The sequence below is a fragment of the Astyanax mexicanus genome, chromosome 2 (assembly GCF_023375975.1).
Source record: "Astyanax mexicanus isolate ESR-SI-001 chromosome 2, AstMex3_surface, whole genome shotgun sequence".
Classification (NCBI taxonomy): domain Eukaryota; kingdom Metazoa; phylum Chordata; class Actinopteri; order Characiformes; family Acestrorhamphidae; genus Astyanax; species Astyanax mexicanus.
In genome coordinates, this window is record NC_064409.1 from 73,380,530 (window position 1) to 73,502,425 (window position 121,896).

Sequence of the window (121,896 nt, forward strand, 5' to 3'; positions counted from 1 at the left end):
GCTGAAGTTCCCCTATGTTCTCTGGTACCTTCCACAACCCAGTAGTAAGATTATTGGTATTTGGGGACCCAGATGGTGCACCTAGTGCCTTTTCTAGACGCCGTTTCTGCCTAGACTTTCTTGGACCCTCCTTACCACCCACAAACAAAGTATCTGAAATTAAGGGTAATGGTTCAAGGCCTGCTTTAGTGTGGGAGCGAGTGACTACAGGGCAAGCAAGCTTAGTTAGAGGATGAACATCCCCAATTAGATCATCTAAGACTGGCAGATCCCTTCCTAGCACCATGTCTTTTGGCAAATCATCAACAACTCCCACTTGCATAAGAAACACATCATTATGAACTGTAAGAGTGACATCAGCAGTTGGATACATTTTAACATCCCCATGTACACACTGAATGTTGGTCAATCTGGAAAAGTTTACAATACTAGGTGGCAAAAAATCTCTTTTAACCAAAGATATAGCACTCCCTGTGTCCACCATAGCCTGTAAAGGTTGTCCATTAACAAATACTGTTAGTTCAATACAGTCACTGGAGTCCTTGTCTATCCGACCAGAAATATGACTGGACACAGACTCTCCTACCATCAATGAGGACACATCGCCCTCTCTTGGGACATAACACAGACTAGAAAGTTTTGGTTTTTTCAGAGGGCACACAGAGGCTTTGTGTCCTTGCTGGCCACAATAAAAGCAAATGAGAGTACCTTTTCGTTGTGGTGTCTCCTTCTGACCTACCGCTGGCATCACCGACTGGTCCTGGTCTTGCTCAAAGTGAGAAGGGCTGGCATGGACCCTGGCAGGTCTTGACTCCCGCAGAGAGGCTTGTGAAGAACGGGCTATTCCACGACGAGCATTCAGGTACTGTTGGGCCAGTTGAGCTGCTTCTAGTCCATTTGTTGGCTCATGTTCCTGAACCCATGTGCGTATATCTCCAGGCAGAACTCGAAACAGCTGCTCCAGGATGACGATCTCTCCAATCTGCTCCTTGCTGCGTGTCTCTGGTTTCATCCATCGACGATAGAGACCTTTGAGACGGTGATAGGTTTCTTTAGGTGTTTCACCTGCTGGAACAGTTGTCCCTCTGAATCTTCGTCGGTAGGTTTCTTCAGAGATGTCAAACTTTTCTAAGAGTGCCTCTCTGAGATCCGGATAGGAGTTGGATAATTCCTCATCCATTCCTGTATAAGCTTCCAGTGCTTTACCTGTTAGCAAAGGTACCAATCTGTAGGCCCACTCTTCAACTGGCCACAACCAAGTTTTTGCCAGGCGTTCAAATCGAAGTAGATAGTTCTCAATGTCCTCACCATCTCGAAATACTGGCATTTGTGGCTCATGCCGAAACAGGTCTCTGATGTTTCTTTCCCTTGGAGTAGGTGCTGACTGGGTTGGCAGGAAGACCTGTACAGGCTGTGAAACCGGATCTTGAGAAACTTGAGAAGGTCTGGCTCTTGGTGTGGGAAGGGGTACTCTTGGGCTTTGATTATCTGAAGAAAGTGTAGATGTCAGGAACCTTGGTGTTCCAGCTACAGCAGAAGTGTCTTCTCCAGTGCTCTGTTCAACAGGCACAGGTCTTGTTACACTGGTCCTCAGATCCTGAAGTTCTTTAAACAGTCTCTCCTCTCTTTCTTGCTGTGAGGTGAGAAACTTACTCAGAAGTGTTGTTAGTGTGGACATCCCCGATGGATCCTCTGGTGAGCCAGAAAACCCAGCTTGCTCTTCAGGCTGCCCACCTTGATCTGAAAAATCCTCTTCTGATTCCATTGTATCCCAGCGTTCCTTGTCCTCATCAGTTCTGGACTCTGTTTTTGGAAATCTGGTTGTCTGCGACCGTAGCCCAGTCCGTTTAGGCAACAGCACCTTTTTGCGTCTTACCATAACCTTATGTGTAGGAGCCAGTATTCCACCAAATTTCTTCGGTGGAATCCCACCACTGCCACCATCTGTCACACTTTGCAGTGCGGGTAGTAGAGTCCGCCAGGGTTGTGGGCCTCTTTTAAATTGGACTGCTAAAAATGTCCACTTCTACACATAAAAATTGACCAAACAACATAGCACCTTCAGTGCAAATGTGTGTTTATTGGTGCTTTTGATGGAAAAAAAATAAGTCCATTTGATGAAAAAATGAAGAGAAAAAAAATATTTACAAAAAAAAAATAAAGTATATATATAATTTAGAGAGGTTCAACAACACCACAAATTGTTTTTTTTTTTTCAAAACACTCTCTTAATCTTTACAGAAGCAGTGATCCACAATATCACTGTCTTTCTACTTATTTCCACCCTCTCAGCCATGGAAGACTGACTCCTTATATAGGCTTCCCCTAGTGGTTAATTTAAGAAGGACATACCATTTTAGAGTGGAGGGGGGGGGGAGCCAAATATTTAAACAAATATTTCACAAATATATCTGCCACATTCAGATTTTAAAAAAGATGGGTACAGCATTAATACATCTTTCTAAACAGAGTTTTACAAAATCATATCATAACAAAAAAAATGTATAAAAACAAAAATAGCTGAAAACTCTTTCCCCCTCTAGATAGGTCAAGCCACTTGGCCCACACTGGGCATGCTCCAACTTGTCCTGGGCCTATAAAAGACCAGGTTAAACCATTTTGTAATTCCTTTGTCTGCCAGAAACCACAACTGCTACCCCATGTAAGTATGAAAGATTATGTCCAAAGTATCTGTCTCTGCTTAGCAAAATCCTACAGTAAGAGTAAGAATTATTTAAACATTTTGTAAATGGCCAAGCTAGCATATAACTAAAATAGTGAGTACTAAACAGGGGCAGAACGGTATTTTATGTTTTGGGGAGTTAGAAAACAGAAAAACTAAGCCTGGCAGACCCGTTCTGTCACACAGGGTAACTATGAAAACAACAGAATACACAAAGACTGAAAACTAATAAAAAAGGCCTACAATCTAACTGACATGACAACGTACAAGAACCAACAGTCTAACACTAAAAACATAAGGGGCTTAAATACACATGGAGGGAACAGGAAACAGGAAACACCTGTTACTGGGGACAGGTAATGAGGGGGCGGAGTTACGCTGACAGAGAAGACAAGAAGTAAACACTGGGAAGCACACGGCAAGCAAACCAAGTCAGGAGGGCAGGACAATAACAGGAGAGAGGAGAGACACAGAACAGGACGATAATGTGACACATGGCTGCCATTTCCCCAGAAATCCCCCCAAGGACAACAACCAGGTAAGTATGTTTAATATATTTACACACCTAAACTGTTTAATTAATGTCCCCAGCAGTATTGGTGATGTGGCCAGGCCTCTGCCATCACCACAGCCCAGAACAGAGTTGCCGTTGCTACAACCATAGATTTTTTTTTTGGCCTTTTAGATTTTGCTTTATCAGTAACAGAACCTTTTTTTCAGAAATTGGCAAGAAGTTTGGCAACCACACTTTGAGTAACCTTACCTGTTTGGGTGCCGTTGGAGGAAATCTTCTGCTGGTGGTTCACAGAAAATAAGAGTGTGATAGAAATCTCCACCTATACTGCTTGAGATATTTACATAGTTCATATCAACTGAAAAGATTAAAATCAGTTTGAACATGGGAGCGGATAAAGTTACATGGATTTGAAGTACATTAATGGTTTCATGGTGAAATTCTCCTCCAGATTGTTGTGTCACACACCTGCCTTCCCGTATTTGAATAACTGAAGTTGAAGTTGAATCCAAGATGGCGGCACTTCAGCAAAAACAGCCAGTGCTTCCAAGACTCCACTATAAACCCCTAGAGTTACCAGAGCCCTGAGAGAGCACAATTGGCCTTGCTCTCTCTGGGTGGATAGATGGTGCTCTTTTCTGTGAAGGCGTCTGTGAGCTGATGTATCAGAACAGAGTCGCTGCGCTTTCCTCAGAGTGCGCTGTAATGCTACTTGGCAAGCTAGTCTTCACCCTCCTGGTGTGTTGGGGCATCATTAGTGATAGGGTGAGTCCTAATGAGTGGGTTGGGTAATTGGTCGTGTAAATTGGGGAGAAAATGGGGAAGAAATTGAAGAAGAGTTACTGTACTCCATATACTAACCTAACTGTTGAGACACCCTGTATTGTATGTAGACACTGTATATACAGGGTTTGGACAATGAAACTGAAACACCTGGTTTTATACAACAAAAAATTAATTTTGGCGACGGACAGTTCTGGTGGAAACAGGAGAGTTGAGGTGCACATTGAATTCTGCCGTGATTTGAGCAGCCGTGGTTTTGTGTTTTTTGGATACAATCCGGGTTAGCATCCAAACATCCCTTTCAGACAGCTTCCTCTTACAGCGTCCACAGTTAATCCTGTTGGATGTGGTTGGTCCTTCTTGGTGGGATGCTCACATTACCCTGGATACTTGCTGTCTTGGTCACAAAAGCTCCAGCAAGATGTGCACCAACAATTTGTCCTCTTTTGAACTCTGGTATGTGAACCATAATGTTGTGTGCATTGCAATATTTTGAGCAGAACTGTTAAAGCTCTTACCCTGCTAACTGAACCTTCACACTCTGCTCTTACTGGTGCAATGTGTAATTAATGAAGATTGGCCACCAGGCTGCTCCAATTTAGCCATGGAACCTCCCACACTAAAATGATGACAGGTGATGACAGTTTCATTGTCCAACCCCTGTAGGCACTGTATATAGACAAAACAATAGAGACACCTGATCATTCATTGTTCCTTCCAAAGTCAAGGGTATTAACACTTTTATTTTGTTAGATAACTGTCTACTACTGTATATTGCTGTGAGGATTTGATTGCCCACAGTGACAAGAGTTTTAGGAAAGTCACCCCAACTGAACTCAACCCAAACACCCCACCTCATCCCAACTCAAGTAATGGATGGAGCACCATCATTTCAATTCTGTAGGGCTTTTTATACAGTTCTAGCCCTCAGACAGACAGACAGACAGGCAGACACAGACAGACTGATAAGATTCATATGCAAAAAAGAGAAACCCAAGCCAAACCTGCCATTAGGCATTGAGCCAATCGGTTCATGTTTATCTGCTCAGGGAGTTTTGTCGTTGAAACCTAAGGGGATGGGTGGAGCTATACATCATACTGTAACCAGCCAACAGAGGCTGGAGAGATGTTGCTCCGTCCATACCGTTCTCCAGTGATTGGGTAAAACCAGTCTACCCATGGTCTCTGGTGGTTTGCTGCATTGTAATGGTTGAGTTTGGTGGAGGGTCCGCCCTGGTTGATCTGAGAACATTATGATGAGTGAATCTCTCAGTATTAGGTTTTGACCTAACTCAGAAAACACTGCAACCTGCTTGTGTGGGTCTCTGCAGACTTGCTCCACTAACACACACACACACACACACACACACACATATACACACACACAGCGTCTGGAGAGCACAAAGGCTGCATTCACGCTGTGTGCTAGTGTGCTACTTTCTTTATTCAGTGTGAAGTCACATTCAGTCAGTTCTGGCCAAGTGCTTTTGTCCTTCAGAGGATCAGCTTTCCACCTGAGCGAGGCCAGACCATCTCACTGTCTCGTCTCTCTCTCTCTCTCTCTCTCTTTCACACACATACACACTCACACACTCCTTATTCACTTTCACTCACCCCTTTTGCAGGGTTTATAGTGTGTGAACTTCATTCCTGACCAATCTGCAACCTTCACTGGTCATATTAGGTGGCCTGTTTTCAGAAATTGTACCCTAATACAGTAAATGTTCTCCCATGGTTGTGTATCACCCAGGTCATATCACTTGCTTAAGCTTGAACTTCTCTTTAACTAGAAATGTCTTTGTTAAAATCTAAAAAAGTACACCAGGTTAGGATTGTATAAAACTGTGATTTCACGTCAGGGTTCACCTTTACAGTTGCCAGTCCTTCTGTTTGGGGATCTTTAAAACTTTAACTCCCTGGGGTGGATGAATGTACCATATTGTCAAATCTGATGCTTGTCTATGTTTTTTTTTTTAACATATTTGCAATAATACAACACTTGAGGACCTTGTTTTAATGTTTTCACATCCATATCATGTGTGTATGTCTGTAAGGGCAGTATTAGAGTAAAGGAGTAAAGGGAATATTGTGATGTATAGAGAGTATAAGGTAGTATGGGGTAGTTTAAGGAGTAGACAGTACTGGGAGGTATACATTATAGGACACACAATACAAAGGACAGACACTAATATATGTTGTTCAAGGCAGTACAGAGAGTGTAGGGGGTATAGGGTAGCTTAGGGAGCATAGAGAGTGTAGGGAATTATAGGGTGGTAATATAGATAGTATAGGGAGGATAGGTTAGTACATGTTAGTATAGGAAAGTATAAGGAGTACAGGGTAGTTTAGGGAGTATAGGTCAGTATAGGAGAGTATAAGGAGTATAGGCAAGTATAGAGAGTATAGGGTAATTTAGGGTGTATATGTCAGTATAGGAAAGTATAGGGAGTATAAGGTAGTTTAGGGAGTATAGGTCAGTATTGGGAGTATAGGGTAGTTTAGGGAGTTTAGGTCAGTATAGGAGAGTATAGGGAAGTTTAGGTCAATATAGGAGAGTATAGGGTAGTTTATGGAGTATAGGTCAGTATAGGAAAGTATAGGGTAGTTTATGGAGTATAGCTCAGTATAGGAGAGAATAGGGTAGTTTATGGAGTATAGGTCATTATAGGAGAGTATAGGGTAGTTTATGGAGTATAGCTCAGTATAGGAGAGAATAGGGTAGTTTAGGGAGTATAGGTCATTATAGGAAAGTATAGGGTAGTTTATGGAGTATAGCTTAGTATAGGAGAGAATAGGGTAGTTTATGGATTATAGGTCAGTATAGGAGGGTATAGGGTAGTTTATGGAGTATAGGAAAGTATAGGGTAGTTTAGGGAGTATAGGTCAGTATCAGGATTATAGGGTAGTTTATGGAGTATAGCTCAGTATAGGAGAGAATAGGGTATTTTAGGGAGTATAGGTCAATATAGAAGAGTATAGGGTAGCTTAAGGAGTTTATGTCAGTATAGGTCAGTATAGGAGAGTATAGGGTAGTTTAGGGAGTATAGCTCAGTATAGGAGCGAATAGGGTAGTTTATGGAGTATAGGTCAGTATAGGAGGGTATAGGGTAGTTTATGGAGTATAGGTCAGTATAGGAAAGTATAGGGTAGTTTAGGGAGTATAGGTCAGTATCAGGATTATAGGGTAGTTTATGGAGTATAGCTCAGTATAGGAGAGAATAGGTATTTTAGGGAGTATAGGTCAATATAGAAGAGTATAGGGTAGTTTAAGGAGTTTATGTCAGTATAGGAGAGTATAGGGGAGTTTAGGGAGTACATGTCAGTATAGGGGAGTTTAGGTCAGTAAAGGAGAGTATAGGGTAGTTTAGGGAGTATAGGTCAGTATAGGAAAGTATTGGGTGGTTTAGGGAGTTTAGGACAGTAAAGGAGAGTATAGGGTAGTATAGGTCATTATAGGAGAGTATAGGCTAGTTTATGGAGTATAGCTAAGTATAGGAGAGTATAGGGTAGTTTAGGGAGTATAGGTCAGTATAGAAGAGTATAGGGTAGTTTAGGGAGTTTAGGTCAGTAAAGGAGAGTATAGGGTAGTTTAGGTCAGTATAGGAGAGTATAGGGTAGTTTAGGTAGTATAGGAGAGTATAGGTCAGTATAGGGTAGTTTAGGTCAGTATAGGAGAGTATAGGGTATTTTAGGGAGTATAGGTCAGTATAGAAGAGTATAGCATAGTTGAGGGAGTTTAGGTCAGTAAAGCAGACTATAGGGTAGTTTAGGTCAGTATAGGAGAGTATAGGGTAGTTTATGGAGTATAGGAGAGTATAGATAATTATAGGAGAGTATAGGGTAGTTTAGGGAGTATAAGTCAGTATAGAAGAGTATAGCATAGTTGAGGGAGTTTAGGTCAGTAAAGCAGACTATAGGGTAGTTTAGGTCAGTATAGGAGAGTATAGGGTAGTTTATGGAGTATAGGAGAGTATAGGTCAGTATAGGGTAGTTTAGGTCAGTATAGGAGAGTATAGGGTATTTTAGGGAGTATAGGTCAGTATAGAAGAGTACAGGGTAGTTTAGGGAGTATAGGTCAGTATAGAAGAGTACAGGGTAGTTTAGGGAGTATAGGTCAGTAAAGGAGAGTACAGGGTAGTTTAGGGAGTATAGGTCAGTGTAGGAGAGAATAGGGTATTTTAGGGAGTATAGGTCAATATAGAAGAGTATAGGGTAGCTTAAGGAGTTTATGTCAGTATAGGTCAGTATAGGAGAGTATAGGGTAGTTTAGGGAGTATAGCTCAGTATAGGAGCGAATAGGGTAGTTTATGGAGTATAGGTCAGTATAGGAGGGTATAGGGTAGTTTATGGAGTATAGGTCAGTATAGGAAAGTATAGGGTAGTTTAGGGAGTATAGGTCAGTATCAGGATTATAGGGTAGTTTATGGAGTATAGCTCAGTATAGGAGAGAATAGGTATTTTAGGGAGTATAGGTCAATATAGAAGAGTATAGGGTAGTTTAAGGAGTTTATGTCAGTATAGGAGAGTATAGGGGAGTTTAGGGAGTACATGTCAGTATAGGGGAGTTTAGGTCAGTAAAGGAGAGTATAGGGTAGTTTAGGGAGTATAGGTCAGTATAGGAAAGTATTGGGTGGTTTAGGGAGTTTAGGACAGTAAAGGAGAGTATAGGGTAGTATAGGTCATTATAGGAGAGTATAGGCTAGTTTATGGAGTATAGCTAAGTATAGGAGAGTATAGGGTAGTTTAGGGAGTATAGGTCAGTATAGAAGAGTATAGGGTAGTTTAGGGAGTTTAGGTCAGTAAAGGAGAGTATAGGGTAGTTTAGGTCAGTATAGGAGAGTATAGGGTAGTTTAGGTAGTATAGGAGAGTATAGGTCAGTATAGGGTAGTTTAGGTCAGTATAGGAGAGTATAGGGTATTTTAGGGAGTATAGGTCAGTATAGAAGAGTATAGCATAGTTGAGGGAGTTTAGGTCAGTAAAGCAGACTATAGGGTAGTTTAGGTCAGTATAGGAGAGTATAGGGTAGTTTATGGAGTATAGGAGAGTATAGATAATTATAGGAGAGTATAGGGTAGTTTAGGGAGTATAAGTCAGTATAGAAGAGTATAGCATAGTTGAGGGAGTTTAGGTCAGTAAAGCAGACTATAGGGTAGTTTAGGTCAGTATAGGAGAGTATAGGGTAGTTTATGGAGTATAGGAGAGTATAGGTCAGTATAGGGTAGTTTAGGTCAGTATAGGAGAGTATAGGGTATTTTAGGGAGTATAGGTCAGTATAGAAGAGTACAGGGTAGTTTAGGGAGTATAGGTCAGTATAGAAGAGTACAGGGTAGTTTAGGGAGTATAGGTCAGTAAAGGAGAGTACAGGGTAGTTTAGGGAGTATAGGTCAGTGTAGGAGAGTATAGGGTAGTTTAGGGAGTATAGGTCAGTAAAGGGGAGTATAGGGTAGTTTAGGGAGTATAGGTCAGTATAGGAGAGTACAGGGTAGTTTATGGAGTATAGGTCAGTGTAGGAGAGTATAGGGTAGTTTAGGGAGTATAGGTCAGCATATGGGAGTTTAGGTCAGTATAGGAGAGTATAGGGTAGTTGAGGGAGTTTAGGTCAGTAAAACAGACTATAGGGTAGTTTAGGTCAGTATAGGAGAGTATAAAGTAGTTTATGGAGTATAGGAGAGTATAGGTCAATATAGGGTAATTTAAGTCAGTATAGGAGAGTATAGGGTATTTTAGGGAGTATAGGTCAGTATAGAAGAGTACAGGGTAGTTTAGGGAGTATAGGTCAGTAAAGGAGAGTACAGGGTAGTTTAGGGAGTATAGGTCAGTGTAGCAGAGTATATGGTAGTTTAGGGAGTATAGGTCAGTATAGGAGAGTACAGGGTAGTTTAGGGAGTATAGGTCAGTGTAGGAGAGTATAGGGTAGTTTAGGGAGTATAGGTCAGTATAGGAGAGTACAGGGTAGTTTAGGTCAGTATAGGAGAGTATAGGGTAGTTTAGGGAGTATAGGTCAGCATATGGGAGTATAGGTCAGTGTAGGAGAGTATAGGGTAGTTTAGGGAGTTTAGGCCAGTATAGGAGAGTACAGGGTAGTTTAGGGAGTATAGGTCAGTATAGGAGAGTACAGGATAGTTTAGGGAGTATAGGTCAGTGTAGGAGAGTATAGGGTAGTTTAGGGAGTATAGGTCAGCATATGGGAGTTTAGGTCAGTATAGGAGAGTATAGGGTAGTTGAGGGAGTTTAGGTCAGTATAGGAGAGTATAGGGTAGTTTAGGGAGTATAGGTCAGTATAGGAGAGTATAGGGTAGTTTAAGGATTATAGGTCAGTATAGGAGAGTACAGGGTAGTTTAGGGAGTATAGGTCAGTGTAGGAGAGTATAGGGTAGTTTAGGGAGTATAGGTCAGCATATGGGAGTTTAGGTCAGTATAGGAGAGTATAGGGTAGTTTAGGTCAGTATAGGGGAGTATAGGGTAGTTTAGGGAGTATAGGTCAGTATAGGAGAGTATAGGGTAGTTTAGGGAGTTAAGGTCAGTATAGAAAAGTAAAGGGTAGTTTAGGGAGTTTAGGTCAGTATAGGTCAGTATAGGGTAGTTTAGGGAGTATAGGAGAGTACAGGTCAGTATAAGAGAGTATAGGGACTATAGGATAACACACAATACAGAGTAAAGAGGCTAATATATGGAGTTCGGGGTAGTATAGAGAGTATTGTGGGTATAGGGTTGTAATACAGAGAGTATATGGTAGTGTAGAGGAGTTTAGGGTAGTACACATAGCGATATTTTAACTTTTCTACCCTGCATGTCTTTTTTACATTTTGGCCTTTGTTCGTTCAGGTTTCTAGCAAGTTCACAAAAACAGGGTGGACAGGAAACCCTTTATAATTCCGCAGTAGCTGGAGAGCTGTGCTACTCTACTGATGCCCTTTCTGAAATGGATTTTGCAGGGTGGGATGTCCGTTAAGGTGAATTTTTACTTTCTGCACCTTTTCTGATGATGACAGGCCTGCAAAACGGTCAGATAACTGCTGCTGAATCTACATTACCTGCACTATAGCCTTTAAGCCTGGCTCCAGTTTTCAGCAGTGCCCTTCTTTCCAGCCTGATTATCGGTTTTAGCTTTTCGTGCCATAAAAATCAGCTCATTCTGATCCGCCTATAATCGCTGCTTGGCTAACCTGTGAGTGGAAACGGGCTGGATGTGAGTGACACAGATTCCTACATTTTCACTGACCTTGAGTGTTTGTTTGTGCCTGTATAATTGGCTTATATGTGATTACTTTAGAGAAATAAAGCTGGAAAAAATAAATTTCTTTCAGTGAGACACAGCAAATTTAACCTTCATTTGGCCTTCATCAGTTTGTACATTGGTCAAACTTTAATTTGCTATGTGTTAGGTGTGAGGTGTTATCTTGTGAGTAAGGCTGAAAAACTGGCCAGTGTGCTCATGGCAAGCCAACATGGATTATAGGAGATAGGAGAGTGAGGTCTGATAGTAGGTGCAGATGGATAAGACATTCCATTTCAAAGTCTTATATTACTGTATTTTTTGCACTATGTGACACTAGTAAGGAAAAGGGATGAGATCACCATGTTTTCCTTCTAATTCAGCAGGTCTCACTGCTGGGTGGTGGTGGAGGGGATAACTAAAGTAAAGCTAAGCTAAGTAAACAACACTGTATTTTAAAAAACTATATACATTTTAAAGTCAAAAGAGCACTGGATGTTAATCGACACAGATTTCTCTCCTGAAAACTGTTTATTTGGGTGAGTAAAGCACTTCTGCTTATTTACAGTAAGCTCACTTAGATTTCCAGGTTTCCACAAAGGCTCAGTGCAGCAGCATTAGCGGCTAACCTCACTAGCCATGGTTAAAGCTAGTAAATGCCACCTGACAGAGCTACACTGAGGAACACTGAGTTAGCCAGTTAGCCAGGGCGATATTAGCTCCAGCAATGCTAGTCGGGGTTAGCAGCAGGCTATGGGCCTATATAATCATCTCTGAATGGCGAAAAAGCTAGCGCTTAGCACGGTTAGCGGCTAATGCTATTATTGCTCCCGTCTTGTTGCTGGAGAACAAAACTGAAACTCCTGTATAACACTGTACTTCAGCGGAGTGGCTTTACTGCTTCTTACAACCTGACTGTTAAATTTCATACATAAGGCACACCGGATTATAAGGCGCACTGACACCTTATTTTTGGGGATTTTTTGGGGCAAAAATTAAGGATTTTAAGTGCTCTTTATAGTGCAAAAAATATGTTATATTAACATCAATTAAAAGTTAAAAGATACAGTACATGCTTTTCATTGTATTTTTATGATATGTAAATATATAGTGAATTATTTGCCTAATGGTTAATGATATACAGTATGTCAGATTTCTGTTTGGGCACATCTCAGTCAGTTCTGAGTTATCTGAATTAAGGAACGTCCAAACTTAAAGAGGAGCAGATCCGTGTGTCCAGTAATTTTGGCATTTGTAAGTGTGTGTGTGTGTGTGTGTGTGTGTGTGTGTGCTAAGAGGCAGTGCGTGTGTAGGCCTGTGTTTGTGTCACGTCAGTAGCCTCTCCAATGACTGTAAGAAAAACAGGTCAGGCATGGCAGCGCTGCTATATGCTGTCCTCATATAACCTCCAGCCCTGCGTGTGTGTGTGCGTGTCTCTGTGTGTTTGTGTGCACATGTGTGGCTATAAAGCTCTCTGAATAAGTGTGTGTGTATGTTTGAGTGTGTTTGTTTTGATGTCACATAGCCTGACATCCAGCAGCTGGTCAAGAGAGCAGTGAGTGGACTGGACACAGACCGGGAGAACGGACAGTATTGACGTCACTCTCCTTCAAAAACCTTGTATCTCCAAAGATTATTATCTTTTTTTTAATTTTTATGGTTTTGGACTTTATTTGAACGTGACAGATGTGTGTTACAATGTGTCTATAGCTGAATAGACCAATAGAAATGATCCAAAATGACTTTCTTTGACCTTTTTATTGAAAGTTAAGAATGATGTAAATTCTCCTCTAAAATTGCCATTTTTGGGATACAAGGTTTTGGGTGGCAGTGATAATATTGTCTTTGACTAAGGAAAAACATGTATCTCCCTTTTTGTAATTTTTTTGTTTACTATATAATTTGTCAACATTTCTTAATGAATGGACCAATAGAATTTCTCCAAAATCTAAACCTAAAATAGTAGGTTATGATATTCAGTATAACACTACATGGACAAAAGTATTGGGAAACTTGCTTATGTATTTTTCTCCTAAATTCAATAGTATTAAACTTGTGTGAAATTATTTTATATCTGTTCATCAATCAAATAAAACAATAGATAGATAGATAGATAGATAGATAGATAGATAGATAGATAGATAGATAGATAGATAGATAGATAGATAGATAGATGGCACTCTTTCCCCTCATCATTCCAAAGGGTGATGTCGATATGCATAAGGCGTCTGTGAGCTGATGTATCACAACTGAGTCGCTGCGCTTTCCTCCGAGTGCACTGTAATGCTGCTCGGCAATGCTGCATCAGCAGCAGCTCGAAAAGAAGCAGAGTCTGACTTCACATGTATCAAAGGAGGGCATGTGCTAGTCTTCACCCTCTTGGTGAGTGGGTTGGGTAATTGGCCTTGTAAATTGGGGAGAAAATGGGATAAAAAAGCACGTACAACCGTTCAAACTTTTCTCCCTGGGAGACACACCATACATGTGGTAGAAGGTACTCTGCTCAGATGCTTTTGAACAATTCGAACAATTGTGTCCCACTTCTTGTTGATTCTTCACAAAAAATTACAATTTCATATCCTTATGTTTGAAGCCTGAAATGTGGCAAAAGTTCAAGGGGGGGGGGGGGGGGGGGATGGGTTCTTTTGCAAGGCACCGTAGCTGAATGTGATTATTATAAAGAGTGTCTGTCATGTTCTGGTCTCCGTGTTTTTACTGCTTTCTCTGTGTTTGTTTACCATTCCTCCTCTGTGCCTGTGTCATGCCCCACATGGTCCTGTGTGTTCCTCTCATGTTGCCACCTTAAGTGGTTCCACTTTTGTAGCTCCTCCCCCCGCTTACTTGTCCTCAGGTGTTCCCTGTTTCCTTTCCCACCTCTATTTATAGTCCTGTGTTTCCTGTTTCCTTTGTCTGTTTTTGTACATTTATTGTCTATTAAGTTTGCATATGTTTTTCATACAGGGGTTGGACAATGAAACTGAAACACCTGGTTTTAAACCACAATAATTTATTGTGGTGACGGACAGTTCTGGTGGAAACAGGAGAGTCGAGGTGCACATTGAATTCTGTCGTGATTTGATCAGCCGTGGTTTTATGTTTTTTGGATACAATCCGGGTTAGCACCCGAACATCCCTTTCAGACAGCTTCCTCTTACAGCGTCCACAGTTAATCCTGTTGGATGTGATTCATCCTTCTTCTTGGTGGTATGCTGACATTACCCTGGATACCGTGGCTCTTGATGCATCACAAAGACTTGCTGTCTTGGTCACAGATGCTCCAGCAAGACGTGCACCAACAATTTGTCCTCTTTTGAACTCTGGTATGTCACCCATAATGTTGTGTGCATTGCACTATTTTGAGTAAAACTGTGCTCTTACCCTGCTAATTGAACCTTCACACTCTGCTCTTACTGGTGCAATAATGTGCAATTAATGAAGATTGGACACCAGGCTGCTCCAATTTAGCCATGAAACCTCCCACACTAAAATGACAGGTGTTTCAGTCTCCTTATGACAATGTCCACAAACTTTTGGACATGTTTTATAGTGACTGGTGCTATTACTTTAACTGACTGAGTCAGTGTGCAGACGCTACCGAAATAGTCTGGACAGGACAGGCATTAATGCATACATGAGGTCCTTATGTGGCCCTTGCACGTGACTGTGTGAGGGCACATCTGACCTGCTTTTCAGACACCAACACACACATTCACTCCACCCAGCACACACACACACACACACAGACTCACAGCTTATAGGCTGCAGACTATATGCTAATGTTTTATGTCTGACCTGCTTTTATAACACTACACAAACACACACACTCTACACACTCTACACACACACACACCGCTGTATAGACTAGAGCTTGTGTAATGGCCGTATACATAACGCTACAGCAGAAACGTGTGACCTTCTTTTCAAGCACTCACTCTGCAGAACGTGCACACACACACACACACACACACACAGCTGTATAGACTAAATAGACGAAAGGCTTACTGAGGACAGAGAATGCAACGTCACAGCAGCCATGACTGACCTGCTTTCCAAACTCTCTCTCTTTCTCTCCGTCTCTCCCTCTAACACACACACACACACACACACACTGAGGAGTGTGTTTCCCTAAAGCTTCACAGACTAAAGACCCATAAAGACAAAGTTAAAGTCTTCTCTGCTCCTCCATATAAGGCTGCTGACATCACTGGGGGAGGAAGGAGAAGGGGGAAGCTCAGAGCTGTGAGGAGGGCATGTGAGGACAGGACAGACCCGATATCACCAGAGCACAGGCTGATATAGTTTATATACAGTACAGTGTGTCCAGTCAAAAGTTTGGACACACATTGACACACCTGGAAAACTTGCTGTAATAGATGGAATCATGAATTCTGCTTACTGCCAGAAAATCCTAAAGCCCTTAAAACCCCCCTTTTTAAAGTTAACTTTTTAGTTTTTATGTTGGTTTGTTTTAGCTATTTTTTTCTTTATTTTCTTTTATTATTTGTAGGTATTGCATATTTATATTTACTCTTTTATGTGTTTAGTTTTTATTTATTTATCTGTAGTTGAACTTTTATCACAGTCAAGTTTGTGCACCCCTATTAATCTTAATTATTTTTAGTTCTAAATATTTGGGTGTTTGCAACAGCCATTTCAGTTTGATATATCTAATAACTGATGGACAAAGTAATATTTCAGGATTGAAATGAGGTTTGTTGTACTAACAGAAAATGTGCAATATGCATTAAACCAAAATTTGATCGGTGCAAAAGTATGGGCACCCTTATCATTTTATTTATTTGAATAACCCTAACTATTTTTACTGACTTACTGAAGCACAAAATTGGTTTGGTAACCTCATTGAGCTTTGAACTTCATAGCTAGGTGTATCCAATCATGAGAAAAGGTATTTAAGGTGGCCAATTGCCAGTTGTTCTCCTATTTGAATCTCCTCTGAAGAGTGGCATCATGGGCTCATCAAAACAACTCTCAAATGATCTAAAAACAAAGATTGTTCAACAAAGTTGTTCAGGGGAAGGATACAAAAAGTTGTCTCAGAGATTTAACCTGTCAGTTTCCACTGTGAGGAACATAGTAAGGAAATGGAAGACCACAGGGACAGTTCTTGTTAAGCCCAGAAGTGGCAGGCCAAGAAAAATATCAGAAAGGCAGAGAAGAAGAATGGTGAGAACAGTCAAGGACAATCCACAGACCACCTCCAAAGAGCTGCAGCATCATCTTGCTGCAGATGGTGTCAGTGTGCATCGCTCAACAATACAGCGCACTTTACACAAGGAGAAGCTGTATGGGAGAGTAATGCGAAAGAAGCCATTTCTGCAAGCACGCCACAAACAGAGTCGCCTGAGGTGTGCTTTTGTGCTTTTGCATACCTCAGGCGACTCTGTCTGTGGCGTGCATCTTAGTACATTTCTAATATACATGGTGTATAATAAATAGTGATACAGGTGTAATACTTAATTAAATGTATTTTAGTATTACTGTAAGCATATTTAAAATATGAGGTTACATACATGAAGTAGTTTAAGTATGTTTAAATGTTACTTAAGTACATTTAAAATAGTTCTATTTTACAGTACAGTTAAATACACTGAGAACAATTTAATTAAGACTTCTAAGGATCTATTTTTATACAATTAAAGTATAATAAGTTTAAAAAAGTATATATATATATATATATATATATATATATATATATATATATATATATATATATATATTGATTATTAATAAAGTGGCTGCAAGAACACTTTAGTGCACTATAGTATAATAATGCGTAGTGTACTTTAATCTACTTTTTTTCACTAGGGCAGACTGGGTGAAATTTAATTCCACTGATATTCATTAAAAGTGTAAAAGTTAGTTTGGAGCTCTGAAACTTCTGTCTGTGGAGAGTCTCTCTCTCGGTGTGGACGCTGAGTGTCCCCTGGTGCCCCACGTTCTTCTGCCCCTCTCAGGAGCTATCGCAGCATGGTAATCAGAGTGGCATTTCTATTGTGTCAGCGACGTACCTTGCCAACTGCATGCTCTCTTCCACTCTCTCCCTCTCTCTCCCTCTCTCTCTCTCTCTCTCACACACATACACATACACACACATTCACATGCACACACACACGGTGTGGTTTATCTAGGTCACAGCTGACATGAAAGTGTGCGGAGTGTACAGACATTTTAATCAGGCGGCTCTAACCTCTCTACTGCTTCACTTTTAATAACCCACAGCATGCATGTGCGCACACACACACACACTCGTTCTGCGCTTTCTGTTCTTCTGGGCTTTGTATTTAATGTTGATATAGCCCCCACCCCCTTCCCCAGTCTCACTAGACTGCAGCTCCATTGTGTGTCTCTGTCTGTCCTCAAACAACCTGCCGTGTCCTTAAAGAACCTCTCAGCCCGGCACTTCGCCCGCTCCTCTCTGCAGCCTGCAGGGGAACACCACACTCCCCCAGCCCAGGCTTTTACATACTGCCCTCCAGCCTATAGCAGTGCTGCACTCTCACACACTCATATACTGCCTGTACCACTGCTAACATCTAACAAACTTCACCACTGCTAACATCTAACAAACTTCACCACTGCTAACATCTAACAAACTTCACCACTGATAACATCTAACAAACTTCACCACTGATAACATCTAACAAACTTCACCACTGATAACATCTAACAAACTTCACCACTGCCAACATCTAACAAACTTTACACACTTCACCACTGCTAACATCTAACAAACTTTACACACTCCAGCACTGCTAACATCTAACAAACTTTACACACTTCACCACTGCTAACATATAACAAACTTCACCACTGCTAACATCTAACAAACTTTACTACACACTTCACCACTGCTAACATCTAACAAACTTTACTACACACTTCACCACTGCGAACATCTAACAAACTTTACTACACACTTCACCACTGCTAACATATAACAAACTTCACCACTGCTAACATATAACAAACTTCACCACTGCTAACATCTAACAAACTTTACTACACACTTCACCACTGCTAACATCTAACAAACTTTACTACACACTTCACCACTGCTAACATATAACAAACTTTACTACACACTTCACCACTGCTAACATATAACAAACTTCACCACTGCTAACATCTAACAAACTTTACACACTTCACCACTGCTAACATCTAACAAACTTTAAACACTTCACCACTGCTAACATCTAACAAACTTTACACACTTCACCACTGCTAACATATAACAAACTTCACCACTGCTAACATCTAACAAACTTTACACACTTCACCACTGCTAACATATAACAAACTTCACCACTGCTAACATCTAACAAACTTTACTACACACTTCACCACTGCTAACATCTAACAAACTTTACTACACACTTCACCACTGCTAACATCTAACAAACTTTACTACACACTTCACCACTGCTAACATATAACAAACTTCACCACTGCTAACATCTAACAAACTTTACACACTTCACCACTGCTAACATCTAACAAACTTTACACACTCCAGCACTGCTAACATCTAACAAACTTTACACACTTCACCACTGCTAACATATAACAAACTTCACCACTGCTAACATCTAACAAACTTTACTACACACTTCACCACTGCTAACATCTAACAAACTTTACTACACACTTCACCACTGCTAACATCTAACAAACTTTACTACACACTTCACCACTGCTAACATATAACAAACTTCACCACTGCTAACATCTAACAAACTTTACACACTTCACCACTGCTAACATCTAACAAACTTTACGCACTTCACCACTGCTAACATCTAACAAACTTTACCACACACTTCACCACTGTTAACATCTAACAAACTTTACACACTCCAGCACTGCTAACATCTAACAAACTTCACCACTGCTAACATCTAACAAACTTCACCACTGCTAACATCTAACAAACTTTACAGTTTTATCAATGTTAATATCTAACAAACCTTTCAGCACTGTTTTTAGGATGTTACCATCTACCACACTTTACAGACTTTATCACTGTTAACATATAACAAACTTTACACACTCCAGCCCAGTTTTATAGGCTTATACCATTTACCTCACTTTACAGATTTTATCACTGTTACCATATACCTCACTATACAGACTTCAGCACTGTTCCCATATACCTCACTTTACAGACTTCAGCACTGTTACCATTTACCTCACTTTACAGTTTTATCACTGTAAATTCTAATAAACTTTACACACATAGGCACTGTTTTATAGACTGTTACCATCTACCACAGTTTACAGTTTTATCAGTGTACTATATACTTCAGCACTGTTACCCTCTAAACCTTAAACATTTAAGCACTGTTACCATCTACCACACTTTACAGACTTCAACACTGTATTATATATTGTTACCATCTACCACACTTTACAGTTTAATCACTGTTAACATCTAACAAACATTTCAGACTTCATCACTGTTTTATATTCTGTTACCATCTACCTAACTTTACAGTTTTATCACTGTTAACAAATAAATTGTAGACACTTTACCCTACTTTACAGTCTTTATCACTGTTAACATCTAACAAACTTTATACACTTTTGATGTTTTATATGCTGTTATCATCTACTACACTTTACAGTTCTATCACTGTTATAATCTAACACATTTTACAGACTTCAGCACTGTTACCCTCTACTAAACATTAAGACATGTAAGAATTGTTACAATTTACCACACTTTAAAGTCTGTTACCATATACCTCACTTTACAGACGTCAGCACTGTTACCATATACGTCACTTTACAGACTTTAGCACTGTTACCATTTACCTCACTTTACAGACGTCAGCACTGTTACCATATACCTCACTTTACAGACGTCAGCACTGTTACCATATACGTCACTTTACAGACTTTAGCACTGTTACCATTTACCTCACTTTACAGACGTCAGCACTGTTACCATATACCTCACTTTACAGACTTTAGCACTGTTACCATATACCTCACTTTACAGACTTTAGCACTGTTACCATTTACCTCACTTTACAGACTTTAGCACTGTTACCATATACGTCACTTTACAGACTTTAGCACTGTTACCATATACGTCACTTTACAGACGTCAGTACTGTTACCATATACCTCACTTTACAGACTTCAGCACTGTTCCCATATACCTCACTTTACAGACTTTAGCACTGTTACCATTTACCTCACTTTACAGACTTTAGCACTGTTACCATATACCTCACTTTACAGACTTTAGCACTGTTACCATTTACCTCACTTTACAGACTTTAGCACTGTTACCATATACGTCACTTTACAGACGTCAGCAGTGTTACCATACACCTCACTTTACAGACTTTAGCACTGTTACCATTTACCTCACTTTACAGACGTCAGCACTGTTACCATATACGTCACTTTACAGACGTCAGTACTGTTACCATTTACCTCACTTTACATACTTTAGCACTGTTACCATTTACCTCACTTTACAGACTTTAGCACTGTTACCATATACGTCACTTTACAGACGTCAGTACTGTTACCATATACCTCACTTTACAGACTTTAGCACTGTTAGCATATACGTCACTTTACAGACTTTAGCACTGTTACCATATACCTCACTTTACAGACTTTAGCACTGTTAGCATATACGTCACTTTACAGACTTTAGCACTGTTAGCATATACGTCACTTTACAGACTTTAGCACTGTTAGCATATACGTCACTTTACAGACATCAGCACTGTTACCATATACCTCACTTTACAGACTTTAGCACTGTTAGCATATACGTCACTTTACAGACTTTAGCACTGTTACCATATACGTCACTTTACAGACTTTAGCACTGTTACCATATACGTCACTTTACAGACGTCAGTACTGTTACCATATACCTCACTTTACAGACTTCAGCACTGTTCCCATATACCTCACTTTACAGACTTTAGCACTGTTACCATATACGTCACTTTACAGACATCAGCACTGTTACCATATACCTCACTTTACAGACTTTAGCACTGTTAGCATATACGTCACTTTACAGACTTTAGCACTGTTACCATATACCTCACTTTACAGACGTCAGCACTGTTACCATATACGTCACTTTACAGACGTCAGCACTGTTACCATATACGTCACTTTACAGACGTCAGTACTGTTACCATATACCTCAATTTACAGACTTTAGCACTGTTACCATATACCTCACTTTACAGACGTCAGCACTGTTACCATATACGTCACTTTACAGACGTCAGCACTGTTACCATATACGTCACTTTACAGACGTCAGTACTGTTACCATATACCTCAATTTACAGACTTTAGCACTGTTACCATATACCTCACTTTACAGACTTTAGCACTGTTACCATATACCTCACTTTACAGACTTTAGCACTGTTACCATATACGTCACTTTACAGACGTCAGTACTGTTACCATTTACCTCACTTTACAGATTTTATCACTGTTACCATATACCTCACTATACAGACTTCAGCACTGTTCCCATATACCTCACTTTACAGACTTCAGCACTGTTACCATTTACCTCACTTTACAGTTTTATCACTGTAAATTCTAATAAACTTTACACACATAGGCACTGTTTTATAGACTGTTACCATCTACCACAGTTTACAGTTTTATCAGTGTACTATATACTTCAGCACTGTTACCCTCTAAACCTTAAACATTTAAGCACTGTTACCATCTACCACACTTTACAGTTTTATCAGTGTACTATATACTTCAGCACTGTTACCCTCTAAACCTTAAACATTTAAGCACTGTTACCATATACCTCACTTTACACACTTCAACACTGTATTATATATTGTTACCATCTACCACACTTTACAGTTTAATCACTGTTAACATCTAACAAACATTTCAGACTTCATCACTGTTTTATATTCTGTTACCATCTACCTAACTTTACAGTTTTATCACTGTTAACAAATAAATTGTAGACACTTTACCCTACTTTACAGTCTTTATCACTGTTAACATCTAACAAACTTTATACACTTTTGATGTTTTATATGCTGTTATCATCTACTACACTTTACAGTTCTATCACTGTTATAATCTAACACATTTTACAGACTTCAGCACTGTTACCCTCTACTAAACATTAAGACATGTAAGAATTGTTACAATTTACCACACTTTAAAGTCTGTTACCATATACGTCACTTTACAGACGTCAGCACTGTTACCATATACGTCACTTTACAGACTTTAGCACTGTTACCATTTACCTCACTTTACAGACGTCAGCACTGTTACCATATACCTCACTTTACAGACGTCAGCACTGTTACCATATACGTCACTTTACAGACTTTAGCACTGTTACCATTTACCTCACTTTACAGACGTCAGCACTGTTACCATATACGTCACTTTACAGACTTTAGCACTGTTACCATATACGTCACTTTACAGACGTCAGCAGTGTTACCATACACCTCACTTTACAGACTTTAGCACTGTTACCATTTACCTCACTTTACAGACGTCAGCACTGTTACCATATACGTCACTTTACAGACGTCAGTACTGTTACCATATACCTCACTTTACAGACTTCAGCACTGTTCCCATATACCTCACTTTACAGACTTTAGCACTGTTACCATTTACCTCACTTTACAGACTTTAGCACTGTTACCATATACCTCACTTTACAGACTTTAGCACTGTTACCATTTACCTCACTTTACAGACTTTAGCACTGTTACCATATACGTCACTTTACAGACTTTAGCACTGTTACCATATACGTCACTTTACAGACGTCAGTACTGTTACCATATACCTCACTTTACAGACTTCAGCACTGTTCCCATATACCTCACTTTACAGACTTTAGCACTGTTACCATTTACCTCACTTTACAGACTTTAGCACTGTTACCATATACCTCACTTTACAGACTTTAGCACTGTTACCATTTACCTCACTTTACAGACTTTAGCACTGTTACCATATACGTCACTTTACAGACTTTAGCACTGTTACCATATACGTCACTTTACAGACGTCAGTACTGTTACCATATACCTCACTTTACAGACTTCAGCACTGTTCCCATATACCTCACTTTACAGACTTTAGCACTGTTACCATATACCTCACTTTACAGACTTTAGCACTGTTAGCATATACGTCACTTTACAGACTTTAGCACTGTTACCATATACCTCACTTTACAGACGTCAGCACTGTTACCATATACGTCACTTTACAGACGTCAGCACTGTTACCATATACGTCACTTTACAGACGTCAGTACTGTTACCATATACCTCACTTTACAGACTTTAGCACTGTTACCATATACCTCACTTTACAGACGTCAGCACTGTTACCATATACGTCACTTTACAGACTTTAGCACTGTTACCATTTACTTCACTTTACAGACTTCAGCACTGTTACCATATACCTCACTTTACAGACGTCAGCACTGTTACCATATACCTCACTTTACAGACTTCAGCACTGTTACCATATACCTCACTTTACAGACTTTAGCACTGTTACCATATACCTCACTTTACAGACTTTAGCACTGTTACCATATACGTCACTTTACAGACGTCAGTACTGTTACCATTTACCTCACTTTACAGATTTTATCACTGTTACCATATACCTCACTATACAGACTTCAGCACTGTTCCCATATACCTCACTTTACAGACGTCAGCACTGTTACCATATACCTCACTTTACAGACTTTAGCACTGTTACCATTTACTTCACTTTACAGACTTCAGCACTGTTACCATATACGTCACTTTACAGACTTTAGCACTGTTACCATTTACTTCACTTTACAGACTTCAGCACTGTTACCATATACCTCACTTTACAGACTTCAGCACTGTTACCATATACCTCACTTTACAGACTTCAGCACTGTTACCATTTACCTCACTTTACAGACGTCAGCACTGTTACCATATACCTCACTTTACAGACTTCAGCACTGTTACCATATACCTCACTTTACAGACTTTAGCACTGTTACCATTTACCTCACTTTACAGACTTTAGCACTGTTACCATTTACCTCACTTTACAGATTTTATCACTGTTACCATATACCTCACTATACAGACTTCAGCACTGTTCCCATATACCTCACTTTACAGACTTCAGCACTGTTACCATATACCTCACTTTACAGACTTTAGCACTGTTACCATTTACCTCACTTTACAGACTTTAGCACTGTTACCATTTACCTCACTTTACAGACTTTAGCACTGTTACCATTTACCTCACTTTACAGACTTTAGCACTGTTACCATTTACCTCACTTTACAGACTTTAGCACTGTTACCATTTACCTCACTTTACAGACTTCAGCACTGTTACCATATACCTCACTTTACAGACTTCAGCACTGTTACCATTTACCTCACTTTACAGACTTCAGCACTGTTACCATTTACCTCACTTTACAGACTTTAGCACTGTTACCATATACCTCACTTTACAGACTTTAGCACTCTACTTCTTTTTCCAGATTTGATCACTGTTATAATATACCTCAGTATACAGACTTCAGCACTATTTTCATCTACCATTTTTCACAGATTTCCGTACTGTTACCATTTACCACACTTCACATATTTTACTGTATGTATCATTATCACAGTTTACAGCGTATAGCACTGCCAAGGTGCTCTGGTGCAGCCATAACATTGGCTCGCAGTGCTATTGATTGTAGAGTGCACTGGAAATGTGCAGTCATTATGCAGAAAAAAAAACTCTAATTATTGCCTTCCCAAGTCCTTGATTAGCTGAATGAGATGGGCTGGAGCTGAAACCTGCAGGATGGAAGCTCTCTATTATGAAGAGTTGGTGACCTTCAGTAATTAACTACAATTACCAGACTTTTCACTCTGTTTAGCAGCGTCTACACTACACTACCCTTCCTACCTTACTCCACAGCCTATAGCACAATTTGACTGGAATAGTGTTTGGTATGTATGGTAGCTTTTTTCATAATTTTACCATATTTGCCATATTTACCATCAACATCCCTTGTAAAAAAAGTTGTGTATTTAAAAATAATAATAGTGTACTACTTATGCTTACATTTTTACCTACTTAATCTGTATTTCAGTCTACTTTAAAAAAGTATACTTTCTTAGGCTGTGCTGATTTTATACTGGTAATGTACTTAGTAAAAATATATACTTAGTATTATTTTATGAAACTGTGCTTTTTATGATAAAACTATTCTTTCACTAAATGAGTCTAAAGGAGTCGATATTTCTGCAATAAAACTCTACTTCAGTCAAATTTGCTACAAAAAAATTATTTTGTGTTGACAAATTAAAACTGTGATAATGAACTTTTATGTGTTAAATTTATACCTAACAAGTTTACTTTAGTTACTTTAGTGTTGGTAAAAAATGCTTTTATTTTCCCCAGTTTTTTTACACTCCTCAAAATGAATGTGATGTTAAATCTATATTTTAATCACATTTTTAATAGATTTTTAATGTTTAGTCGGACAGCTCACACAAATATACTTTAATTATATTAAATAGTGGCGAAAATAACATACGACTAGTATACTCAACACGAATTTAGTGCAAATTTATATCATTTTAATTACAAATAAGTAGTAATTAAGTACAAATTATTGGTTCCAAAATAACATAACTGAAGGACAGTATACTAAGAAGTATATTTCTTTTTCACAAGGGATATCATGTCTGATAGGAGATGTACAGTATGTAGTATGTAGTATGTTTCTGGAGGATTTTAGTCAATTGGCACTTCCAGTCAATTGATTTCCATGAACAAACACACCTGATAGAACTCAGCAGTTAATTATTAGGTTTGTAACAGCATGGAAATCACCACCCAGGACCAGAAATGAGTATCCCTACCTTATTTGCCCAATTAGGCAATTTTACAGCTAGTTTCACAGCAGTTTCACAGTATCTATCTAGCTATTAACCTTCTTTACTTTACCAAAATATAAAACATTGTTAATTCTAAAATATCTCATCACTCATAATTAGATTATTGGCATTTAGAAGAAACTTATGTCCAGAAAACATAAGACATGCTTTGTTTTCCATTTATTAAATATTCCTACTTATTGTGAATAAGCTGGACCCCAAAAATTATGCCAAGCCTATATTCATATATTAACACAATCAGATATTTACACAATGATCAGTGTAAATATCCACAACACCAAACAGTCATATACAACTGCACTATGTTACACTCTTTAAAATAAAGATACCATATGGCAGTGGTTGGCAATAGGTCGCCCGCGGGGTAGATGTGGCCCGCAAGCATGAAACATATGGCCCGTGAGGTTATTTGAACTATTATCACTTATAATAGTGTGAATAGTGTTCGTTTACTACAGTAATCCTGGCCTACCGGCTGTTTTCTTCTTGAGGAATGAATCTGAGAGCTGTTTTAGAGGTTAAAAAGACAGAAATGTGGACTGTCTGGGGGTCATGTGTTTTATTCCACTCTGCTGTATCCTGTCATTCTCCAATTCGACACTTTTACTATACTCTAATTGGCCATGCTCTTGCTGGCGGAGGAGGACAGCGGGAAGCTTTCTGTCTCTGTCTAATCACTCTGTGACACCACTTAGGCATCTGAATGGCTGTGCGGCAGAGTCAGACGCTTCTACCCTGAGAGAAATGATCTGCTTGATTTGGCTCCCTGGCTGGGAGGTCGACAGTGTGACCGGGCAGAATTCAGATACACTGAAGGAGACTCCATCTGCTATTCCGTCCCAGTCATTATCTATCAGCAAAATCAAATAACAGTGGAAATGCCAAGATAATTTACCACACCTAGTCAAGCAGCATTGTAGAACTTCTCCCTGTAGGCAAAATGGGACAGTGGAACCCTTTTGGAAATGGTTGGATAAAGAACTTTTTATAAATGGCTTTCCTTGTGTACGAATAATGAACAATTTTCACACTTATCACACACCAAGCACTTTATTTATTTTATTTTTATTTTTTATAATTTTCCCATTTTCTCCCCAATTTACACGGCCAATTACCCAACCCACCCATTAGGACTCCCCCTATCACTAGTGATTCCCCAACACACCAGGAGGGTGAAGACTAACACATGCTTCCTCCGATACATGTGAAGTCAGCCACCGCTTCTTTTCGAGCTGCTGCTGATGCAGCATCACCAAGCAGCCAGCGAGCTCAGAGGAAAGTGCAGCGGCTCGGTTCTGATACACCAGCTCACAGATGCCCTGTGCTGTGGATATCACCCTTTAGTGATGTGGGGAGAGAGCGCCATCTACTCACCCGGAGGGAGCAAGGCCAATTGTGCTCCCTCTGAGTGCGGGCAGCTTGATGGCAACCAAGCACTTTATGAAAAAGATCTCGTTTTTTGATGAAAAAGAAAACCAAAGCTCCATCTATCTTGAGGAGGATGAGCTACAAAGCAAAAGGCCATTTCAAGTTCCTCTTCTTTCAGCCACGAACAGAAAGCTGAGGCTGCAGTGGCTTACAGAACAATGGTATAGCCTGGTATAATGGTTTTGGATTTCTGCTGAGGTTCACAGGCCAGAATTTGGGACCAACAGCATAAATCCATAGACTTGACATGTCTTGTATCAACAGCCCAGACTGGTAAAGGTACAGGGGTTGCACAATGAAACTGAAACACCTGTCATTTTAGTGTGGGAGGTTTCATGGCTAAATTGGAGCAGCCTGGTGGCCAGTCTTCATTAACTGCACATTATTGCGGCCAGTAAGAGCAGAGTGTGAAGGTTCAATTAGCAGGGTAAGATCACAGTTCTGCTCAAAATATTGCAATGCACACAACATTATGGGTGACATACAAGAGTACAAAAGAGGACAAATTGTTGGTGCATGTCTTGCTGGAGCATCTGTGACCAAGACAGCAAGTCTTTGTGATGTATCAAGAGCCACGGTATCCAGGGTAATGTCAGCATATCACCAAGAAGGACCAACCACATCCAACAGGATTAACTGTGGACGCTGTAAGAGGAAGCTGTCTGAAAGGGATGTTCGGGTGCTAACCCGGATTGTATCCAAAAAACCATGGCTGCCCAAATCACTGCAGAATTCAATGTGCAAAAAAGGTATTCCCAAAATAATGCAAAGTTTATTAAAAGAATACATTATCACATTATACCTATTTTTAATTTAATACACAATAACATTCATGTCAAACCATATGACAATTTTGTTCACTATGACCATAAATTAGTGAATAAATGTACATTTTAAGGAAAAATCTACAAGTCCATTTATATTTGGAAAGATAAGAGTTGTTAGAAAATAACCCAGTGATTTCCATGACTTAATTTTGAGTGTTTATATATATCATATTTATCATTTTGTATTGATTGTTTAAATGCAAGATATAGGATGTTTTTTTTTCTTTTCTTTAAAATCTATTTTTTAACCTTTTTTTATGTGTGTGTATATATTTTGCCAGAAACTAAATAAGATATTCTATACTATACTATAGCAGACCTCACTCATAATAGATTATGCCACCTTGCCATGAGCACATTGGCCAGCGTTCATCCTCGCTCACAAGATAACACCTCACAATTTTAACAGATGTGGGTGTTCCAAGCAGGTAACCAAAAGTAACAATTCTTGATCAATTTACACATTGCAATTCCAGGGCTTTCGCTATATCTGTGCATATTAAATGTGTTTCATTTGTTTTTTATTCGAGTGCATCCAAGAACGCTGCTGCTCTGCTGTCATCCCAATACTTCTCATCTCTCAATCAGTTCTTTCAGAGGAGAAGAAAATGTATTTTGGAATTGAATGTAGGGCAATGCAACAAGATTTCATTCCAAGCCGTTTTCCACTCACCTATTCATTATCAAACATTCAGGAAAAGTGAGGGCGATTGGTGTTTTCATACGGTGTTAGAAATGAGGTTTTCATAGGCCGGTCATGTTGTCACAGTTCTTAATCTCAGTGCTTGGTGTGAGATTCATCATTCCCTTCAAATTGTCAACCAATTCAAATAGCTTGTTGTGGCAGGAATCAAAACGGCACTGAAATGCAGTGAAATTCATACTGTAGCCTGGAATCATAAACATAAAGAGAAAACATAAAGAGAAAAAACTAAATCACAGAGAAATAAAAACGGCACTGAAATGCAGTGAAATTCATACTGTAGCCTGGAATCATAAACATAAAGAGAAAACATAAAGAGAAAAAACTAAATCACAGAGAAATAAAAACAGCACTGAAATGCAGTGAAATTCATACTGTAGCCTGGAATCATAAACATAAAGAGAAAACATAAAGAGAAAAAACTAAATCACAGAGAAATAAAAACAGCACTGAAATGCAGTAAAATTCATACTGTAGCCTGGAATCATAAACATAAAGAGAAAACATAAAGAGAAAACTAAATTACAGAGAAAGAAAAATCCCCAAAACTTAAAAAAATAATAATAATAAAAAACAGCACTGAAATTCATACTGTAGCCTGGATTCATAAATATAAAGAGAAAACTAAATCACAGAGAAAAAAAATCCCCAAAACTTAAAAAATAAAACAAAAACAGCACTGAAATTCATACTGTAGCCTGGATTCATAAATATAAAGAGAAAACTAAATCACAAAGAAAAAAAATCCCCAAAACTTAAAAAATAAAACAAAAACAGCACTGAAATGCAGTGAAATTCATACTGTAGCCTGGATTCATAAATATAAAGAGAAAACTAAATCACAGAGAAAAAAAATCCCCAAAACTTAAAAAATAAAACAAAAACAGCACTGAAATGCAGTGAAATTCATACTGTAGCCTGGATTCAAAACATAAAGAGAAAACATAAAGAGAAAACTAAATCACAGAGAAAGAAAAATCCCCAAAACTTACAAAACAGCACTAAAATGTACTGAAACAGCACTGAAATGCAGTAAAATTCATACTGTAGCCTGGATTCATAAACATAAAGAGAGAACATATATCAAAGAGAAAGAAAAATCCCCAAAACTTTTTTTTTAAAAAATTAAAACTTAATTAAAAAAATTATTTTGGGTCAATTAGGATTGAAGCTGCAAGCTGTGTGAAGTTAGAATCAAAGAGCTGGAGCGCTTCCAAAGGAAATGCTTTGGTTTTTAGTGGTGTGGGCCACCGCTGACCCTCAAGCTTTCTCTCCCAGCTCGTTCCCACAATACACACAGCATTAGTCCTCAGAAAACCTGATTAGGCATATTTATATGAAGGGTTTCATAGAAAATGCTTAGAAGTTTCATTTTGTGCTCAGTGTAGTAGTATTAGTAATTAGCAGTATGTTAAGCACCTATTAATATGCCTACTGTATAAAAAGCCATTTTAGACTAAGGTGGAACCTGGTAAACACTGATATATCATAGATTTCTGTTTTTTATTTTTCTCATTTCAGGTATCAGGTATAGAATTTGTATTAGTAATAGGAGTAGGTTTATGCACAACTGCAAGGCACCAGCAGCTTCAAATACCTGTTTGCTGCTTTTGCTGCTCTCTTATTCTGATGAATTTGTCGGGCAAAAACCCACATGTGCTCTAAATCAGCAAAAATCTCTTCACAGTACAATTATTTTAGTGAAATTTCTAATGTTTTATACCTTGCCCAAGGCAAATTTCACTTTTTCAGCAGCAAAGATCCCTTTTCTTTCTCATATTGCTTGAAACCTGTGGCCTGCTTAACAATGTGAAACAATGCATTTAGAGTTTTTTATATTTTTTCAATAAAATTGGATATATACTTAATGGGTCATGACTTTGAAATTATACTGATTGTCAAAATATCTTTTGCATAATAATTTGGAAGACAATGTACACTCTAAAACTCCTCACTGCCCAACAACAGCAGTCCAAATTCCAGTGAATGGATGTTTGAAATCCAATCACACATTGTTTCTTTGGGAAGCAGATAAGGAGAGCAGGTTGATTGGATTTCCTGTCTATATGCAGTCTGTAAAGGCCAGTGCTTCAGCTCAGAGCTTCATTTGTAAATGATAAAGTCTCAGAACATTGAGTTCAGATGGATCTGTCAGATTGATAAGACTGAGGAAGATCAAAGTAAAAAAAAAAGCAAAACAAAGTACACATAGATCAGTTCCCTACAAACCGACCCTCCTCCACTTTTGCTGTATGCAGCAAGCTGATTGGACCTTTTTTGTTGAAGCATGGAACTGTATTGGTAAACAGATGCCATGCAATAGATGCCATGCATGTTTTTTGCATTGCAAAAACTCACTCATATATTTTTTTTATTTTAGGTATAATGTCTCAGTGGAGGCCACATTTATGAACGTACCAATATCACACAACCTTCAACTTAACAGCAAGGATTCGTATGCTTTGAATGGTCTAGCAGACTAAGGCACTGCCACTATGATCGAGAGATCGCTGGTTCGAATCCTGTTCATGCAGCTTGCCTTCAGCTGCCAGAGCCCCGAGAGAGCACAATTAACCATGCTCTCTTTGGGTGGGTAGATGGCGCTCTTTCCCCTTATCACTCCAAAGGGTGATGTCGATCAGCACAAGGCTGCGTCTGTGAGCTGACGAATCAGAACCGACTCGCTGGGCTTTCCACCGGTAATCCTGCATCAGCAGCAGTTTAAAAAGAGGTGGAGTCTGACTTCACATGTATCGGAGGAGGCATGTGCTAGCTAGTCTTCACCCTCCTGATGTTGGGGCATCACTAGTTATAGAGGGAGTCCTAATGAGTGAAGAGAAAATGAGATAAAAAAAATTAAATTAAATTAAAAAAAGATGGGATTGGTAAATAGTTATTTAGTTGGATCATCAGGACTAGTGTTGGAAACTCTAGAATCTAGTGTAGGAAATTCTAGACTCTAAGGTTTACCCAACAAACCCAACAAGCCAAATGAGCTTTTTACTCTAGACCCAATATTGGTGAGTTCCTTGGTCTTCATTGATGCTGTTTGTTCACTATAGTGTCCTCTAACAAACCACTGAGGCCAACAGGTGTTTATATTTATACTGAGACTAAATTACACACAGATACTGGACTTCAGAATGAAGTCAATTCTGAAGGCAGTTGAATGCACTGGATTTTTTTTAGGGGTTTTAGAGTAAAGGTAAAACATTTTTGATTAAGATTTTAGATGAAAACTTTGAAAACCATCTTTTTCATTCCACTTCACACTTATGCAATACTTTGTGTATGTCTATCACTTAAAATGTAATAAAATACATTTAAGCTTGTGGTTTAAAAGTGATAAAATGTGGAAAAGTTCAAGGGGTATGAATACTTTTGCAAGACACTGTATTGTGAGATCTGTGTACAGCTCTTTACCATGTAAAACTTTTGGCACTGCCTGGAGTCTACTGTGTTGTAGGCTTCCCTACTCTACAAAATCAAAGGTTTTTAAAAGCTGCTGTTTGAAACTTACCTCGACCCTTTAGAGAATTGGTATGTCCTTAGAGATGAAGGCGGGTATTTCATTAAAGCCAAGAGCGTGGAGGCTTCGTTTTGGAGTGTCTTTCTTTAGCAGAATCACTGCTCAAGGCCACCACACTCTTTAAAAAGGGTGCTACAATGGCGCCACAAGCACCACTCGTGATTCCCAAACGATCCATGTTTAAAAAGGACATCTATGAGTGGGGACAAACCTTTAAATATTTTAAAGAACCTTAAAACACCACACAGTACAATGGCTTCCACAGTATATTATATTTTTTTAAGTTGCTACAACCTCTACATTACACGAGAATTTTTTGAACATCACCTTTTCATGGTAGGAAACGGGTGAGTGCTTATGAAGCTGAATGAGTAAAATGTGGGATGAAAAAAGAAAAAAAAAACATGACAAAGACTTTAGTGCAGATCACTATATAATATTGGATTAGAGTTTATAGACCTGCCCTGATGGGGTACATGAAGTTTGGTGGGCTCTATTTTAGACATCTATAGCGCAAAGGTCGATTGCGCATCAGGCAACTTGATTTAGGTATCGTGAGAATTCAAAAATACGCATTGTGTGGCTCAAAGCATGCACAAATGATGTATTAATTACCTTTATTAATCATAGGTGTGTTTTTTGGGTGTAATGTGAAATAAACCAATCAATCAGTGTGTCACTTTCCATTCCCTTTAAGAGGCAGCTGCGCTCTGACTTTGGCGCGTTCGCATCTTAACAGTGCATCGCTTTTTACGTTGTGAAGATACGCCAGGGGCTCATTTAAGGAAACAGTATTTTTATTCTTTATTCTGTTTATTATTGATGTAAAAGCTGGATTTGAGTGCTCCAGCATGTTTGTATTAGGGGTGCAACAATTAATTAATTAGTAATTAGTTAACTTTTAAAAGTACCACATTACACAAAGTGCTGGGGACAGAAGAAACTTGGTCTCCAAAAGTGCCCCAACACAACAGATTACCTATTTATTCACTAAATATCGGTACTCTCCACGTTTAAACAACATGTGGACATTTAAATGCCTTTTAAATCTCATGTTTAGCTGTTTTTCTGTTGTTTTTAGAGATGGAGGACATGGCAGAAATAATCATTGACTAATCAAAAAAATTATCATCAGATTAGTTGACTACCAAAATAATCATTAGTTGCAGCCCTAGTTCGTATACAGCGCTCCTGCATGGCTAAGATAGGACTGGATGGCTAACTGTTGTCAGGGTTTTAATTAGTCAGTAGCGCACCTGTATTTCCAGCCGCCAAGAAACGCAAGAAATGTGTGAACCATAAATGGGAGTGAATAAGACTGTGGATAAAAAAAATGACAAACAGATGAGTGTTGATCATCACGGTTTTGGATTAGAGCTTTGGGTTAAAGATTGCTTCAGGTTTGGTAGATATTGGGACACAGAATCCAAAATCTGTGTATCAGTCAATCAGACTAAAGAATATGGAGTTTGATATCTTGAAAAGTAGCTGTATGAGTGTGGGGTAAATATAATATAAAGGAGACTAAAGTGGTTGCAAAGCTAAAGTGGCACTTTCAAGCAGTTGCTAGGTTGTTGTTAAGTGGTTGCTGAGGTATCTAGGGTTCATACACCTTTTAATTAATACATTTCCATGATTTTCTCATGACTTTCCCATGCCTTCAAGGCAAATTTTCATGACCATACGATTTTTAAAACATCAGTGCAGACATGGATTATAAAACCAAAAATCAACTAAAACTAAAAAATTGATTATAGTAGGTCTAAAATGAATCATATAAATTGTTGACACACAACTTCCAATAATAAAATGAGTGTCAGATCCGGAGAGCTCCATTGTGTAGGGCTAAATTACTGAATGAACTCTGAGCTGACGTATTTTGTTAGCACAAACAGATTTTCTCCATCGAACTGAATTTTTATACCAAATTTTCATGACTTTTCCAAAACTTTCTGGATATTTTTTTTCCCAAAACTTATCCAGGTCTGGAAATTGCTGTTTTCAAATTCCACGACTTTGCCAAGTTTTTCATGACCGTATGATCATGATCATATTTACCTAATTCTATGGAAATTATTAGAGTATAACATTAAAGTATTTTGTTGCTAAATAATTTTGGTTTCTTTTTATGTTTTTTTTGTATCAGTGTTTTTAATACAATGAAGACATACTGAAGGGTGCATCATAGGGTACTATGTAGTAATGCTAACTAGTTCTAAAATATATTGTATATAAAAGTGTCAGGTTGAGTACAAACATCATTATGATTGTGTTGTTAAGATGGGCACCATTATCCCACCAAACAATTCACAATTTTATCTCAGTAACGTATATTGTCATGCTGTTTTATCCCTTAATATTTCACCACATTAATATATTGTTTTAACCTGATAAACTCACACTGTTATTTGTATACACTGCATTAGTATATTAGTATAAACCCTGTAGCATCGGTAAGCAGTACACAATCCAGACAGAGCCTGATTTCCACACTGTGAACAATGAACTCTTATTCTATACTGTCTTTTTATATTCTATTCTAATCTTTTAATCTTTATAATCTATTCTATTCCTGTAAATTTTGCTTTCGTATATTCCAATCCATCTCTAATCTTCTAAATATTCTGTTCTATTCTCATCTATTCCATTCCTGTTTATACTTGTCTTATATATTCTATTCCATTTTATTCCATTATTTGATAGTCTATTCTTATATTTTATATATTCTATTCTGTTCTATTTCAGTCTTGTATACTCTATTCTGTTTACCTGTACTATTGTATTATATTTGTTTCTCTTCTATTCCCATATATTCTATTTGTGCCTATTCTAGTCTATTATTGTATACTATATGTAATTCTATTCTATTTGTCACATTCTCAGCCTGTTCTGTCTTTCTTGTTCTATTTATATGTTTCTATCTTTTCCCATGCCTGTCTGTTTTTCCTAGACATGTGCTTTTTACCACATGGCCCTCTCTATGTTCTCCTTGCCATTCTCCACCATTGTCTTCTGTGCTCCCACATGTGTCATTTGTAGCTCCGCCCTCTTTGTTACTTGTCCCCAGGTGTTTCTTCTCCGGTTTCTTCCTTGTGTGTATATATAGTCCCTTTTTTCAGTGTCCTTTGTTGGTTCTTGTGCGTTTTACCTCAGTCAGATTGCTGTTTCTTATTTTTTTTTTTCACTCTAAGTGTATTCAATGTTTCCTTGTTGTTTAAGTTTTTGGTTTATTGTTTGTTTGTTTGTTTTCATTGTTAATAAATACTCGCAATTGCGTCTGCCTCTGCGTCTCCCCTGCTTCGCAAACCTGACGGACGTACAACACACAAGAACCGTCAAGGGGCACTGAAACAAAGAGACTATATATACAAACACGGAAGTAACAGAAAACACCTGGGTACAAGTAATGAGGGGCGGAGCTACAAATGACACAGAAGACAGGGAGCACAGAAGACATGAAGAAAACACAGGAGAAACACAGAGACAGACCAGGAAAGACATGGAACAGGATGAGAGTGTGACACTATTCTTGTGTATTCTATTCTGTTCTATTATGTTTTTGTATTTTCTATTATTTAATTTCCTTGTACATAATATTCAGTTTTTCTTCTAACCTATTGGGTGTGAATTGAAAGTGACTAAACAGGAGATGCTTAAATCTCTTACAGACTCTATCAACATTCAACATTATCAAAAAGTTTTTTTTTTTTTTTTTTTTTTTTACATTTCCTACTGAAGGTTTGCCACGGATGCCTGGACTTCAGTACTAATCCACTGATAATTATAGCGATTTCAGTGTAAATCAAAAAACAGAACCGACTTCTGAGCTAAAGGAGGAGAAAAACAGATTTATCTCACATGAGATGAGAGTACCTGCCAATACACTCACCCATCCAGACCCTTGATGTTTATTGAGGTACCAGAAGTACCGTATTTATGAGGACGTTCCAGGTACCCTGCTGTTTGTGGAGTTTTGAGTGAAGTCACCATCAAATTCATCTGTCAAGTAGGTAGTTTTTTTTGAGGGGGCAGGAGTTTAGTCCTCTCTCTCTCTTTCTCTCTCTCACATACACTCACTCATACACTCATCATGTTGCCCAGAGCAGATGGAGGACACTGAGCTATTGTTTCATTCAGTTCTCTGATCGTTTCTACTGAAGGAGACTGTGTGGGGTGCTTTACCAAAAAAAAAAAAAAAAAAGCCCTCCCCGGCACGGACGCAGAGAAATCCCTCGGAAACAGAGACTGGCTATTCCGTAAAACATTATGTAATGGACATTGCATAAGATGTAACTCTGGCACCAGCTGCACTGTAACTCTGTGTACCACACTGTAAATCCCCTCTCCATGTTCCAGCCCAGGGTTAGCGTTCTGTATTTCACATCGCTCTGCCCTAATCACCTCTCTATAGCGCTTAAGATATTTAAGGGAAGTGTTCCAGACACAGATTAAGTCCAGCCAGGGACTAAAGTCGCCATTCATCACAATTTTTCCCCATTCAAAATCAATTTCAGTCCTGAGCCAGGCTTAATGTGTGTCAGGCCTCCCAGCTCTTAGCGTTTTGCCTTTTCCTTTTTTTTTTTTTTTCTCCTCCTCGGTTCACGGAGCTGCGAAACGCCCAGCAGGCATGAAGAGGAAAAAAAAAACTGTAAAATTCACAACTATAATAAGTTTTCTCATGACTCCAACATCTGCTGTCTTGCTGACGAAGGCTCGGAGCAGTCCTGGCCCTAAAAAAAAACACATCCAGAAACATTCTTTTTAGTAATATGGCAGGAGATTCAGCACCATCAAAGCCAGCCAATACAAACCAGACAAGCCAACAGCAGTTTTTTTTCTACCCCAGTGGCCCTCATTACCACGGCACACGGCCAGCTCCTCACACCAGACCAGTGGTGTCCACCAGTTCACACAGGGTGGCACAAAGGTGTGGCTGCAGATTTTCCCTCTAAAACAATCAGCAGTAGAACCAGCAGGTGATTCCACCTGTTTAATCAGTTGGTCCCCTAGTTAAAAAAAAGAACAGTAGATTAAAGTATACTAAGCATTATTATTATGCTTATTATAGTGCACTTAAGTGTTCTTGTAGCCACTTTATTATTAATCAGTATAAAAGTGCTAAAATTGAACAACTGTTTTTGCACTTATTATATTTTAATTGCATAAAATAGTACAAAAAAGTCTTACTTAAATTGTGCTAAGTGTTCTTAACTGTACTAAAATGAGACTATTTTAAATATACTTAAGTCACATTTCAACATACATAAACTACTTCATGTATGTAACCCCGCATTTTAAATATTATAATACATTACAAGTGTATCAATATTATTATACTATACTATAATTATGTACTTAAAATTGATGTTAAATATATGTGATCTATTTACATGAGAGTACAAATATGCTTCTTGTTCCTGTCTTTTGTAAGTAGCACACTTCTAGTATACTTGGTTGGGTATAAAAATATATTTTATATGTTCAAATATATGTATGTTACAAATTTAGTCTCATTTTTTTGTTTATTTGACATTTAAATGTGTTATTTTGTATGATAATAATTGTTTTGTTTGGGCTCCTCCCTGTTTCAGCTGCATATATGCTGATTGTAAATGAATGTATTTTAGTAGAATGTAAATATATTAAAAGAAGCTTAGTTGGGCTGGAGTTTATCTTGAGTTCTCTTGAGTCTCTGCACGGATCATCTTCATACTAGACTACATACATCTGCTATGTTCTTGCTGGATCACAGTATAAACCAATAGGGTGCTAATAATGCTAATTATAATATAATCATTAGGGATAGGTTAACACGTTGACATGCACAAACAAACAGTGGTAACTTACTTATTTCTTGCTTTTATTGCTAAATAAGTGCTTTTTGAACAAAATAATATGTACTGTCCAAAATAAATAATAATAATAAATGCTTTTAAATGCACAAATATTTCAGATTCCTATATTCTTTAGTTGATCTTGGCTTACCCTAGCTTTCTGTGTAACTTAGCAGTTTGTGAGAAACTCCACCGGTGTTTCATTCAGGGCAGATGATGTAGAGTGGGGACACTGGTGCCTTACAATGATCAAGGACAGGAAAATAAGTTTGTGGGGTATAACATGTGTTCATGCTCAGACACCATCAAACCTGACTGAACTAGAGATGTTTTATAAAGAAGAATGATCCAAAATACCTTCAACCAGAAGCCAGACTCTCATTGGAAGCTATAGGAATAGTTTAGAGCAGGGGTGTCCAAACTTTTTTTGTTGGGGGCCAGAAAAATAAATATATTTGAAGTCTCGGGCCAAAGACTCTGTAATAAAACAAATAATGAAATATACCACTTTAAATAATACATTTTCCTGATTATTTCATTTACACACCATTTTACTGGACTTACTATCTTTATCTTTGACAGTGTTGTGTAAACTAAGATTTTTCAAATTGATGTTTCATTTCATGATGTCTCTTAATATTAAACTCATTAATTACAGCAACTTTTAGACACTTTTGTTTTTCTGCGCTAGAAATGCGCACTCTCTCCGCTTGTAGACTCTTTGGCCGTTTTTTTTGCGCTAGAAATGCGCACTCTCTCCGCGTTTAGACTCTTTGGCCCATTTTTCTGCGCTAGAAATGCGAACTCTCTCCGCTTTTAGACTCTTTGGCCCGTTTTTCTGCGCTAGAAATGCGCACTCTCTCTGCTTTTAGACACTTTGGCTCGTTTCTGACACCTAGCGTTCAAACTTTGAATCTCACATTATAAAAACCTGCTTAACAGCGGGCCAGCTTTCATCTATTTCTAAAATACCTCACGCTCCAAAAAGGAAACGGGCCGCAAATGGCCCGCGGGCCGTAGTTTGGACACCCCTGGTTTAGAGGCTATTTCTGCAAAAGAAGAATCTACTAAACATTGATGTAATTTTTTTGTTTGGGTTCCTAAATTTGTGCACCTGCCTAATTCAGGCCCAAACCTTTTCATACTACTGAAAAATATTATGGTTTGTTTAATTTTACAGAATTTAAGGTTTGTCCAAACTTTTGACTGGTACTGTATGCCCAATCCTTAACGATACTGTGTGTGTGTGAATATATGGCCATATATTTTTGGGAGTTATTAACATGCTGTATTTAACCCTTGTGTGGTGTTCATATTTTTGTTACTCGTTTACTTTGTTACTTGTATTTAATTCAGCGAAATTAAGCAATTCTACATTAAAATGTTTTACTCATGCTTGCTTCACCTAAATTGCAAGCAATATAAACAGCTTACATGGTTAAAATTTGCCCTTTACCTTTCTTATGTTACATTTCTTTTAAAAAGTGCTACTCTTTTTTATTAGTTTTTTTTAATAAAATGTAAAAGAAAATGAATTAAACTCAAGATATGAGTAGAAAATTTGTTTAGTTTCAAATTTACAAATGAAGCAATGTTTATTAGCCAAACATACTGTATGTAATATAAATGTGTGTGTGTGTGTGTGGGGGGGGGGGGGGGGGGGTGTACAGTGTGTGTTTATCGAAAATGTGTTTTGATATATGTTTTTCACAAAAAATGAGCCAATGCCAATGAGTTTGAGTTAGAAAAAATATTTTTTTTGTATCATTTGATGAAAAATGAAAACGGGTCCCACAGACCCGAACACCACACAAGGGTTAAGTGAGTGTGTGAATGAGGCATTGTATTTTTCATAAGGCTTTAAATGGTATAAAAAGCACTTAGTTGGACCTGTAGAGTAAAACCTGTGGAAGAGGTTTGTAGAAACTCTGTGTAAAGTTAGCTGTCTCTGGCTGGCTCACAGTCTATCTCTTCATCACATTAATAAAAACAGCTGGTTTGGTGTGTCAGTGGGATATCAATAATGAAACCTGATTTTCTTTTGTTACGACAGACTCAGAAGTAAAAGACACACGTCCACATTTTTTTTTGAATAGGCTGTGTTTTATTTGATTACAGCAGACGTCTTTTGGAGAGTAGTAAGCAGGACCTTGTATAAGTACAGTATTTCTAATATATGTGAGGCTGACACTACAGAAGCAGTACATATGGAGCGTGTATCTGGTAACAGGTTAGTTCCTTCTTTTTCTTCTTCTTCTCTTTTTTTTTTTTTCTACGGACGGAGTTGAACTAGCACTACGTTTACAAAGCCAACGTTACGTATAAAGGCTGGCAGCTGCTGAGTGTTTTTCCTAAAGCAGGACAGATCTGCAACAGAAGAGTTATAGGTTAAACTTGGTGTCTTGTAGAGATATCGGACAGGATTGTGTGTGAGTGTGAGCGTGTGATTGTTTTGTTTGTCCATCAGTGTGTTTAACAGCAAAGTGATTTTCCTTTTTTTTTTTTTTTTTTGTAGCTTTTGTTTTGTTTTTAAAATGTCACGCTGTAAGAACGGTATTTATAGCAAAAGCGACGGCGAGTAATATCCAGAAAGTATAACAGCACCTTGAATCTGTCGTTTAAAGAAGTCCCTCCAAAGACAAACTATAATGAAAGTCCGGCTCTGTGAATCCATCTGATGTATTGCCCAACACGTGTAGTGGTGCATGGTGGTGTTATTACAAAATGTAATAGTAGTAGCATGTGTCCACTGAAAAGACCAGCCAGAGCAAAAACTGGGGGCCACCTGCTCCCATTATAAAATGTAACAAAAGTTCCCCCAACATTGTACAAATCTGTAGCAGTACAGAAAAAATATTTACAAGAACCCCTTTTTTTAATTTCTTTTTTTTTAAGTATAGTTATGCAGCAAATCCAGCTTTGGCACACAACGGTCTCCATCCCCTCAGTGCATTCATTCTTCACCCCGTCCCCTCCCCGGCGCCCAACCGATTCACACACGAAGCGGCGAAAGCGTTCCCGCAACGTTCCGGCAACGCTTCCTCTCCGGTAACGCTCCCGACGCGACACCCAGCGATGAGGCCCCTTCTGCTTCTGACTGGCGCCGTGTGCTGGCTGGCACAATGGAAGAGGGCAAGAGTGAAAATCATTGGTTCCAAAAATACAACATTTCAAAGTAAGCTTCTGTTCCTCTTCTTTTCTTCCACTTCTGTGCAAAATGACAGCGGCAGCAGCTCCTACCTGTCGGGAACGGGAACAAAGCCATCATTACCACTCTGACAGCCTGAGTCACTCGCTACCCCAGCCCCGCTGATGAACCCCAAAGGGAACCTCGCGCTCGCTTCAAATATTCCCCGCACCTGCACGGCTGAACTCAAGCTGCTGCGCGGACTTTAGTCACTCTGCCACGTTTACAAATAATTGGATCATCAAAAAGACGGGAAATTACAGAGCCAAGACAATCCCGCTGAGTTTGACATCTTACCTCCTCTCTTTTGTCTATATTTATCTCCCTAATTAGCTAAAAATGAGCTATTGACTGAGGCTTCAGTAGCTGTAATAGAACAAATCGACACTTAACAAAACAAATCCACCTCTTCTGTATTTTTCACGTTCAAGCTGTAAAATTAACGACTGAGGTGCAGCTTCTAATTAAATTGAGACACAAGCCGTATTACAAATGTATTACAAGCTGTTTACAAATGTACAAAATTCTAAAACGTTTTACCTTAACTCTCTTAAACAGAATTTAACTATCTTTAAACAGGAAATAAATCAAAAGCAAATCACACTTAAAACTAATATAGTAGTGTATATAGTAGTGTATATTAAAAAAATTGGGCTCAAAGATGTTTTTTTTTTAATCTGGGAAAATCATCTCAGAGTCAGTAGAGAGACCGCAATCAATATGCAACCTACAGGCCAAATGCAAAAATATTCATTAATATTCCATTAAAGGTGCAATATGCAAACCTTCTCTAAAGCACTCTTCACTGAAAGAAAGCCACAAAGTTCACGAAATGAAGGATAAAGCATAAAGCAATATTTTACAATTACATCAGTAGTTTTATCTTTTTTTGGTGATAAAAAAATCCAGTCTCTCTTACAGGAACACGAACAACGTCGTCAGACATCGAGTCTGCATTATTTGCATAGCAACATCCCAGTTTGTCGCAACTCCCTGCTGCACAGCTTTGTTTTTTCTTAACGGAACAACATCAAAGAGTCCAACCTGGGTTCCAGTCCTCTATTCCAAATTTCCATGGCAACAGCCAAATATGTCCTTTGATGAGGAGTGGTCTATTGTGTCCCCTCACAGTCTCTATAATCACCAGACTGGAAAAGCAAAAAAAAAAAAATACTTCAAACTTACCCTCTTCTCCTGCCCCTTCTCCCTCCTGTGGCCTAATCCGTGTCTGAGACCAGCTCTCGTGACGCCATCCTGGCCTTCACCCCTATTGCTTCCTCCATCCAGCCCCCACACTCCTCTCCGCCGCCTCCGTTCTGACCTCCATTCCTCCCCACTTCGGGCCCATGCTGGCCTAGGGTGTTGCTGAACCAGACTTTGATCTCTTCTCTGCTTAGTTTGGTGCACTCTGCTCTAGGCATCTTCCGTTCCTGGCCTGGCGGAGCGAGGCCGCAGGGCTGCTCTGAGATCAGCCGGCCATTCAGCTCGCTGCTGCTCAGCCTGTAGAACAGCTCCTTCCACTCCGCTGCGCCGCTGCGAAGAGCCAGGCGGCTGTCTTTGAACCACCGGACAATGTCGGTGCGAGCCAAGCCCGTCTGCGCCTCCAGACGACTGTATTCCTCAGGTGAAGGCCACCGTGTTTGTACAAAGACATCTTTGAGGAGGTTTAGGGACTTCCTGTCCAGAGGTCCAGAGGACGAGGCGGGGGCTATGATGGGAGGGAGAGGGCTCATGGGCAGGCCGATCTGTTTGTGAATCCCATTCAGGAAAGCGTGTGGATAATGTGATCGTGATCGTCTCTCCGCAAACATGTCAGTTCTCTTTGTGCCCATGGAATTCAACAGGGCTTTTTCTAGGTTGTCCCGGAGCGCTCGCCGCTCCAGGAACCAGCTGTCAACCTCCTCTCTGGAAAGTCTGGTGGTGACTGCGATATGGTCGACCTCGTTGTAGGATGGGAAACTGTTCCTCTGAAAACTCTCCTCTAAAACCTTCAGCTGATCAGCAGTTTTCCCTTTCACTCTTTCCAGGAGAGGGAACTGGGTCGGGACCGTTTTCAGACGCTCCTTTGGAGCAAAGTCACTGTTTAAGTGCTGTGAACCATTGTGGGCCAGTGCACTTTGGTCAGTAAACCAATTCTTGCCGTCCCCACAGGGGACTCTATTGCTGTTCTGACTCTCTGAGGGTCGACTCTCCGAGCCGGTCAGCCTTTGCTCCGCTGCTGGCTCAAGTGGTTTACACTCCAGAGAGAAAGTAGGGACCAAGGGAGGGGCAATAGGGGCAATAGGTTGCGCTCGTGCGGTGTGGATGATTGTTGGTCTCTTCAGTTGAGAAGCCACCAGGGAGGGCAACAGGGGTAAGCTTCCATTAGTAGGTAAAGGTGACAGTTTGTCTTTAGAAATTGAGATTACCGAAGAGGCAGGCACATGATTCCTCAGCTGTTGGGGAACCATAGACCTCTTTAAATCTGTGGACAGTAAGGGCACCATAGATAATCGATCTCTGGGCAACAGGGGAGGGGGTGCCATGGGCATCTTGTCTTTGGGTGGCACATGTGGGAATCCCATTGGTAACTTTGACATTACCTTGGGCATAGCGTAAGGGGTGACAATGGGTCTCTTCATGTCAGGCGTGATTAAAGGTGGGGGCATGCATCTCCTACTATCTGGGGGTACAGGAGGAGGAGCCATGGGTAGTCTTTCGAAGGGAGGGATTGGTGGGGGTGCCATACGCAGCTTCTCTTTGGGTTCCTCCGTGGGAATCATGGGCCGCTTAACTTCCTGGACCACCGACGGAGTTCCGAGTGAGCGCTTCAGATTATGCATACTACTGACTGTAGTCACAGTGACAGTTGCACATGTAGCAGGGGATCCATTCGCAGTGGACTGCCCAAAGACATTGCAGGAGACTGCTGGTGCGACAGAGTGGTTGGTGGCGATTGGCTCGCTCACGGGCGTAGGCAAAACGGTGAATGTCTGGTCAGCAGGCGGCATGCAGCCGTTGAACATTTTCTTTCGAGCTTCCTCCACCTCCTCTGGTGACCAGGTGATTCCCTGCTTCAGTCGCTGCGTGGTGAACCACACCTTGATTTGCTCCTCTGGGTGCTTGGATGCAGCAGTGAGCCACGAGAGCTCGGCGTGAGTTGGATAGGGGAATTTGTTGAAGGACGTGATGAGGGTGGGGTTGCTGTCCAACAAGGGATTGTACTTGCGCGCGTTCAGAGGAACGGCGATGGTTGGAATGGAGTTAAGGTTGGGTGGGCGCTGTAGCAGAGGCATGACATGGGAGAGCCCCTGCAGGATCATGGGCTCAGGGATGATGATTGTGCCATTAACGTTGACAGCAGTGATCTGATCCTTAAATATGAGATTGTCTAAATTGCTCTCGACCTCATTTTCGATGTTAAATATTTCAGGCTTTGCAACATTTTCTGTGATTGAAAGGCAGGAGGGTAAAAAGTCATCATCGTCGTCTTGCATCTTAGTGTCAGCAGAGCCTGAATCTTGCTCGTTTTCTATGGTTTGCTCTAGGACGGTCTGGTTGTCGAGTTTAATTCGCTTGAACTTGAAATTGCTTTCGCCTGGATGCTCCGATTCATTGTGTTCCGTGAGGGAATCAAACTTCTTGGTGCTGAAGTTGCAGACGGCACACAGGTACAGTGGGTTCAGAATGACGTTAGGGTGTGCAGAGTACACATGCTCTTTGAAGTCGTTGAGATTCTGAGTGGAGAAAGGGCAGTACTTACACTGGTAGTCCCTTGCTTGCTGTTTCTCTGGGGAAAGAGACTTCTCGCTTTCTATCTTTCCTTCTGTCGCTTCCACATGACTCAGCTCCTCGTGCTCAGCTGACACTTGATGCAGATCTAATGAAGGCTGCAGAGAAGAAGACCTGTCCTCTACTGCTTCGCTGGACAAGATATCCATTTCCACAGGGCTATCCGTTGGTGCATCGCTGATGCAGACCATGCAGGGAGTGAAGGACTTTCTTCGGCTGGACATGGTAATCGCAGTGACAGGGTTCAGGGGTAAGCCTGGTAGAGTCGTTGGGAGGGGTTGCAAAGGGAGGGAGGGAGAGAGGAATGGAGGTGATCAGAGTGGATTCCCGGCACGAGAGCGGGACTCTGCGGTTCCTCAGTCCGCTCCGGAGTCTCCCAGCCTTCGCTCCGGAGACTCCCGTTGACCGGGAACATCAGCTCCAGTGCAGGGCTTCATAAGACCTAATCACACAACTCCCCTGCACACAGAGAACAGATAAAAAAAAACATGCTTAGTTCATACTGTATATTAACCCTATCTGGCACACAGTTTCTTATAAAATCCCTTATTTTCCTTGCTTTGGTGACATAAAGGTTGGTTTGTGTGATAACACACAAACCTACTATAAAGTCCTATGTCTTTAAAGTAGCCCTGTCACCATAATTATATTATAGATTTATTGTACAATAAATGGACTTCAGTAATTATAACAATCATTATATCATCCATTGTGTTTATGTATTTGTTAACACACAAATTCACTTACAAAAATATTAATATACAACAGAGAACAGTATTTTAGCAAGTGCTTCAATAACTGTGGCTCCAAAGTTAGCCCTTTTCAATCAAAAGAAATCGAATTCTGAAACTGGTTCAGTTCAGGCTTATAAGATATGCATTTGCACCAGTTTTACCAGAACCTATTTCTGTTAGTGGACATGCATCAAACAGTTCAAATTCAGATTTAGGTGCTCAAACCAGAATGGTAAAAAAGGACTAAATGTGGACTGCTGCAGGTGAAAAAAGGGTACCACTTTAAAATAAGACTACCTTCATAAAGGGGTTATGAATGGTTTATAAAGGAGATTATTAATGGTTATTAATTAGGCTGCAAATGCTTAATGACTCACTAATAAGCAGTTAATAAATATATAAAAACATAGAAATGACAACAGTTGAGTTAAAAAAATGGCAAAAAAGTGATTTAACTTTAGATGTTTCTGGATATTGATCTTACTTTTGTGTTTTCTTGTCAGATTAATACATTTGTAAGTATATTTAACTCTTTACTATAAATTAAATGACTAAGCAAACAACGGATAACGGTTGCCTTTTTTTTAAAATAAATGTGTTGTAACTGCTTATCAATGGTTTTAAGGCATTTACAACCTAATCAACAATACTTAATCTAATTTATAAACCATTTATAAACTCTTTATAACGGTAGTCTTATTTTAAAGTGGTACCAAAAAAAGTATAGATCTTTCAAACTATTATTATTTAAAAGTCCAATGTCTTTAAAAGGGTGTAATTACTTTGTTATGATATTATAATTTTTATTATTGGCTGTTTATGGTCTTAAAATGACAATAATATTGTTTATCACAATAATTGATGGGACATTAATCGCAAAAAATAAATAAATAAATAAAATAAATCTAGGAGGTTTCTAACAGTGACCCCCATGCCTAAAGCGGTTAAAAACATTTAAATACATACATTCATTGTGTCCAAACTAGGGCTGCAACTAATGATTATTTTGGTAGTCGGCTAATCTGCTGATTATTTTTCGATAAGTCGATTCGTCAACGATTATTTCTGTTATATCCTCTGTTATATCTCTAAAAATGATAGAAACGGCTGAACATGAGATTTAAAAGACATTTAAATATCTAGAAGTTGTTTAAACATGGAAATTACTAATGTTTAGTGATTAAATATGTAATCTGTTGAGTTTGGGCACTTTTGAAGACACAGAATCTCCCATTGTGCTTCTGTCCCCAGCACTTTGTGTAATGCAGTAACAGTTACTGTTACAAATTAACGATTAGTCGACAGTGATTATAGCCGATTATATCGACTAATCGTTGCAGCCCTACCTGCTGTCCAAACCTGTCCAAACGTTCCAGTCCAAACCTGCTATTACTCTACTCTTGCAAATGCAAGAGCGCCCTTTTCTGTCGGATCAGTGGAACCTCAACATTTGTAAGTGAAAACAATTCTACTTTCAGCACGTTTTGACAAATTAAACATGAACGCAAAACACACTACAAGACCATTTCTTAGTCCACACTACAGTTACAGTTTGGCTCCAGCGAGCTCCATCCTAATGTTTATGAGAAGGCAAACGAAAAAAGTTGAAAACTCTGGCATTTTATGCTCTTGGACTCTAGGGAGACCCCCCCCCCCCCCCACCATCCCCCCACCCCCTTCACCTTCTTTTGCCCATCTCCAACAAAGCATTCAGTGAGATCAAATAGAGCCCATCTCTGCAGCAAACCAGAACAGAGGAGAGGTCTATGAGTTTGCTGGAGAGGTCCACGAGTTCAGGCATTCCACAGAGCAAGCCAACGCAACTCAGCACAGGATGCAAGATTTATCAACAGCCTCAGCGAGGGAGTGAGAGAGGGGATAGCGGAAGAAAGAACGGAATAAAAGAAAAAGAGAAACAAAGAGAAAGACAATTTCTTACTATTGGAAATCGACCCGCGGCCTTTTGTGCGAAGGTTCACGCACAAAAAGTTTGCAGAACTAAACTTTTTTTACACTGTAGTACACCGACATGCCCGACTACATGGGATAGCAGTATGTAAATTGATCGTGACGCGTTATCCCTCAGGCGGCATCTTGAATTATGGGAGTTGGAGTGAGGTCTAAGGTCTGATGGTGGGTGCAGATGGATGTGCGAGTATTTAACATTCTTAGATCCACAGTGTCAAGTGTGCACCAGGAATACATCAGAGAAGGCTGATGTTACCACCTACAGTGGACAGAGCAGTGAAGTGGGTGGGAATGATTGTAACCATCAGCGTCCTAAAGCACAGTTCCTTTTACTTTCAAAATTTAAAATAAAAAAACGTATATGATATTATACTTAATATTTTGTCCTGTGGAAAAGTGTGGGTACCCTACAGAATCGGTAAATCACTGAATAGCAGCTTGTCAAAGCTTTTTATAGATACAAAAATGTTTATTTTTGCAGTTGAAAGGCACTTCAAGGTTGTAATACCTATAAATGCACAGCTTTTTTACAATAATTCAGTCTATAAATTGTCTATGATGCTACATCAGGTGATTGTGATTGCCATATTCAAGCAGATCACACTGTATTTTTTATTGTATATTTTGGATTATCACCTCTATATAAACAAAACTGCCACTTTCACTGGTGGCAACACTGAAACATCTCTAAATACTAAACCATAAATCAGCAAATCTTTCTTGCAGGTGATTTGCAGTTAAATAATGTGGAGATACAGCTCTGGAAAAAAATTAAGAGATCACTTCAGTTTCTGAATCAGTTTCTCTGATTTTGCTATTTATAGGTTTATGTTTGAGTAAAATGAACATTGTAGTTTTATTCTATAAACTACGGACAACATTTCTCCCAAATTCCAAATAAAAATATTGTCATTTAGATCATTTATTAGCAGAAAATGAGAAATGTCTGAAATAACAAAAAAGATGCAGATCTTTCAGACCTCAAATAATGCAAAGAAAACAAGTTCATATTCATAAAGTTTTCAGAAAGAGTTCAGAAATCAATATTTGGTGGAATAACCCTGGTTTTTAATCACAGTTTTCATGCATGTTCTTGGCATCATGTTCTCCTCCACCAGTCTTACACACTGCTTTTGGATAACTTTATGCTGCTTTACTCCTGGTACAGAAATTCAAGCAGTTCAGTTTGGTTTGATGGTTTGTGATCATCCATCTTCCTCTTGATTATATTCCAGAGGTTTTCAATTTGGTAAAATCAAAGAAACTCATCAATTTAAGTGGTCTCTATTTTTTTTTCCAGAGCTGTAGATTTGCTTTTCTTACCACCATATGGACAATTTTCTTGGTCTTACAGATCACATTTTCACCTTTACTGTTTACCTACCATGCCAATGAAATGAAAAAACTTCTAATTAAGGTTAAAAAAACAACAAAAAAACTCTGAATCTTTCCAATGCATATATTGACCAAACATTTGTCCAACTGACAGTAATGATTTTGAGTGTTCTGTTTAATTAACTAAAAACTTGTGTTTACTTAATTTTAATTCAAATAAAAAGGACAAACGGTGCAATTTAGCCAAGTTTTCTCAAACTTCTGAACATGAACTTATACTGTAACTCATACTACATCCAGTCCAAGGGATTTTACACCAAGTGGTCCAAGACAATCCCCCTCTTTTTTCCATTACATCAGATTCTACAAGGTTGATGAACACCGGGAATTTTTGAAGGGCTGAACCCAGTCTATAATGCCAGATCACAGATCAGTCTTCAGTTCCTCTCAGCAGAGACTCAGCATTTTTCTGCTATTAGGAAATTCTGATAAAATCAGAGGAGATAAAACAGTAGTTATGAAATCTTAGTTTGTTCACCACGTTGTAAGATGTGACTTCATCTTCTCTGCATTAAGAATTTTCTTTATGGTCCACACAGAATACTCAAATAATGATTTTAGATTTTAAACACTGGAACCTGGACCAGACGGCTGAGTAATTGAGTACCGGTGCCCCCTTAAACGGTGGTGGGTAACTAAAGCTAAGCTAAAGCTCCACTAGGTAGGATTGAGATTTTGTGCTCGTGGGCTCCCCCTACAGTTGTAGAGTGTAATAAATGTTTTAGGCGGATTTTAGTTTCTCTTTCTCGTTTTCTGGCTTTCACAGACATATTCAGTCTCTTTCCAGCTTCTGCCAGAGTGTCTGTATGTTAGTTTGTAAAGAATGAACCAGTAGTCCTTGTAGAACTGTTAGAACTAAAGGTCGGAAAGCAGGTCGCAGTTCTTGTGAGCGTTGGCCACGGCCGCCACGGAAAACTTACAGTCTGGTTTGAGCTCAGAGGAGCTCCGGCACAGACACGAGAGCACGGCTATTCCTCCTATTACACCTTAATGCAGCGCTGCAGTGAGTTTCAAGCTGTAATTTTACTTCTTTAAAAAGATCAAAAATCAAGAAAATACACCCAGTGCTGCTTTAAGTAAACTGTAATCCGTAAAAAAAAAAACATTTTCTGTTAAAGTCAAATGAGTGCTGTTGATGTTGATCTACACAGATTTCTCTCCTAAAAACTGTTTATTTGGGTGAGGAAATTGCTTCTGTTTATCTACAGTAAGCTTAGATTTCCAGATTTCCACTAAGGCTGGGTTCAGCAGCATTAGCATTAACATTAGTGGAGCTACTAAATGCTGCCAGACAGCACTACACTGAGGAACCCTGAGTGTTCTGGTAAACCAGGGTGATATTAGCTATGAGTTTGTCCCATGTAGCTTGTTTACCATGGTAAATGCGCAGACTACAGGCTTATAATATTCACTTCTGATCAGCGAAAGAGCTAGCTATTAGCACAGTTAGCAGCTTATGCTAATGCTGCTCCAGCAGTGCTTGAGAACTAAGCTGAATCTCCTGTATAACTCTGTACTTCAGCTTCAGAGTGACTTTACTGCTCCTTAATACTGACTGGTAGAATTCATACATAAGGTGCACCAGATTATAAGGCGCACTGACGATTTTTGAGAAAATTAAAGGATTTTAATTGAGGCTTATAGTGCAAAAAATAATAGTGTGGTAATTAAGATAATATACTTATGTTCATCTTAAACCAACTGTCATTCAATTTCTCAAACATCTTCACAATGTCCTTTATTAATCGGCTCAAGCTTACATATTTCATATTCTAGAGTATTATAACCCCAAAATAGGGTTTATAATTCCTATCAGACAGTTTTGAGGAAAAAAAAAACGAACAAAACAACAACAAAAACAGGAAAGCTTCATGTCCAAAGCCCAAAAATCCATAAACTGTGATTTTCCTTCAGCCATACCTCACTGCACACCTCACACCACCAATCACACCATCAGGATCATTTCAGGTTTCCTCCCAGTGAACGGCTATTTTCCTCCAGTCCCACCTTTCAAAAAAACACTTAAAGTCTTTCTTTTCACAAACTGAACACGAAAACAACTCTCCCCCTTCTTTAAGCAATCTCACCACACACTCAGAAGACCCTCACAAGTCATGTGCAGTCCACGCCTCGACAACAAGAGAGTGATCTGACGACATACACAATGCAATTGCTTTATATCTTGGTTCCAAACCATCAATATGTCCAATATGTGTTTGTTGATCACTTCTACACCCCTTCACACAGCTTTTTATTGGTTCTTGTACAGTAGGGATGTGCCATATCGTATCATACACAATAGTGCTGTGTGATATGACGATAAATATCGTGGGGAGGATAGAAGTGTCAATGGTGCTACTTACCTTCTATCGTCTCGATTCGTTTCTACAGTAATTTCATTAGTTATTCTTGCAAATATATAAAGTAGGCTACGATGAAATGTATTAGAGTGGTCACTTTGCATAAACTCGGTTTATACAAGTGATAATAAAGTAATCTTCGCAAAAAAAAGCTTCATAATGTGTTTTTGCGACATGACGCTGCTTTATGTTATTTGACGGACACTTTAAAAAATGTAAATTGAGTTTATTTGGATAACTCAATTTAAATACCTGTAATTTTTTTTTTAATTAGCTACTGCATCTACCTCATCTGTATTCATTTGATATATATATATATATATATATATATATATATATATATATATATATATATATATATATAGTGACACTGTATATACACTGGCATGCCCCATATATATATATATATATATATATATATATATATATATATATATATATATATATATATATATATATATATATATATATATATATATTGCTGCACTAAAAGGTAGTAATTCTCATTTGTGAAAGTTTGGTTTAATGTCACTTTGAAATAAAGTTGAAAAAAAAAAGTGAGAAATGTTTTTTTTTTTTTTTTTTACATTTTTCGAAGAATAACTGAAAACATACTCAAATGTGGTATATCATAATATATATCAATCGCCCAGCATTAATACACAATAGTATCGCCAACATGTTTGAATATAGTGAACGATATTATACTCTGGAATATCGTGCAATATCACCCTCACCAATTATCACATCAGGTTACTACTTTTACACTGTTTTAACAAAAGACAAATTCACACTGTTCTCATTTCCCATTCTATATCTACTAGAGACTATAGATTATATCTGTCATTTATTTTACCTCAATCCCTTATACAGCTGTGAAAAAAAATTAAAAGAGACCACTTAAAATGATGAGTTTATTTGATTTTACCAAATTTAAAAGCTCTGGAATATAATCAAGAGGAAGATGGATGATCACAAGCCATCTAACCAAACTGAACTGCTTGAATTTTTGCACCAGAAGTAAAAGCATAAAGTTATCCAAAAGCAGTGTGTAAGACTGGTGGAGGAGAACATGATGCCAAGATGCATGAAAACTGTGATTAAAAACCAGGGTTATTCCATCAAATATTGATTTCAGAACTCTTAAACTTTATGAATATCAACTTGCTTTCTTTACATTATTTGAGGTCTGAAAGCTCTGCATCTTTTTTGTTATTTCAGACATTTCTCATTTTCTGCAAATAAATGCTCTAAATGACAATATTTTTATTTAGAATTTGGGAGAAATGTTGTCTGTAGTTTATAGAATAAAACAACAGTGTTCATTTTACCCAAACATAAACCTATAAATAGCAAAATCAGAGAAACTGATTCAGAAACTGAAGTTTTCTATCATTTTTTTCAGAGCTGTATATGTAGATATTCGGAGTGCATTATTATTAGTATCATGACATTCTGGATCATTGACTTTCATTACATATCTGATCAAATTCTTGTATTTTTTTAATATATAAGTAAGGGGTGTGCCCTATCATGTCATATGGTATGCAACAATACAAATATTTTTTTTATTTTGTTGCAGTAGTGTATTCTAGAAAAAATATGTATTTTTTCCAATGATTTTTATATGTTTTGTCATATTGCCAAGAGTATCATTATTGCAAAAATACCATGAAATATCATAATATATCGCCTACCCCTACTGAAGAGAAATACTGCCAAAAGAATAGGACTTTCTGGGGCAGATAATAAAAATAAATATATTGGCACCATGCTTTGGGCTAAAATGGTACAAAAATCTCCTACTGTTGAGATTTATAGCAGTGAAACTGTGATCTCTGCAATGATGGAGCTCCGTCCAATACTTTTGAGATGAGTTAGAGAGTATATCCAGTATCCTGATCTCACTAATGCTCTGATTTCTGAATGTAATCAAATCCTCAGTAGACAGGAGAGTCACAGTCACTCCAACAAAAGCAGGATAAACTCTTTTTAATACCCTTGATTTAGGAGAACAAAAATAATGAGCAGGTGTCCCATTACGTTTGTTCAGGGATGCACTGAAAATAAAAAGATTACGGATTTTTGGGAGGTTTAATTAATTTAGCCACATTTGTTTAACCTAAATGCAAATAGAAACCTGAAATATTCAATTAATTAATTGCACATTGAACATTTTTAACATCATATCTGGTCATGGTCTGACTGAAAAATAATTTTAGTATCTAGATATTTGGTGCATCCTTGCTTTTATCAAATTGCTTCAGATATCTTGAGCAGTTCATGTCTTGCTGGTCAGAACTGTATTGATTGTACAAGCAGGATCTATACCAGGGGTCGGCAAGTATTGGTAGATATTTTCCAAGCCATAACAAAAAAAAAAGCATTTGTAATGGAATGGAGTGCTACAGACTAGTAGCTCTTCAGCCCAAAGGGTTGTTGAACCCAATTGTAGAACAGTTGAATTCAAAGCAGGTAAACCCAAGAAGAAAGGAAAGAATATCAAACCCGTGTCGTCAGGGTCATGGTCCAATACACTACCGCTGCCCTGGCTAGTGAATTGGGACACAACCAGGGAAAAAAAAAACCTTATAAGGAGATAGGGAGCCCAAGAACAGGTGGAAAAACTTGAACGAACGGAAAATAAAGTCTGAGCGCTCCAGAGAGAGAGAGACAGGAGAGTAATGTAAACAAAAGCTCACCAGAGAAGCATTTTATTTTTTATTTTTTCATTATCGTTCATTATAATTCAAACAAGCTCACGGGTCAGATGTTTCATGCTTGCGGGCCACATCTGGCCAGATCTACACAATATAATACAGGTGGTTCTAATGTTTTGGCTGAGTAGTCCACACTCATTCAGACATTCTTGTGAAAGTGACAACAGAGACTACAGAGTAGCGCTAGACAACATGGCCAAAATTTATATCACAATAAATGTCTTTATTTCGATTTGATATGATAAAATTCTGATAATGATATGAAGAGTATAAAAGTCATTATTTATTTGATTTTTTACATTGTAGATTAATATTAAAGTCATGGAAACAATTAAGGGACACAGAGAATTACATACTAAACAGTAAAAAAAAAGTGTTAGTCCTTCACCTGACCCGAGCCCCTGATCTTAATCTGATGAACTGAGATTGGGGTGATTTGAGGTGATTTGATTGAGATGAGCTGGAGCTTCACAGCATGAAGGAAAAGCAGCAGCTATTGTTCAGCACCTCCAGGAACTCCTTCCTTCAAGACGTTGAGAAAACTATTTCGAGTGACTCTCCCTCATACAATACAAAGAGTGTGCAGATATTTAAAAATTATCTTCAGATCTTCAAAAATTAATTTTAATATGTAAAAAAATAAGAATAAAAATGAAAACACATTGAATGAGAAGAGGTGTGTCTAGATTTGTGGATACTGGTACTGCTGATCGAACTGTGTGATATGGTTAAAATATTTTATCAGGTTATTTAAAGACGTTTTTCCGATATATGCGATATTTCTCATGTTTCGACACGCAGACAGAATGCAACAGCCGTGGCTTTTTCATTTGCTATTTAAATACTCCTTCATTTATAGCTCAATGATTTCTATTACATTTGTGCTGCACGTCATCCAATTCCAATTTAACAGGATTTGTATTTTACACTCTGTAAAGAAATGCACAGTTGGGTCAGTGTTTTTTTAATCGCTTATGCTTTTTAAAACTGATTTTAAAACCATTAAAACACAATGGGATAAATAATTGATTTACAGTACCAGTCAAAAGTTCATTTTTCTTACATTGTAAATGAATAGTGAAGTCGTCTAGACTATGAAGGAGCACATAAGGAATCATGTAGTAACTTAAAAGTGTTAACCCTTTGAACTCCAGTCTATTTTGGTGTGTTTTTTCACAGTTTTTGTCAGTTCCCCTTTCACTTCTATGTAGGAGACAGCTACATGCTATTACTTTTTATTTATACCTGAAGACATTACTCTGCTTAAAAAGTGTCATCATTTGAGATGTAAATGCTTCCAGAATTTGATCATGTTTTGATCAAAATTATACCCAGCGCCTGTTTTTTTTTTTTTTTTTTAAACTTATAGTTGAATATTCAGAATCCATTCACTACGGGTGGGCGATATGACCCTAAAATAATATCACGATATGTCATGGTATTTTCACGATAACGATACTTTTGGCGATATGACGAAACACTAAATTACAATAAAATATATATTTCAAGAATACACTACTGCAACAAAATGAGATATAAAAAAAAATACAAATGTATCAGATTTGTAACAAAAATTAATGATTCAGAATGTCATGATACTAATAATGCACTCCAAATATCTCCATATATCCAGGATTAAAGTAAAACAAATGATACTGGACAGATATATATCTGTCTCTAGTAGATATATTATGGGAAATGAGAACAGTGTCAATTTTACTTTTGCTAAAAAAAAGTAGTATCCTGATGTGATAATTAGGGGTGGCACGATATTTTAGGGTATAATATATCACGATAGTCACGATATTCAAAAATGTTGCCGATATTATTGCATACGATACGATATAGCACATTCCTACCATTCACACAAGTGTTTTCAGTAATTTTCAGTAATAGTTACTGTAGATTAGAGTGTATATTAGTTGAAAGTATAAGGATTTTGATTATGGTTCATTATAGGCATCACTTATTACTGTGACAGAATACTCAAGCAGCACCAGGCAGATTTATTTTTCTTGATATTCCCACCTCTAGATTTCTCAAAAACACTTCAGTTCAGCGCGAGGTCAGTGCTATTTTTAGAAACAATAGAGCTCCCTGTTTTTCACAATGTATGAATCATGTTGGTACATTGATGCATTTCTGAGTAATTAAGCTGTATAAACAATGTACGATTTATGACGCAATTTGCGTCAATGGGGTTCTAAGGGTTAAACAAACCAAGATTGTGCAAAATACTCTGTGAAAAAGCATTTAGATGCTCTTATTTGGGGAACTGTTAACTTGTGGTTTCTGAGGCTGGTAACTCTGATGAACTTATTCTGTGCAACAGAGGAAACTCTTGCTCTTTTATTCTGGGGCGGTCCTGATGAGTGCCAGTTTCATCTTAACATTTGCCACAATATGGACTAGAACATTACTCAAATAGGGTTATTCACTGTATACCTGTAACTCTACCTCTTCACTACTTTACTTGAATTTCTTGCCTCTCATCAGTTGTAATTAACTCTTGACGAGTTCAGCACAGCTGTTAACTGAAAGCCTGAATTTCAGGTGACACTACCTCATAAATGTGACTGAGAAAATGCTAAAATAAAATACCAAAAGGTGCAAAATCATCAAAGTCATCTAAGCAAGAGGTACTACTTTGAAGAATCTTAAATATATAAAACATATTTTGATGTGATTTGCACTGTATACTAGACAGCCAATCAAAAGCCTTGGCTGACCACTCCGCCCAGACTGAGCACTGCTTGTAATGCTTTCATAATTTAAGCAGGAGGAAATGGAGCCAGTGTTGAAACCCTCACGAGGAATTTATTTTATTCACCAGAGTCAACCTGCGGAATATAGGAGAGGGGGGGGGGGGGGGGTTACTATTCATCTGAGGGGGAACACACACACACACACACACACACACACACACCTCCTTCTGTAGATTAAATAAGCTACTGCCGTCTTCCTGACTATTAAAAATGTTAAAATATGAAGCCTGGCTTCATAACCATGTTGTTGTTATGGCAACAGTGGAGCGGTGTGATGGTCCACTGTCACCTCTGCGCTGCATATTAATGACTCCGCCTCTCTCTCAGGTGCTAATTAGAAACACACTCACAGCCGTCCAGCGGAGCGGAGACGAGCCTGCACGGGCGAGAGAGAGAGAGAGAGAGAGAGAGAGAGAGAGAGAGAGTGTGTGATGGGGTTGTGAGGGGTGTGTGTGTGTGTGTAAGAGTGTGTGTGTGAGTAATGATCCGTTCCGGTTGGTGAGTGAAGCCGGCACGAGCTGGCATCACCGCAGTGACGGGGCCGCCGTGATAAAACATGCATGAGTCGTCTTCTGTCCTCAACTCACACCGTGTTCTCCTTAAAGAAAGACACACACACACACTTATACACACACACACACACACACACACTTACATACACACAATTATACACACGTGCAAAAGCACACAGAAAGGTCTTGGTGTCTTCATTAAAAAGGGAGAAAAGAAAAAAAAAGTTTCTCGCTTTAAAACACACACACACACACACACACTTTTATACACACACACACATATACTCACACAGTGTCTCAGAACTGAGAATTTTAACACCCCAACTCTACATTCCCACATTAAACCCACTTATACTTGGGTTTAATAGACTCAGTCTGCTCTAGGTTTCTTCCAATAACAGCAGCTGCCTTTTTCATTTATAATGATACGTTACATTAACATACATTAAACTATGGTCATTATAACTATTATTTAGACCAGTGGACATCAGCAGAAGTGGGAATCACAGGGCATCCCTTAAAACAAGATATTGTTTTACAACAAGATACTGTGATACTGTGGTTCTGCGATACTCAATAAATCACAAGACAATTCTCTACAATACTTCACAACATCTGTGTTACTAAATATGATAAAATACTCCTAAATAATCAAATACCATGAATTATGGATTTATTGGTGTGACAGAGTTTCACAGAAAATCACAACCAATATTCTTCACCTCAGGTTTACCCTATTCATTAGATTATAGAGCCACCATGTGGAGTAATAAACCCTTAACTACACTGCCTGGTCAAAAATAAAAATAAAAAAAAGGCTCCATCTGGATGTAAGTAAGTAAATGATGTGTGGTTGGTTGATGCTGCAGTGAATCTGCAGGTCTAGGTTCAGCAACAGTATGTGCTGAAAGAATGAGGTCAGCTGACTCTACCTGAATATACTGAATATAGACCAGGTTATTCCATCAATGAATTATTTTTTTCTTCCCTGATGAACACGGACATATTCCAAGATCACAGTGTCAGGATTCATGGAGCTGGAATTGTGAAAGAGTGATTCAGGGAGCATGAGATCATCATTTTCACACATGGATTGAGAGAGAGTTCACCACAGAGTCCAGATCTTAACCTCATTGAGAATCTTTGGGATGTGCTGGATGGAGAAGAGCTGCTTTGTGCAGCGGTTGGTCAGACTCTACCATCATCAATGCTGCTGCAAGATCTTGGTGAAAAATTAATGCAGCAACACTGGATTTAAATAAATCTTATGTAACATTGCAGAAGATTATTGAAACAATGCTACAGTAAATGCATCAAAACAATTAAAGCTAAAGACGGTCCAACCAAATATTAGAGTGTGTGAACTTTTTTTTTTTTTGGCCAGGCACCGTATATTAAGTCTAACTGGGGGTGAATCTTGGGAAATTAAGAGCGCCCATGTTTCAATAAAGATATCGACATAAGACATATTTAATGCCACCAATTAATAATATAATGCAAATGGAAACAATATGATGTTGTTTTGTCAGCTGCCATTATCATAATACATTATATTACTAGTGCTATCATCAGTGATTTACTAATTTGATTCGATTTTTAGAATTGATTCAATATTGATTCATGCAGGGGAATTGTTATAATTAGTTACATTTACATGTTTGTTTGGATATGAAAATATATATTTTAGAGAACTAATGGAGTAATTATACAAGGAAAACGTATTAATTAATACTTTAGTACCAGTCGCACATAATTTATTAAAATAAATTATTTTCCAAATTGAAAACCCCTGGAATGTAATTGAGAGGAAGATGGATGATCACAAGCCATCAAACGAATCTGAACTGCTTGAGTTTTTGCACCAGGAGTGGCATTAAGTTATTCAAAAGCAGTGTGTAAGACTGGTGGAAGAAAACATGCCAATATGCATGAAAACTGTGATTAAAAAAACACCAAATATTGATTTCTGAACTCTTAACACTTAATGAATATGAACTTGTTTTCTTTGCATTATCTGAGGTCTGAAAGCTATGCATAATTTTTGTTTCAGCCATTTCTCATTTTCTGCAAATAAATGCTCTAAATAACAATATTTTTATTTGGAATTTGGGAGAAATGTTGTCTGTAGTTTATAGAATAAAACAACAATGTTCATTTTACTCAAACATAAACCTATAAATAGCAAAATCAGAGAAACTGATTCAGAAACTGAAGTGGTCTCTTAATTTTCTAGAGCTGTATGTATTATGGATGCTGTATTATACTGTAGTCATTTTATTAGAGTATAAGACCAGTGAATCTTGAATCTTGAGGAATGGATACGTATCTCTGTGTTTGCAAGGTTCTGCTTACAGCATCAGCCATAATCATTCATAATGATCCATTACATTACCATATGTAATGCATATTGTGGTATCAGTGTTTAAGACCAGTGAATAGGCATTTCTCTTGTAAGTCTCATTTTTCTTCTAATAGCAGCTGACGTTCCCATTTGTAATTGTACATTACATTACATTACCATACAATAATTTGTGATCATTATCGTTATTTTTCTAATAGCAGCCATCATTACCATTTATAATCATACATTGCATTACCATATATTTATACTGTGGTCACTATCAGTGCGTAACACCATTGAATCCCAGCAGACAGATTTAAACCAGTACCAGAATGTTCCCTGTAAACAACAACAATCACCACCACTACCAGCACCACCAGCACCAGTGTGAGTAGAGCAGCTGCAGAAACTGCATAGTAACTGGCAGCTGATTGGATGACAGCACATTACACCCTTATCTTATTATAATAAGTTTATTTTGGGCAGAAGCTGATTGTTCCTCCTGGTTTCTGTGGTCTTTTTATTAAAAAAAACGTCTCAGTGTTGTAATGCTGGTGCAATTCTTCCTCTTACTCATTCAGCTGACTCTGTGAAATATCAGGGCATGCTGTGTATAAAGCTGCACAATACTGGAAAAATATATACAATCAGGCATTGCATAATATTTTCTGGGATATAAATGACAATATTATTGTTAGTATTAAATTATTACATATTAAACACAGGTATTTTCACCAGAATATAACAGAATTCACCAGATGCAGCATAATATTATTAATACTGCTCCCTGTGTATTAAAAAAAAATGTTTTTCTGAGATTTTGGCTACCTGCCTTATTACTTTTTAATGCATTAAGGCATGTTATATACTCATAAATGATACATGTGCCAAATCTTATCATATACAATAAAATTGCAACAATCTTTGTGAGGGGCTCGGGTAAAGTGGTGGGTTGTTACTGGGTAAAGTGGTGGGTTGGGTACAGTGGTGGTTTGGGTAAAGTGGGGGGTTGAGTATAGTGGTTGGTTGGGTGAAGTGATGGGTTGGGTACAGTGGTGGGTTGGACATAGTGGTTGGTAAGGTAGAGTGGTGGGTTGGGTATAGTGGTGGGTTGGGTAAAGTGGTGGGTTGGGTAAAGAGGTGGGTTGGGTAAAGTGGTGGGTTGGGTAAAGTGGTGGGTTGGGTAAAGAGGTGGGTTGGGTAAAGTGGTGGGTTGGGTAAAGTGGTGGGTTGGGTAAAGAGGTGGGTTGGGTAAAGTGGTGGGTTGGGTATAGTGGTGGGTTGGGTATAGTGGTGGGTTGGGTAAAGTGGTGGGTTGGGTATAGTGGTGGGTTGGGTAAAGTGGTGGGTTGGGTATAGTGGTGGGTTGGGTAAAGTGGTGGGTTGGGTAAAGTGGTGGGTTGGGTATAGTGGTGGGTTGGGTAAAGTGGTGGGTTGGGTAAAGTGGTGGGTTGGGTAAAGTGGTGGGTTGGGTATAGTGGTGGGTTGGGTAAAGTGGTGGGTTGGGTAAAGTGGTGGGTTGGGTAAAGTGGTGGGTTGGGTATAGTGGTGGGTTGGGTAAAGTGGTGGGTTGGGTAAAGTGGTGGGTTGGGTATAGTGGTGGGTTGGGTAAAGTGGTTGGTTGGGTAAAGTGGTGGGTTGGGTATAGTGGTGGGTTGGGTAAAGTGGTGGGTTGGGTATAGTGGTGGGTTGGGTATAGTGGTGGGTTGGGTAAAGTGGTGGGTTGGGTAAAGTGGTGGGTTGGGTATAGTGGTGGGTTGGGTAAAGTGGTGGGTTGGGTAAAGTGGTGGGTTGGGTAAAGAGGTGGGTTGGGTAAAGTGGTGGGTTGGGTAAAGAGGTGGGTTGGGTAAAGTGGTGGGTTGGGTAAAGAGGTGGGTTGGGTAAAGTGGTGGGTTGGGTAAAGAGGTGGGTTGGGTAAAGTGGTGGGTTGGGTATAGTGGTGGGTTGGGTAAAGTGGTGGGTTGGGTAAAGAGGTGGGTTGGGTAAAGTGGTGGGTTGGGTAAAGAGGTGGGTTGGGTAAAGTGGTGGGTTGGGTAAAGTGGTGGGTTGGGTATAGTGGTGGGTTGGGTATAGTGGTGGGTTGGGTAAAGTGGTGGGTTGGGTAAAGTGGTGGGTTGGGTATAGTGGTGGGTTGGGTATAGTGGTGGGTTGGGTATAGTGGTGGGTTGGGTATAGTGGTAACCGCAATCAAAGCTAAAGGTTGTTCAACCAAATATTTTTTCTGGCCAGGCAGTGTATTATTGTATGTAAAATCAGGGTCTTGGTAGTTACTGTTTGCACAATAGACAAATGTTAATTAATTTATTTTTTTGTCTTCAATGTTTAAAAGTGTTATATTTATACTAAATAAAATAAAATGTTGAAATTCATAACAACAAAAAAAATGTTTAGTCATATTGCCAACAATATTTGGGCTCTAGCACCCACCCCTAATTACAATGACGACTCACCCAACCCAAAAGTGTATCTGATTGTGAACTCAAAAGAAACTTCTGGTTAAATCACAACAGTTTAAATACCTGTTTGTCTCAGACACTCCATTAAAATATGCAACTGGTCTGCCAGCGACAACAATCATGGCATTACAGTAAATAGCAGAACAGGTTTAGGCAGGGCAACAGTCATTCACCGGATCAATGAATGCACTTTCACCCAATTCAGCAGCTCAACTTTAAAATGTCTTGTAAACATGTGACATGTAGTGAGCGTCTATATGACTACATACACAGATAAAGCAAAACATTGTGACCACCTCCTTGTTTCTAAACCCATTATCCAGTATTTAAGCTCCACTGATCACGTAGGAACACCCTGTAGTCCTACTGTATATATAAAAAAAAAACTTTAGTTCTGTATTTGTATACTTTATTATCCTCCTTTCTTTATTCCTTGTTCTTCAATACTCAGAACCTCACAGTAAAGAAAACCACCACAGAGCAGCTATTATTATTATTTGGGTGGTTGGTCATTATTCTCAGCACAGCAGTGATTAGCAGTGATTAGCATGGTGGTGGTGTATGAGGTGTTAGTGTGTGTTGAGCTGGTGGTACAGTGAGTGGATCAGATGCAGCAGTGATTAGCAGTGATTAGCATGGTGGTGGTTTATGAGGTGTTAGTGAGTGTTGAGCTGGTGGTACAGTGAGTGGATCAGATACAGCAGTGATTAGCAGTGATTAGCATGGTGGTGGTGTATGAGGTGTTAGTATGTGTTGAGCTGGTGGTACAGTAAGTGGATCAGATGCAGCAGTGATTAGCATGGTGGTGGTGTATGAGGTGTTAGTGTGTGTTGAGCTGGTGGTACAGTGAGTGGATCAGATGCAGCAGTGATTAGCATGGTGGTGGTGTATGAGGTGTTAGTGTGTGTTGAGCTGGTGGTACAGTGAGTGGATCAGATGCAGCAGTGATTAGCAGTGATTAGCATGGTGGTGGTGTATGAGGTGTTAGTGTGTGTTGAGCTGGTGGTACAGTGAGTGGATCAGATACAGCAGTGATTAGCAGTGATTAGCATGGTGGTGGTGTATGAGGTGTTAGTGTGTGTTGAGCTGGTGATACAGTGAGTGGATCAGATACAGCAGTGATTAGCAGTGATTAGCATGGTGGTGGTGTATGAGGTGTTAGTATGTGTTGAGCTGGTGGTACAGTGAGTGGATCAGATACAGCAGTGATTAGCAGTGATTAGCATGGTGGTGGTGTATGAGGTGTTAGTGTGTGTTGAGCTGGTGATACAGTGAGTGGATCAGATACAGCAGTGATTAGCAGTGATTAGCATGGTGGTGGTGTATGAGGTGTTAGTGTGTGTTGAGCTGGTGGTACAGTGAGTGGATCAGATACAGCAGTGATTAGCATGGTGGTGGTGTATGAGGTGTTAGTATGTGTTGAGCTGGTGGTACAGTGAGTGGATCAGATACAGCAGTGATTAGCAGTGATTAGCATGGTGGTGGTGTATGAGGTGTTAGTGTGTGTTGAGCTGGTGGTACAGTGAGTGGATCAGATACAGCAGTGCTGCTGGAGGTTTTAAACACTGTGTTTAATCTCTAACTGTCCTCCACTCTATTACACACTCCTACCAACAGCTGAAACACCTTGTAGATAAAGTAAAGTCAGAGACAGAAGCTCTGAATCTGTTGCTGAATCAGTTTGTGTTAGTCATTCTCTAGTATTTCATCAGTGCCCACAGGACGCTGTCTGCAAACCGGCGTTCTAAAGTATAATCCAGTGTCTGAGGAGAGCTCTGTGTTGTCTTTGAGTTTCCCCACGGCTGTGTAAAATACAAATTATTTGATTTTATAATATATTTTATAATATTCTATTATTTTGTTAATTTCTAATGTTTCAGGTTTTTGCTGTGGTGTTTGTGTCCGTATTATGTCTGGTATCGTATCAAAATTTGTGTATAGTGACAACTAGGGGAGGGCGATATGGCTATAAAATAATATCACGATATTTCAGGGTATTTTTGCGATAACGATATACTTGGCGATATAGGAAACAGAAAAATAATTAATTAATTTTAGGAATATAGTATAATAGTATAACAGAATAATCATAATGTGGCAAAATAAATAATATAGCATAAAATAATATAATGCAGCAAAAAATATTGCAGAATATTTAGTGCATGCATATAAACTGCAAACTAAAACAATTATATAATAAATACACCTAAAGCTTCACAGTAAATAATAGACTACTTTTAAGACAGAACAGCTCTATTATCACGATATGGATTTTTTATATCATGATATTTCTGTGTCACGATATATTGTATACAATATAATATTGCCCACCCCTAGTGACAACACTGCTTATGCCTGGACATAGGTTTAATAAAAAATAAAAGACACAGTACAAAACAGGTACATACATTGATATTTAGTGTACTAACCTAGTGTACACTAGTGTGCATTCAGGATGAAACCATGGTTTCAATGCACATTTCACAGCATTTCCACTGTTACTGTTCTTTGTGTATATGCACACCACTGTAAACTTTCTCAGTTTCCAAAAGCTATCAAAAAACAAGGCTTTGCCGTTTCCAAAAATATGGATCCAGTTTGGATCAAAACCATTCCAGCAACCCATATGGGACAGCTGAAGGGCGCCCTAATCAAAGCAATATACACAGCAGAAAACAAAGACAGCCAAACAATGCTGCATCTGAACAAAAGCTAAACTAAAAACGGGCAGCAGCATCTCTCCAGAATCTAAAGTTCAGTCCGGTGTGCTGTGAAGGGCGGCCGCGTGCTGCGTGTGTAGACGTTTTAATCTAAAGGTGAGGGGTTCACTGACTAATGGCACGTTACAGCAGCAGCACCGTGAGCGCAACTCTGACTGAGCTTAAAAGCCACATTTACTGATATAATACAGGATAAAACCCATCTGCAGGAGAGCGGAAGAGCGAGAGAGCGAGGAACCCTGCTCTCCTCCTCTCTGTAGGACGGCTGAATTTGAATGAGCCCAGAATTAATTTAAATCTTATCAGAACGGTCTTTAATACATTATCAGTTCTGCAGAGACAATAGGCATAATCACTTTAATGCTCTCTGAACTGAGAGCCATGCAGAGAGAGAGAGAGAGAGAGAGAGAGAGAGAGAGAGAGAGAGATAGAAGAGAGAGAGCACGACAAAGAACGAGTGAAAGAGAAAGAGTGAAAGAAACACATGAAAAAAGAAAAGCAGATACATTGTACCTGTAGTACAAACATTTAATAAAAGTGCCCAAGAAGTGCACACACACACATAATGCGCAGTGATAAAATCTGAAGACTACTCTAGTGTTGTAATGTCGTACATTTGTGCTGTGCTATTGTGTTTTAATGGTTTAATTATGTAATAAAATATTCAATAACAGTGCTCTAATAGTGTAACACTATATATAAGTGTGACCATAGTACTGTAACAGTGGTATAATACAGTAACACTATAGTTGGAGTGGAGCTGTGATGTTGTAACACTACGGGGAAAGTGTGAGGGGAGTAGTGTAACTCCTGTAATACTGTAACACTTAAGGTAAGTATGAGTGTAGTAGTGTAACTTCTGTAATACTGTAAAACTACAGGTAAATGTAAGTTGAGTAATGTAACAGTGCTGTAATATTGTAACACTACAGGTAAGTGTGAGTGTAGTAGAATAACTAATGTAATACTATAACACTACAGGTAAGTGCGATGGGAGTAATATAACAGTGCTATAATACTGAAATACTACTGTTAAGTGAGAGGGTAGCAGTGTAAGTCCTGTAATATTGTAACACTACAGGTAAGTGTGAGCAGAGTAATGTAACAATGCTGTAATACTGTAACACTACAGGCAAGTGTAAGTGTAGTAATGTTACTCATGTAATACTGTAACACTACAGGTGGGGGGAGTAATGTAACATTGCTGTAATACTGTAACACTACAGGTAAGTGTGAGTGTAGCAGTGTAACTCATGTAATACTATAACACTACAGGTAAGTGTGAGGGGAGTAATGTAACAGTGCTGTAATACTGTAACACTACAGGTAAGTGTGAGTGTAGCAGTGTAACTCATGTAATACTATAACACTACAGGTAAGTGTGAGGGGAGTAATGTAACAGTGCTGTAATACTGTAACACTACAGGTAAGTGTGAGTGTAGCAGTGTAACTCATGTAATACTATAACACTACAGGTAAGTGTGAGGGGAGTAATGTAACAGTGCTGTAATACTGTAACACTACAGGTAAGTGTGAGCAGAGTAATGTAACAGTGCTGTAATGCTGTAACACTACAGGTAAGTGTGAGTGTAGCAGTGTAACTCATGTAATACTATAACACTACAGGTAAGTGTGAGGGGAGTAATGTAACAGTGCTGTAATACTGTAACACTACAGGTAAGTGTGAGGGGAGTAATGTAACAGTGCTGTAATGCTGTAACACTACAGGTAAGTGTGAGCAGAGTAATGTAACAGTGCTGTAATGCTGTAACACTACAGGTAAGTGTGAGGGGAGTAATACTAAAAAACACAGGTAAGTGTGAAGTTAGTAATGTTACAGTGCTGTGATGCCGTAACACTACATGTAAATGTAAGTGTAGTAGTGTAACTCATGTAATACTGTAAAACTACAGGTGTGATATGAGTAACATAAAGGGGACTGGATAATGTTGTAACAGTGCTGTAATACTGCCTTACAACAAGTAAGCATATTGGGAGCGGCATACTAGTGTTGTAACACTATAGCTCAGTGAGAACACAGCGCTGTAATACCGTAACACTGTAGGTGAGTGTGAGGGAAGTGCAGTAACAGTGCTGTTACTCTGAAACAGTAACAGGGAGCAGCACAACATTGTTGTACTACTGTAACACTATAAGTAAGATGGTAATATACGTAACTGTGCTGTAATGCTGTAACACTATAGGTAATTTGGTAATAGTGTAACAGCGCTGTTACTCTGTAACACTGTAGGAACGAGGGTAACAGTGTAAATGTTACTCTGAAACAGTACAGAGGAGCAGCGTAACAGTGCTGGAATAGTGTAAAACTGTAGGAACGAGAGTAACAGTGTAACTTTTACTCTGAAACAGTAAAGGGGAGCAGTTTAACAGTGCGGTAATACTATAACACTATAGGTAATATGGTAATAGTGTAACTGCTGCAATGCTGTAACATTATAGGAACGAGTGTAACAGTGCTGTTACTCTAACAGTACAGGGGGCAGTGTAACAGTGCTGTAATACTGTAACACTAAAGGCACACGGGCAATAGTGTAACAGTGCTGTTACTCTGTAACAGTAGAAGGGGCAGTGTAACAGTGCAGTAGTACTGTGACACTATAGTTAGGAGGGTAATAGTGTAACTGTTACTCTGAAACAGTACAGGGGAGCAGCATAATATTGCTGTAATATTGTAACACTATGGGTAAAATGGTAATAATGTAACTGCTGTAATGCTGTAACATTATAGGAACGAGTGTAACAGTGCTGTAATACTGTAACACTATAGGTAATAGGTTAATAGTGTAACTGTTACTCTGTAACAGTACAGGGGAGCAGTGTAACAGTGCTGTAGTACTGTAACACTATAGTTAAGAGGGTAATAGTGTAACTGTTACTCTGAAACAGTACAGGGGAGCAGTATAACAGTGCAGTAATACTGTAACACTATAGGTAAAATGGTAATAGTGTAACTGTTACTCTGAAACAGTACAGGGGAGCAGTATAACAGTGCAGTAATACTGTAACACTATAGGTAAAATGGTAATAGTGTAACTGCTGTAAAACTGTAACACTATAGGAACGAGTGTAACAGTGCTGTAATACTGTAACACTATAGGTAAAATGGTAATAGTGTAACTGCTGTAATGCTGTAACATTATAGAAACGAGTGTAACAGTGCTGTAATACTGTAACACTATAGGTAAAATGGTAATAGTGTAACTTCTGTAAAACTGTAACACTATAGGTAAGAGGGTAATAGTGTAACTGTTACTCTGACCCAGTACAGGGGAGCAGCGTAACAGTGCTGTAATACTATGTAACTGTGATGGCAGTAACAGCACTGTAATACAGAAGGTGCCGTAACACCGTAACACTGTTTTAGCTGGCCGTGTGGGCAGTACTATGACGGTATCGTTCAGGCAGAGCCGGAGTCTGGTGCTGACGTTTGGATTTTCTGCTCAGTAACGGAGCCTCATTAGAATAATCAGAGTCTAATGGCAGATTTGGGGTGAAACCCCCGAGGAGAAGGGCTCCAGCTCAGAACAGGACACTCAAGTAGTTGCCTTGGTAACCACCAGCAAGCCTCAAGTGTGATTGGATGGCTGTCCTCTTCAGGCTCCGAAGCGAAAGCCACTCAAGACGAGCTTAGCGTTGATTATTGATCTGATTGATTAAACACTGCAGATGGGACCAGCGTTTAAGATTCATACAAAAACTTCAAGCATCCGGAAGAAATTTCCACACAATATATCTGTACAGATTCAGATTCATCAGCACCAGAGTACTGCTACACTAACCATGCCCTGAATTCAGAGAGAACACGCCTCAGTGCATAATTTCACAGCAATCTCAACCAGGACTGGCTCAACTTTTATGTGCGAAACGTAGACTTCAGACTAATTTTCAAATGTAAAATAATAAAAAATCTGCCTTTGCATTTGAATTTTAGTATATTAAAATAAACATGATACTGTATTTACTATCAGTAAAACAGATATTTAACAATGCACTAAAATGATTTCATTTTACATTAATTTGCTTTGTTCCATCAGAGATTTATCCAAATATTCAATATCAACAAACAGTAAGTGACGGTAAGTGATGACCTTCTCAACACAAAAAAGGTCATCTTAAGTACTAAAATGCTGTATCTGTATCTCCTGGAGTATTATTTTTGCTTTACTACTAAAGTACTTAAATACTAAAATACTGTATCTGTTTTTACTGGAGTATTATTTTTACTTCACTACTGTACTTAAGTACTAAAATGCGGTATCTGTATCTACTGGAGTATTATTTTTACTTCACTACTGTACTTAAGTACTAAAATGCGGTATCTGTGTCTACTGGAGTATTATTTTTATTTCACTACTAAAGTACTTAAGTACTACAATGTTTGATCTGTGTCTACTGGAGTATTATTTTTACTTCACTACTGTACTTAAGTACTAAAATGCTGCATCTGTATCTACTGGAGTATTATTTTACTTCACTACTGTACTTAAGTATTAAAATGCTGTATCCGTACTCGATTGGAGTATTATATTTACTTCACTACTGTACTTAAGTGCTAAAATGCTGTATCTGTATGTACTGGAGTATTATATTTACTTCACTACTGTACTTAAGTACTAAAATGCTGTATCTGTATCTACTGGAGTATTATTTTTACTTTACTACTGTACGTAAGTACTAAAAGGTTCTATCTGTATCTATTGGAGTATTATTTTTACTTCACTACTAAAGTACTTAAGTACTAAAATCCAGTATCTGTATCTACTGAAGTATTATTTTTACTTCACTACTGTACTTAAGTACTAAATGCTGTATCTGTATCTACTGGAGTATTATTTGTACTTCTCTACTGTACTTATATACTAAATGCTGTATCTGTATCTACTGGAGTATTATTTTTACTTCACTACTGTACTTTAGCACTAAAATGCTGTATCTGTATCTGCTGGAGTATTATTTTTAGTCAAGACTGGCTCTCATGTAGCCTTGGCCATCTTCATGTAGCGCAACAATTCCTCTTTTAAGATCCTCAAAGAGTTCTTTGCCATGAGGTGCCATGTTGGAACTTTTGGTCACCAGTATGAGAGAGTGTGAGAGCTGTACTACAAAACTGAACACACCTGCTCCCTATACACACACCTGAGACCTAGTAACACTAACGAGTCACATGGCATTTTGGAGGGAAAATGACAAGCAGTGCTCAATTTGGACATGTAGGGGTTTAGTCTCTTAGGGGTGTACTCTGTACACTTTTGTTGCTGGTGGTTTAGACATTAATGGCTGTATTTTGAGTTATTTTGAGGAAAGATAAAATTTACACTGTTATATTAATCAATCAATCAACCTTTATGTCCACTCTGTAAATACATTGAGAGTAACCCTCATTTTTAATGCAGCTGAGCATTTACAGAATCAAAGGGACTGGAAAAAAAGTATAAATTATAAAGCAAACAATATAAACTTTTTTTTTAAATTGAGAAGAAATAAAATAATTCAGAATAAAATGATATGCAGATAGGCTAAAATGTAACGCAATAAAACAAAAAGATAAATAATTAGAATAAACTACTACTACTACTACTACTACTAATAATAATAATAATAAGTTAATATATATATATATATATATATATATATATATATATATATATATATATATATATATATATATATATTTATGTGTGTAAATAAAAGGAAGAAAGAGATGAAATAAAAACTTTAAAGGCCAAAAGTAAAACCAGCAATAAAATAAATAAAAGGATGAAATTAATAAAATAAATAAAATAAAACGGCTAAAAGGTAAAACATAAAATTAGATAAGTAAAAAGACAATATAATTAAAATAAATAAAAAGGTAAAAGAAAAAAAATCAACTAAAACAGACTTTCTGAAGGTGGTTAGATATTAAAAGTTTAAAATGGTTTAGTGTAGGGCTGCAACGATTAGTCGATATAATCGACAATGACAATTATTTAAATTCATCGACTACAAATTTCATTGTTGACTAATCGTTAATTTGTAACAGTACTGTAATATATATGTACAAAGTGCTGGGGACAGAAGTGCAGTGGGAGATGGGTAAATGACTTACTCACACAGTTTATACTCAACTTAGTCTGTGTCTCCAAAAGTGCCCAAACACCACAGATTACATATTTAATCACTAAATATAAGAACTTTCCATGTTTATACAACATCTAGATATTTAAATGCCTTTTAAATCTTATGTTTAGCTGTTTCTATCGTTTTTTGGAGATGGAGAACATGGCAGAAATAATCGTTGACTAATCGTACAAATAATCATCAGAATAGTCGACTACCAAAATAGAATACTTTTTTTTTTTTTGTCTGAGTGTCATTTTGTCAGTGTTGTCCCATAAAAAAAGATATACTTAAATATCTGCAGAAATGTGAGGGGTGTACTCACTTTTCTGATACGCTGTATTCAGTTTCTTTTCTTAATATAAACAGAGGTGTGCTGCTGAATCATGTCTGGTCACTCACGCTGCGTGTGTAAACGGCTCTATATGAGGCTCTGGCGCCGGGCCACCGGCCTCTGCATTAAGCAGGTTTGAGAGGAGTACAGTCGGCCAAGCGGCAAATAGTTTGGCTGCACATTCTGTACAGGCTGTTTAAGCAGAGACGTGGAAAACGCCTGACTCCCTCATTCTTCGGCCTGCTCTCCCTGTCCCCCTCTCTCTCTCTCTCTCTCTCTCTCTCTCTCTCTCTCTCTTTCTCTCTCCTCCCTCGCTCCTTCACCCCTCATGGAGGAACACATGCGGTATCGATCTGTTTACACAGGGGTGGAGCGCTGTTTGTAGGGACTCTAAACAACAGCAGGAACTACAGAAAAAGAAAGAGAGAGAGAGAAAGAGAGGGAGAGGAAGTAGAAGAGGAAGAAAGGAGAGACGCTGTGGGTGCTGCTGTCTATGGAATAAAGGAGGAGGAATAATAAACATGGAGGCGTCTGTGTATATACGTTTGCGCCAGAACTCGGTGGACGCTCAGGACGTTTAAAAAAGACTCCAGCACTTTCAGAGACACCGCCCCTACAGGCCACAGGACGGGAACAGCACGGCCTCTGCTGCTCTGCTCTGTGTGTGTGTGTGTCTGTACAGTACAGTATGGTGAAAAGTTTAGAAACACCTCTCATTCTTCATTTTATGTTTTCTTTCTTTTTATGATTTTTTTTTTTTACATTGTACATCTAATATGCGTATTGCTATCTTGCACCCCACCAACAGTCTATTTTTACACCTTGCGCCCGCGCTGTTGAAATGGCGTCTAGTAGAGTTTAGGGATGAATCTACACTGATGGGCGTGGTGGTCTGGAAGTCAGGTGTGTTCAGGTGGAAAACACAGGAGCTCCACTGACTGATTAAATCCCTGACAACAGTCAGTCATCAGAATGTATTCTTTTAGGTGTGCCCAGCGTGTGTACACGCGACTTTAACTCAACAATAAACAGAATAAAGAATAAAATAACATTGCTGTTCCCTTAAATGAGCTGCTGGCGTATCTTCACAGTGTGAACACGCAGTTCATTATCCTCTGCTGAGATGTGTAAAAGATAAGAACGTGCCAAAGTCACAGCTCATCTGATTCTTAAAGGGAAAGACAATTCAGCTTACAGATTGGTTCTTTTAACATTATGCAAAAAAAAAACATACTAACGATTAATTAAGAGAATAAGTAAATGCCTTGATACCACATGATATCAAAGACACATTGACACAATGCACAATTGACTTTAGATTCTTCTAAGTAGCCACATTTTAATGCTTTGAGGACAGATCTGCACACTCTTGGTAAGATTTTAATGTCAGTGTCTTCATGAGGGAGAGTCACCTGGAATAGTTTTCTCAGCGTCTTGAAGGAAGGAGTTCCTGGAGATGCTGAACAATAGTTGATGCTTTTCCTTGACTTTGCTGTGAAGCTCCAGCTCCTCCCAATTAAATCAACTCAAGTCTATCTATTACATAATCTGATTTTGTCTCTTAATTGTTTTCATGTCTTTAATATTAATCTGCAATGCAGAAAATCAATTAAATAAAGAAATAAAGAAAAAAACAGTAAATGAGAGGGTGGGCCCTATTTTAGAGATCTATAGTCGAGCCGTTAACTGTGCACAGGGCAGCTAGATTTAGGGCGTTTCAGTGTGTCCTTTCTATCGCAGCACGCAATAAAAAAAAAAGTATGCCAAGTATGTGCTTAATTTCTTAATTAATCATTGGTGTGTTTTAACTGATCAGAGTGACACTTTCCATTCCCCTTAAGAGCCAGATGCGCTCTGACTTTGGAGGATTGCTATCTGAAAGGCGCAGTGTTTCTGTGCTTCTCAGCAGAGGAGAAGCGTAGAGGAAAGGTGCACAAGCAGCTCATTCGTCTAAACACGCCTCATTTCCAGATCACGCCCATCAGTGTAGATATATTTGTAAGCTTCATTGCTATTTGAACGACAAAGTGTAAAAGGTGTGAAAATAGACTGTTGATGGGGTGTAAGATAGGGCCCAGAGTTAGTGAAGGTAACACGGACAGTGCAGGTGTGTTGGTTAGATTATCTATCTATCTATCTATCTATCTATCTATCTATCTATCTATCTATCTATATATATATATATATATATATATATATATATATATATATATATATATATATATATATATATATATATATATATATATATATCTAGAGCAGTGCAGGTTTGTCAGTAAAAACAGAAAATGTCCAGCTGTTAAACACACATACACGCAAACAAAATGAATTCAAGACTCCATCAAAAGTTCTGTTACTATGAATATTTAAGTGATTATAAAACAATATCCCATTAAAATCGTTGGAATGGAAATGAGCTATTAATATGCTCCACTAATGTATTTAACAAATCTGCTCAGCTAAAGCTGAAAGTGGACCACCCTTCTATAAAAATTAGCATTACTGTTAAATTTCCACATAGTCACAATTTAAAGGAACAAGTCAAAACCTGCTGCTTTTGTTTTCCTGTAGTTCTTTTTAACTAACGATAATGATGATTTCAAGATATTGTGATTCTGTGATACTCGATCACTTTAAAAAAATGATTAGCTTCTTTGATTTTACCAAATTGAAAAACTCTGGAATATAATCAAGAGGAAGATGGATGATCACAAACCATCAAACCAAACTGAACTGCTTGTATTTCTGCACCAGGAGTAAAGGCATAAAGTTATCCAAAAGCAGTGTGTAAGACTGGTGGAGGAGAACATGCAAAGATGCATGAAATAAACTTGTCTGAAAGCTCTGCATTTTTCTTTTTTGTTTATTCAGCCATTTCTCATTTTCTGCAAATAAATGCTCTAAATGACAATATTTTTATTTGGAATTTGGGAGAAATGTTGTCTGTAGTTTATAGAATAAAACAACCATGTTTATTTTACTCAAACATAAACCTATAAATAGCAAAATCAGAGAAACTGATTCAGAAACTGAAGTGGTCTTTTTATTTTTTCCAGAGCTGTATATAATTATATACAGTGTCTAAAACTCCCTAGTGACCACTTTTACCCTAGCCTATGAGTGTTTTATAGACAAAAAGTCTATATAAAAAACATTTATCTATTGTTTATTTAACCTGTTAAATAATAATGTATTTTAAAAACAGGGTTTAAAGCTGTGAACAGTCTACAAAATACATACATTTCATGTTTTTTACTTATGTAATTTTCTAGCAATAAAAAATAAAACCCTTTTGTGATTTTCAGCACATTACAAAAGACAGCAGAGAGAAATGAGTCTATACGAAAGTCTATACAAGCATTGTACCATTTCTTATTTCACTAATATTGTTTGTTTTTCGTTCATATGGTATGAATTTCTCAATCCACAGCATTATGTGTGTACTGTAAAAACATCATAGAGGGCATTACCACCCACAGTGGACAGTGCAGTGGAGGGTAATGACCATGGCGTGCAGCATCTGGCAGAAATCACCCGCACATTCAGCGCAGGAGCTCCACACTGATTCTAGACTGGTGAAGGATTATTCCAGGATTATCCCTTCATGAGACAAGACAGCTGAAGCAGAGAATATCTGGACATCACTTTAACACACACACACACACACACAAATACTCCAAAAGCAGCTGTATCTGAGCAAGTGACGCACTGGGATTAGTGAACTAGGGGCAAAGGTCTAAATGGAAAACTTCCTCACCCTCAACTCTGAAACCACACCTGGCACCCATAATTAGTACTTTTCCATTAACTATCGCTGGAATGGAAATGAGCTATTAATATGCAATACTACTGTGTTTAACCAATCTACTCAGCTAAAGCTAAAACTGGCAGCGGACCACCCTCGGCGGTGGTACTGTCGCCCCTGTATTCAGTGAAAATCAGCACCACACAGTCACGGTCTGAAGCACTGAGTCTAAAAACCTGTTGCTTTTGATTTTTCTTTAGTTTTAGTAACAAACAACCCATATCCAGAGTACTGAAATATCTATAAACAGCTGTAATCTACCAGTCTATTCAAGAATTATACTTTAAACGATGTGAAATGTGTGCAAGAATACTATTTATAATAATTAGCCTATTGTACAGTTACTTGTATTTCTCTTCTTTCACTACTTTTTATATATGTATGTTTTTATATACAAAAAAACCTGTTTCATAATAAACAGCCCCATAATGCCTACTGTAATATATACAGTAATTCATGTCTTTTTACTGCATTTTTCACATTATAAGACACAATTAAAATCCTTTAATTTTCCCAAAAGTTGTCAGTACGCCTTATAATCCTTTGCACATGGAAATAGACCAGAAAACAGACGTTCATTAATAGTGTGCCCTACAATCCAGTATCCAGTATACTCCTTGTAGTCCATAGAATACGGTACTCAAAATATACCAGCAATTCTTGACTACAATTTTTAGCTCTTACATAACAAGTTAAACAGATAGCCCAGTAATCAGTAATGCACAAGCTGCTGTTTCTTTTACATTAATTATATATATATATATATATATATATATATATATATATATATATATATATATATATATATATATATATATATATATATTTTTTATTATTTATTATTATTATTATTTATTATTTTTTTTTTTACAAATAGTGACTGATTCTTTAAACACTGTGTAAACATAACCTTCTTATATTTCAGTTTAGGTAAAAACTAAAGTAAAGCACATGTCTATCTACTGAGATTCACTCTGGAGCTTATACATGTAAAGAGGTACAATCTCGATTATTACATTTTTAAAAATCGCATTACCAAACAGAACTTCAATTAATAAAATGAATTTGTCTTATGTCTTATATTAATTAAGATGAACTAATGGACACTGCCTCTTTAAAAACCACTGAAGTCCTTATAAATCCGCTCTTCTCTTTTATTTTATTGACGGTACCACTTTAAAATAAGACTACCTTTATAAAGGGTTTATGAATGGTTTACAATTAGTTTATTAATGGTTACTAATTAGGTTGTAAATGCTTTAAAAATCATTAATAATCAGTTATAACACATGCATAGAAAAGGCAACAATGATCTGTTGTTTGCCAAATAGTGAACCCACAGCCATCTATACTGTTGCCCTTTCTACGTATCTGTTATAACTGATTATTAAATTTTTTTAAGGCATTTACAACCTACTTAGGAACCATTAATAAACTAGTTGTAAACCATTTATAAAGGTAGTCTTATTTTAAAGTGGTACCTTATTGACATTAAGACTATCAGCCTGTGTTGTCGCGTGAACGTCAGAATTGACTGGCTCTGATATTCAGGATGTTTAACGGGATCTCCGAGGCTGATCTGATATCTCTGCCCTGCCTGTTGTTTGATATTGCACATGGGACCGCAGGCGTGTTCTCCTCCGACACCGAATCCCGTTCTCCTCCGAAGATTTGCAGCGCAGAATTCCCAGAGCGACAGAGCGGCGTTTTAGTCCAGAACTACATTTGGTAAGAGTTTCTGATCACTTTCTGCCTGGAATATCTGAAACCCTAAATCACCAAACGCCTCGCTCTGCCAGAGCAGCGTCCCTCTGTGACTGCGCACAACAGGCCAGCGATATTTCTCTCAAATCTGGGACGTCTTTTAAAACGGAAAACAAGGCGCCCGACTGCGGGCAATTCCACGCACAATCCCAGCTGAACCCAAATTCACAAGAAGCTACAACTGCGCGTTTTAAACACAGCGCTTCACCTGCGCTTCTCGTAATAAAACAGCGTTAACGCCGGAGAGCCGGCAGCGCTCTGGCAGCGAGCTCTCGCAGACAGTTCTGACAGGTTTTGGATCAGCGTGTGCAGTTTATAACTCTGCCTGGGCGTGCAGTCTTCCTCTCCTCCGCTCGGCTAAACTGGGTCAGGCAGCCAAACAGAACCTCTTTACATCACCCTGAAGAAGGTCAGCTCCTCACGGGCCGCTCCGTCCTCGCCGCGCCACCGTGACAATCGGCCTGCTGGCTGAACCCCTGACCTGAGAACAGCAGAGATGACGCAACTCTGAGGGCACTCTGAATGTTTACAGAATGTGAAACTGGTCCATAGGCCAAAAGCAACACTCACTATTTTAGACTTCTGGGTGATCTACATTCTGGGATGCTTTAGCAGTTTTCACACAGACAGACACCAGAACGGTACGATGTGTGGCCTGTATACGGGCACCGACCTTCACTGACCAATCACAGCAGGGCTGAACTGTATACAGTACCAGTCAAAAGTTTGGACACACCTTCTCATAGAGAGGGCTGGGTATCATTTTCAACTTTCTAATACCGATACCCAAACGTTACTTTTTCTAAATTAAAACCAAAAAAAAAAAGAAAAAGAGATAAATATTGTCATACAACAGATTTATTTAAAAGTCAATCAACCAATCAATCAATTCATTCATCAGTTGGATTCAATTCATTAATCAATTAACCTTTATTTTGACTCGGAAGAACATTAAAGGCAACCTTATTTTCAATGTAGCCAAAAATAAGGTTGTAAGGCATACATTCCCTGACAAAGAAAATACTAACTAAATTCCTAAATATCCTTTCGGGATAAATAAAGTATCTATCTATCTATCTTACTACATTTAATCATTTTAAATTAAAATATTTTTTTTAATAACAGTGAATAAAAGATAAAAATAGATAAACAAATAAAACTTTAACTGAGGTTTAACTGATGAAGATATTAAGATAAAAAAGTAGATAAGAGATTAATAAAATAAAAAAACAGTAAAAGCTAAACTAAACTAACATATTATTACACATTATTCATAATTGTATTGTACTTAAATTTAAATAAAATAAAAAGTAATAATGCAAAACTAAAATCAGAGTAAAATGAAAGAAATAATGGACTAAGAGAAGAGCTAAAACAAGAAATAAACGTTAGGAATAAATAAGACTAATTAAAACAGGTACAGGCTGTCTGAAGGTGGTCAGACATTAAAAAATTTAAAATGACGGCCTGAAGGAGAAGCAGGAACTCCCTTCCTCAAGATGCTGAGAAAACTATTCCAGGTGACTCTCCCTCCTAAAGACACTGAGATTAAAATTAAAAACCAAGAGTGTGCAGATCTGTCCTTAAAGATAAAAGTGATACAGAGAATAATCTAAAGTATAAAACATATTCTGGTTTTATTTAACACTTTTTGTTTATAGAATAATTCCTGTGTTCCTGTATAGCTTTAATATAGTTTTCAATATTAAATTTACAATGAAAAAATATCATTAAATGAAAGAAAACACATTGAATGAGAAGAGCTGTCCAAACCATTGTCTAATATTGTATCTTAATATAATTTCAGTATAAATATTTTTTTTGTACAACAGACAGATCGCAGAAAGTGCAATCTTTAATGCAATGTCAGATTTCAAGGATTCAAGGATTCAAGGATTTCTAGCTTTGCAATACAAATAAGGTGAGAAATGACTGCTTAAGTAAAAGTATTATTTGGAGTGATCCTGATCACAGCTAGGCCAACAGTTAGCAGGCTGTTAGCTAGCCTGACTGATAATCCGGTAGCGTGTTCACAGCACTATGTAGTTACCTATTAAATATGTAGCTTAATATTAAAGTCAATTAAACAGCATTAAACAGGGTCACTGACTTATAAGCTATAAAACTACAGTCAGAGATAAGATGAATATAACTCACTATAGGCACTATGACTGTTTATGATGCCTACTGCCCTTCATATTTTTATATTTATGTGAAGTGCAAGGTGTTATGACATTAAATCAGCATCTGATTATCTGAACACTCCACCTTGATAAAGATAAATAGACAATCATTTTAATGCATTTGTTCGTTCCATACTGGAATTCTTCAGTGTTACAGGCTGGATGGGGTGGAGTCATGTGACTACATACGTGGCAGGTATGAACCTTGACCTTAATTGAACCCAATAAGGTCATTGAAATAAAAATAAAAAAATGGTGAAACTGATTACATAACAAAATATTTACAGTTACTCAATTTTCTAATTTAAACAAATTTTAAGTTACACCAAGTTCCTTTTTTATTAAAAATCAATGTAATACCAAGTAAATATACATTTAAAGAAATATAAATAAATAAATAAATAAATATTTAAAATAGATGGAGAAAGAAAATGCTATAGATTGAACACCCAGCCAACAAAGAGTTATCATCTTGCTCTTACAGCCTACAACACAGATGCCAGGCAATAATCATAATATATAATTGACAGGTTTATCTAGGTGGCCTGGAGGGAATGACTACACACTGATGGTATCAGAAACTGGGAACTGGAAGTTGATTCTACAAAGATCTAAATACCAATCCTCCAGAACCAGAACCAGTTACAACTGCTCCAACTGCTCTCTTAATGTGTCTAAAGAATCAGGACTGTTTGTGGAAAAGGCCAAAGATAAATTAAATAACATGAATTAATGAATTGACTGTTGAATAAATGAACAAATGAATGAATGAATTGACTGTTGAATGAATGAATGAATAAATAAATAAATGAATTGACTTTTAGATGAATAAACTTACAGATGGATAAATTAATGTATGAATGAATGAATTGACTGTTTAAATGAATTTACAGTTGTATGGATACATTAATAAATTAATGAATAAAACAATTGATTGTTCCATGAAAAGTTGAATGAATGAATAAATGAATTCTTGGATAATTTGACCGTTGGGTGAAATAATGAATTTACAGATTGATGAATGAATGAATGAATAAATGAATTAACAGTTGGATGGATGAATGAATGAGTAAATGAATGAATGAATTCTTGGATAATTTGACTGTTGGGTGAATGAATAAATTTACATTTGAATGAATAAATGAATGAATGAATGAATGAATTGATTCTTGGACGAACTGACTTATGGATAAATTATTAGACAGTTGAATGAATGAAGTTACAGTTGATTAAATTAATTCATTCTTGGATGAACTGACTGTTGGATGAAGGAACGAATTAATGAATTGACTGTTGCATGAATTGACTGTTAAATGAATGAATGAATGAATTAATTAATTGATTAATTCTTGGATTAACTGACTGTTGGATGAATTAATTAATTAATTATTTAATTAATTAATTAAAATTAATGAACATTCATACAGAGTTGAGGTAACTTCTTCGTGTTCTGGGTCTCGTGGTGCGGCCTTTACATTGGTTTTCGAGTGTTTTTTTTTTTATGCAAACACTCCTCATCACAGCCAATGAGAGCGGAGCGGAGTCTCCGACACTCCACTGAACAAATAAACACACTCGAGAGGAGTCCACCCCCGCCTCCTCATCCAACCAGATTTATTACAGCACATTAGCAGCACAGGAATTTCATCTGCGGCCAAGCTCAATATTGACTCCGAAGGAGCCGAGTCCTCTGATGGATCCAGAGAGCAGGTCAGTCAGCGTATAGAGCGTTCACACTTCCCTGCTAACGCACAGTGTAAAGAGCATGGCTCCCACACGCCGCACAATCCACCTCCACTGACTTCCATTCATTACACTGAAGGCTGCTCTGCCCTCCAGTCAACAGTGTTACCAGACCGATATTACAAGGCCAGGAGCAGCGGAGCGCTTTGTGCCCGGCTCTGAATGCTACTTCACCAACACAGGCAGATAAGAAACGCTCAGAGTTACCATTTAGCCTTTTTCAAACTTAACCTTCGAGCAAAACACTTAATACACAAGCACCCACCGACCCATCCACACCAGCACGCTGCCCTGCAGGCCAGGCTTCTGCTCAGCTGATGAAATCCACAGCACACTGTACACAGTGTTACATTCACAGAGCAGGGCTGGGAGATACTGATAGCTGCCGGAACATTCTCCAAATATATTATGATGTCAAATGATACAATGACATGCAAAAAATCATGGGACGGCAGTATGTAAAAAATGATCATGATGTGTTTCCTCAGGGGACAGCTCGGCATATCGAGATTGTATCCAGATTGATTTGTAACAGTCTGGAAAGTGAGAAACCACATGAAATTACATTTGGAGGTGGTTTGAAATGCTATTATAGGATTAGAGCTGCATGATACTGGAACAAAAAAAATTACATTATGATAGTTTGGAGACCTTCTCATTCAGTGTTTTTTTTTTTTTTACAAAATCATATAGATTTGACCGTTCCTAACACAACAGGCCACCCTTTTTTATTAATAATAAAAAATTGGTAATACTAAGGTAAAAAATAATATTAAGGAATGAGATATATATATATAAACTGTTCCTTAATGTATATATATATATATATATATATACGGCATATGAGGAATACGTTGTATGAAAAGTTTAATATAATTATTGTAAAAGTCCAAAAGATGCATTTTCACAATCCTGTGATATATATATATATTAGGGGTGGGAATCGATTACTATCTCACGATTCGATTCGATTCCGATTTTGGGGGCCACGATTCGATTCAAAATCGATTTTTGATTCAAAACGATTTGAATTATAAAAATTTCTGCTTCTGGCTTATGAATCTTATTGAAAAAAAAACCCTCCATAATATACACTGGTCCTGGAGCAAGTAATGTGTTACAAAAACAATAAAATGTGCAGGAATGTGGGTCCTCAGTGACAGAGGAATCACTGGGATATCACAATGACGTTAATGAACAATAAATAAATAATAAATAACACTGCTTTATTACCAGGCTACTAGCGGTGGTGTGTAGGTGACGCTGCTGGGCTGATGTGATGATAGCAGTGGAGCGCTAAAGTTCAGGAGCAGCTGCTGATTAACTAGTTAATTTAAGGTCGTTGTATTTCTTCAGAAAGGGGGCAGGAGGTGGAGAAATTAATTCATATTGTCCATTCCTTAATTCCTCTGTGATGAGGAGCTGAAATGAGCTCTGATTAGCTTATTGTTATTTTTCCGTTCCGCCTTAAATGCTGCAGCCCGCAGCCACCTGTAGCGTTATTTAAGGTGGAACTGGAAAGTTAGCTTGTTAGCTAGCTAACAGTTACTGAAACTAACTACTAGCGATCTTTTTTATGCTTGTTATGAAGCATTCTGCCATAAAACATTAAAACTACACGTTAATCTAAGGTAATATAGTGCTTGTTCTGCCATCTTACCGGTGATTCTCAAACACCTACTACGCTCTGTGTGGGTCTGGAAGACCTCGGTTTGAAGGGACAAGCGGGTTGCCAGGTCCAACAAAAATACCCAGCCCAAAATCAGTCCAAAACCCGCCCCTCAGAATCGATTTTGGGACATTTTAAATCGATTCTGAATCGTAGTAAATGAGAATCAAGATTCTTATGTGAATCGATTTTTTGGCACACCTCTAATATATATATATATATATATATATATATATATATATATATATATATATATATATATATATATATAAATATATATCCAGCTGGAAAATGAAATCCGCATCTCCATAAAAGTTGTCAGTAGCAGAGGGAAGCATGAAGTGCTGTAAGATTTTGTGGGAAAACAAAACTGCACTGACTTTAGACTTGATAATAAAACACAGTGGATCAACACCAGCAGATGACATGTCTCTCCAAACAAACCATCACTGATTGGTGGAAACTTCACACTAGACCTCAAGCAGTTTGGAATGTGTGTCTCTCCACTCTTCCTCCAGACTCTGATCCCTTGATTTACAAATGAAATGTAAAATGTACTGATGATCAGTGATGGTTTGGAGAGACATGCTGATCATCTGCTGGTGTTGATCCACTGTGTTTTATTATCTAAGTCTAAAGTCAGTGCAGTTTTGTTTTCCCACAAAATCGTACAGTACTTCCTTCACTTAATGCTTCCCTCTGCTGACAGCTTTATTGTAGATGCGGATTTCATTTTCCAGCAGGACTTGGCACACTGCCCACACTGCCAAAAGTACCAATTGGTCTTATATAATATCCTTATTTTCTAAGACATGACTTTTGAATTTTATTGGCAATTTTGGATAATCATCACCAATAAAAGAAATAAACACTTAAAATAGATCACTCTGTGTGTGTGTAATACATCTATTTAATATATAAGTTTCACATTTTGAACTGAATTCTATCTTTATATTCTATTTTTTTTAGGTGCACCTGTAAAGTACCCAAAGTATCTTCTTAGAAATTAGAAACGAATGAGTTTAAGATGAGTTTTGTTTAATTTTGTATTACTAAAACCCAGGCTAACGTGCTCAGACAATCTTTTTAGGGTTTATTTGCAGAATTGAGAATTCTCTGTTCTCACTAAAAAAAAAATCCATAATACGGGACGAGAGCGTGGTGTTAAATTTACTATTGTATCCATATACCTGCCACCTCTCAGCTGCTATACAATACGTTAACCAATATCAGCTTCCTGGCATCCGCTTCCACTGTGGAGACGCTGCTGCTGCTGCTTTTGCTGCTGCTCTGAGAAAATGAAGCGGGCTCAGCAGAGTGTGTGTGTGTGTGTGTGTGTTTGAGAGTGTGTGTGTGTGTGTGTGTGTGTGTGTTCATGCAGATGAGAAGATTAATTTAGTTGGACTCATCTGGAGTGAGAACTGGTGCTCTGAGACAATAACACACAAGGCAGTGAGTCTCTCGCTCACTATCTGTCTTTCTCTCTCTCTCTCACACACACACACCCCTACAAAACCTCAATTATCATGCGCTTTGCTCCTCTCCCACACCAGCTATAGTAAAGGAGTGAGCAGCCCAGTGCTCCCAGAACGAGGCTGGGTGCGGAAGAAGCGTGCGCAGACCCAGTGGAGCGACTACAGGGCAAACATTTCTAATGAGAGTGATGAACTCATGCTGGGGAATCCAAATTAGACCCCCAGTTTGATGAACATGCATAGGCGCTCTATTTGTGGAGCGGTTCTGCACAGCCTAGCATGAGAACAGGCCGGCCTAGAAGCTTGATAATGCATTCATTCATTCATACACAAAACCCATACACACACACACACAAATACACACATAAACACACACACAAGAGCACTCATACACCCATACACGCAGCATGTGATGCCTGTTGGGCTACAGAGTATGTGAGTGTGTATGTGTGTGTGTGCGTGTGTGTGTGTGTGTGGTTTATTACTGTAGCACACAAGCTCATGTGTTTAGCAGCTGGTATTTCCATAAGAAACCATAGTCACTCTTGGCCACTGCTGCTATGGACCCAATTTCCATGCAGGCTCCGCCCCTCACAACAAACCCAGCCAATCAACATAAAGCATAGGGTGCAAAAAAAAACAAAAACAAAACAGAACAAAAAAAAAAAACAGCATTTCATACTTACAGAACTTCCTGGCCTGGGCGGGGCTTCGCTTTTTATTTATTTATTTATTTTTTACTCTATGTCTCTCTCTCTCCCTGTTTCTCTTTTTCTATCTCTTTTTCTCTGTTTCTATCCCTCTTTCACCTTCTTTTATTATCTTCTTCTCCTTCTTCTTCTTCGTTCTCTTTCTCTGCTCACTGATGCCAGGATGCCAGTCTCCTTCAGGACGAGCCCACTGACTTTCTTCCTCTCCTTTTTTTATATTCTTATCTCTCTCCTTCCTGCTTTCTTTCTTTCTGTCTTCCTCTCTCCCTCTCTCTTTCTTTCTTTCAGTATCTCTCTGTCTCTGGTCCAGCAGCTCTCTGGAATCTGAGACGAGAGAAAAATGTCAGCAGTAGAGGAGGGTGTGTGTGTGTGTGTGTGTGTGTGTGTGTCCTCTCCTAGAGAGGCCCTGAGACTACTACGCTTTTGTGTTTGCCAAAAAAACTAGAAGGCTGTTACCTGGGAAACGTGTGGTATGGCAGCGGGCTGCTCGGATTTGGCAAGGTTATTTGAATGACAAACCACAGCGCATGATGCAGCGCTTTGCCCGGCTCGGCTGGAGCCAGGCTCGCTCAGCAGTGATGCAGCACTTCATATAGGCGGCATTTGCCTATAACTCAACAGATAAACAGGCCTCTGCTGAGCTCACATCGACCCAAGCCATGTGACTCAGCAGTGGTGCTGCTGGTGGTGATGGTGGTTCACACTGCTTTTATGCAGGTAAACCATCATGTATATCAACAGAGTCTATCAACACCAGTACCCTGAGTACTGAGAGGACAATAAAGCTGGGCCTTAACTTAAGTTGGGTATAAATAACACATTTAGAATATAGGGCTGTTTATCTAAATTTGGTATTTTCATGCTACTCAAGATAACAAATTTTCATCCCGTTTTCTCCCCAATTTACAAGGTTGATTGCCCAACCCTTTCACCAGGAGGGTGGAAAGACTAGCACATCCCTCCTCCGAAACATGTGAAGTCAGCCACTGCCTCTTTTCTCCTCCCCCACACCACTGCACCTTGTTTTTGTCTCATGTATGTCTATTTGTGTCCCTGCTGTATTGTACACATAGTGTCTCCCATTCTCCTTTATTATATCTATTATCTGTACTTGCTGTAAAATTGGGAAGGAGAGTAACGTAATTTCAATTCTCTGTATGTCCTGTACATATGCAGTATTGACAATAAAACTACTTGACTTGACTTGACTTTTCAAACTGCTGCGGATGCAATATTACCCAGTACCATCACAGCGAGCTCGGAGGAAAGCGCAGCAACTCGGATCTGATACATCAGCTCACAGATGCAGCCTTGTGCTGATCGACCTCATCACCCTTTGGAGTGATGATGGAAGAGCGCAACATCTACCCTCCCAGAGAGAGCAAGGCCAACTGTGCTCCCTCAGGACTCCGGCAGCTGATGGCAAGCTGCATAAACTGGATTCGAACCAGCGATCTCCCAATCATAGTGGCAGTGCCTTAGTCCGCTAGACTAAGGACACTCAGAGCCCCTTATAGCATCATTACTACAAAGTATCAATACTTCCATGTTACTCAATGCCAGATTTAATACCAAAGCATTATCAGTGACAAATCTAACCATTTCAAATATATATAGTAAACCGACTGGCCACGTAAATAAACCATTTTCTTGTTTTTTGTAAACTTTATTGTCGATCCCCCTTTCTTTATTCCCTGTTCTTCAATACTCAAAACCCCACAGGAGAGAAAACCACCACAGACCAGCTATTATTATTATTATTATTATTATTATTATTATTATTATTATTATTTGGGTGGTGGGTCATTAGCAGTGATTAGCAGTGATTAGCATGGTGGTGGTGTATGAGGTGTTAGTGTGTGTTGAGCTGTTGGTACAGTAAGTGGATCAGATACAGCAGTGATTAGCAGTGATTAGCATGGTGGTGGTGTATGAGGTGTTAGTGTGTGTTGAGCTGCTGGTACAGTAAGTGGATCAGATACAGCAGTGATTAGCAGTGATTAGCATGGTGGTGGTGTATGAGGTGTTAGTGTGTGTTGAGCTGCTGGTACAGTGAGTGGATCAGATACAGCAGTGGTTAGCAGTGATTAGCATGGTGGTGGTGTATGAGGTGTTAGTGTGTGTTGAGCTGGTGGTACAGTGAGTGGATCAGATACAGCAGTGATTAGCAGTGATTAGCATGGTGGTGGTGTATGAGGTGTTCGTAGTGAGTGTTGAGCTGGTGGTACAGTGAGTGGATCAGATACAGCAGTGATTAGCAGTGATCAGCATGGTGGTGGTGTATGAGGTGTTGGTGTGTGTTGAGCTGGTGGTACAGTGAGTGGATCAGATGCAGCAGTGCTGCTGGAGGTTTTAAACACTGTGTTTAATCTCTCACTGTCCTCCACTCTATTACACACTCCTACCTACAGCTGTTCCACCTTGTGTTGTTTGTGTTGGTCGATATCTAGTCTCATAGGACACCTACAGGACGCCAATTACAGGACACTGTTGACTGGATATTTCTGGTGACAAACTATACTCTATTCAATTTTGATCTAAACAGCTCTTCAGGTGCAGTTTAATCTGTCCACTGTCCTTCCAGTTTTTAACCCAATTTTTGTAGTTTCTGCATAGGGGTGCGCCATATCGTATCATACGCAATAATATCGGCAACATTTTTTAATATCGTGAACGATATTATACCCTAAAATATTGTGCCATATCACCCACCCCTAATAATGACATCAGGGCACTACTTTTTTGCTGTTTTTATCAAAAGAAAAATTTACACTGTTCTCATTTCCCATTATTTTGTATATCTACTATAGACAGATTATATATCTGTCCAGTATCATTTATTTTACATTTATTTTACAGGATCTTACAGGATCAGGTCTTTCCACATGGTTATTTAACAAATGAGAAACAATTCATTGCACCAGTTGGGGTTAAATAAGTTATTGCCAGCTAAAAAAAGATAATCACCCATGCAGTATCTATCCAATAGTAGGCTCGTACCTTTTCACACTACACAACTTTCTGAGTCTTCAGTCATTGTGTTGTTCACACTACACAACTGGTTGTGCTGTAATCACAAGTCCTTCAGTTGTTGAGACTTTCACACTACATGACTGATCAGTGACACAGGGTCACAATTTCCATGATTTCTCATTGTGGGAAATCGGCAACTCTCCTCACAGCTCTCCAGAAACACGTTTCGTCATCACGAGAACTAGTGATGCCATGTCAGACCATCTCTATTGAGGAGAATACGCTCTTTAAATGAGTCCAAAATAAATAAGTTCATATGAAGCATATGAGTTTTTAAATGTCTGATCAGTTTTATACTGAAATGTGTACTTGTGTCCTCAACACAGAGCTATATTAAATGTTTCAGTACTGCAGAGATAATTTCTTTTTATCGTTTTGAACTCCAGTTATAAACCTTTTAAACATTTCTTTTAGCTTTTAGCTCCATTCACCCCATTCATAGAGTTTAAGTCATTTACGGATATAACAGGGGGGATAGAAAGTGGTTAGACTCAACATAAACGGCTCTGGTAAAGCAGGAAATGTGTTTTGGACCCATGGTTCTCTCTTTCTGTCATTCTATTGGCTGTATGTAGCTGCTGCTCCTAACTTCTAGTCGCCAACTGAGTCACATATTGAACATGTTGAATATTTGCCGGGTGTCTGCGACTTGTTGCCGATTAGTCAACGACAGGTCAGCAAGCATCTTTCAGTAGTTCATACTAGGGCTGCAACGATTAGTTGATATAAATCGACAATGTTGATTATTTAAATTTGTCGACTACAAATTTCATTGTCGACTAATGGTTCATTTATTACAGTACTGCATTACACAAAGCGCCTGGGACGGAGGCGCCACAATGGTAGATGGGTAAATTGCTCAATCAGACAGTTTACACTCAACTTTGTATGTGTCTCCAAAAGAGCCCAAACACAACATGTTACATATTTACTCAGTAAATATCAATACTGTTCTAAGTTTAAAGAACATCTAAACATTAAGATGCCTTTCAAATCTTACGTTTAGCTGTTTCTATTTTTTGAGATTTTAGACATGCAATAATAATTGTTGACTAATCCTCTAATCGAAAAAATTATCATCAGAATAGTCGACTACCAAAATAATCATTAGTTGCAGCCCTAGTTCATATTATGCGACTGAGCTAGCGCCAATAGATGCCTTTGAGCAGAGTTTTTGCTGTCGGCGACTGAAAAACTGGGCCAAAATCGTGTAGTGTGAACCAGGCATCCAGTTGGCGATGTTTTTTTTTTTTTGGCCAGGCAGTGTTAAACAAAAACTGCACCATCTTAATAACCGTCATAACCTCTGAGATGGTTAACACATTACACCGTATAACGCACCATTTCTATTTGTTTTGGCAACATATCTCACTTTCTCTTACAGAGTGGAGCTTCTCCCCAGTTAAGTTTTATTAATATTAAATCACTTGCACTCTAACCGACTCCAGCAGAAGTGATCAGTCACTGTACTGTTAGAGCACTCACACAGCCTGCTTAGTGTTTCTGTCCATTTCCAATAGACACACTGAGAGGAAGAAGTGGTCTGAATCTGGTCAGGGCTTGATTTAAACTACAGTAAATGGAGGATGCAGTTTATGTGGTGTGGGAGAGCAGGATACAGCTAGCTTCATTCCCAGGACAGCTCTTTGCTTACTGTTTTCACCAGCTGGATAACATGCAGTCGGTGTGTGTCGCACGTACAGTACACCGTGCTTTCTGTTACACTCATATTTTATAACAAAAGCAGATTATTTTTTCAGCTGTCTGGAAGCTAAGACTGGGCCAGCTGGCTACAGGTGCTAAGCCGCACTGTGACATTTTGCTTGGGCTTTTCTGTCAGTTATACCATATAGACAAAAGTATTGGGACACCTGTTTTTCTTTGTACAACAAAAGAAGCTGATTCTGTTTTTGTTGGAGTAAAGGTTACTGTCTCTACTCTCCAGGGAAACCTCTACACTAGGTTTTAAAGCATTGCCCTGAGGATATTACTACATTCAGCAACAAGAACTCATCCCCTCACTTCTCAACTCATCCCAAATGTAATGGGTTCAATTAATGGTTCATGTTTATCTGCTCCAAAGAGTACTATTCTATAGGCAGTACTTCTCTAAAAGGTCTAGACATACAAACAGCTCACTGATACTAGACATGTTGCTAGAACCTGCATTGGTTTAAAGTAAATGAGCACAAATCACAATTAATTCATTAATTTCTATTGTATATCTTAATTGCAAATAGTGCAGAAAGTTGACGGACACAAAACAACTTTTTATAACTTTATAACCACTGTATTTGTCAAATGAAGGAACACATAAGGAATCATGTAGTAAATTAAAAGTGTTAAACAAACCAAAATACTCTGTGAAGAAGCATTTAGGCTGGTAATTAACTTATCCTGTACAACAGACGAAACTCTTGCTCTTCCTTATCTAGGGCGGTCCTGATGAGGGCCAGTTTCATCATTTATCAACATTTTGGTGGTCTATGCGACTACACTTGAGAAGTTCTTGAAATGTTTTGGATTGACTGACATTCGTTTCTTAAAGTATTTTTTTTTTCTTTACTTAGTTGAGTAGTTCTTGAGATAATATGAATTAGAACATTACTCAAATAGGGCTATTCACTGTATACCTGTAACTCTACCTCTTCACTACTTTACAACTGATGCTCTCAAACATTAACATTAAGAGGCAAGAAATTCAAGTAATTAACTCTTGACGAGTTCAGCACAGCTGTTAACTGAAAGCCTGAATTCCAGGTGATTCTACCTCACAAAGCTGACTGAGAAAATCCAGCCAAGATGAACAAAACTGTCATCTAAGCAAAAGGTGCTAATAGAAGAATCTAAACTATAAACATATTCTGTTTTTTTAAAGATGATTTGTTTTGGATGATTTTATTGTTAATCTACAATGCAGAACATTTTCAAATATTGAAAAAAAAAAACAACATTTAAGGTGTGTCCAAACATGCACTGTATCTGGATTGTATCCTGATAAGATATGAACCACATACATACAGTTTATTTATAGCATTTTTAGTTGTACTGGGAGGTGCTTTTAATTGGTGAATGCATATTTTCTATAAATAAAATAAAATACTAATATTCCCTCTTTATTCACTTCATTTCTAAGCTGTATTACTCAGGTAAAGCAGTGATGGTGTACCATCACCTACAGCCCACTGAGATTACATTGAAACTGTGAACTTCATTCAAAAATAGACTCAAAATCTCATCTCAGATTCTCATTTCTCGATTTTCTACATAATGAGTCACTGCATATGCTTGACGTTAGCCTGACCCGACCACCCTGCTCGTGACATGCTTTCACTTTTTTTTTCCATGTGCCACTGGGAGACATTTTATCCCACACACTTCTGAGATTTCACACTTTTTCCAATTACCATCCTCCCCTGAGCTGTGAGGGGAAAGCCGGTTGATAATTACAGCGAGAATCTCCAATACAGCCAACGGAAACTGAAACAAACAATAACAGCCAATCCAGTCATTCTGAAACTCTGACTGGAAACGGCAGCAGCACAAAGAGCCTGAAACAGCAGCTGCAGCAGCAACAACGCTGGAGATTAGGGATGCACTGAATATTTGGCAACCGAAATTATTTGTTTGAAAGAAAAAGCTTTTTTTTTGTTGTTTTAATAATAATATATACCAAACAATGACCATTTCAGTGTTTTCTCCAACACCCAGAGCTCACAGCACTGTTGAACACAGAGAACGGAATGAGGGACAGAGCCGCCAAGGAGAGCCGACAAACGGCAGCTTTAAAATGCTGAGTTCCTAACTTGTGATTATTGATGGTTAGAAAAGACTTTTTCCCAAAAATGTAAGAAATACACCTTAAAAGACTTTTATTTGTCCCTCACACACATCATACATGACGTAGATGGTTTAAAACAACCCAAGATGAACTGAAGATGATGCAAAATAACAAAAAGGTGTTGTTTTTGGCTTCAGTAATTCAATGTACAGTGGGACATTCGTGCACAAACGGCCCAAAGTGACCCCAAAATATCCAAAAAAGGTGTCAAAATTGTTGAACTTTAAACATGCACACTGGCAAGGACCATCCGTGCACGCCTGTATCTGTAGTGCTTACTTCACTCCTGAAGATTAACGCAACTATGGGATGTGGAAAGCCGGTGTTGTGCTGAATTTAGCACCCCCGCCAGGAAAAGCACCCTCTCTCGAGTTATAGATTAGTGAAATGAGAGGTATTCAAGTTTATTTGGTTAAAATAAACAAACAATAATCAGCAGATTGTCTCAGCTTTCAATTGAAGCAACATAGCGCATTCTCCCGAGAGGGGGTGCTTTTTCTGGCGGGGATGCTGAATTCAGCACAATGACTGGATCTTAAAACTGGCACTTTTCCAACAATATGGGCATGTAAAGAAGTTAAGGAGAAGTATTCAAAAGCCTACGTGGTCATGGAAGTGTTTTCCACCAGTTGGCATTTTTCTGGAATTTCTGTAGCAACAGTTTTTCCGTCCATTTTAATTGAATTTATCGATTTTATAGTACATTAAATATGTGGTTTTCATTTAAATTCACGTTTACATTTTTAGAAGCTAAAATAATGTGAAATCTAAATAGGTCTTTTAGGTGGTGCTTAGCTTTTAAGTTCATTTTTACATTCTAGTTAGACAAATTAACTACAAAAATAATAATAACTTAACGCAAGCAGATTCACTTATCACATTTCTCAGTTTAGTACTGTATTTTTCAGCTAAAAGATAGGATAGGGCTAGGATACTAAAGTTATCTGAGCTAAATCATCCTTAACAAGCCATGTTTTTTTAACATAAGACTGAATTTAACATTCTACGACTTGATTATCACTGCTGAGGTACATTTATGACTGGAATAGCGCTGCTGAAATAAATTCAGGATTAGAATATCACTGCTGAGGTAAATGTTTTCTTGTGATTTGTTGGTTTGTCTGCTAGGATATAAAAAAAGTTAAGTAAGCTAAGTTAAACTGTAATTCTGCATTTTCTTTGAAAAACGCTGAATATTTAATTAATGGAATGTAAAAAAAACAAAAAAACAAACAAAAAAAAACGATAAATGTTCAGTTTCCGGCCTTCAGTCAAACGTTAATTTTGTTTCTCTTTCGGCCAAAAATGTTCATTTTGGAGCATCTGTACTAAAGGGCAAGCGTTTGAAGATGGTCAGACCAGCTTTACTGTAATACAGGCCTTCAGGGAACACTGAGTACCCCCTACTATGGGTTGCCAGTGGTTATCCGAGCCAAGTAGCTGCCATCCTGCAGCAGCACTGACCTGCATATTTTAGTTTTGTAGTGTTTTATCTACTCCAGCCCAGCCGTTTCACTTCACCTGAGGACAGACTCACTAATGAGCTGATTTAGTTGAATCAGGGTTGAGTTAGAGCAGGGAAAACACTAATACATGCAGGATATGTATAGTACCAGTCAAAAGTTTGGATACACCTTCTCTTTTTTTATTTATTTAAATTTATTTTGTAGTGGTGTAGATTAATATTAAAGATATGGAAACAAATAATGAACATATATGTAATTACGTAGTAAACAGTAGGGGTTTCACGATTCTCGAAATCCTCGATTTTATTTCCGATTTTAGGGTCACGATTCGATTCAATTCTTGATTTTCTTTTTTCTTTTTCTTTTTTTTACAGCAGAGAGGCCTATGCCAGTTTTAGATTAGTCTATGGTCAGTCATTGGTTTGATTCATCAAATTTACATTATCTTATTTCAAAAGGTGGGCTTGATATAAGTGATGCAAAGTGATTCAAGTGATCTGTAATACACCACATTAATACACTGCACTAATGGTCAAATTTAAATAATTTATTAAGATATATATGTAATGCCATCTAGTGGCTTTTTTTGGTAGCAGCAGTGTGCACTATTAAAACAGCAATGTGCAACATAACAAAATAAATAATAATAAAAAAATACAGGAACAGTCATGTACAAAATAATAGAACAATTAGAGCCTTAACAAACTGAACTCTATCCTACTATAACAGTTAAACATAAAAATAAGATTCTGTCCCTGAGAATGACAAGTTTTAAAAAACTTAAATGTTTTCAAGTAAAAAAGTGTTTGTCCTTCACCTGACCCAATCCCCTGATCTAAACCTGATGAACTGAGGTGGTGATTTGAGGTGATTTAATTGGGATGAGCTGGAGCTTCACAGCGTGAAGAAAAAGCAGCAGCTATTCTTCAGCACCTCCAGGAACTCCTTCCTTCAAGACGCTGAGAAAACTATTCCAGGTGACTCTAGCTCATGAAGACACTGAGATTAAAATCTTACCAAGAGTGTTCAGATCTGTCCTCAAATATAAATGTGATACTTCCATAGAAGAATCTAAAGTATAAAACATAACATTGTCTTCAGTATTAAATTTACAATGTAAAAAATCATAAAAAGAAAGAAAACACACTGAATGAGAAGAAGTGTGTCCAAACTTTTGACAGGTACTCTATATGCAGGGTATATTCCAGGTCTGGGTTTGGCTACTCTTGACCCTAAACAATCCATTCGGGAAAGAGGTCATCACTGCAGAGCAGCAGAACAGAACAGCCCCCTGTTAGAGGTGATGCACTGCTGAGAGCTGCTGCATGGATAGGTGTAAATCACTAAGCAGATGGCATAATACACTGATCAGACATAACATTAACACCACTGATAGCTGACGTGAAAACACTAATTAACAACATGAAGCATAAATACAGCTCTGATAAAAATAAAGAGACCACTTAAAACTGAAGAGTTTTTTTTTTATTTTTACCACATTAAACACCTCTGGAATATAATTAAGAGGAAGATGGATGATCACAAGCCATCAAACCAAACTGAACTGCTTGCATTTTTGCACCAGGAGTGGCATAAAGTTCCAAAGTATCCAAAAGCAGTGTGTAAGACTGGTGGAGGAGAACTCGCCAAGATGCATGAAAACTGTGATTAAAAACAGAGTTATTCCACCAAATATTGATTTCTGAACTCTCAAATCTTTGTGAATATGAACTTGTTTTTTTGCATTATTTGTGGTCTGAAAGCTCTGTATCTTTTTTGTTATTTCAACCATTTCTCATTTTCTGCAAATAAATGCTTTAAATGCATATTTTTATTTGGAATAACAACGTTTATTTTACTCAAACATACACCTATAAATAGTAAAATCAGATAAACTGATTCAGAAACTGAAGTGGTCTAATATTTTTTCCAGAGCGGTATCTAATAATCTGTATCTAATCATTCCTGAATTATTAGTTTTCAAAACGTAAATAATTACAAAACAACCAATGAGAGCTCTCCCAAGTACTGAAGGTCACATAATCAGCCAATGAGAGGCTGACAGCTCAATACCACAGGGGGACCACTTCCACCTAAAACTTCTTAAAAGTCCTTCTGAAATTCACAAACACGGTTAGTCATCAATTTTGCAACCAAAACTGTGTTTGTGAATTTCATACATCTTGGCATCAGCTGTCAGAGCCCTGAGAGAGCACAACTGACCTTGCTCTCTCTGGTTGGGTACAGTAGATAGCGCTCTTTCCCCTCATCACTCCTAGGGCGATGTGGATTAGCACAAGGCATCTGTGAGCTGATGTATCAGAACCGAGTCGCTGCACTTTCCTCCGAGCACGCTGTGATGCTACTCAGCAATAAAAAAGCTAAAAAAGAGGCGGAGTCTGACTTCACATGTATCAGAGGAGGCGTGTGCTAGTCTTCACCCTCCTGGTGTCGTGGCATCACTAGTGATAGGGGATATACAGCTGAGTAGCAGCTGAACGGGTGGGACAATTGACCAGATAAATTGGAAAGAAAAATAGAAATAAATCTTTAAAAAAATGTATGAAACATGATAAAATATCTAAAACATGCTAGTTTATTTTTCTTAATTACTTAATGGAACCTAACGAGTAATACTGAGGTCAGGTAAAATGATGATGAGGTCATATTCATGTATTGTACAGTGAGTATAAAATGTATTGTAACTGAGTGTGAAGAACCAGTAAACTGGTAAAGAACCTACAAGGTTCTTTCTGTTACAAACATGGTTCTTTATAGAACCAATAATGCATTTTTTTCTACAGCATCACTCAAATAACCATTTGCAGCACACTTATTTATTAAAGTGTACTTCCAGCTCAGAGAGGGGAAAAGGGCACTGGAGGACAAGTTCACTTCAGGACAAGTTCAATTTAGGACAAGGGCTGATACTCTCGTCCCAAACCAATGAGGGAGTGTCCTCTCTGAAAGATCACTACTGGCAGGTCAAATAAGAGTAGAGCATAAGCCCTATCTGGACAGGATTCGTTTTTTAGGGGGTCCTGTGGTAATTTTCTCTTTTATGGGGGGTCCTCTGTAATTTTATTCCCGTCTGGAACGACCATGTACATGTTTTTCTTCCTCAGACATCCTCTGAGAAAATTACCGGCTGAATTATCTACTGTTTTTTGCTGAACTCTGTGGTCCTCCGGTAATTTTAGTCCCGTCCGGATTCAAATCTTTGAGTTTCGTTTCCTCGCATTTAATAAAATAGCTATTTGTCCACTGCCATGCACCGTAATTACACTTTTGGCGTGCGTTACGACAGCACAACATGTTCACAGGTTGCTATGTGGCTGCTATGGTATCCCAATTGGTTGTATTTACATTATTAAATGGTTACCAGGTGGTTGCTTCTGATGGTTATTATATGGTGTTGCTAAGTGGTTGCAAGCTGGGTGCTATATGGGTGTTGCAAGGTGGTCGGAGTAGAGTTACTACTAAGTGGCCGCTACTATGTTGCTAGGTGGTTGCTAAGGCATCCCAAGTGGTTTATATGGTCACTGTCCAATGAAAAACAAGTATATACTTTTTTGTCGATTTTTAGATTACTACATAATTTCAACAAACCAACTGTCCCTTACGCTGTCAATTTTTTTTGATGAATGGACCAATAGAATTTCTCCAAAATTACCTAAAGTAATGAAAACAGTTTTACATTGACTTCCATTGAAAGTTAAGAAGGTTTTATCTCTCTCCTGTAAAGTTGATGTTTTGGAGATATTGTTTTTTTTTATTGGATAGTGACAATATTATGTTGCTATATAAAGTGGTTACTAGGTGTTGCGAGAGTGTTGCCAGGTGGTAATATGGTGTTGCTTAGTGGGTGTTACAAGGCACCAATTTGCTTATTCATTGCTAAGTGACTGATACATGGTTGCTTTGGTGTTGCTAAGTGATTGCTAGATGGGTGGATGGTATGGTATCAGAGATGGTTAATATGGTGTATCAGGTGGACACTATAGACCATTAAAGTTCCACTATCCTGACACTGGAAGGGTACGCAAACCTGTGCAGCCCGTTTATTCCTATAGAAAAAAAAACACAAACTGTGTATTTGATCGTAAATAATAATAATAATAATAATAATTTTATTTATATAGCACCTTTCATACATAAGATGTAGCTCAAAGTGCTTTTCAATATAAGATCAATATACAAGATAATTACCTGAGGTACATTACAACAAGGTAAACAAAATAATAGGAAAAGTGAATACCAAAAAAGAAAAAGTAGAAAAATAAAAATAATTTATCAGCAAAACATAGAAACAATAAATATAAAATATAATTTATAAAGCTAGTAGAAAGCGAGGGTGTATAGATGTGTTTTAAGCTGTTTTTTAAATTGTGTAATATCTGGTGACTGTCGAATGCTGCATACCAGCCAAAATCACACAATCCAATTTGTGGTGGTTCAATATTTCGAAAAGCAATTACATTACAAATGAAAAGAAATCAAAAAGGCATATACTCATTTAAAACATGTGCTAGGTTCTACAGAAGTCTGAACTTTTCCTTGGTGCTAGAGCTCGATTAGCAGTGGGTAACGTTTGTTTATTTGAGCTCAAGCTGTTACAGCCTTCAGCTGGGAGCTTCTGAGTATGGGCAGCTAAAAAGAAAGCAAGGAACCAGCCAATTTGGCAACTTTGTACTTCAATAGCTGCACAAAAAGAACAGAAAAGGATATTAAACACACTGCTGAACTGCTTTTGATTTGTGCTGAATTCTTTCTATGAGTTCTGTGTAGCACCTAAGAAGTGTATTCTGAGTCAGTTTTAAAAGGTATCAAAAGCAGGATTTTTTCCATGAAAATGAAGAACCATTGAACCAGGTAAATAACTATTCAGGCATTCGAATGGTTCTTTGAGTGTTCATGGTTTTATATTCACATACCAATGCAGATATCATAAAAATAATTGATTGATTAATCAGTTATTCACTGTACGAGGCTCAGTGATGAACTCTCAAGGGGGTATCTGGTTAGTGTTCTTTGTACTTGACTATTGTAAGTCACTTTGGACAAAAGAGTCTGCCAAATGTAATGTAATGTAATGTAATGTTAGTGTTCTAATACACACTGTACTAGGCTGAGTGATGGACTCTGGAGTGGGGTATCTGGATAGTGCTCTGATACTCACTGTACTGGGCTGCATAATGTAACCCTAGCAGGGTAACGTATCTGGTTAGTGTTTTGATACCTACTGTACTGGGTTAAGTGGTGAACGCTTAAGAAGGATATGTGGTTAGTATTTTGTTATTCACTGTACTAGACTGAGTGACGGGACTCTTGAGAGGGGATCTGGTTAGTATTCTGATGCTCACTGTACTAGACTGAGTGACAGGACTCTTGAGAGGGGAATCTGGTTAGTGTTGTGACATTTACTGTACTGGGTTGAGAGATGTACTCTTGAGAGGGGTATCCAATTAACTAGATTTTGTAGCATATCTGTGGAGCTGTGGGGATTTGATTGCATTCAGTGAAAGAGCATTAGTAAGATCAGAATGTTGGATCTTCACCACTCCACCTTTGGAGCCCTATTATTTCAGAGAACACAGTGTCACTGATGGTGGGCCTTTACTAGATTACAGAATAAAGAGTTTGTTCTATTTTAAACTATACATTCCCTCCAAAAATCATCTCACATATGGAGAGTGGGACAATACAGCAGTGTGACTGTTGCTTAACTGTTGGGGAGGTTCTATCAGTGTGCTTTCTGGATAGATCTCTAAATCATTTCCCACGGGTGGGCTTTTCTGCTTAAAAGCGAAGAAAAAGAACCAATTTTATTCAAGGTGTAAACTAATGAGGGTAAATTTCAGGTTTCAAACAAGTCTCCAGCTGCTTCCACACTCTTTATGGACTGACATTAAAGCCACACACTGCTTCAGAAACACACACACACACTACAGTAGGAAGAGAGTGGGAAAGGAGAGGCTGTTCTGTAAGACACCACAGCGGAGGAACACACCCTGAGGTGGAACCCTAAAAGCCCTATACCGCTCAGCTGCTGTGGACTGTGAGACTGGCCTTTATCTGGCCTGACCTCATGGCCTTGTGTGCGGCCAATGAAACTGGGACAAGTGGTGTTATCTTCTGCAGCGGGAGCAGCCAGCGCTGAGCTGCAGGAGCCAACCTCGTGGCCTACAGACCTTCAGATTTATACAGTCTTTGGCTATATATAAATTAAAATTGCTCTATTAAATGAATGGGGGAGTTATTATGGGAGTGAATAAACAGATCACACATGGTGAGCTCTGTATGGTAGAGTACTCTTAAAGTTCAAGTGCATGCTTACCTGATGAAGACGAGGAAGTTTAAGGTGCTTTTAAAAGGCAGGTATTGGTTGGCTACACATTGGTATCTTCTGATTTTCAGCCAAAATATGCTTTCAGTGGCTAGGCAATGTTTTTTTATTATTTATTTAGCCTATCCTGTGAGCAAGGCCCAATCCCATTTCACCCCTTGGCCCTACCACTTACCCCTGTCTAGATTCTTGTTAGGCTAGAAGGGTAGGTTAGGGTAAGGGATAGGGCTCGTTAGCCCGCTCATACAGAGATTTTTCAGATGCACACTTCAAACCGAGGGTTATGAGAATCACTGGTAGGATAAAGCAGAACAAGTGAGCAAAGAATTTTCCTTGTTAAAAGTGATGATTAGCACCATATTACCAGTTTAATGTGTAGTTTCAATGATTTATGGCTGAATTAATTCAGATCGCTAGTAGTTTGTCTCAGTAGCAAGCTAGCTAACTCTCCCGTTCCACCTTAAATGGTGCCACAGACGGCAGGTGCTGCAGCAGAACAGAAAAAATAAATAAAATAAAAGCTAATCAAAGCTAATTTCAGCTTCCCATCACAGAGGAATTAAGGAATGGACAGTAATAATTATTTCTGCACCATCTCCCCCCTTTCTGAAGTTATACAATAAACTCTAAACTTAAATAGTTAACCAGCAGCAGCTAGCTTACTGAACTTTAGCAGTCCTGATGACGTATAGGGTGCTTAAAGGGTTGTCCCAATTCTTAAGGGGAGGATTTCACCGAAGGGTAAGTGGTAAGGCCAAGGAGTGAAAGGGGATTGGGCCAAAGTCATATTTAAAAATCATATTTAAAAGTTAAAAGATTGCAGCATTAGATGAAACTGAACAGAGCTTGACTTAGCTTGACTTTTCTGAACTCATATATTAGCAGATGTGAAAATAACACATCTCATGGAGGAAAGAGATGTAATAAAGACATTTAATAATACTAACTAGATAACCCCCTACAGCACATCTACTGTCAGGAAATATAAGTTTTTATTTTGTAATTTATTTTCTAATTGTCTTTATCCCACTTTCTCACAAATGTTCAAGGCCAATTACCCAACCCACTCATTAGAACTCCCCCTATCACTAGTAATGCCCAGTAACACCAAAAGGGTAAAGGCTAGTGCATGCCTCCTCTGATACATGTTAAGTCAAACTCCGCCCTTTTTTCAAACTGCCGAGTAGCATCATAGCACACTCAGAGGAAAGTGCAGCGTCTCGGTTCTGTTACATCAGCTCACAGACGCCTTGTGGTTAGCTAAAGAGAGCAAGGCCAATTGTGCTCTTTCATGTCTCTGGCAGCTGATGGCAAGCTACATGAACGGGATTCGAACGAGCAATCTCTAGATCATGATCCACATTTTTAACCACTCTTAAAAAACGCAATTTTCTGGGCAAGCTGAGAGATACAGAACTGTCACTTAAAGTGTGGACTGAATTGGTCGAGTAACACTACAGAATGTTACACTAATATAATAATCTTAATCTTCAAATATGCATGTTAATAACTCTCATTACTGCACTGATTGTCAGAATAACTGGTGACTAATATAATCAGTGGTGACAGCTCCTCTTACGTACTGAAAGTATTTGGGCCAGTGAAGTTAGACGGGAAGCCCAGATTGGATCAAACCGCTAATTCTGCCATTCATTTCTAATGCGTGGGAACAATAGGCGCACAGGTTAATCTTCTTACACTATTGCTGAATAAATGACTGTGAAGCGAGGGCACAGGTTACTTCCATACACTGATCAGCCTGTGTTTACCCACCTTCTCTCCAGGGGCTTTCAGGACCCAGCTCATTGTCTCCTGTAAATTATATATAAAACTCTAATTCTCTTGTTTGATAGAGCTGTTTTATAATAATACCTATAGCAGTTCAGTCATGACTGGGCTTAGCGCTAGCTCTCTCACTGTTCAGAGGAGAGTAGTGGACTGCAGCCTGCTGCTAACACCAGCTAGCACTGCCGGAGCAGCATTAGCATTTGCCATTAACAGAGCTTAGTTGTAGCTCTTTCACCGTTCAGAGAAGAGTATTATCAGCCTGTAGCCTGCTGGTAACACCAGCTAGCACTGCTGGAGCAGCATTAGCGTTGCCATAATATTGCTAAGTGCTAGTTCTTTCGCCTTTCAGATGTGAGTACATCGGACTGTAGTCTGCAGCTAACCCCAGCTAGCACAACTGGAGCAGCATTAGCATTAGCCACTAATCGTGCTAAGCGCTAGCTCTTTTAGAGGTGTTCAGAGGTGAGTATATCAGACTGTAGCCTCTGTGTTTACGGTGTTAAAACAAGCTACTCAGGATGAACTGAGCTGATATTGCCCTGGTTTATCGTAACACTGAGTGTAGCCCTGACAGGAGGCATTAGCCGCTAAAGCTAATGCCGTGCCTTAGTGGAAATCTGGAAATCTAAGCTTACTGTAAATAAACAGAAGCACTTTACTCAACAAAATAAACAGTTTTCAGGAGAGAAATCTGTGTAGATTAACATCCAGCACACCCAGCGGTGACCCTGCTGAATTAGAAGGAAAACATGGCAACACCCCTGTTCCTTACTAGTGTCACAAAATGCGCCTTATAATCCAGTGCACCTTATGTATGAAAATAGCCTAGAAAACAGACTTTATTGATAGTGCACCTTATAATCCGGTGCGCTTTATAATGTGAAAAATACGGATTAAAGCTTGGATAAAGGTGGGCATATCTGAAGTGAACCCATAAGCTGAGGAGCCCCTGTGAGCAGGGTGGGGCGGCCGGTCTCGGCTTCTTCCTGACCGGAGTGAGAGATTTTTGGAGGAGGCGTTCTGGCTCTACGTTCGCTCTGGTTGGCAGACAGAGAACTCCAAACTACGATTCTGGCAACACACTGTACAGCAAATATCTCACACCCGGGGGAGGGAGGGAAGGAGAGAGAGAGAGATAACCAGAGAGAGAAGGAGAAAGAGAAAAACAAAAGACGACGAAGAAGAAGAAGCTGAGGAAACAAACAAACAAACAGTCGTACAGTTCATTAATGGTTTTTACATAGCGCCAGATCCTCGTGCAGCCTTTAGATTAGACTAAAAGCTCCAGGATAAAGGTTTATTCTCTGTTAGAAATGAAAAATAATGGTGTGACAGAGGATTATAGACTTAAAGTCTCATTTACAGATCTTTACAAACGATATATGTATTATCTGCGAGAAATTCGAGAAAGTTATAAGCCCTATTTCCAAATATTTACTAAAATAATCTTTAGGAAAGCTAAAAAAAAAGTACATGTTGGCAAATATATATATATATATACAAAAATGAAGGTTTGAAAGTATTATATGGGCATACTGTTTAAAAAAAAAGTGGAATGTTTTACGCTCCACAAAGATTTTTTAAACTGTATCAGTCTCATTCACACAAATGAACTGAAACAATATTTACGAAAGCTTAAACCAAAAGCATATTCTTTATTGAAAATATTAAAAATTAAGGTTTAAAAGTGATTTATGTACACCCTCCTCGTTAAACACACACGGACACTCTGCAGAGCGCAAACCTGACTTTTACCTCAACAACAAACAGAATAAAGAATAAAATAATATTGCTGTTCCCTTAAATGAGCTGCTGGTGTATCTTCACAGCGTGAACGCGCAGGTCAGTATCCTCTGCTGAAACGCACAAAGAGCCATGCTGTTAAAATATCAATGCACCAACGTCAGAGCACACCTGCCTCGTACACGTATACTTGTTTTTTATTGGACAGCGAATAAGTCTTTCCTTTAGAGAAATTACAGATAAAGCCAGAGAGAGATGAGTACCGTTTCCTACACCTTGAGAAAACTGGTAGAGGAAGAGTCAGGTCTGGCTGACCCACATGGCAACAACACGTTTAGCTCTGCTTAACACTGGACTAAGTCTCAGTTACAGCAGTGAAGTGAAGTGAATAATCCTGAAGTCTGATAAAGGTAAAGTGATAAAAATTAATAAAGTTAAGCTAAGATAATAAAATGAAAGCTATTATTATTATCAAGTCTTGGTATGTTGTTCTGTTATGATGTTTTTAGAATAGACAAAGGTTTACTTATACATCAATTTTGTCTCTACTTATTGTTTGAACCTGTTATGCTATATATATATATATATATAGTGGGTCCTATCACCCACCCCTAACATAGAGGTTATTTAAAAGTTATGAGTCTTATTCACACAAAAAAAAGCTTTTTCTTTAGGACACCACAAGTAGGCCTAGCTCTTCTATGGAGTGGCTCCAAAGAATGCTCTTTGGCAGCTTTGTTTTTGAGTGTGTAGCTGTGTCTCCATGCTATTTACACTTCAGTTTAAGATATACGACGCAGAGCGTGGCATGTAAACACCTCCTCCCAGTCCTACACTCGCAATAAGACTTACAGTCTGTTGGGGTTACTCTAGATGACACATTGCAGGAATATTAGCAAGTCGTGTTTAAAAGATTCCTATTTAAGATCTACCAGAAAGGCCTCTGTGCCCACCTACTCCAGACTGCGCTGGAGTTTCGTACATGTCCTTTTCAGTACCCTTTCGCTAATTGCTTCAGGACCACCCAATGCCAAGCACAGGCCAGCAAGAGATAATTATGAGCACTGAAAAACATGGCCAGTGGGTTTGGTGGGCCGCTCCAGCGCAGGGCACGCTCGGTAATGGCTGGGAGTCTTGGAGAAGTAAAGTTTATGTGCTACACATGACTTGCACTTTCTGGCAGACCAGCCCCACTTGCACAATCATCCTGAAAAGCTCTGCAGTATGTAAACAACGGAATTATGCAAGCTGGCAATTCAAACGAGATACAGATGAATGCACGTCTTCATGCTGGAACAGAAATCTGACCCCCACAGCCCTCCAGAAGAAAAGAAAAAGAAAGCTGCTTCAATACAAATAACACAAAGGATATACAGTCCGAGCACTAAAGGCCAAAAGCACCATGTGCACATTTCTCTCTCTTCGCATAAAGACTCGTGATAAAAGTCATTTTAAAACAGGGACGGGAGATTCATATATTTCTACTTACAACCATGTGCTCAAATCTAGGCCATTAACCTAGAAAGAAAGTTCATTAGACATTCCAAAACACAGGCACAGACAGAATTGAGATTTAGACACTCAATACTTAAAGTTCAAGATCCATATAGAAAGATGTAGCCTGGTCTTAAAGGACTCATATTATCAGTGCTGGAACAAAATATCAATATTAAAATATACTGCGATATACAGTATCATTTTATTTGCAATACATGGCATATATGGATACATGGCATCAAGTATCCGCACAGGCACTCTAAACTCTGTAAGATTACACCCATCTCCCACACATATTGCCTTTAATGTTTCATTCCTCCATGTGGTGGCGCTAATCAAATGAATAGGTAAAACTTGTGGTAAAGAATATTGGTTGTTAAATTCTGCCCTAATTTAATAACGTTCTAATCCATATCATGGCAAGATCTACTCAACTAAATAAAGGAAACAAACTATGAAAGTACCTTCAAGTGCATTCACAAAGACCATCAAAAACTATGACAAAACTGGCACTCATCAGGGCCACACCAAGAAAGGAAGAGCAAGAGTAAGAGCAAGCAGAATATGTTAATCAAAGTTATCAGCCTCAGAAAGCCCAAGTTAACAGTGACAGCTAAAAGTTGCTCAAAAAGCTAAAAAACTTTTATCAACCAAAATTAAGGAATACAAAGGAATATAAATTTTGGCCATATAATCCAGTTCTAATACCTCTGCATGAAATGTTGTTTTTGTGACATCACAAAAATTGAGGCCTTACCACATAGCTCCTCCCATTCACTGACACTTCACAGTATAAGACATGTTTCAGCCATTTACCATATTTTTTGCACTATAAAAAGTGCGCTGGATTATAAGGCGCATTATGCGACACTAGTAAGGAACAGGGGTGTCGCCAGCAGGTCTCCTCACTGGGTTGTGGTGGAAGGAGCTAACTAAGTTAAGTAAAATTAAGCTAAGTAAACAAAATTGTAATTCTTAAAAATAAAAATCAAACAAGCACTGGATGTTTCTCTCCTGAAAACTGTTTATTTGGGTGAGTTAAGCACTTCTGTTCATTTATAGTAAGCTTAGCGGCTAATGCTAATACTGCTTTAGCCTCAGTGCTGGAGAAACTGAAACTTCTTTACAGCGCTGTACTTTTGCGGAGTGGCTTTACTGCTGCTTACAACCTGACTTAGTAGAAATATTAGGATTATAAGGCACACTGACATTTTTGGGAAAATTAAAGGATTTTAATTGCGCCTTATAGTGCGAAACTTATATATTAACCTTAAATGAACAGCAAGAACAGCAAATCATTTGACTTGAAGAAATTTGAGAGTGAGGACAAAGAGATTGGGACAGTGGTGATGTAAAATGGACTGGATGGATTATGACTGCTCTTGATACGTAAGCTCAAGCAACTGTAATGATATATTACAAGAAATATGTAGAATATGGGCCCTGTAAAACTAACACTCTGCACTTTAACCTCACCATCGCTTTGATCACTTGTTATCATGAGCCAAGACAGCATAAAACCATATCACTGTCCAGTTCTTTACAGCCGGCGTCCAACAACTGACCACAGAAAATGGCTGCATTTGATTTGTCTCACATGTACTTCATGCCTCCACTGGGTTTAAAAAATTGCTCAAGTGTCAATCCAATCATTATGGCCATTCATCCAGTCAGGAAAACCCTGGAATACTGAGGCTGGCTTTCTTCTTTCATAGTACAACCAGTACTCATTCACCAGCAGATAAAGGCAGCTGTACATTACTGAACATTGTGTACAGCGCTACAGAGACGGGAGCGACCACCTTCCGCTGAAACGTGAAGCATTATTCCCTACTTAGAAAGGAAATGAACACTCAACTTGTGACATTTTGGTTAAGTGGAGTATTGAAGGACACTTGAATGCAATAGAAGCAACTGAATTCATTAACCGGTGAAAGAAAACCAACCTTCCTGCTCACAATTACAATCAAAACCTTTTTAGACCATTTTGATGTCATGTCTATTCGACTTCCACGCACAATAACGACTGGTGTGGAGCGCTGAAGGTTTGTTGGGTCTTTGAAGGCCGATGAAACAGGTCAGAGGGTCAAGTACACTGAAATGAAAGACTACAGAGGATGACTGGGTTGTAAATGTTGAACTGTAACAATTAAGTGTAGTAGTAAAAAATACTGATCTTAAACTGACATACCGTGACTCAAATCAAAGGATGGATGGCCTTAGCCAGTCTATTCATGATGGAATTAACACCATGGCCAGCTCAAGCTGGTTTACTGGCTTACTGGCTTAGTTCTTGACTAGCATGCTTTTGTTTGAATCTGGTGGTTGAGCTGTTCTTCAAGCATGATCACTCGGTATAACCAAACAAGACAGCCAGTATGATCAATAAAGGGTGGGAAAATATATTAATATTGCAATATTATCAATACATAGTGTCAATTAACAAAGGTTTTTTACTAAAAAATAGGCCCTCTGAACTCTCAGATTAGGACTCACTCCCTAATCTGATTTACTAAAGTTACTGCTTCATTACTCCACATGGTGGTGCTATAATCAAATGAACAGGGTAAACCTGCGGTAAAAATTATTGGTTGTTAATTTTTGTAAAACTCTGTGACACCAATAAATCCATAATTCCTGATATTTGGTTATTTATGAGTATTTTATCCTCTTCAGTAACACTGATGCTGTGAAATATCATAGAGAATTGCCTTGCGATATATCGAGTATCACTGAATCACTGTATTGTTATACCATTGTTGTTGTGGACAATGTACTGTACTGTGATAATACTGTATTGAGAGATGCCCTGTAATTCCCACCCCTAATGACCAAGCATGATAATGCTCATTGAACAGCATTACTAACAGGAACAAACTGGTTGATCATCATGACCAGCATCGCCAAGCTAGTCAACTAAGACTGCCATATTGCTGATATAGGCAGCTACTCTCTATAGATAGACACATTTATATTGTCTTTGAAAAAGAAATACATATTCATTAACTTAAAAATCAGCTAGCTAGTCCACCAAGACTGCTATATAGATCATATAGCCAAGTACTTACTTTAGATAGAGAAAGAAATACAGACAGACAGATAAGGAAAGAAACAGAAATAGTCTTTGAAAAGAACTCAAAGTCAGAGAAGCTAATACAAAGTCAAAGAAGCTAATACAGCCCTATTAAAAAAAAGCAATATTTCTGTATTGTGTAGCTATGTTGTTATATTATATTATTATGTATAGATAATATAGCCAGTTAACCAAATGTTTTCCGAATAGTGTGGCTACAGTTGTTAATACAAAACAAAATACATATTCATTACCTTAAAAGTCAGCTAGCTTGCACACAAGACTACCATATATAGATAATATAGCCAGCTACCCACTTAGATAGATGTAGATATGTAGTTGTTTTAAAGATGTTAGTGCAGTTATGTACTTATATATCCCTCTAGCAATGTTTCTGTGTTGTGTAACTGTGCTGTTATATTATTTTATTATATAAATAATATGACAGACCGATTTATACTGTCTTTGAAAAGGAAAGAAAAGAAGCTAATATAGCCCTAATTAAAACAAAAAAATAGATATAATAGCTATTTTAAAGATGTTTAGATGTTCAGCTAGCTAGTTCACCAAGACCTAGTTAGAGATAGATAGATAGATAGATAGATAGATAGATAGATAGATAGATAGATAGATAGATAGATAGATAGATAGATAGATAGATAGATAGATAGATAGATAGATTTGTTTGTGCAGTTATGTACTTATATATCCCTCTAGCAATGTTTTTGTGTAACTATGTTGTTATATTATTTTATTATATATAGATAATATAGCCAGCTAACGCTAGTTACGTATGTAACTGTGGTTATGTGAATAGTGGATGACCGCCAGGGCGGTGCTTTAATGTGAATGTATCACTGCCGTGCCCACGGCGAACCGAGAGTAGTATACCAACGAAGTCACTCACGTGACACAGCGTGTGACGCATGAAGGGGTATAATACCCCCTGGCACTCGCTGCTCCTCCTCAAGTCCTGGTTCTTCTCGCAATCAGAGTGACCAAGAACCCTGGTGGTCATCCACTATTCACATAACCACAGTTACATACGTAACTAGCGTTATGTTTCATAGTTCTTGGCCAGCTGTGAGCCAGGGCATCCTGGCCCAACGGGCTGTACAGCGCTGTCTCCGAAAACCAGAGAGGGCAGTGTGTTGTGTCCAGTGAGGCAAACAGGTCCACCTGGGCTTCTCCGAACCGTTCCCACACCAGCTGCACTACACCTGTGTGCAGTCTCCATTGCCCTGGGTGGAGGGAATGGCGAGATAGTGCATCCGCCGTGACATTGGTGGTGCCCGTCACATGAGATGCTCTTAGAGACAACACTCTGGGGTGAACCCACGTCCAGAGCTCCTGTGCAAGTGCCGGTAGCCTGCGGGACCTCGTTCCGCGGAAGTGATTCACGTGATAAACTGCTGAGATATTGTCTGATCTCACTAAGACATGTCTGCCGCGGAGCACCGGGAGAAAATGTCTCAGAGCGAGCGCTATCGCTCATAACTCCAGGATGTTGATGTGGTCCCGTGCTTGCCGCCTGGACCAAGTTCCTTGTACAGCTCTGTGGTTCCAAATGGCCCCCCAACCGGTGGCTGAAGCGTCTGTAGTGATCACTTCTCTGCGAGAAAGGAATCCATCGTCACCCCTGACAGCAGGAAGGGTGTAGATTTCCAGACATCGAGGGCAGTCAAACATTCGCTGGAAATGCGAACGAGTGTGCGCCTGTGCCATACAGCGTCCAGCCTTAAGCTGATGAGCCACATCTGGAACGGTCGGATGTGGAGCTTTCCCAACGCGACAACCTGTGCAGCAGCTGTGAGAAGTCCCTGCAGTCTCAAAAGCCTCAAGTATTGCACCTTGGTGCCTCATCTGAGGCTGTGAATAGCCGATAATATATCCACGGCGCGGGCTGGAGGTAGAGTGGCCAGCATATGACGCGAATCCAAGACCATGCCTAAGAAGGTTATTTTCTGAGTTAGAGTCAAAGCACTCTTGTTCCAGTTCACCGTGAGCCCCTGCGCCTGCGTGTGCTGCAGCAATCTGAGTGTGTCTGTGTGAGCCCTCTGCTCCGAGGGGGCACACAGCAGCCAATCGTCGAGATATGGTAAAATCTTTAGCCCCTGGGCCATGAGGGGGGATAAGGCTGCCTGCATACATCTTGTGAACACTCTTGGTGCCAGTGAAAGGCCGAACGGCAGAACTCTGAACTGAAACATTTTGTTTTGAAAAGCAAACCTTAGAAAACGTCTGTGTTCTGGAACAACTGGAACGTGAAAATAAGCATCCTTGAGGTCCACCAGGGTAAACCACTCTGCTTCGGAGACCGCGTGAAGAACAGCCGCGGTGTGTAACATCCGAAATGGGAGAACCTTCAGAAACCTGTTCAACCGACGGAGATCCAAGATCGGCCTCAAACCGCCGTCTTTCTTTGGAACAACGAAATAAATTGAATAGAACCCCTCGGGGTGAACTTGAGGGTCTACCAACTCTATAGCCCCTCTGGTCAGGAGAGAACTGATTTCCCGCGAGAGGCTTGCAGCCCGGACGGGATCCCGAACTTTGGTCACCGTAGGGCGAGAGCATAATGGTGGCCGGCGACGAAATTGCAGTCTGTAACCCTCTGTCATGATGCTCAGGGCCCACGGGTCTGAGACCGTCTTTTCCCAATAAGCTAGATGTGATGGCGAGAGCAACAGTGTCACCGGCCGTAACACGTCAGCGGCGGTCAGTCGCAGCAGCTGTGCGCGGCTTGGGAGGATGGGAGTGTCGCCTAGGCGCTCTCTGCGGAGCCGCGGGGCCTGCGGGACGCGACGGCGGAGCTGCGGCGCTGAAGCGCCTCTCTCGATCGTGCCCTCGAGCTCGCTGCAGCGGGCGACGAAAACTCTGCGGTTGCCCGGCACTATGTAGCTTCCGAGCCTCCGTCAGGGAGGAGCACCGCTCCAGGGCTTCCTTGGCTGCTGGCCCGAAGAGAAACCCGGGCTTGAGAGGCACAGACTGTAGCGTGGCTCGACACGGTTCGGGCAGGGAAGACTGGGCTAGCCACACCTGGCGTCGAGCATGCAGGCTCGTAGCTACGAGCCGGCCAGCATCGTGGGTCATATAGCCCACGGTCAAGAGGGCCAAGTTCAGGAGCTCCTCTGAGCTATGTGAATCCTCCGTGGATGCGGGGGAATTCTGCAGCGCGATGAGCAGAATGCAGAGAGAATTCAGCAGTCTCCCTATCCGCGTCGCTGAGTTGTGCATCTTGACAACCAGCTCGTCCGTGCGCGTACACTCCGTGCTTGGGCAGCGAGGCTCTGGCCGAAGCACTTCGTCTGGCGAAACCACCATGGAAGCAACACAGGGGTCGATCGCGGGCATGGAGGCCAACCCATAGTCAGCCGCTCCGGCCATGGATGCTAGCATGCGCGCCGTTTCCGTCGGTCAACATGCTTTTTCACTCCTAAAGGCAGCCGAGAATTCGGACACGAAATCCTGACATGGCGGCACCGCGAAATCTCCTGCCTCTAGGCGCTTGAACAGCGTGTTAGAGCGTACACTCCCCGCTGCTGGTGTGTCCAGGCCAAGCCTGGCCAATGCTAACTTAATGCTAACTTATTGGAGGAAACTATTAAGTTAGCATTGGCCAGGCTTGGCCTGGACACACCAGCAGCGGGGAGTGTACACTCACGTGACACAGCGTGTGACGCATGAAGGGGTATAATACCCCCTGGCACTCGCAGCTCCTCCTCTTTCTCTTCTCGCCCAGAACCGATTGAGTGCAGCTCGTTCAGAGCTTCAGTTTTTCCGACCTCTAGAGCTGTTTTTCTTCATCTTCATCTTCTCTTGGATTATTGGTGCTCCAAGCTTCGAGTCTCTGTGCTTTTCTCGTCGAGGCTCAGCACGGTGAGTACACTCCATGGTAGCTCGAGCTTAGCTTCGGTACCTCTTAAGCTATCTCTGCCTTAGCTGTCTGGTGCTCAGTACACCGAGTTCACGCTAGCGTGCAGCGTAGCGCTCGACACTTGAGGCTAGCCAGTGGCTAGCGGCCACTGTGGGCGTTTTTTTCAGCGCTTTTCCCGGAGCCGCGGCCTGGCTAGCGCAGCGATGCTATCTCCGATCGGCTGCATGCAATGCCCGGCCATCCTGGAGCCCTATGACGGACACCGGCTGTGCCCTTCTTGCCTGGGCTTGGACCATCTGCGCGAAGCGCTCTTTGATCCGTGCATCGGCTGCGCTATGATCCCCATGGCTACCCGCCACGAGCGGCTAGAAGGCCTGGAGGCGCGAAGTGAGGCCTCCCTCCCCGCAGCAGCACCCAAAGCTTGCGGAAAAAGGAGCGCGGATTGCTCGTTAGAGCCACCACGGAAAAAGAAAAGCTATGGAGCGCTTTCTAACCGTGTGGACTCAGTGGTTTCGGAATTACACCAGCTAAAGAGCCTGATCTTAGCTATGAACAGCCAGACAGAGAACCGAGCGGACAAGACCCCCTCGGCTGAATTGATAGAGGCTGCTTCACCAAGGCGGGAGGCTGATTTTGACATCCTGTCCACAGCTGCCTCCAACGCGGATTTCACGCAGGGATCAGCTCTCGAGCATGAGATGGAGCTTGGGTCTTTTCCGACCAACAGCTCTCCTGTACCTCCACTCTCCATGTCTTCAGGCGAAGCCAGGGGAAGTGAGGACCCACCCTCCGCAGCTTCTCGCAGGGCTTCGGTGGAGGAAACTATTAAGTTAGCATTGGCCAGGCTTGGCCTGGACACACCAGCAGTGGGGAGTGTACGCTCACGTGACACAGCGTGTGACGCATGAAGGGGTATAATACCCCCTGGCACTCGCAGCTCCTCCTCTTTCTCTTCTCGCCCAGAATCGATTGAGTGCAGCTCGTTCAGAGCTTCAGTTTTTCCGACCTCTAGAGCTGTTTTTCTTCATCTTCTCTTGGATTATTAAGAGTGACTTCGTTGGTATACTACTCTCGGTTCGCCGTGGGCACGGCAGTGATACATTCACATTAAAGCACCGCCCTGGCGGTCAGGAACTATGAAACATAACCACTTTAGATGGATGGATGGATGGATGGATGGATGGATGGATGGATATGCAGCTATTTTAAAAATGTTTAGATGTGCATTCATTTAAAAGTCAGCTATCTATATAGCTATATATAGCTATATAGATAGACACATAGATAGATAGATACATAGATAGATACATAGATAGACACGTAGATAGATACGTAGATAGATACGTAGATAGATAGCTAGATATACATTTATATTATCTAAAAAAGAAATATATATTAATGAACTTAAATATAGCTAGTCCACCAAGACAGATATATAGACAAACAGACAGACCGATTTATACTGTCTTTGAAAAGGAAAGAAAAGAAGCTAATATAGCCCTAATTAAAACAAAAAATAGATATAATAGCTATTTTAAAAATGTTTAGATGTTCAGCTAGCTAGTTCACCAAGACCAAGATAGATAGATAGATAGATAGATAGATCTATAGATTAGTCTTTGAAAAAGAAAAAAGGTGGGACATTACATTAACTAGGCTAATAACGCCATATTTTCAATACAAAAAGCTGCTAAAACTGTAAAGCATACATATTTTAAAGATGTTTGTGCAGTTATGTACTTATATATCCCTCTAGCAATGTTTCTGGATAGTGTCACTTGTTAGCTAACTATGTGTTACGTGTTTCTGATGTTGCCTACTGTGTGAAATATATCTCCAGCTCTCCACTTCTTCTTCTGAAGGCCTGAACTTAAACAGAACAACATGACAACAACATAAAAGTCCTGGGGGAGATGTTGCCAGGTAAACACAGTCAGCTCGACGCCAAACAGCCCTGAAAACGGAGCTCCGAAGCCCCCAAAAAGCAGGCAGGCGGACGGGGAGGCGGGCGAGAGCAGGACGGCTAGTTAGCTTAGCCAGCGGAACACCATAGGAAGTGTACTGGAGAGCTAACGCTGCGTTAGCCGGCGAGCTAACTTAGCTAACTAACCTAACTAAACAGCGGCAGCAGCTCGTGCCCCTGTAACGCTAACCAGCACACACACACACACCTCCCTCAACACAGCACCGGGGGCGGGCGGACCAGCCACTTCTCCCGGCTTTAAAGTTTATTTTCGCGGCTGTTTTGGGTCTTAATAAGAGCGTGTACGGTAGGAGGACCCCCGTGCACAGCTTACAAACCATTAAAAGTCGTTTGTAAGCTCGGAAAGTGAGTAGAAATGACTATAAATCGCAGATAAAAGCGCTGCCAGCGTTAGTAGCTCCTGCCTACTAAGTGAAACCGGACGCTGAACTTAACCCAAGCCGTGGAAGACAAACACAGGTAAACACAGATGAGTTAGATAATTAAACGCTTACCTGCTCATAAAAACCCACTCCGTCTCTCTCCAGGAAAGCTCGAGATTACGATTAAGCCCCGATAACAGCGCTAACGAGCCTCGTTCCCCTCCAAAAAACCCGCTGCTGTTTCAGGAACGGGCGGCAGCAGGAGCGGCAGCGGCGCCCCATAAAGCACAATTTGTAATCCTAAAGATTTCTGGCGGATCCTAAAGACGAGCGTAGTGGAGGAAAAAATAAAAAAGCAAGTGGCTGTGCGACGAAAAAGCCCACATGATCTGGTACGTCAGCATATATTTTCATACGACACCAAAAATATTTTCATTCAATGCATTAAAAGGAGCAGCAGCAGGACGAGCCCATGCGCGTGGACCAGTAGCAGCGCAGCACGCGCAGCACGACCAGCAGACGGGGAGTAAACACCCATAATAACAATAATAACAACAACAATAACAATAATAATAATACTCGCATAATAACGCGTACAATAGACATAGGTTAAAGGTACAATAGCTAAATAGATTGACTTTATGGTACACGTATAATAATAATAATAATAATAATAATAATAATAATAATAATAATAATAATAATAATAATAATGTAATTTAAAGTACATGTATAATAATAATGTTAAACAAAATGAATATTGCTCAGCAATATAAATCATATAATAAATATAAACAAAAACAGCACAGGCAGCACGACCAGCAAAAGAGGAGGAAGCAGTAATAACAACCATAACAATAATAACTATGACAATAATACTCGCATAATAATGCATACAATAGACATAGGTTAAAGGTACATTAGCTAAGTAGTTTTACTTTAAGATACATGTATAATAACAATAATAATAATAATAATAATAATAATAATAATAATAATGTACTTTAAAGTACATGTATAATAATAATGTTAATAAAAATGAATATTGCTCAGCAATATAAATCATATAATAATATAAATAAAACAGCACAGGCAGCACGACCAGTGAAAGAGGGGGAAGCAGCCATAACAACGATAATAAAAATAATAACTATGACAATAATACTCGCATAATAACAGGTACAATAGACATAGGTTAAAGGTACAGTAGCTAAGTAGTTTAGGTGACTTCAATATACAAGTATAATAATAATGTTGAAGAAAATGAATATTACTCAACAATATAAATCAATTAATCTGACATATCTCATATATTTTACATCCTGTGCAAATTACGTTGTGATGCTGATTGCTATCTTACACCCCTTTAAATAACAAGGGTGCTTGTGATTATATCACAGCACAGGCAGCACGACCACGAAAAGAGGAGTAAACAGCCATATTAACAATACTAATTATAACAATAATACTCACATAATAATGTGTAAAATAGACATAGGTTAAGGGTACAGTAGCTAAGTAGTTTGACATTAAAATTCATGTATAATAATAACAATAATAACTACAAGAATACTAATAACATAACACATACATTAAACATATATACACATATGTACATTAAAGGTACAGTAGCTTGGTAGTTTGTATTTAAAATACATGTATTATAATAAGATGTTAAACAAATTGAATATTATTCAGCAATATGAATCAGTTAATCTTATATATCTCATATATCTTAGACCCTGTGCAAATCACATTGTGATGCTTATTGCTATCTTACACACCGCCAACAGCCTGTTTTCAAGACTTGCACCTGTATTGTTTAAATAGCAAGGGTGCTTCTGAAATATATCATAGCACAGTATATTATAGCAATGTATTATAATAACAACAGTAATCACAACAATAATACTCATAATAACACTTATAACGATGCGTAAGATAAACATAGGTTAAAGGTACATTAACTAAGTAGTTTGACTTACATGAAATACATGTATTATAATAACAATAAAAATAACAATACTAATTGCGTAATAATGCACAGAATAAACATAAGTTAAAGATACTTAATAGTTAATAGCTAAGTATCTTTAAAATACACATATAATAAAATTTTAAACAAAATAAACATTACTTAGCACTTATTACTTATATATCGCATTCATCTTACACCCTGCGCAAATCGCCTTGTGATCCTTATCGCCCACGTTCTTTTTTTACACCTTAAGTCTGCATCGTTTAGATAGCAAAAGTGCATGTGATTATATCACAGCACAGGCAGCACGACCACGAAAAGAGGAGTAAACAGCCATATTAACAATACTAATTATAACAATAATACTAACATAATAATGTGTAAAATAGACATAGGTTAAGGGTACAGTAGCTAAGTAGTTTGACATTAAAATCCATGTATAATAATAACAATAATAACTACAAGAATACTAATAACATAACACATACATTAAACATATGTACATATATGTACTTTAAAGGTACAGTAGCTTGGTAGTTTGTATTTAAAATACATGTATTATAATAATAATGTTAAACAAATTGAATATTATTCAGCAATATGAATCAGTTAATCTTATATATCTCATATATCTTAGACCCTGTGCAAATCACATTGTGATGCTTATTGCTATCTTACACACCGCCAACAGCCTGTTTTTAAGACTTGCACCTGTATCGTTTAAATAGCAAGGGTGCTTCTAAAATATATCACAGCACAGTATATTATAGCAATGTATTATAATAACAACAGTAATCATAACAATAATACTCATAATAACACGTATAACGATGCGTAAGATAAACATAGGTTAAGGGTACATTAGCTAAGTAGTTTGATTTACATGAAATACATGTATTATAATAATAATAACAATACTAATTGCGTAATAATGCACAGAATAAACATAAGTTAAAGATACTTAATAGTTAATAGCTAAGTATCTTTAAAATACACATATGATACAATTTTAAACAAAATGAACATTATTTAGCACTTATTACTTATATATCGCATTCATCTTACACCCTGTGCAAATCGCCTTGTGATCCTTATCGCCCACGTTCTTTTTTTACACCTTAAGTCTGCATCGTTTAGATAGCAAAAGTGCATGTGATTATATCACAGCACAGGCAGCACAACCAGCAAAAGGGGAGTAAAAGGCCCGAACAACAATAATAACAATAATAATTATAATATCAACAATAACAATAATACTCACATAATAATGCAGACATAAACATAGGTTAAAGGTACGGTAGCTATGTAGTTTTACTACTTAGTGACTACTGATGTGGCTTTTTCTGTCATTTAAAATAATTTGTACTCACTTTCCGAGCTTACAAACAAATTTTAATGGTTTGTAATTCCTTTCAGCCATCTTCTTTGTAGCTGAATTCACTCTATTACCTCAAGCTGAATATAATTTGACAAAATAATATACAGTACCAGTCAGAAGGTTGGACAAACCTCATCTCATTCAATGTTTTCAAGTTTTCATTATTTTTATGATTTTTTACATTGTAAATGTAATATTGAAGACATTAAAGTTATACAGGAACACATCTTAAATTTTGTTTAATTTAAAAAAACAGATTCCCAACTCATCCACAACTTATCCCCAGCTCATCCCTAACTCATTCAAAGCTCATCAACAACTCATCCCCAATTCATCCCTAGCTTACCCCCAGCTCATCCCCAACTTAATCCCTGCTCATCCTCAACTCATCACCAGCTCATCCCCAACTTATTCTCTGCTCATCCTCAACTCATCACCAGCTCATCCCCAACTCATTACCAGCTCAACCCCAACTCATTACCAGCTCAACCCCAACTCATTACCAGGTCAACCCCAACTCATAACCAGCTCAACCCCAACTCATTAGCAGCTCATTAGCTCATTCCCACCTCATTCCCAATGTATTCCCATCTTATCCCCAACTCACCCCAAACTCACCCTCAGTTTATTCCCAACTCATCCCCTGTTTATTACCAGCGCATTCCTTACTCATTACCAGCTCATCTGCAACTCACCCCAAGCTCATACCTAACTTATTCCCAACTCATTGCCAGTTTATCCCTAACTCATTACCAGCTAATTCCTAACTCATTACCAATCCATCCCCAGCTCATTGCCAGCTTATCCCCAGCTCATCCCCAGTTTATCCCCAACTCATTCCCAGCTCATCCCCAAGTCAGCCCCAGCCAACCCCCAGCTTATCCACAACTCATCACCAGCTCGTCCCCCACTTCATTCCCTCCCTGCTCATCCCTAACTCATCCCCAACTCATCACCAGCTCATCCTCAATTTATTCCCAGCTCATCCCCAACTCATCTTAGAATTATTGGATGGATCTCCATTCTTCCAGAGAACACTGCTCCACTGCTTTACCTCTCAGTCTGAGGGGCTTTATGCCCCCCTACCACCATGCTCAGTATAATCTAAACTGGTAAAGCAGCATGAACCGTATGAGCAAGGTGGATGCATTTCTAAGCTGATCAACCAGCTTAACCAAGCTGATCACCACTGATCCACCAGTGTATGATATGACCAGCTAGTCCATTAAACCCAAATGACAACATAATAAACCAGCATAGGCCATGCCTTCATCTCCCCATCACTGACTGGCAAGTTGATGAATAAACATGGGAGCTGGTAGCTGGTATGAATTTTCAGTATTGCCAGCGTGACAGAAAAAAGTAATGTTTGTTTTGGCTGACATTTGGCTGGCATTTTGTAGTGAACAGCAAGTATGCATATTAATGAGTTGTCATATTTTCCGTGACGTTTCATTGTAAATGTCAGAGGGGATAATAAAACAATAATATGATGCTTTTGGCAATGTATATGTTTTGGTTTCACTAGCTTGGAAAGAGAGGAGGGAATAATGAGCAAACAGCGCCACCTGCTGTTAAATCTGTACACTCATGATCTATAAAGCCTTTAGAAAAACGGATTAATAGAACTGCCTGTTAGCTGTGTATTCTGGGTTAGTGATGCACTGGAATGAAAATATTTGCCTTAAACAGAAAAATGATTAAAAATTAGGTTAGGTCTGTCACAATGACAGTTTTTATGAACAGCTCAGTAATTACTGAGATAAACTTTTTATTGTCATTTTAAGATCATTTAAGATAATTTATCCCACTGATATAATGATAAACAAATAGCATAATGGCAATTATTCATACTTCACTGACTGCTGCCCACACTGTGTGAATGGAGGCACATTTATTAAAGCATTGGTCATTTAGCTTGACTTGCTTAAATACTGCTCACTGTTATATATGTGAACAAACATACAAATAAACACAATAGAAGAAAATATTATTGAGGTCATGTCCATTAATGTTATAACTGTGACGGGTCTACATTTAGTCAAAGGCTGAATACTTAATGTTTTTTGTAGGTTTTACTTTATTTTGCTACTTTTTTTTACCATTTATTAAAATAAATAGCATGAAGGTAATGTTGGTATTTTTTTTTACATTACATTACATTACATTACATTTGGCAGACGCTTTTGTCCAAAGTGACTTACAATAATGAAGTACAAAAGTAATAGGAATTAAGATAACCCATTTTTAGATAGGGGTTAAAGGAGGTCGAAGGGAAATAAAGGGATAGAGAAGTGAAGGAGGGGAAGAAGGAAATGGGGTTAGAAGTAGTTAGTGTGTTAGAGGTGTTAGGAGAGTAGGTGCTCTTTGAAGAGCTCTGTCTTCAGTAGTCTCTTAAAGATAGTCCATTAATGTTATAACTGTGACAGGTCTACATTTAGTCAAAGGCTGAATACTTAATGTTTTTTTTGTAGGTTTTACTTTATTTTGCTACTTTTTTTTACCATTTATTAAAATAAATAGCATGAAGGTAATGTTGGTATTTTTTTAATAGAAAAGGCAATTACAAAACTACAATTTAACAATGTTTACTGAACACCTTTTTAATAAAAAAAATCATTAGAGAAAAACTAAAATATTGCTTAAAATACAGTGGTATGAAAATATTTGGCCACGATATGATCATTTTCATGATTTTCCTTTATAAGTCATTGGTTGGTTGGATCAGTAATTTCAGTTAAATATATCATAAAACAGATAAACACAGTGATATTCAAGAAGTGAAATAAAGTTTATAGAATTTACAGAAAGTGAGAATTCTTTAAACTAAATTAGGCAGGTGCATAAATATGGGCATCTTGTCATTTTATTGATTTAAATACCTTTAGCTCTAATTATTGGAACACAAAATTTGTTTGGTAAGCTTGTTGACCCTTGACCTACATTCACACAGGTGAATCCTAGGAATTATGAGAAAGGGTTAAGGAGCCAATTGCAAGTTTTTCTTCTCGTTGCATCTTCTCTGGAGAGCGGCAACATTTCAACTTCAAAACATCAAATGACCTGAACACAAAGAATGTTCAACATCATGGTTTAGGGGAAAGAAATCATAAATTATCAGGGGTCCCAAACTTTTTTATACCACAAACTAACCATTGTTTGGTAAGTCAACTTATTTATCCTATTTTATCAAACTTAAAACTATTACTCTGTTTCAGCCCTTTTCATTAATTCATTCATTCAGTCACTCCAGTAGGTATGAGCATGGCTGATTTCTCAATATTTTCCAAAGAAAACGTGTAAAAAATGTGACTAAGCTAGTCAGCCAGCATGACAACAACAGCAGTTTAGAATTTTTTATTGAACACATTTTTTAATATTCCAGCAGACAAACCAGCATATCACAAATATTGTCCATTCCTATGTTAGTGAAATATAACGTACAATGTACTATCAATCAATTCCAAATATGCTTTTTTGGCAGAATATTTTCAGTTGATAGATATTTGCTGTATTGTCACTCTGGGTCACATGTGGTCCACATGCAGCTGAGCTAACCATGTTAAATATTTGTTCAGAATTTTGGTTTATCTGTTTTGGCCCAAAACTGCCCCAGCCCAACCGAGGCCGTGTTCCAGTACCTGGATTCAGACAAAGCCAGATGGAAGCATTAAGTGTGGGCCGTGACTAGTGCCATGTGCCACAATCTGAGATTACCAGAATCACCAGAATTTACCCAAAGCCAGTGTTTAAACCCTGGTCCTAGAGAACCTGCCCTGCACTGTTTAGTGTTTTTCTGCTCTAACACTGCCACTGTGTTTAACATATACGCATCAGATATTTATTTTGGTGAGACATGTATATAATGCAACAAATTACTGTATTTTTCGCACTATAAGGTGCACTTAAAATACTTTATTTTCCCAAATATCGTTAGGCCAGTGTGCATTATGTATAAATTTTACCAGTCAGGTATTAAGGAGCAGTACATCCACTCTGCTGAAGTACAGTGTTATACAGGAGTTTCAGTTTAGTTCTCCAGCACCGAGACTGGAGCAGTATTAGCATTAGCCGCTCTCTGCGCAAAGTGCTAGCTCTTTCTCAATTAAGAGGGGAGTATTATCGGCCTGTAGCCTGCTGCTAACCCCGGCTAGCACTGCTGGAGCAGCATTAGCATCTGCCGATAACTGTGCTCAGTGCTAGCACTTTCGCTAATATCACTGTAGCTTACCGGAACACTCAGGATTCCCCAGTGTAGCCCTGTCACCGGCTAGCCGCTAATGCTAATGC

At 38.7% G+C, this 121,896-nt stretch overlaps 1 protein-coding gene across 1 annotated transcript; it reads right to left on the reverse strand.

Moving 5' to 3' along the window:
• Positions 1–40,995: 40,995 nt before the first annotated feature.
• On the reverse strand, positions 40,996–114,754 carry LOC103045063 (zinc fingers and homeoboxes protein 2). Its single transcript, XM_022671982.2, has 3 exons — positions 114,383–114,754; positions 42,881–45,925; positions 40,996–41,748 (listed from the first exon to the last, which is right to left on the reverse strand). The coding sequence occupies exon 2, from the start codon at positions 45,688–45,690 to the stop codon at positions 42,913–42,915; it is 2,778 nt and encodes a 925-aa protein (XP_022527703.2). The 5' UTR covers positions 45,691–45,925; positions 114,383–114,754; the 3' UTR covers positions 40,996–41,748; positions 42,881–42,912.
• Positions 114,755–121,896: the final 7,142 nt, after the last annotated feature.

What these genes read in the sequence shown, in the direction of transcription:
- LOC103045063 (XM_022671982.2), bottom strand. Translation starts at nt 45,690, where the DNA reads ATGTCCAGCCGAAGAAAGTCCTTCACTCCCTGCATGGTCTGCATCAGC.